The sequence below is a fragment of the Boleophthalmus pectinirostris genome, unplaced genomic scaffold (genome assembly GCF_026225935.1).
Source record: "Boleophthalmus pectinirostris isolate CB_2022bp ecotype Guang Dong unplaced genomic scaffold, ASM2622593v1 HiC_scaffold_3, whole genome shotgun sequence".
NCBI classification, from domain to species: Eukaryota; Metazoa; Chordata; class Actinopteri; order Gobiiformes; family Gobiidae; genus Boleophthalmus; species Boleophthalmus pectinirostris.
Window position 1 is genome coordinate 39,344,043 of NW_026571299.1, and position 144,179 is coordinate 39,488,221.

The 144,179-nt window shown below is 39.1% G+C and overlaps 5 protein-coding genes across 9 annotated transcripts; 2 read left to right on the top strand and 3 right to left on the bottom strand.

The window, feature by feature from the left end:
* Window positions 1-30,673: 30,673 nt before the first annotated feature.
* barx1 (BARX homeobox 1) lies at window positions 30,674-33,345 on the bottom strand. The gene is made up of 4 exons (XM_020936898.2): window positions 32,931-33,345; window positions 31,986-32,277; window positions 31,448-31,532; window positions 30,674-30,957 (listed from the first exon to the last, which is right to left on the bottom strand). The coding sequence occupies exons 1-4, from the start codon at window positions 33,130-33,132 to the stop codon at window positions 30,793-30,795; spliced, it is 744 nt and encodes a 247-aa protein (XP_020792557.1). The 5' UTR covers window positions 33,133-33,345; the 3' UTR covers window positions 30,674-30,792.
* A 1,394-nt stretch (window positions 33,346-34,739) lies between these two features.
* Window positions 34,740-43,488, top strand: ptpdc1a (protein tyrosine phosphatase domain containing 1a). 2 transcript variants are annotated; one of them, XM_020936860.2, is made up of 10 exons: window positions 34,740-34,929; window positions 37,104-37,199; window positions 39,022-39,193; window positions 39,584-39,664; window positions 39,745-39,863; window positions 40,156-40,293; window positions 40,407-41,482; window positions 41,942-42,127; window positions 42,470-42,580; window positions 42,655-43,488. In XM_020936860.2, the coding sequence occupies exons 2-10, from the start codon at window positions 37,112-37,114 to the stop codon at window positions 42,766-42,768; spliced, it is 2,085 nt and encodes a 694-aa protein (XP_020792519.2). In that variant the 5' UTR covers window positions 34,740-34,929; window positions 37,104-37,111; the 3' UTR covers window positions 42,769-43,488. The 2 variants fall into 2 exon arrangements, 1 of the variants encoding a protein (XP_020792519.2); XR_008633099.1 differs by lacking the exons at window positions 42,470-42,580; window positions 42,655-43,488 and having other exon boundaries at window positions 40,407-41,849; window positions 41,942-42,081.
* Window positions 43,489-43,783: 295 nt separating this feature from the next.
* On the top strand, window positions 43,784-55,534 carry wnt7aa (wingless-type MMTV integration site family, member 7Aa). Of its 2 annotated transcripts, none has more exons than XM_020936876.2 (5): window positions 43,784-43,815; window positions 44,686-46,752; window positions 47,717-47,943; window positions 50,338-50,609; window positions 52,608-55,534. In XM_020936876.2, exons 2-5 carry the CDS (start codon window positions 46,682-46,684, stop codon window positions 53,085-53,087), a joined length of 1,050 nt encoding a protein of 349 aa, XP_020792535.1. In that variant the 5' UTR covers window positions 43,784-43,815; window positions 44,686-46,681; the 3' UTR covers window positions 53,088-55,534. The 2 variants fall into 2 exon arrangements, with proteins under 2 accessions (XP_020792535.1, XP_055016469.1); XM_055160494.1 differs by lacking the exon at window positions 43,784-43,815 and adding an exon at window positions 43,822-44,387.
* A 25,451-nt stretch (window positions 55,535-80,985) lies between these two features.
* fbln2 (fibulin 2) lies at window positions 80,986-106,442 on the bottom strand. The gene is made up of 17 exons (XM_055160544.1): window positions 106,342-106,442; window positions 103,529-105,296; window positions 96,944-97,061; window positions 96,422-96,551; window positions 95,218-95,404; window positions 92,661-92,870; window positions 91,946-92,053; window positions 91,636-91,734; window positions 86,972-87,106; window positions 85,486-85,623; window positions 84,957-85,100; window positions 84,412-84,540; window positions 84,184-84,309; window positions 83,119-83,235; window positions 82,916-83,044; window positions 82,596-82,719; window positions 80,986-82,431 (listed from the first exon to the last, which is right to left on the bottom strand). Exons 2-17 carry the CDS (start codon window positions 105,213-105,215, stop codon window positions 82,071-82,073), a joined length of 3,942 nt encoding a protein of 1,313 aa, XP_055016519.1. The 5' UTR covers window positions 105,216-105,296; window positions 106,342-106,442; the 3' UTR covers window positions 80,986-82,070.
* Window positions 106,443-121,381: 14,939 nt separating this feature from the next.
* hdac11 (histone deacetylase 11) lies at window positions 121,382-133,744 on the bottom strand. Of its 3 annotated transcripts, none has more exons than XM_020936867.2 (11): window positions 133,522-133,744; window positions 133,021-133,083; window positions 132,786-132,934; window positions 131,853-131,953; window positions 130,771-130,887; window positions 128,550-128,592; window positions 127,676-127,752; window positions 126,873-126,935; window positions 124,761-124,857; window positions 123,167-123,345; window positions 121,382-122,854 (listed from the first exon to the last, which is right to left on the bottom strand). In XM_020936867.2, the coding sequence occupies exons 2-11, from the start codon at window positions 133,053-133,055 to the stop codon at window positions 122,621-122,623; spliced, it is 1,095 nt and encodes a 364-aa protein (XP_020792526.1). In that variant the 5' UTR covers window positions 133,056-133,083; window positions 133,522-133,744; the 3' UTR covers window positions 121,382-122,620. The 3 variants fall into 3 exon arrangements, with proteins under 3 accessions (XP_020792526.1, XP_055016518.1, XP_020792527.1); XM_055160543.1 differs by lacking the exon at window positions 133,522-133,744 and adding an exon at window positions 133,284-133,462; XM_020936868.2 differs by lacking the exon at window positions 133,522-133,744 and adding an exon at window positions 133,222-133,462.
* Between the last annotated feature and the right edge of the window lie 10,435 nt (window positions 133,745-144,179).

The following is a 144,179-nucleotide window of genomic DNA, read 5'->3' on the forward strand; positions in this document are numbered from 1 at the left end:
GATTACTCAAGCATTTGAGCTAAAAAAGGAAAAAAGCTCTTTATGTAGGCCTTTAAGACACTTGTTGAGGCGTGACGTGGCTTTGAGTTTCGCTAAAATACTCTGGTAAACACATGGCTTATGAGCAGTAACAAAACCATGATGTTAAAGTGCATGTCCCTCCTCCATGTTCACAGTTGCTCTCAGGGACATAGATATATTTAGGTAAAATGACTAGGCCTATATAAATGTGAAAGATTTCTTCTGCTCTTAATTTATGTGGACTAGTGTCCTTTAAGACAATGAAAACATCTCTGTCCCAACTTTCTTCCACTGAACTGCTTCTGTAAACAAAAAACCAAAATAAGAGCAGATGGATGCCAAATCAGTTACATATGTTTTTCTTTTCTGTTTACCAAGCGTTATCACAACATGCTACTCTGTGGTTTATGTGATGTGTTGTATTATACTAACTTACTCATCTTCATTTATTTACTATGTGCCTCTACACGTGGCATGTGGTGGCGCTATAAAAACTTGTGTTTTAGTTCCTGCAGGTGTTTTCACAGAGCCAGTGAGCTGTAAACATTAGAACAAAGCAGTCAATGAAAAAATATAGGAAGAGACCAATGAACAAACAGTAATTTATTTGATATTATGAAAGAAAATAACAAAACAAGATAAGATGTTCAGTTGTAGTGTGTCTACACACAAAAACTTGAATGTTTTAAGTAAATGCTGGAGATGTTATGCCCCTCTCTAGCTCTTTTGCAAAGCCCCTCAGTGGAACAATACGCAAATGACAGATAAGGAATGATTTGCTAAAAGCAAAACTTCCAAAATAAATAAACCATTTGGCCCCACTGCAGAGCGAGTTAGTGCTTCTAATTCAGGTGAATTGCAGACAAATTTCCCCTGGCTGGCACACTCACAGCTGTGATAACATGAGCCTGGCTACAGAGCGGTCTGCACAGTGTCCATAGAGGGCCAACACCTCCACAGGGCCCAGCAGCTCTGCAGTCTTTGCCACCAGGGCAACAATACATTGGACAATCAGAGACAGAAAGGCAGTGATACTGTATCGTTATAGATGAATACTTAATACCTGACAAAAAGTTGTATTCAATATCAGCATGAGGCACACTCATGGCTTCTGCCATGCATTTGTTATGTTATTATTATTAAGGTTATTTTTTCAGACCAAGAGTTTGTTTTAATACCTGACACTAGCAGTCAAAAGTGCTAGTGCTCAAAGTGGTCGCGTGATGTTTCTCTCTCTCTCTCTCTCAACAGTCCTAATAACATCAGAAGACCAATTTTACCTCATTGGACTATTCTATCATGCAAGTACATGTGCATGAGGTAACCCAATAATACCTTTTACATAGCAATTAAGTCGTGGCTGCTGACTTTGCATTAATTAGGCTATTTTGATGTTATGTTTTTAAATAACTTAGTTTGTGCATTTTTTCTGTGTTTTCCACTGCAGAAAAGACGGTCCGATGGCACTGACATTTTTAAACTTCCCCCTATTCATAATAGAGACAAGCAATTTATATAGAGAAAAAATCCCTCTCACAAATACAATGAAAACATAACCATCCAGTTTCACATCCATTTTGCATGACCAGGTTCACTTTACTGACATGATCTTGGATGTCATAACTTGGACAGATGTACTTCTAAGGGACAATCCTAAATGGGCTGGGTCAGATTTTTTGTGTGTACCCTACCAGTGTACTGTTTATTTGATGATAATGTCTTAGATTTCAAAGCTTGAATACTGTGGTGCACAGGAAACAGCAATGATTAGAATAAAAAAGCTTTGATTGGCTGTGATTTCCCAGCCCATGGCACAAACATTTACAGCTCAGCCCTTTCATATTCGATGTAATGAGCAGTTAGGACCTCTGCAATCATAAATAATGTGCTACAGGAAAAAAAAGACAGCCACACCTCAGCAGTGGACAACACATTCAGTAAGTCTTATTTATATATTTTAACACTTGTTAGAAAGACAGCTGCCCCAATCATTTGTGGCTCATTGGCTCAACAGATGATCCATGAATCTAGGAGCTGGACATTTTTAGACACATCACTAGAAACTATTGCTAAGCATGTTGAATATCTGCAATTCCCATATTTTATAGAACGTTAGTTATCGTGGGAACCATAATGTTAATTTGAAACCAGTCTTTTGCAAAGCAAACTTTTAGTGTTTTAAGTCAGGAAACTCTTTAACAACTTAAATAAAATCAGTCTTTGGATATATGCAAAACATCAAGCCCCCAGACCCCCAGCTGAACCAAACCCACTTCCGTACTGGAGCTGGAGATTTTTGGCTTGGCAGTGACAAGGTCTCGAGCTCCTGATTGCAGCCATCTTGAAAAAATCTCCCCACAGGTCTCCTTTCAGTGGGCTGTCATTAGCAGAGAGGTGAGCTTCGCACACACATATAGGGTCCACATGCTGTGGCGGTATGAATGAGTGCACTGAGGCCCAGGGAGGTGGTCTGAGGAAATCCTCTGGTGAGACTCACAGTGCCGGCCTGGGACTTACAGCTGCAGGGGAGAGCACACTGGGATAGTATGTCGGCGTGCGCTAAACCTGCCGCTTTAATCCCAACATAAATACTTTGAGAAAAGAGCACCCATTTACTTTTTTCACAAATCTTCTATGTTTGGTTGAATTACTTATGCAGGCGTTAATCATCAAATAGAAATGAGAGGTTGAGGCTCATAAGGTGGTGAAAGCAGGGACGCCTCTTGAAGGTGTGAAAGTACACATTGCTAAAAATATTAGCTTTTTCATATTGAATTTCTAGAACTCCAGGCCTCCGGGTCAAAAATAAATCCTTTGAAATTTGGAGAAAATAAAATGATTATGGTAATTAAACTGTTGGAGAGTTAACACAGAGAAAACCTTGTGCCTGCAGTGATGTAGATATTCTTGTTTTTCTTGAGAAGTTGAGCATTCAAGAAACCCAAGCAACATTACATTATTCTTTCACTCCACCCATTAATGGTAAGCTACTACTATCCGCAGCATGCCCTGGAGTAGGCCGATGGAAACAAGTCTGCCTATTTCCACTAGTGGTCTCTTTGACCACCAACAATCACTCATAAACCACATTTATACTAGGAATATGGGTGAAGTAAGTGTCTTGCCTAAGGGCAGTTTGGACCCAGTGATGCCATAAAGTATTCCTGGTATTCCCAGTGATCTCCCAAGTACTAACCATGTGTAACCTGGCTTAGCTTTTCTGATCAAGGTGTTCTTCATGCTGGTTGCTACTTTTTCAGTAAAAGAGATTCTAAAGCTCAATGGAACTTAATCCAGGGGTATTAAATTGGTATTAGAGTGATGAAAAATGTAAACGTAACTCTTTTAAAAGGTGAAAAATGGCACCTGTAGACAGGAAATGGAAAACCTGCAAATGGTCAATGAATAGTCAATATACATGCAATTAAGAAAGTGAATCAGATAGAAACCTAGACTTCCAAATTCATACTGTCTAAGTTATTAGCCTCAATATGTGTAACAGGTATGCCTATGCCTCCTCTTCCTCCAGTGTCACAAATAAGCTGTACTGTTTTTGTAAACAGTCTCTCCCGTCTCAAAATGGCCAGCAGATGATTTACTCTCGGAAGTGAATTTGCTGCGAAATGGCCTGATTTGGCACAGGGCTCGGACCTGAATGCTTGAGTGAGTGTAATTACGAGGGGTAGTGCTTGTGCTGATGCAGGGGGTGAGGCAGGCTTAAGAGTTTATCTGTGGGTATACCTTCACATGTATACACACACACAAGTGAAATCAAATAGCTGCGTGTTTGCTCTCCGAGGTGATTAGAGCCAGAGGTAAGGATTTCAAATAGCCCTGATTGAGCCTCTGTATTTTACATTTGCTGGAGATTTATCATCAGATTTGTGATTGATTTTAAATGGATTAGCCCCACGCATTCAGTTTCAGAGTAATTGTGCTTAAGTGAAGCATGCAGCAACAGATGGCTTTGTGAAATGTGCTTTCATTAGAGGAATTATTTGCCATTTGCACAACATGCAACAGTGTAATCTTCTTCCTTTTTGTTGTTGGAGGAGAGCATGTGGATGTTACTGTTGGCCTTACATCAAGCGTGATTCACTGCACACAGTCAGGAAGCCAAGAATGTTTTTGTGAATGGAGATAATGAAAGTAACTTTTCTCACAATATATGTGTTATTGTAGTTTATTGTAAACTGTACCATAAATGAAAAATATAAAGATAATAGCTGTAAAAAGATGAATAAAAATGCATTGCATGGGAAAAAAAAAAAAAAAAGTCAGTGTAGACATAAGGTGCTTTTTGATTCACCCTGTTGTCTAGACCGGTTCATCCCGAGATGTGTATTTTCATGTTCTGGCCTGGGAATGACTCCAGGTCCTGGGGCAGGGGTCTGCTATGTTGATCAACTGACCTACATCAATAAACAGGAAACATTGCTAAAGAGCACTAGCTTTGTTTTGCTAATCATGGTTGGCTCAATATTTTAATTGCCATATCTGGAAATATGGCTCGTTATCACAAAATTAAGACAACGTTTGGTGAGAAATTATTATAGTATATAACTTGTTTTTGCCATCTTGATTTCACCTGAGTCTGAGTTCTTTTTGCCCAGTCATTGGAACAAAGCCCACCCATACAATACATAAAGATGTGGTCTAAGTGAGCTTGACATCACCCATAGTGTTCGGCCATAGTCAAATTAAGCTCACCAAGGCCAGCAGTTATGGGGTGAATGTGGATCCCAGTTCCAGGTTTGGAATTCCAACTGTGAGTATCATAGCAACCAAAGAGCCAATCAGAAAGTGTAAGGTAACGCCATGCCTGCCCACACCACTGGTTTAGCTAGCGGGAGCAACCTCGGGTAAAGAAGGCACCTAATGTTCATATCTTGATTTATGGACAAAATAGTGAAATGAAAACACCAGGATCATGTACAGCGGATTAATACAAACATTTTAAGACCAAAATGACGAGGCTCACTGCTGCAGTTACAGAGAGAGTGATTGTTTTTCAAAGTGAATTACAGCCAGAGCCAATGGAGCCGGAAATTCAGCTAGGCTAGCATGTTCGCTATGTCCATTTATATATACAGTTTATGGCTCCACCTTTAGCTGAAGCAGATCCAAGCCACTCTGGACTGCATCCCTCTGGGAGGTAGTACCGCATGTTGGATGAGTATCATCATGGAGTTAGACTCACCCACTGCACTCAGCTGTCGGCAGCTCTGCTTTATGAGAGCATTTCCTGTGGCACTTTGACGTGCTGTCGCCTCTGTGGGTCAGACACCTCCATCTGCCACTAACAGACCAAGCTGTCAGCACACACACAGATGTGTATTTGTATAACCCAGAACACCCACTATCAGCAGAGCAAGTCAGCCAAGAACACCAGTACGATGCCACACTTACTGACAGAAACTATCTCACACATAATCAGGCACTGACTATAGTCTCTGTAGTCTGTCTGGGACCCCGGATGCTTAGAAAAGCTCTTCTACACAGAAAATTCAGCATAGCCAAATCAATAGGCAGCACGGTGGCTAGCGCTCATGCCTCACAGCAAGAAGGTTGCTGTGAGGAGTTTGCATGTTCTCCCTGTGTGTGGGTTTCCTCTGGGCACTTTGGTTTCCCTCATCAACCCAAAAAACATGCAACATAGGTCTCCAGGAAAAATAGCTGATAGCTAATGGAGATAAATTAAATACAACAACCCACAGATTAGGCATTAACCTCAAAAACTCCTTTCTGCATCTATACTTGATAGATGAATTCACAGAACAGAATTCTCTAGTCCTGTCTTTCTAAGGAGCCTGAATGCTTCAGCTGAAAGCCGAATGCTCCTACCCACCAGTACTGACCAATTAACAATCTGGTGTCACCTCACCTGTTAAGTTATCATGACAAACACCTTCTTCAGGTCAGATAAAATATTGTAATATTTTTTGTGCTTGGATAATTCGCTCTACAAAATATATCACCAATTTACCAAAACTGTGTCTATCATACCATTTCAACCAAAATCTTCCACAATATGACAAGTACATTTTATATCATGGTGAAATGATTATTCTGTGAGATGTATATGGTGTTGTAGCAGTGCAGTCTTCAGCACCATCTATTCAGTGTACAGTTCACATCAGCAGGGTCATTAGTCAGAGAGCTGCTTGTGTATGTTACGCTCTGCTGTGAAACAAGTGTCACTAAATGTGTTGAGTAGCACTAATCAACAAACACAAGCTCACAGTAAGGCTGCTCCTCCATACCTCTTACTCTGTTACCTCTTTATCAGGACTTACGGGTCTGTTGTCTGACCTACGATGTAGTTAGTGAATATATCTTCCAGGATGGACTACAATTGTTACAGCTATTGGGATGAAACAGCCTTTTATTAAATTATATTTTTCGTAACCTATGAGAAAATGAAAATAACAATACAAAAACCGTTGGGTACTGACATTTATCTTATCTTTCAGCTGGCAATTGTTCACATTTTCATTCATTTGTTGTGAGCATTGATGAGTAATGTGGTAGAGATTCCTGTTTATCAAAAGCTTGATCAGCATTTTTAAAATCAATGTAAAATAAAAGAGAACGGCTTTTATAACATGATGTGCTATAGTTACATTGAAATTCCCGGTTTGTATGGAGACACCAGATGGATAGCCTTAGAGGCAGAGGGACCACCCTTGATCGTGGCGGCGAACATGATGTTTGTTGTATGTGATGAATTGGCTGTGTGCTTGAACCCAAAGGTTGGCAAATTAACAGTTAATTAGTGCTTGATAAATGACAGGTGGACACTGGGCCGCTCTCTGGACCCGCAGAGTGTTTATGCGCTGGTAACAAGTGTCGGAGCGCACTGTTATGTCTGTGTTCTGTCACCCGCCACGATTGCTTTCAGATGTGCCCCCTCCCCACGCTCACACACACACACACACTCACACGCACACACACACACACACATACGTGGACAGATTCCCTTGTACTCAGACCTGTTTAGTACCTCTGCTCCCCCTCAGCACTCAGGCTCATTTCATCAATTGTTTCCTAATCTGACTCAGGGGGTCACAATGTGCAGATTACAATCCAACCATATTGGTTTACATGAAGTATAAATTAATCATAACCAATATTTTTTGTCACATAATGTATACGTAATATGTTTTATAGCAATGGCATGAAGAATTTACACTTATATTTAGGGCTATTTGTGTAGTAATAATTTTGTTTGTGTCGGTAGTACTTAGGTGGTTTTCATAGTGCCACTACAACAGTAGATAGATTGCAGATTATATTTCTTGTAGTTTCGGCTCTGGAAATATGCACCTGCCATTTTATAGACTAAACCATAGACCCATTGACCCATAAGGAAAACAGTTGCAGTAGTTTTCTTGGCACAATCAAGTTATGCAGATGCATCACAACCCATGCCACCAGGGGCCACCAAAAACGGCATATAAATCACACAAGCAGTATGTACGTGACTGACACTTGACAACAGGATAATATTGATCATAATTGAATGCCTGCCTTGCCATTTAAAGGGATTAGGTTTCTCTTGATATTGACAGTTGACACATTAATAACCCCCAATAAGACTTAGGGTCCCAAACAGGCTAGAAGCGCCCCTGGGAGCCTAGAAGATCCTGTGTCTGGACTGTTTGTCACAGAGCAGGGTGGTCTTTGCTTTGTTCTGGCTTGTGCATCGTCAGTGCTCTGGGCCAAACCACATTTAAGAATGAACATACATGTGCACTCCTCTCTCTTTTGAAACGACCTTGGTCCTCTCCAACAGAATACGTCTGGAAGGGAAAACTTATTTTATTTTCCACCACTGACAGTCATTTACACCTAATAACAAATTAGCTTTTTAAATTTCCAGACTCAGGAGCCACCTTTTTCCTGGAAATGCTTTTTGAAAGAACCAAATAAACAAAAATGATTTCTTGGATGACTAAGGGCTTTTCTTCCTAGTCACATTTACCAAATACAAAGCCATTACTGTCCGGCATTGGTCTGCATTGTTTAGATGAATACGTCTCCTTTATTACATACATGTCAAGCTCACAGGACCTGCGCCTAATTTGCATCGTTAGAGTTGAAAATGATTGCTTCCTTCAGTCGCGGTTGGGAATGCCAAGCGACGCAGGCCGGAATAATTCCATAAACACATGCACCGTTCACAAGAGTTCAGCTCAGACTAAAGCAGGAGGACAGCAACGTCAGGCCTAGATCCATTCACAGAATTAACCAAGGTGCCAAGGATAATTTAAGACTTACTGAAGTTTTTCCTGCAAACACTGTAAAACATTTCCTTCAAACTTCAAACACAATTTCTGTTTTAGTGTTTGGTTCTGTTTGAGTGTTTGCCACCATGCACGTTCAGCATGAATTTCCAGATTTAATTTCTACCTGGATTAATTAGAATTTACTTTTTGTATCCATAAACCGGTTGAAGTGTATTTCTGTCCATCCACATAACTAATTAATGAAATTAAACAAAGATAACAATTGGTTTTATTAGACTAGAAAATATTTGCATACCCTACCCTATATTGGACATGTTTTCAGGGGAATATTTAGGTATCCGGTATTTGGTCTGCCGGTAGAATATACTCACAAGACCTGGCTGAAATATGTATTGTGAAACCTTCCTCCATTTTTGCTGTCTGGTAATTTTTCTTGTCAACTGTTTACAGTTGTTTTATTTAGACTGCTTTTCCATAACAAAACTTTTTGAGCAAGTTGTTTGCCTATAATATGCTTTTATCTTAGAACTAAAAGGTTAAAAAGTTACACTAATGTGCTTTAAAACTTAAATTCAATAAACTTATCAATATCTTCATTTGACCGTCTTGTCTGTTCACACAGTTACATTGTAAACTGTGTTCCTCTTTAGGTTGTAAAATGATGTACTGTATATAGCATAGTGTGATTAATGTCAACCCCACTCTGTTTCTCTCCAGATCATTTGGCTGGACAAAGCTTAACCAGGGCATAGCATTCATCACCTGAAAATTACAGCCAGAATGGGGGTAGAAAATGAGTATTTGGGGTTAGCGCATTTGGAAAAGTTTCAGCATTTCTGTACCCACAATTTGACTATATACCAGCATTGATCAGTACACCTCAACACCTCAACGACTCCTCTGTGCATTGATTCATTTTGATATTTTTTTACTTACTGTACCTGTATTTGTTTTTCCCTCGTAAAGATATTGTAAAAGCAGGAATGCTGCTGAGCCTTTAACCAAACAATTCTACCTTGACTCCCTGAGTGTGATGTTGCATTAATAGCCACAGCATTAAGATTTTGTATTTGCCTTTCAGATCAATAACTTGTCTATCTTTGTATGAAGCTGAATGTATGATCAATCTATTTTCCCACATTAACCAAAATAAGATAATCCATCAGTTACTCCTGATCAGGAGAAAGATGTGAACAGCCACTGCTCCTCACAGTTTTCCTCAGTGGCACTGAAGATGTGGAGCAGAGGAATACCTCAACATGATTTTATATATATATTATATATTTTATTAAAATATGATTTGAGTCACTGTGCAAACGAACACAACCAATTTAATACTCTTTATTCACATTTGCAGAGAACACTCTTAGCCATCTAAATGTTTGTATTCCCTTTTTCTATCAGAAACGGAAACAATTTGGTTTAGTCCTAACAGTACGACCACACTGTTTCGTTCATGTTACTGGCTGCCATTTTGGTTCTTTGAGTCACCACACTCCATGTCAGCAGCATTACTCTCATTATTTCACGGTTAGTTTGACACACAGCTAATATTCAGATGGCAGGAGTTGAAATGAGCAAGTGAAAATATGTGAGTGGGAGGTCTGGAGTTAGACTGAGTGTGTGTGTGAAGAGGGGAGGGGCATCTGGACTCTGCCAAACAGCCCCTGACAGAACAGGGCCTATTTCCTTCAAACAGCAATCAGGCCGAATCAAAGCAGCTGCTCTGGTCCTGAATACTCCAATTGCACTAATCAAGTCCATTTAAGTGCAGAGGGAGCGCGCCACACACAGCACATCGTGCACACGGACACACACAGACAGGCCGCTGTGGACTCTGCAACAAGTCAGAAATAATAACACTTATTTTATTAAGGCCTCTGGAGAAACGCCAGAGACCGGGTTCTGCTAAAACTTCATTTTGAGTATATACAACTGAATTAGTTTAATGATGATGAAACTGTCCTTAACTGTGCATAAACATGCATCTTACTGTAAATTTTATCTCATAAACTGTGTAGACACTTCTTACTGTTCTAAAATCAAATGGAGCATTATAGGCCTATTGCAATGTACTGTTCCATCAGTGTCGAAGTGCATAAATAATGCATACAATTGTTAATCAAAATTCTTAATTGTGGAAGTTAGATTTGAGAGTAGTTTTATACCATAATTAAGTAAATGCAACAGAACAAATGTAAGTTGTTGGCAGTCTTCTCATGCCTTCTTGCCTGCCGCAACTCGACCACAAGTGGCAGAACCAAAGGGAGTCAAACAGTAATGCGGCCAGAGTGGTGGAAGTGGCATATTTGTCTCGGGGGTCTGTTACTCTGCAGCTGCACACTTGTCTATGTGTATGACAATCCCAGTCTAAATAACATGGCACTAATCCACTGATTTCCACTCACTCTCTGACAACAGCTCAGGTTAATCTTGTTGGTTGAAAGGCATGAGTGATCCAAACGCCTAGCCTTGCTGTGCCTATAGTCATGAATGCTACAATGGTGAAAACAATGCTAGGCCTAATAGTTGTGATTTGCCTGGTGATTATGGCTTCGAGTGAGCTTGCCAACTCATTCAGTGAGTCGGCGGAGAGCTCTGATCACCTTACATAAATCGAAGCGTTTAACAACCCAAAGCGGAGGAAGTAAAAGCACGTGGAAAGTGTTTCAATGTGGTCTGGCAGTGCAGCCTTGGCCCTGCGAGAGACTTCCTCTCACAAGTATTTAATGTTGGAAGCTGGGTCTCTCCAAACACACAGCACCTGGGACAACAACAGAGCTTCCAGCAGCCATGTCCAGTTAATACAGCACGCGGTTCTGAGTCACAACACAATACAGCACTGCACAGTGAACATCAGAGACGAGCTGTGGGCACACTCACAAACCATTGATCTGGTTGTTGTAGCAACATTTTACAAAGTGCGACTGTGTTATGTATTATTTTTATAAAAATGTGAATGAATGAAGGTTCACAAATAGCCTTTCAGTTTTCATGGTCAATGAGGTGCTTGATTCTTAACAGCTAGCTAACACTAGCTTGTGACTGTTATTGTGTTAAAACAACACTCAGATTAAAGTCCATGTTGATGATGACATCACTTAAGGTATCAAAAAGTGCCACAAAATCATTTAGCCTATTTATATGGAAATGTAAATGTAACATGTGTCGTAACATGAACCATTCTCAGCGTTTACATCAGCTCCAGTGCAGTGTAAAGCCTTTTAATTGAGCGTTACATTATGAAGAGAAATGATGTGTAACATGAGCTCATAACTCGAAAACCTGGTGTCGCCCAGAGAGCACTTGTCAACACTGCAACATGCAACAGGCTCAGTCCTAATAGCTCTGCACACTAGCCCCATTTAGGTCGTGTCATTAACTTAATGCTCATCCACAGTTTGGTCTAAACACAGCGCCTTTTATGGAATTATCCTAATTAGTGCGACCATTAGTCTTAATGGGGAGTAATGGCCAGTTAGAAGTTATTTGGTAAAACAACACGCCAGCGGCTGGAGGTGTTTTATTACACCGCTAAATTAAGCTTATTTCTGGAAGGTAAGTATGTTTCCAGATTGCCAAAATTGTCTGGGCGCAAATTCAGTTTCCACATCAGAGCCATTGGCCACCCACTGGGAAAATGACACAACCAACAGTTACATTTTTTAAAATTATTCTATTAATATTTAATACATTCATCTGAATAAATACAATCAATATGATTGTAGTGCAGGTGTGGCACATTTTTCAACTATTCATTAGTCTTTTACTTAACTTTGCCTAATTATGTGGAGACAGGAGGCTCAGGTCTCCAGTGAATGTCTTTTGCTCTCTACTGGTCACCACCTCTCTGAAGCTACAAATGATTTCTTTTCCTCCAAAAACATTTCTGGGTGAACTTCACACACCTTGTTGGTATGGGTGTGTCCAAAGAGAGACACTTGGCTGAAAGCTTTTTAGGAAGACCAACTATTACATATTAGGTATTACACCAGAGGAAGGTTAGAGGAACTTGCAGGAGCAGAGGTAAAATCCACCTTGAAAATTAAAAAACCCTAGATGACTTGCAGGAGTGCATTTACTTTACATACTTGACTGAATTGGACACCATTTTAATGGAATCAAACCTTAAGAATCCTTTTCAGTCCTACGCTCTGTGCAGACACACTGCATTGTACAGCCCAATCAAACATCACCATTATCATCTCTTATATATACTTCAGTACAAAAAACAAAAAACTAACAAAGCTGCCTGTTCTTCTTTAACTACAGCCCAACTACCTCATCATCTAGTTATACTAGTTTATTCACATGCTTATTGGTTGTTGATAGGATCCCCCATTAGTGCAGGCAAGCTGCTATTATTCTTCCTAGGGTCCAATTAAGATAAGTACACAAAAATATTTACATTTCAATGATATACAAATTCAGTAATGCAAAACTGACAAATATACATTTCAGATAGTACAATCTTTCAGAAACTCCACTGACAGCATAAAAAGTTCATTAGTACAAAATGAATATCTTTCCAATACATATATCCCTAGGCCATATCAAATCCAGCACATTTATAACTTCTCTAGACACTGCAGAAATAATTGGTTCAACAAATATTTAATGCCAGAAATTGTTTCAGTAATAATTCATCTTCTTTTATCCTCTACTAGAGTTAATTCATCTGGAAGTAGATTCATGCAAGAGACAATAAATGCATTGCAGGAAGTGGGAATTAAATGCCATCCTGGGGGTCTCTATAGGTCCTCCAAAGACATTTTTTGTACTCTTAATATTTACTGTACACTTGTTAATGCATAAGCCTCCACTCCCAAGCTCACAGAAGTTAAAGACCCCAGCGACCGTACTTTAAGTGGCTGAGTGGTGCGGATAATTAGTCTGGGAACACCATAACCTCTGGCATAGCTCTCATGGCAGGACTCCCTTTGCTTTTGTCCAGTGTTTATTCACCATAACAGTTCAAATTGCCCTGTTTGTACGGCCTGTCCTCTGGGATGCTATACAATCTCGTAACTCAAAATGGACTTCTTTAGACTGCTAAATTCACCATAGGGGCAACAGAAACCGCGAGGAAACACATTAAGTGAGCCGCTGTAGGGGCTGGTCCACATCAGGCAGTAATCAGGGGAATTCCTTCACACCAAAGCTTCTGTAAACACAGCCTGTAATGAGTTAATTACTTTACAGGGTGAATGATAAGCAGCTATTTAGCGGGGAAGAAGTGGTGAACTCCTAAGTGTAAAATTTAACTGTCATGTTTCTACAAACTGTTAAGATTTATGACATTCAGAAATGGTTTGATTTCTGTCTATGGGCCATTTAGTTTGTGCAAATGATGGTACATTGTCTGCTTTTATGAATCACAGCCAGTGAATAGAACTCTCCTCTCCCTTACGTAAACCTGTCAAACTGATGAATCACTCTCAGAAGTATAGTATCAGTGAACTATAAAGGCAAAACATTTCAGTTAGACAAAACACTGAATTATTAAAGATATTAAATATGTCAGAATAAAAATCTGTAGTGAAAAGCATCATGCATATTAAACCTGCATGATAAAAGGTCTTTCATTTTCCATTTAATTTAAATTCAATCCCAGGCAATAGAGTTTAGTCTCGACAGTCAAAAGTGGGAAATAAGAAGTTAAGGTTTCCTAATAAGCTCAACATACAGTGGAAATGCAGCTTACTTGACTTATTTCACACCTGTTGATTTCCCCAGGCACACAGATGTGTGTAGATTTAATCAAATGTCTGTTGATCCTCATGACATCAATCTCAGGTCAATGTGGTTTCAGTCAGATCTAAAGGAGCATTACAATATAAATGACAATGATTTCACTATAAAAACGTGTCCAATAAGCCCAACCAATGTGTCATCACCACTCTGACTCCACCCGCCTTCACTCAACAAGTGCTCTTGCTCAATGCTTCAGCTGTCTTGATGGACACTTTCAGACAAGCTGTAGCTCCTCTGAGATGAACTGGCTCAGCAATGCTAATCTGTGAGCTTGTTCAAATATAGCAGTATGTACATTCTATGTGTGATTGTTGTGTGCGTTAATGTAGCGTGACTGGTCTCTCTGATGGGCTGAAGTGATGTTTCCTCAGATTCAAGAGACGCAGATTAGAGCATTTACAAAAGCAATCATAATTGTCGCTGTAAATTAAACAAGCTTATAAGGCTGTGTTTGCTGCTGATCTGATATATTTTTCTTGACCTGGTGTGACATTATTGTTGGGTATGGGAGCAAGTAAAACACCAAAGAACTCTACAGTCCTTTTGTTATAGTGAGTGCAATGTGAAGGAGATATCCGGGTAATTCATAATTGAAGCATTCTACAAGTCACAACCTGGATCATGTACAAATATATTCTAAACTTTCTTCATTTTATATCAAAATTCTGTGGCAAATCCGGCAAGTTCTCATTTGAGCACATGCTAAAAACTATCATGTGATTCCCACAAGGTGTCCATCAGTGGCTGCTATCTCAAGTTCACTTGTAAACACAACTTAACACATTGTGTAACGGCACAATTATCATAATTTGACATGTAGATGTATCCTGCCCATAAGAATATAATCCCAAAATGTCATACTTGTTAGTTCTTGTCCTGATCAGATACAGTACATGACCTGGGTGAGGTAATGCTGACTTCCACGTGCCATGCTCAGGAGCATCTGGGATTGGTAAGAGTGTCTTGAGTTCCCGGGAGGGTTTAAGATCTTCTTTGATTACATGTGGCAGCCTCTGACCTGTGCTGAGGACCTGCTCTGACATGGAAGATTGACGATTATTGATGCAGAAACCTTTGTTAAATTAGTGTATTAGTTTGAGTCTATCAACCTGAGCACTGAGCAGATGGCTTATTGTTTTTCACCTTGATCGTAGATCATGCTGATGTTTAGTTGTATACCATGCTTCACTCACTCATTATCAGATACATTATTGTAGGGCTGTCACATAGGTAGCTTCTCTATCTATTTGAGTTGACTTTATACAATTTATTTGAATTGTTAGTTTAAACCCAGCACTATTCACATTTTTCATGTTGGTGTTCCACAGGGGTGACTATTTGGACCTATTTTTATCCTCCAGAATAAGTATATTTAAAATGATTTTGGCGTGCAGCATGTAAATGAGCATTAATCAAACATTAAACTTTGTTTCCGTGGAGACAGGTGCTGTCTGTGGTTGAGTGAATCACCTGCTGCGGAAATGATAAACATTGACCAGGAATTTACATTAGGCCCCCAGTGGAAAAGTGCAGTGTTGATGGCTTTGAATGATTGTGTAATTAAATCTCTTCTGTATACAAGACATATTTCAGTTGAGGTATCTGCACTTCTTCACTCCAGCTCTTTAAAAGCCATGTCCTCAATCTTCAAAAAGAGCTGTGAAGGCCAAGTGATCATTTCAAAACAATTCAACAGCAACTGTGAAAGACATTGTGCTTTTGTGCTTAGAGCAGCTTCTAATTCGCCAAAGCCTTAATGGAAAGCTGTGACAGGGCCCAGGAAACAGCACAGACATCTTGAAATACCTTCATTTAAACATGTATTTAAAAAGAGGTGAAGTGCAGGGAGTGGGTAAGGGGAGCGAAAAATTTTGTTTTGGGCTTTTACATCATGAATGCAAGTTGTTTACAAAAGCCTTTGACTGCAAACAGAAAATAAATACCGTATGAAATAATGTTCAGTATTTGGAGTTTTAGTTTGAGACATTTAACCTGTTAACCCAATAAACAATTCCTTAATGGCTGACACATACATTTTTCTTTAAATTCCACTATTAAATGATGAGACAGATGTTATTGGTGGAGGTGGTTTCATACAGGCAAAGCAAAAGTATAGGTATTAAGGGGATTCCAAAAATGATGCAAAACATTAGTACTGCTGTACACATGAGCCTATTCAATACAACGGATATGTACTTACATCAGTAGTAGTTTGACAATAATTCTGCTTCCTTACCTCTACCTTAAAAAAGCATCTGCAAGTAGCACAGACATTTAAATCCACACTAGCCATCATTTGAAGTGCACTTGGGGGCTTCAAGCACTTGTAAACGTTTCTTTAAAGAGAGGGAGAAAAAATGTGGGGCGTCAATGGAGAATGTTAAGTGTAGTTATCCATTCATCAGTGGTTGTGACGCTGCTAAGCAGATGTGCACATAGAGGAATCAACCATGCAGTGTTTTCTTTTTAACCACTGCACAGTTTGTGGATTGTAAGAAATAGAATAGAGATAGCAATTCATCATAGTCAGTCAGATGGGCAAGTTGCCCTATGTCCTAAACCACGAGATACAATTCTCAGGTTTTCTGTGTAAATTAATTAGCACTAAGTTTTTCTGCTGCACAACAGTAATAGAAAAGAGAGAGTTAAGCTCACAGAACAGCCACAGAACACATGGACACTGCTCTGCTGAATGTCAACCTGAGCGGGCCATGTATCACTTTGTTTCCATGATTTGACTCAATTAAATCATTAAGTGTCATTAGGGGACTTGTGTAATAGCCCCTCCGGTGCTGGTGCAGAGCTCTGGTTCTGGACTGTAGCTGCCTGCTGCCCCCCCAGGGTCACCTTAAACAACTCCGCCATACTCCACTTCCTCCCCAAAAGTTATTGTATGTGTATAAAGTCACACAGTCATTATTGCCGTGTGATTTTTGATCAAAAATCTAAACATTGCAGGGGAAGTATGACTACATGTATCGGTGGGAGTGAAAAAAAATGCGGAAAAAGCAGCTTAATGTTCTGCATCCACTTTGGCACAGACAGACGGAGAAGTTTGAAGCCAGGTTCTGGTAAAATGAATGGAAACAGTTGTATTTAGATTATTACTTCACACAGCAATTATTACATATGGGGTGTAATGAGTCATTGCAAGAAGATTAGCGTGTTAATCTGTAGGAAATGAAAGACCTGGAAACCCCTAAGTGCACAGAATCAAATATCCCTTGCCTATTTTGTAAACACAATCAAACCAGCTCTTGTTTTTCAAATTGTGAATAGTTTGATAGCTTCCATCAAGCCAAAACTACAGAACACAGAAGAATTCACTTAAGAGCAAATGCAAGCTGTGTTCTAACCTGACGTTAACTGGAACCATTACAAAAGTGTTATACCTCATACCTCTAATGAATGCATGTGTGCAATAACTCTAAGAGGCAGTTTTCAATTACCTCCTATTGGAAACAAATGGGTTTTTATTCGGCCCTGAATTATATATGTCTATGCAAATACCTTGTGTACTTGATGCTTGGGTAACAAATTGCCATATCGTGTGTTACAATTACCTCCTCAGTTTGGCCAGTCAATTCATCTTCCTGATCTGATGGGTTGAAAGCTATGAATTATGGCCATATTTCAGTCTAAAAGAAACAAACCACTAATTGCGATGTGGCCTTTTGGTAATTTTGACTAGAGAACGCAGAAAGCCACTCCAACATTGGTGAGGGAAATCATTTACTGCTGCTGCTGCTTTATTTTGGTTTCAAATAACAGACACTACTAATTTGATGTGGGTCTGACCCCAGCCTACCCCCTCCCTCTTGCTCTTGTCCGTGGGGAATACTCCAATCAGCCCACATCTCCGAAACTTTTTTCCCCCCTCCTCTTTTCTAAGCTACCATCGGACTGGAGACCGCCTCTCTCAAATGTTTCTGCTAATTCCCATTTCCTTTGTAATCACAAGCTTTCATGTGAGTGGCTAGGGCCTGGGCTAACCGAGATGGAGGGGTGTGTAGTTGGGGGGGCTGGACAGGGGTAATTACTCCAGGGTCTCGGGGCATTAACCCAACCAGGTGTCAGTGGATGGCCTGTTTACGTCAGTGATTAATGAATAGGACTGCCGCTCGCTCGCCCGCCCTCCCGCCCTCCCGCCCTCCTTCTCTCTCCATGTACCCGCTGTTCTTTCATGCAGTGTGGAGCGTGCCACTGAATCAATTTGCAGGGCAGCTCTGACAGGTTTGGCCTCTCCTATACTAACCTGTGTGTTAACAAGCTAATGAGGGCAAGGACTTTTACAGCAAAGCTCATAGTGTTTGTGAGTCATTATTTATTTGTAAAGAAACTCTGAAATTGGAGGTGTGTTATAAGCTGCATCTATGACATTTTTTTCTCAACAATTTAACATGATTGTATTTGTCGGCCTGTTTCATCTGTCTATTATTGCAAAAGCATTAGTGAGATGTTAACTTGAAATTTTATTTTTGTTTGTTTTTTACAATTTACATTTTATTCTATGTGAACATCATAACAAATTACAATGTTGAAAAGAATCTGTTGTCGACACAATTTTTACTTCTTAGACTTGGATCTTAAAACAGAATAGCAGCCTGGAAGATAATTAAATAGCTGGCTAAATAATGTTACCAGTTATATTTGCATAATAGGCCTAATCATTTTTTCCTTAAAATGATGAACATCTAGGCATTGTCATTTGGCATTTTTTGAAGAGTTAATGCTACCCTCAATGATTCCACATCTCTAATCCCAAATAATAGTCAAAGTAATCCATCTCAGGCAGCAGCGGTAATAAGCCTGTACCAGCGCTGCATTAAAAGATTAACTTTTCATCGTTTCCTTTTCTTCCTGATTGTACAATGGGCTGGGCCAGACCTCACCTGGTGACTTGGTGTTGAAACAGTAAATATGTTTTACCTGGTACAGGCTGTTATCCGCTGTGTGATGAAAGCGCTGTGAAAGGCCCTGTGTCGTCCACTCACATCTGTCACACCGGATCTGGACGCGAGCACGCCGTTTTGTGTACACAGGTGATTACCTAATCAGAGGGAGGCCACCGCGGGTTCACGTCACTCAGCCTCAGACCCAAAGACATCCCCACACATTCGTCCCACCACGTGTGTGAGGCCCGGAGCACAGGCTATGTCTGCATCTGCATACTAAGCTGAATATATGCACTGAGGTCAAGAACTGATGCCTCAAACAACATAATATTACGAGTTTCAGCTTCCTCTTAAATGTAGCATTTTGCGGACATTCAAAAGACAAAATATTTGCTAACTGCTATGGCAGCAGTCCTCATGTTTTATCATTCTGAAACCCATGGACTCCCTCTTCACTGTAGTGTTTTATTCCCCCTTTAAACGGCTGCTACAAATAATTGGAATAACTGGAATCGTGACTGATTGTAAACTTTTACAGTAATCATTATAGTATATTGACAATTGTTACTGTTACTTGAACAATCTTCTGTCTCCTCCCAGATCCATGTACTTAACTGCAGTATTTTGAAAAATGAAGACACTGAGAGAAACATCAGTCTTCTGACCTGGAGACTTCTTATACAGCTTAAGTTCAAACCAACTTCTCCCATCATTGATGAGGTGCATTATGGGAGACAGAGATAATAAAATGATCCTAATGAGAGCGTGTCACGACAGCGCACATTCCTCCTGGTACACTGAAGCCCATGTGGCATGTCATGACATCAGCTCACAGAGCGCATTAAGACAGCCCATTACCAAAGCTGATGAGTTACAAAGCGCTGCTGCTATCATCCCCAGCTCTTAATGGATTGCATTTTGATTGTGTCAGCCAACACTCAAGCAACCTTTTACATGGTGCTTAAAGGCGTCCCGTACACTTCCAGCAGCTGTTTTTTCCACACCGTCTGTCAAAACAACTAGGATGGAGAAGTGGCGGAGGCGGGGGGACACTGTTATGACTAGCGCAGGTGGGGGCACGGAGAGGAGAAGGCCTGTCACTGAGGAATGCTACAGTACAGAAGAGAAGCCTGAGTTCACTGCGCAGGTGGATGCCGAGGTGAATTAATACAGTGTTAATGAAACAAAAACATGTCAAAATGCCCCTCCACTCCGCACTGTTTTAACACCTGCGGTCGACTCTGCTGTTTGCACTTGTATGTCAGTTTATTCAGAGTTTCACAGTCCAAGGGGAAAGCCAGTAGAATTAGGCTATCAAAACATTACGGTGAAATATTACATTTGGTTCCTGATGACTGCAAAGCATACAGTTACAATAGCAAAAGGATTCCTTTGTGATTAGTGTGGCGGACAAAATAGTTTGAGTTTCTGGCAGCTATCACATCTGTGTGTGGTCCGTGCTTTTGTATGCAATAAACTGTAGTATTTCCTCCATTACCCATAGACAACTGACACGTGATTAGTGACACTATCAACACTGTGGAATGAAAGGTAAAAGTTGTATTTACACAGAGAGTAGATTAAAAAATGTCCTGTAAAATGACCTGTAAAATCAAGATGTGAATGTGTCAGTCCAGAAAGTTTAAAAAGAAATAATCATTATGGCAACTACAGTGAAGGTATTTGATCAATAAGCTATTATTTTACATTTATATCAACTGTATAATATTAAAACTAGAAATGCACTGAATTATTAAAACTTTCTCTCTCACAGGTCAATACGCTATTGCTTACTTTCATCATACTTGCTTGCAAGCTCATGCAGAGGATGATTGTCTTTATGAAAGTGTATCTTGCAAGATTGTTGCTTTATTTTAGATTTTACAAACTCATGAGTATGTAGCTCCTCTTACTGGTACATTATGGTGCAAAACCATGGTGTATCAGACCAACTGAACCAAAGAAGAAGCACTTAAATGAACCAAAACAAACATGAAGACGCAGGCAGATGCGGAGTGTGGAAACAGAGCTTCATTGTGGTACTTTACCCAATCAGCTTGAACATTCTGTCTTTCCGCAATTGGTTTTAGCAAGAGTCATCTCATAGTGCTGCACATCAAGCATTACTTCTGCCAGGTTTTATGAAAGTGACCCTGGTGTGAGTGTGTTGGTGGAGGAAAAGATGTGGAAATTGTCACAGTTTATGACTCTGACAGATGGCGACATATGAGTTATTGAAAGGAGTGAATTAGCAATGAATGCCGTCAGAGAAACCCAGTGACACACAGCTGTATCTCTATTTCTGAATCAACCCTCACAGACTTTGACAACAGATATTTGTAACATAAAATATCTTATGTTATTGATATATGAGATTTAATTGTTGTATGAAAATATAAATTCTCAGTATCTTGTCATGATACTGTCCTTTTTTTTCTGGGGGTGGGGGCTCATTAGGGATGATAAACTGTCCTTTAACATCACAAACTTGTAGTCATGAAGCATGATTCTGATTGCTTTGTCATGATTACTATGATCTACCATGTAAAAAAATAGTTTTGTTGCATTGTGTAGAGGCCTGGCATAAAACATCTGGCCAGTTGTTACACAAACCTTCACCATAGTGATCTTCAGGGCCCATCCATCAGAGATGAGTCAGTAGGTGCAGGGAGTACGCAGGGGTCATTGGTCAGCGTCTGGTTTACACCTCTCTTTGTGCACCCGGCCGGACAAGCAGGATGGGAGTGTCATGGTATGGATCAAGGCTCTGAAGGGAGCCCTTGACCCTCACTGGAGTTAAAAGCTATAAAGGAAGCCATGCTCCGATGTAATGCTTTCCACCGAGGTGCCAGACACCTGCACTATGTCAATCTGTTTAGATAGGAGCTGTGGCTGATAGAGGGCCAGCTGGTCTCACCATCATTACATCCAACTGTGATGATAGCACACAAAGCAACACACAAACACTGGCCCGGGCCTGCTTTAATGACAAAAGCTCAACTTGGACATTAGCAGAGTTTAATGATGCAAAGCACTTACGGAGTCATCCCTGACTCTAAAGAGCAGTGTGAATATGCTTGTCTGCTGTAAATATTATGTTGAACACATATTTCATCTTGTCAAAACAAAGTCCTGCAATTGCTTTTAACGTTCTTAATCTTTGGCTGTTCAAAACAGATTCTTGACTCAATCTGGACCACATCTGCTTAAACCCTTCTTTTCAGTGTTTCTAACTCAGGATTATGATCACAATAATGAACAAAGAAGGGAAGTCATTGCAGCTCTTTAAGAGGGAAACCATCACACACTTGTCTTCACAAGGTAAAAAGGTATACGTTATAAAGCTATTATGATTTTATTGACATAGCAAAAAAAGGTTGTTTTCTGTCAACAGGGCCGTACCTGGATCACAGGGGGATTACTCAGATGATTTTAATGACAGTTAAATGATTGAAAAATAGTCTCACAAACTCAAAAAATGCAATAAATGGAAAAATGCTTTTTCTGACATGTGTCACAAGAGCATCTTCATTGTCCTATCTTCTTAAATATTACCAGCCTGCTCATTGTGTGTTGTCCCGGCAGATTTAACTTAATCAATCTTTTTTGGTTTCTTTTCATTCATCTAAAGTTCACTCCGGACATGCCTGGAATGTTTCCAGAAACATTAACACTTAAACAGTATGTATAATGAGGCATTTATAAAGTGCAACCAGAGAACTTTCAGCTTGGCCACAGATTTAATGTGGATGTGAACTTATACGGTCTGGAGCAGGATACGCTTTAATTCAGAGGGAAATGAGAGTCATGCTCGTCAGTTTGTGTCAGAGGAAGAACCAGGACCACAGCCTGGACTGCTCTGTGTGGCCCCACAGCAGCAGCAGCCTTGGGCAAGGTTAGCACGAAGGCACCCATCTGGCAACATGACTTTTGACTGGCACAAAGTTAAACAGTGATGGCTTTTGACTCATTTCAAAGTGAACCTCTACAAAAAGATAAACACAATTGTGAATTCAGAACTGGTATCCACCTGTGTCAGTCCTGGGTTTGTGAAGTAAAGTCACTTCTAATGACCAAAAAGCACATGTTCTCTGATTAAAATAGGCTAAGTAAAGGATTATCAGATGAAGGTGAGATGTTTATACAAATTGTTAATATTTTGATGACTACCTTGAAGAGGTTAATGCACTGCATATTGATGAAATAACAGTTAACAGGTATGAGATGTGTCCATGTAAGGCTGGTCAAGATATTTTAAGACAATGGGATTATACAAGTGTGGAAGCTGGAAATGGGAGAAATTGGTGGAAGAAATGTGTTTTCAAAACAAGAATATTTTACATGCACAATAATAAATTATGATGATGATGATAATAATAATAATAATAATAATAATACATTGTTATTATTATTATTATTATTATTATTATTATTATTATTAGCTAGAAAAAAATAAAAAGTAGTAACAATTTATTCTTGATCTATGTACACACACACATTGATTTTCGCTGTTATTGTCACTTTTAATTAGAAAAATCCCTCATAATATGACAGGTGAGAGAGACTGCAAAATACTGTATGCGCTGTAGGTCTGGGTGGCCTAGAAGCAGCTCTGATAGCTCGTGAATGAAGGCTCAACATCGTGAAATGTGGTTTGGCAACTTTTTTCACCGACAGAATGTTACACTTGAGCAGCACTCACAGGAAGGACTGCATTAAGGAGCTATTTCCACTTTTATCCTAAAACATGAAAAGAGCTATGGGTGTAACACTTTTTTTTTCTGTCCTCTCTTTTTTTCTGCTGAGTGAATGATATATTGATTTGACAACGCAAGAATGCTTGTATAATCTGTTATTTTCTCCTCTGGATAAAGCACTGGCAACCTGAAGGCAAAGACATCTATAAACATAAAAATATTTGTATTATTTAATTGTCTATTTTCATTTCCATTATTTTTTCTCAAACATTCAAAAAATATTTACCCCACTGTTTGCTACATCATTATTTGGCAGACCCCACACCCATCGGCATCCTTAAAAATAATGTTCAAAGAAAATATTCGGACACCTGGTAAATCATTTGTAAAATTCAAAAATTGTCTTCACCTATTGCCATCCGCCGTAAGCTCTTTAATGAAAATACCAGTGCAGCGTGTGATTAGGACTGTCACCTCCCATTACTGTCTACGAGCTCATCACAGAAGTACTACCAAGGCGGGTGCCAGAACCTCCTGATTGTTCTATGCACCCTGCATCAGGTCGAGTGAGGAACATCTGGGAGATCATTCCAGCTGTGCTCCAATCTGCTGCTGTTTACTTCCACTATACGAATATTCCAACCGGCTGGACTGAAACGCCCCGAGACAAACTTGGACACACAACACACGGATCGCAAATTAGATGACTGGCAGTAAAAAGATTGTTTGGTGCATATTTAGCGTGGATGACTGTGTAGATGCCATTAAATTCAAAATGGCTGCTTTGAATTGTGTCATGTGTCATGTTCTGTTTGGACATTTGGGCGGCTTGTTTTGGTTCCAGATTAATCAAGTCAGAATTACACATAATTGCAATAATACAGTGCACATGTGCTTGATTTGTCAATGATAGACGTACGAAACAATGGCCAAATGGAATGTAATTGGTATTAAGGGAGTCATTATGTCATTACAATTTTGAAATATTTAAATCTATACAGTTTACAATTTTTATATGATTATTATAAAAACATATATTTTTTTTCTCTACCCAAATGAAAGAAAATCAGCCGCCATCTATTATTATCTATTTCAGCCTTTTTAGCTAATATTTTCTAACATTCACACATAAAATATACAAAAAATGTGTATAAATGTGAAAAGTGACACCCTGTTAAATAGTGCTTAAGCGTATCTTTTTTTTTTAAATTTTTGTTTTGTTTTGTTTTCATGTAATGTTTAATCAGTTGGAAGAATACTCATTATAATAAATTAACTCAATTGTTGTGAGCTGTAATATCAAGCCCTAAGATGCCATACAAGACTTGCAATTTCAATTCCAAAATCCAAAAGTGTTCAGCCGCACAACATGGTTATCAGAAACGTGCTGAAAAGTGGCGTGTTTGGTTATATATGTTTCAGAGCGCCTGCTGTGATAAGGATCTGGACCCACACAAGTGCAGTAGCTCAGACCGTTTCATCTTTAACTCACTGTTTTCTTTACTTCAAATGCTGCTTGGCTTTTGTCTGTTTTTGTAATCTCTATCACTTAAGACGCAGAGTGGGCTCCCGAGGCAGATCTGGATAAAGTCTAATAGGAGGCGCATATGCATTGACTGTGCGATGTGAGACGGTGTACGCAGGGAGGGAAGACTGTGTCCAACTGACTGTAATGTGCCTTGTAAGCAGATTTGGTCTTCATAGAAATAAAAAAAAAGTCCTCACTCTTATTAGAGAAGTCTTTTTCTGTTTCTATTCTTATGCAGCTTGTTTTGCAGAATACAGTAGGCTCAGTATTTAGCATGTTTTGACCATAGTCCTGAAGCAAACTTAATTTTGTCCCGGTTAACCTGGTTTCGTAAAGTTCTGAGTTTGTTTTTAGTACCAAATTTGATGTGGTGTGTGTAAGTATGCACACAGCCAGCACGGCCATCGTAGCTCATTTGGGAATGTGGAAGATATAATGCATTGTGCAACTGTAATTACAGTAGCCCTTAAAACCCTTTGTTTAGTTGATTGATTTGTTAGTGGTATATACCAAAGGCTTTATCAGTTGACCAACTATTTGAAAGGGAATCTGCCGCAGAGAGGAGAGGACATGCAGTGACTTAGCTAAAGAACTGTAAATTGTAGAATTGTAAGAATTGTAAATTGTAAATTAATTGTTCATTTCAGTCCATTTTCAGTGTCTCCTTGTAATTGGTGGGCTAATTGATGGACAGAGCATGTCTTTTGTCAACCAAGAAGTTCTTTAGTCGTTTACAGCCCCAGTGATGAATGATGTCATGTTGCATCCGCTCACTCCCTTAAATAGCCAGCTCTTAAGTTATGGAGTTACATTAAAAGTGCGGTATTACAGATTGAGTAAAACATTCCAGCTGAAAGCATTACACATCAGAAGAAAAGTATTTATAAATGAAGTAAAGATTTAGTCTGGCAATGGACAAATGAAAAATGTATGACGGCAAATGAAGACCCCAGTGTTGTGTATTGTGAACCAAGTCTTGAAGCTGTTAGTTGCGATGGACGGCTGCTTGTCATGTCTTCACTTTGAAATGTCCTGCAAAGTGGAGTTGTCTTTCAAACCAGCATTTGAAAGGAAGGGCTTTAGCGGTGTAATTACTCTATAATGAGAACTCCACTGACCTCCTGCCACGTCTTGGACATTTTTTTATTTACTCATCTCCCTAATATTGGACAGATGGAAACCGCCTGTCTGTCCAACTTGTCCACTATTTTGATTTGTCCTGTAACAGCTGTCCCTTTGCATAGGATTCTCATAGGAGAATGAAGCTCAAATCCTTTCTGTACCATGACAGAAAAACCTTACGTCGTTTTGTTAAAGGCTTTTTAATAAGATCCACTGATGTACTTGTGTGTAATACTAGGCACATAGGAGCAATAGCTGGAAAACACCTGCCACCTGATTGATGGAACTATAGTGATAGACTTCCAAGGCAGTGAATGCGCCCCAACCTGATGGTCATAAAACTCATATAAATTATGATATTATTTTTTATTCATCAATAATTATAAAAATAAATAATTTCTAATTGTCAACTTAGCCATGACATAACCTGTAAGACTGACTTCAGTTGGTATATGTTTTTGTATTTATTTTTTTGTCTACTTCTTACATTTGTCAATGAAAAATACAGCTAATAGCTATTAGCATTGACTGTATAGACATTCTATGTTTTAGCTTAGTAATTGCTTGATTTTTAGAGCAGTCTTTAAATCAATATTGTAATGTGTTGCCTGAGAGTTAAAAAATGATATTAAAAACTGTTCAAATATGCTCACACTAACATATTTACTGAAAGATCACTCACTGCAGCCAATGGTATTAACTGTGGAATACTTGAGCTACATTTAACTAATTGCACTCTATTAATGGATCCAGTTTCTATTTGACTACGGCTCTGCAGCTGCCACCCCACACCAGTGATCATTTTAAATAAGTCTTGTCCATAGATTATTCTCGGTGGACATTAATTTTTTCTCAAATGTGTTACATTTTGAATTATAAAATTTGACTCTGACGTCCGCGAACCCCATGGAAGAGTATTTGTTTGTACTGGAGCCAGGAGTGAGGGCCCACTCATGGTACAGGCTGCTAACAGTGAGGACTTTATTCAAACTCCAATGTGAAATTCACTTCATTTTGCCTTCGCTCACGGTGCTCTGCAGACCTACGCTGTGATTTATAAAGTCAGGGTACACTGCACTGTAACACTTGAGCGGCTGGCGGCCTGGATAATCAATTAGCACACATACTCACAACAATTATAAAAGTCATTTTATCGTTAAGATTTACGAAACTGTCAATGTCACATAATAAAAAAATAGAGTTCATTCATTTTGTGTAATTTCATATTTTGTTTTCTGTTCTGTTTAAATTTAATTATTCAGTTGAAACATCTAACATTGTATAGTCTCAATATAGGCCTGTTTAATACGTTATTATTTATTATCATTAAATTTTTTTTATTAATCTTTAAGTATGTTTTATTTTTTCTGAAAAACAATAGCTGTGTATTTTTGATTGAGATCAGTCCGGTCCCCACACCCTTGTCGCATCTCAAGCTCGGCCAAATGTGATTGTGCAATCAGATTTTTTTTCAGTGACACATGTGAAACAAAGGCACTCACTGGTCTCCTGTCACTTACAAATAAAATCTATCTCACTTCCGATTAAAAGAGTTTAGTGCTTAACTCACTGATTCTGCTGAAATACACAATGTTTTTCAGCTTCCTGTGAAGTTTTTCTTTTATTTTTTTCTCAGTATGGACAGATCCTAGGCAAGGAGTGTGATTATTGCTTTTACTAATAGTTAATATTTTTGTGGTAATGGTGGTGCCCTTATTTTTGAAATGTTATCATAAAGGACAAAAATAAATACTTTGATTGCAGCAAAACTTCACAAATCATCTATAACCAATGTATTTTTATTAGATGCAACTTGAATAGTAACAATTTCCTTATATGTTATGTTCTATTGGTGTTAAAGACTCTGTTAAATTCATTTGGACACAGGAAACTGCACAAACTCAAAAAAGAGAGGTGAAGCGGCCGCTCCGTCTCAGAATAATTGGGATCATATGCGGCAGCGTGTGCACTTTAGCACATACATACGTTGAATTAATCAGTAATTATGCCCCCAGACCCCCAGCCTGCGCTCTGTCTAAGCACACACCTTTTGACTCCATAAACACCCGCTTCCAAAATTGAGGTCAACTTGGTCCTCCACAGCGCCATCATGCCACCAGCTTGAGTGGTCCCCTAATAATTCAATTGGATGTTCCCTCTGTGTGGATTCTTGTTGGCTGAATCTTCCCCTTGATTATAATTTATGTCAAAAACCACTGATGTCCAACAACGCCCAGGAGAGAGAAACATACTCCAGACATAATGGCACTTTGACCACTCTGTCCATGGGTTTCAGAGTGAGGAAAATATAGAATTGATGCCAAAGCAGTAATCAGTTTAAAACTGAATGTTATATGTTGAAAAGTCTTCAAATTGTCACATATAACAAGAAGATAAAACCCAAGAATAGTCAACCTGATATGCAACAGAATGTTAGTTTACTTCGACTGCCTAGATCAAACAAATAGTACGTAAGCTGTTGTGACATTTATATTTTTTCTTAAGTAATGTTATTTTGTACAGTATAGTTCTTTGTCTATAACTGACAAGGCCAGAGAGGTACAATTACTGTTCTTGAGTTTTAATTTCCAGTTATTGATAACATTTTGAGGACTTCACCATTCACAAGGTATAATATTTTGCCAATCAGTAACCCATGGGCACAAAGGAGAGATTCACTCAAACACAACATAGTTCAGAGTTGAACTTTTAACTTTAGGTTTTCATAAGAAAAAAAAAAAACTTAAAAAAAACTTACACCAACCTCTGACTGTATATTGATCAAACTAGACTTTACTTTGTTTATAGCTGTCATTAATGTTCATGATTGGGGAAAGAGTGAGGGAGCAAGCAGTGGTTGATTGAAGTTTCATAGGTTTGCATGATGAGGCCAGGACATATGTGCTAGCCCATACAGATGTTGTGCAGCAGGCTGTAGGTGAAATGGAGACCACCAGCTAGAGAAAGGTGCACTTACAAAGTCATCCCTCTGATGATTAGCAGGAATTTGAACAACCTGGTTTATGTCATTTGCAGCAAAAGTCAACCCTTCTCTAACCTCCATACCATACAGGAATGGGTAACTGTGCATGTTTTTGATATTACTTTTTCTGTTCCTGAGTCAATGCAGTTATATTTTTCTCTTTTTGTATGTCTTAAGAATTGTGTGTAAAATATCAATGTATGATGTGTTGTTGCATCTACTGTATAACATTGATAATTTGATTTGACATTTTACCTTCAAAATTAACATTAATCGGTGTTTGAATATGGAGCAGGTTTGAGCAAAAATGCTACCCGCAGGACAAGTCGATATTGTGGAGATTAAAAAAGATATGTAGACTATGTAAATATGGTCATTCATTCACAGTTAAAACAGATTCAACCTAAAACTAGCCCCACATGCTAACCATAACATCTTACTGTAAGACAAAAAGACCAAATTCTGTACCATTCACAAAGCACATTGATTCAAATTAATGTCTGCATGACAGTAGCAACTGCTTGGTCAGGCCTGTAAGCTTGTACTTTTGGATTTAATTTTGAAGTGTGTTCTTAAGGGTTGCTGCTTTCTAAAAGAATCATGAATGATCAAATAATATTTTGCGTATTGAAATATTGCACTCTCCCCAGGCGCAGAATAGTTGGAGCATCAGGCTTTATAAACTAGGGTTTCGACAAAAACATCATGCTATGAAAGTTATGACAGGCAGTATGCAAGGTAAAATGCATAGTTTGGAATGTTTCCTTTTTTTCTTGGAATCAGCATTGTGCTTGAGAGCTGAGAATCCTAAGACCATACATAAAATACTGGCTTACATTTTTACATACAAAAATAATAATAAAAAAATAGCTGGAACTTTTAATTTTTTAAGAAACCATTGGGAAATAATCTAAGTTTAAAATGATTTAGATTTATTTTTTTTTTTTTTAGATTTTTGTCTTAGCAAAAGAGCAGCTTTCATTTCCTAAAATTACATTCACTTATAAGATTGTAAGATCATCTTCAATCCTATATGCTATTGCTATTAAATGGGGTAAATGATACATATTGCTAAAATGTCTATTGCGTGAAAAAGAACACAAAAGGCTGCATTTTGTTCATTACACATTTTGTAATTTTGTTATGTATGATTTCATGTTAAATCAGTAAGGCTTTACACATCTCTGTGTTGGATGAATGCACTGACTAATGCGTCGTGTCTGTTTGTTCTGTAGCCTCACTGTTAAAACATTTAAATAAAAGAAGCATTGTATATTAGTGAAAATACATTTAATAATTAAACAGTTACATAAAAGGAATGCAAAACAAATGAAAAGTCCTTATAGAATATAAGATTTTGACCTACTGCATACATTTGAGTCCAGTCCTCAACAGCAGCTGGTAAAGGCACAAGATATGGCGGCTCACTTTGGTGTCTCTCTTCATAAAAGCGTTCCGACTTGAGTTGACTCCACACAGCTGAGGGCAGCTCCTCACAGTTTAAAAGTCCATGCTGTCCATAGATTTACACTAGTGTCCAGAGTCACTCCTCCTGAGAGCTCTCTAAGTGGCTGCCTGAAGCAGAGTCTGTGTGCTGCTCTGTGTCTGTGGCCGCTCTCTCACACAGCTGCTCACTGCTCGGGATAGAGTTTTTCTTCGGGCGCCCTTTGGGTTTAGTGGGAGACTCCAGGCCTCCTCCTTGTAGCACCTGCATAAAATACACCAGAATAAAGTGGAATATCATTTCTGTCACTCTTGTGTTTTGCTGATTTGATTATAAATCTAACTTAAAACACTTAAAAATTGAAATGCACATGCGTTTAATATCTCTGTACATTGTCCTTTCAACTAAAGACTAAACTAAACTACATGTAAATAGTTTAGACCTCAATTTTTTTCTACTATACCTTCAACAATTGCACTAATATAAATTGTATAAATGTATTATACATTTGAGAAGAAAAGGTTTTTCTCTCGTTTTTTGATACATGCTATGCGTAAAGGTACAAAAAGACCGCCAGGCAGGCGTTTAATAAATTATGTTTCCTTTTGTGCTTAAGATCTGTAAAACTATTAGCCTACATTATTTCTTATTTGTGACACTACATTGAGACAGTGACTTCCTGATCTTAGCTTGCAATGTAGATTAATGTACACAATCTACATTGCAATTCAGACGTCACTGGATTGTAACTTACAATTTTCTTCCACTTCATTCTTCTGTTTTGGTACCACGTTTTCACTTGAAGTTGACTGAGACCCAAAGATTCTGCCAGATCTATTCTGTTAATACAAACACACATTTACAAAACTTTATTTTACATTTTAGCATAGACTTCTGTTTTACTTGCTTTCATATAAAAAGAGGCCTATTGTTGAAAATTATGTTTGGATGAAATTTGCCCTCTGCGCATACAGACTTTGCTGCTTTATGAACTGGTTTTCATAAACTATATGCCTGCGTTTGCCTGCGTTGGCACTGACGCGTTCCTTGCTTTAAATATTCTATATAAAATATTCACATTTCCACATATTTGATCTTCTCAAACAATTTCCCCTGAGCTTCAAAAACTCCTTTAGGAACCAGTTATTAATTTGACTATTTCTGGTTTAGGAACCTGAAAATTAATCCCGTGGTCTGTGCAGTTGTGAAAAACATGTAAAGGCAACGCATTCTTCCTTGTTTTTCCTAATGTTCTAACTAAACCTATTTGGTATTATAAGGCCCAAATTTACCTATCTGGTGTGGAAAGATACTTCTGCTTCTCGAAGCGCTTCTCCAGGCCCATGAGCTGAAGCTCGGTGAACACGGTGCGGCTGCGACGGCCTTTCTTGGTTTTGCTTCCGCCGTCCGCGCCATGCTCCAGTTTCCCGCGAAGGTGAAGGTCCAGTGGCAGGTGGTGAGACGCAGCTCCCACTTGCAGGCCCGGGGCGCCAGACAAAAGGGGGGAGCCGAGTGGAGAAGCAAGGGAGCAGGACAGCGGCGACATGGGGAACTTGAGCAGGCTGGTCTGGTCCGCTTTGAGCACTGCGCACAAAGAAATAATACAGTTATGTTGTGAGCGATAGGGCCTATATTGGAAGCATTACCATTTCTACTTCCTCACTGTACTCACTGTAAACTGACGAGATAGCAGTATGTCTGACAATTTAGACTATAGGCTACTCATAATGCATGCTCTTTTCGTTTCTCTTATCTTATTAGGCCTAGCTATGATTTAAAAATATCATACATTAGGTCTCTTCAGGTTTTAATAATAAAATTCAAGCCAAGACGAACAGGTTGTCACTCATTTGAGTTCTGGCTATAAACATTTGGTTTAACCATGTTATTTTTTGTCGTAACTATGATCTATTGTGTTACGCACGGCAATGTCTTTTTGTTTTTGTTTTTTTGCTTTTCTTCTTTCGCTTAAATGATACATGTCTATAGCGTGCAGGGTGGTAATAAATGTGCCATTAATTAATTATCATTAATTTTTCATATTATACTTTATCGCAGGTAAATAGAAAATGGGCTCTTTAGCCAGTAGAAGTCTGAAAGCGCTATACTAAAGGCTACTACTACAGTTTCATAAGCGTACGCTTTTAACTTTATTTGCAATTTGGAATTTTGCAATATGCGTAAAAGTCAATAGACAAGAAAGTCATTGAACCAAAACAGCTGATTTCTTTTCTTACCGAGCTGACTGTGGAAGGGCCGAGCGGACAGCAGAGCCTGTACGCCAAACTTGAGGAGCTCTCCCGCGTGAGCGGAGGTTTTGTGCTCCGCGTGGTCTGTAAGAATCTCTTCAATCATGAAACTCCGATAGCGGTGCGTCCTGTGGTCTGGATGCGCTTCTGGGGCATAGTAATGCGCCGCTACGTCCAAGGGGTGCTGCATGGTAAAACTTTGGTCACTTCTCCCAACACCTCAATGTGACATATTTCCTCTGCAGTAAGTCCAGAACCACCTCTTCACGACAGTTATCCAGAGAGCTATAGCACCGTGCGTCTTTACGCATAAATCCAGGCTATATTCCGTTATACGGCCTAGAGTGAAGCTTTAGCCAAACTTTGGAAGTCACCCCGTTTGTGCCCACTTTTGGACAGATACGATCAGTTCTTGAGCCTGAGCACGTCACCTTGGCAATGAGTGGAGGGATAGACTTTGGGTTTTATGAGATCGTTAAAGCTCCACCTCTCCACAGAGCTCGTCTGCTGCTTGCCTCCATCTGCACATGCAAAAACATAGACTGGCATGGTTTTTATGCAAAGGGGAAGGAAATAAGGAGACGCGCTTCAGACACTGGGTGACTTTGGGACGCAGTGATTATTAGAAATTGACCTACCTTCTAACTTAAGTAGGCTAAGTTGGTAAAGTGGAGGTTATGTTCCTATCCCATGGAATTATGTTGCTGAAATCCCCCAGCTATTTTTGCGTTTTTAATTCAAACTGAATATGTACAATTTAAAAAATAATAATAATAAATAAATAAAAAATAAGGCAAAACAAACACATTCTTATCAGTTAGAACTAGGCCATTGATAAATTCATAAATGATCAATGGCTTTAGGCACTAGGAACTATACACTATGGAACTCTTTCCTAACACTAACTGACATTTTATTTTTGGCATGGTTCGGTTCAAGTTGTCAGGTAATGGAAACCCGTCTAAAAGAAAACTTTCTAAAGAATAAATGATTTTATTTATTTTTATTTTTTTATTTATTTTTTTGATGATAGGCCCTAAACAAGATGGTAGCTTCCATCTGTCTGTAATTTACAACTTCACTCTGTCTAAAGAAATCCAATAAAATGTTGTAAGGTCCATTCTCATGCAGTTAATTGTAATAGGTCTATGGGATCAACTGCATTGTGATGATATAGCCTATATTAGCCGCTGCCATAGGCTATAGACTGAAGAAAGGAGGCAGAGCTCGGTTAAAAAAAATGATCTAATATCTTACGTTCACTCATTGAAGAGTAGGAAAAATGTTAGAGACCATTTAAGAATTTTGCGATGACCCAAAAAGGAAAGGCTAAATAATCCCTGTAAATGGTGGTTTTGCGTGAAGACTATTAACCTAACCTAACTTTTGAGGAATTCTGCTTCACCATGACCAATTTAGGAAATTTCATGCACACGTCTCCCTCTGCTGGTCACCCACGAAATTGAAAGTAGCCGGCTAATCAAATCTATATTTCTAGCTGGTGAACTCATCTGGTTTTAAATTACTAAAATGTATCCCAATATTATGCAACTAAACACTAACAGCATAATAAAAACTGCAGTTTTTCAAGTATAAACACAACACAGTTGTTGACAGATTAAGTATATTGAAATTAATATGATTATCTGACAAAAGAAAATCTTAATGTTTTATATCTGAGATACCTATCCTCGCTGTTGTGTACGGTCATGAATTTATTAAAATAATGTGTAATAATAATAATAATGTTGGTTAACTAGGTGAAACAGCTGTTCCTTGGTCACGTGACAGAGCTGTGCCACAGGACAACACGTCAGGTTGCTAAATTAGCGCCACTGTTAGCTTTACTTAGCCAACCAAATGATGTGGCTGCGCGAAAAATGGACTGTCAATGGCTCCAACACTGACAAGGAAATGGCCATCAACCAATGAGTCTACTATGTCAGAGCGCCCAAGAAGAAAGTCAGACTTAAACACAGGAAACACGGTAAGACAGCGCTTTTATTGTGCTAGCTGCGGCTAATTCCGTAGCTAGCAATAACAATAAATCTTGGTTTGCAACATCAGCACCAATGCCATCCACATGCACTTTTATAACATGTAGGGTAACATGGGTTTGTCGAATTTTTTTCTGTTCTCCACGGTATGTGCACAGGAATAAATTATTACATTAATTCAATATTTATGAATTATTAGATCTTATCACTCATGAAATCTGGACAGTTGTTGAACTGCTTTGTGACATCTCTGGAAACGCTACTGCACTCTCTTCTTTTATTATTATTATTATTACTATTATTACTATTATTTGCTTTTGTTAGTTTTACAATTGACAGTTGCCATTGCGTATTTATAACAAACTGAACAAACATCATGTCATCTAACAACTTTCTAGTCAACAATTTCACAATAATCGTTTACACTCGAGGAGGAGGGCCGTTTGAGACGTTTTGTTGGACACACGTCCCACACTCATTTAGCAACATTTTTGGCATTTCGTGGCGCCCATTTCCATCCCAGTGCCTCTCTACAAGATATTGACTAATGCAGACGCTGCGTATTAGTCAGCATTCACCATTTTGACATCTGATATAACAGTTTTGCATTTACCTGTTAAGATTTGTGTAGATGATCTGAAAAAGTAAACATGAAGCTGAAAGATGCACAACATCCCAACTAAGATGTCACACATTATAATTTTATGTCATTAAATATGATTGCAGAAGGTGTCTGTGCACAAATCCAGGGTACACCGTCCTGACGTGACTCCAGGGGCCTCCCTGATTTCTCTGGCCTTCCTCTATCACACTGTGCTAGTGTCATCTCAGTTTGTGGGTCGGTTACAGTAGAAGGATTTCTAAAGGTGTTGTGGATGGAAAGAAACGGCTCTAGCTTTACAACATAAATAATTCACTGAGCCTTACAATGAATAGGACAACAGCTGTGACCTCAATGTGACCTGTCTTTGAAGATGCACATAAGAGATCCAAGAAATATGTTAACAATCAAACTATGGATCTATCAGGGCAGTAAAATTATGAAGCCAAATAGTACATCTTGAAAGTGCACTGTGTGGATGCTGCCAGTGGTTTCAGAGCAGTTTATGAGTTGGACCATAACAGTGGGTTTGTAAATAATGAGACCAAGAATTAATTAACTTTTTTGATCAAAAGGTAAAAAGGTAAATGAATCCTTAATTGGCAATGCCACCTGACCTAATATTGTATAATTACAGAGTAACATATATTGACAAACAAGTCAAATCCTTCTGTCACTCAGAGTTACTATGCATTCAGAAGATATTTTCTTACACCCTGGCTACTTGAGAGCTGATCAGGAGTTACTGCCAGCTCTTAACACTCATGAGAAGCAAAAGTCAAAGTTCAGGAAATCAACAGGCTAATCTAACTTCACTAGGGTAGCACAACTGTCGGCTCAAAGGGTAATGGGTGCAGGGTTTCTGATCTTGCAATAAGTGGTTACTGGTTAGCACCATTAGACCTCAAAGTGTAATGTGAGAGAGACTGGGACACTAGGATTTCAGTGGTTTACTATGACATCAGTACTGCATGCAATGGACTTCTCAGAGAAATCAGGGGAAAGTGGCACTGTATCATTATCACATTAGAGCTGATTGAAGCATTTTGAACTTTAATTTGCCCTTTTTATTGGAAAAATTTGAACCAAAAAATTGAACGAATGGATCAAAGTATTAAAAAAAAAACTATTCAGAAGTACAGCCATTTTACAATATACTAAAATGTTACCTGGCAAGAGGTGAAGAATGTGTTGAGGAGCCCGTTAAAATGAGAATAAAAATAATGACTTAAATGTACAAAAATCAGTCAGAAGTCAGATGCCATCAGTTTGGCCAGCCTTGTTAAACAGGCCTAAAAAATGAATTGTGAATATTGTTATGCTCCCTCCTGACTGGACCACACCCTCTTTTCTCCCATGGGTGCTGTGGTGCAGGAGTGACACTCGAGCTGCTGACCTGGTGGCTCAGTTTGCACATTTGCCTTCTCCCCTGAGTTTTACCTGCCAGGCAACGCTCATATCTCATTTATGTGCTTGCCTCGTTATCGGCAGCACGCCCATGGAGTCGCATACAACCACTCCGATTGGTGTCGGGGCATCTGACTCACTGTCCCCACCTTCCAGGTCCAGCCATGGCAGCAGGAGTCAGCCTTGTAAGTGACCTGCGACTCCTCTCCACTGGAGTCCACATTGGAGCCAACAGCTCAGACATGGAGATGGGTAAGAGATGCAATTTAGACTGTGTGTTTGTCCTGTTATTCTATTATACTAAGCCAAGGCACCTGTGTAAATAAGTGTTAATGCTGAAATTCTTGACTGCATTGAAGCACTAAGGGATGATTGGCATGTAATTTGACTGAAACAGTTTAAATTTTTGAAATAAATACTTAAATATTAGCTAAGATTAAAAATGATATGTTTACAATCTATTTTAAAATGTACCTTTTAAAATGATTGGACTATACATTATCATACAAAGTGCAGAAAATATCACTTATAACCTCTCCTTGTTTGAAAGATTACCCTTCAAGTTTATTTTATTTTAAATCTCTTTGCAGCTTCTGTCCCTATTTTGTATTCATGTTAATACACTCAATATTAGTACTTTGTTACATCTCAAAACAATTTATTTCATTTGTCATAATAGTCTTTTTCTAGAAGTTGATTTTTTACATGCTCTGAATTGAGGTGGGAGTCAAACTGAACTTGTTTTGTGATATTTATGGTTCTACTGGTTCAGTTTTTTGGTGATTCTTCAACCTCAGAAATGACTTATAGGTAATTTTAGCACATCTGTGAAAAGCAGACATTCATTCGGCTCTGACTAAAGATACCAGTTGGTTAAGGTGCTCCCTAACAGAGAGCATCACAGAGCAGGATCAGTTCACCGTTTGGCTTCAGGTGAATAATGACACAGACCTCTGACATAATTTAAAGCCTCTAAATCTACAAACTAACTAACTAATAGAAATGAGGTATTGTTAATGTATCGCATTTCCTTCACTGCAGCACTACAGCAGGTTGTGCTGTTTTGAACAAAAAAAAAAGTGTCTTTAATCAGGAGTTAGGCTGTGTAAGTGTTTGATATTGATGATGAACTAAATGTCAAGAGAGCGCCTAATCGCCGGGCATTCAGTCTCATGATGTGTGCTTCGATCGAGTAAGAATCACATGAACATTACGCAGGAAACATGTTTTTGATTAATGGAGAAAAAAAAAAATCTTTTGTCTGCAGTTGGATACTTGACATGTGCGGGTGTAATGCCTCTTTTTCTGTCTTGTGGTGTGACCATAGACCGTATCCGTGTGACAAACTTTGTAGCAATTGTTTGTAGCAATATAGTTTTTCATAAAAGTTGGATTTTCCAGTAAGAATATAGTAATAATTTAATTTATTTGTGGATAAAACCTTAACCCCATAGCTCTACTTGGTACATAAATGAACCCCTTCTTGTTTCGTTGTAGCTGGTTGTTATAATATGTTTTTCATTCAATCATTAGTTGCCGCCCTAGTTTGATTCCATATTACGATAAAGAAATGTATCCTTGCCTGTGCTACCTGTGATCTTTATAACAGGGCTCTTTGATAGCTCTGTGTGTTTGTGCTCCTGTGTACTGTGTGTGAGCCGCCCTGCCCGCCTCTGATGGCTTTGGAAATAGTTGTCATGGTGACATTTAGATGCTGCTGATAGGTTGTATCGGCTCTTTGCCCATGACTGATTGTTGTTTGATTCAGCGTGGGCACATGCTGAGTCAGTAGCATGGTTAGTTGGGACTGCAGTGACAGCCGTGCTACCATGCACCAGCACAGAGGCTCTTTAGGGGCCCCGGGACCCAGTGAACAGGGCCATGAGCGCCGCCACTCAGCCTGTGACATCCTGCTGAGAGTGCTGCAGCGCACACGTGGATCTGCCGCCGACTGTCGCAGAGTCATGGGTGCACTCAGTGAGGAGAGGATCCCTGATGACTGTAAAACTCTCTCTGCTCTCTTGTCTTGTGAGTTTTTTCTTGAACTTTTTCCTCTTGTTTTTTATTTTTACAGCCACTGCAAGGGTCCCTACAGCGAAGTACACCAAGATGGGGGAGACCCTGAGGCATGTGATCCCGGGCCACATGCAGTGCTCCATGGCCTGTGGAGGGAGAGCCTGTAAATATGAGAACCCCTCTCGCTGGAGCAATGAGGAGCAGGCCATCAAAGGGCTTTACTCGTCGTGGTATGTTCCGCTCTCTCGCCCTCTCCTTTCTTTCCCTGTGACCTTCTCCCTCTTTCCCCCTCTCCCCCTCCAGCTCCAGTGCTGGTCATCTCAGTTCGGATCCATTATTACATAACAACTCAATACATTTGTCCTGGATTTGACTGTATGGCAGAGTGTATTGAATGTAATAAAACATCAGCCCTAGGTAATAGCTTTGTTTAATCAAATGCTATGGTTCAGTTTAAGGCCACTCAATTTTGCAACATGAACAGTACAGTATTTTGTATAATATTAAAATATAATTTATAATAAAAAAGGGATTAAACTACTCCCAGGTATGCATGCTGTTTAACTGTTTGAACATTTTCTCCACCACTGCTCTGTAAAATGTCATGTCTTTTCTCCTAGGATCACTGACAACTTGCTAGCTATGGCAAGGCCATCCACTGAGATCATAGAGAAATACAATATTATTGAACAGTTTCGGAGGTGTGCAGTTCATTTACACATACGTTTATGCTTTTGTGTGAAATAAATATAAATTTTTGTATTGTTGTCTTCTGGTTCAGATGTGGCTTAAAGACGGTCATTAACCTTCAGCGGCCTGGAGAGCATGCCAGCTGTGGAAACCCTTTGGAGCAGGAGAGCGGCTTCACATACAGACCTGAGATCTTCATGGAAGCAGACAGTGAGTGCACTCTACTTTATAGTGGGTTAGAACCATTTTGCCCATTGACAAAAATTAAAGCGGTGTAGTTTGAGTGCTTGTAAGTTTCCACACCTTTAAAAACAAGCTGGAGAAGGATGTGTATTATTCAAAATGATGAATGAAAATGTGTTTTACTTGTGCAACATAATAGTCCCAAGTAACAAGCTAATTACCTCTGAGATGCATATTCTGCAGTCTTTAATGAGCTCCCCTGAGATTTGTTTCTGTACCTAATTGGCCATACATATAGCACTTTGTTTGTTGTTTGCAGTCTATTACTACAACTTTGGCTGGAAAGATTATGGAGTGGCATCCCTCACTACTATCCTGGACATGGTCAAAGTCATGTCATTTGCTGTGCAAGAGGGAAAAATGGCTATCCACTGTCATGCTGGCCTTGGCAGAACAGGTTTGTACAACTAGGGTGTTCACACCAAAAACAATAATATATGTAGGCTTGTTAGTATAGTAATCCAAAGTATAGAAAATGGATGCCAGTAGTAACATGTAGTACTCTCTTAGGTGTACTGGTGGCCTGTTACCTGGTCTTTACCTCCCGGATGAGTGCTGACCAGGCCATCCTGTTTGTACGCGCTAAGAGACCCAACTCTATCCAGACTCGAGGCCAGCTGCTCTGTGTGCGCGAGTTTGCACAGTTCCTCATCCCACTGCGCAGCATCTTCTCCTCTGCTGAACCCAAAACCTCCTCTGTCACTCTCTCCCAGTACTTGACCCGCCAGCGCCACCTGCTGCATGGCTATGAGGCTCGCCAGCTCAAGCACGTGCCAAAGATTGTCCAGCTAGTGTGCCAGCTCCTCACTGACATCGCGAATAACCGTCAGGCCGAGATTGAGGAGCAGTGGCTGGAGATTCCTGACCTCACCGCAGAGGTAGAGAAAACAGTTTCCCAACAAGCCTTGCAGCAACTTGGCAATGAAATGAGAGGCAAGGGCATTCCAGTGTCACCTTGTTTATCCCAACCACCCAGTCCAGGACTTCTCCGGCCTCTCAGTGATCTGCCTTTGATTAGGGACGGTGAACTGGACTGGAACATCCCCATAAGACTGTCTCTTTCTACAAACAAAAGCCTCAGCTATAGTGACTCTGTCCTTCACAAACTCAACTGTGATGAACTCTGTATGGAAAGTGTGCACAGGAAGGTGCCATTGACCTTCCTGGTACACCATTCATTGTCCCACAGCAGCCTTATTCCATGTAACCAGCCTACATTCTCTGACCTCGCTTGGCAGAACTTTACCAGTAGATTGCAAAAGCCCGAAACACAAGTACAAAAAGACACACAATCCCCATTTCTGAAAAAACGATTACAGAAGGGCCATCAGAGTTTGTCTTTGGATTTATCTGAGCCATTGAGAACCTTCTACAGTAATTATGCCAATGCAGCCTCCATGGTCACATCAGAAGGGGCTGGTTCAGAGCAGCACTCATGTGTGGAAGTGGAGAAGAGAGAGTCAGAAGTTCCTTTGATAAACCTTCAAGCAGAGCTCTCTCCTGACAACAGACGTCTGCTCGTGGCTAAAGCTCTGGCCATGGACTTCATAGACCCAGACCTGCAGTCCAAGGTTTCAGTGTGGCAGGTAAAGCTAATGTCCATCCATCCATTTCTTCCTCTTAATCCGGGGCCGGGTCGTGGGGGCAGCAGTCTAAGCAGGGACTCCCAGATGTCCTTCACCCCAGACACGTCCTCCAGCTCCTCCAGGGGGACCCCGAGGTGTTCCCAGGCCAGTTGAGAGACATAGTCCCTCCAGCGTGTCCTGGATCTTCCCTGGGGCCTCCTACTGGTGGGACATGCCGGCAACCTCCCTAAAGCTAATGTTTTGATGAATAATAATTGTGTTAGTCTTTATATTAATCAAGGTTTAAGTATCATACAAATGTGAACTGATGGATGTTTCAGCACGCTTGTGGATAATGTGTATCCTTAATTGGAACCTACAACAAGAAGTAAATTTTTATTTTAATCTGCTTTTTTTGCTGCATTTCATGTATGTAACAATATACTTTATACACAGTTAGCATATCTTCTTGATCCACAGACCGAACTGAACTCCAGGGAGGGTACGTGGGAGAGGCTGTGCATGGAGAGAGAGCCTCTGGTGCTTTCAGCTCTTATGTGGTCGTGGCTAGAACAACTGAAGGAGCCGGTCATCAGCAATGAGGATCTGAAAGCGCTTAGTGAGTCCAATGTCAACTCACAAGAGGCACTTGACTCACTGCAAAAGGTACACTATAGACTGTGATGGTGTATTCATTAGTCATTCTTCCTACATGCATGTATTTACAGGGCTGTAAGAACATTTCCCTAATTAATTTGGTTGAGTAGTTAGTCACCCTTAAATAAAATTATCAGACTCCAAGAGCTTCAAACTATAGCTTCAATTGATTTATTATAAGAAAAGCAATGTGCATAGCAGTATTTTGTCTTTTTATGCTTTTATGCTGTCAATCCACATTTGTTACAGTGCCTTGATCACAGTCGCACTTCAGACTAACTTTAGCATTTATTGATTATTCTCCTTCAATAATTTACTGTACTTAACTGTCTTTTCATTTTCATATTGTAGGGTCACAGACAGACGCTTCTTTGCATCCTGGAATGTGCAGCTAATCTTCTGCCTTTATCTGTAGATGTGGAAACAAAATTTCTCACGCAAACTATTAAAGTGTTTACACGGGTGAGTGGCAACAGGTGTACAATACTTATTATGTACTGTGGAATCTTTAGCTTTAACTGAACTCTGCTCCACAGATCGACCCTGATTTAGAAGCAAACAAGGGCTTTTACTCAACGCTTAAGTCTATTTTGACTTTAATTCTTCATGACGTGTGTGACAAAGCTACAAAGGACAACGGGGACCCCTGATCCAGCCTTAACACATCCTTTAAGATGAAAAAGCAGGGTTCATAAGGTGTATTGTGGGCATTCTATATTTGGTTGTATCAAACACGGGTGAACTCTGCCAATGTTCATCTATGATTTAGAAATTTAAAACTTACATTTTGTTTCTTTTTAAAGCTCTTACTAGACCGCAAGCACTGCCATTCTTGTTGATGTGCCACTGTTGTGTTGTACTACTGTAATGTCCAGGGACTTAGTTGTTTTTGGCTGTAAGGGCGTGAGATGACTGAGAAGTGTTCTTCAGTGTAATAATTATAATGTAACTATTTAAATGTTGTGGGAAAGGGTTATAATTTAAACCAAAACATATTTAACACTGTGCAGATCAAATTATGTGTCTTATTTATTTTAAATGCAGATATTTGTTGTGATGACAAGTTGCTTTTTTGGCATGTTGAAATATTTCTTAGTTTGAAATGCAAACTGTTGCTATTTTAAAAGAAATGCAATTTAGTTAGATAGACCACAGTGCATTGGGATGTCCCAAATCAATACCAAAAACTGTTGTGATGTACGTGCATTTATAAAAAAGAAAATCTATCTGCCTCTTCTACTGACTGACGGCCTCTTGCTGCTGTGACTATTACAGATTCCCAAATAATTTGCTTGTAAACAGCTTGAGACAAAGATACTGTGGAAAAATATTTTTTCATTGTTCCTTAAAATATTAAAACAATGACTGACTAGAGTTGTGTTGAGTTGGATTTGTATATATCACAATTAGCGAGTGGCTTCTTCCTGGGGAGGTGTTTGGAATGTAAAAGTAGAAATAGATTTTCTACTAAAAAAACAAAACCAATGTAATACAAAACCAATATATACAGTGTCTTATTCCTAATCACCATCAAATCCCACCCAATTTTGATTTCAGAATTTATTTCGGAATTCAACTGCAAGCCACATTCCACTCCTGGTGATGGCGCTAACTGTCTGTCTGTGCATGGACGCACACTCACGCACGCTGCGCGCAGAGGGCGGAGCACTGCTGCGTGCTTTCGACATGGCCGCCAGGTGGGTTCACGCTTCTCTTTTCTCTTCTACGTTTTAACTCGTTTGTTTGCTTTTGTACGTATTATTTTAGACACGTCCTTGGTTAACAGTTTATCCGCGGAAGCATGGCGTTTGTGAAGGAGTGCAGCACCCTTTTCGGTTGCATATAAATATGCCGTTTTTACCCTGACCCACGCTGTGCTAGCTTCATCAGTGTGCTATTAGCAAGTGTAATGTGATGGAGTGGTGTGGTTCATAGAATTGGAGGAAGCTCGCGTAAGAAATGGTCCACTACTATTAAAAACAACACCATCTACATTTATCGGCATTCACGGAAGTCGTAATTTTCTTATAAGCCTTGCTCTTATGTGGATCCTCCTAAAGACTTCGCTTCTGTTGAAGGAGTGTCCCTGTCAGCTCTAATAACAGGTCATAGTTGTACATCCACTATGATTCACAAAAGTGGATGAGTTCGTTTCAATTTTTTGAATATGAAATGATAAATTACAGAGTGTGCGATTAAGGTTCATTGGAGCAGTGGGCTTCAGAGAGGATATTGATTTTGTCCGCCCACAGACAAGGAAGATTTCTCAGTAAGATCGCGTTTTAAATTAATGCTTTCCTCTTGTACTATACATTTAGTTTCATTAAAAATGGCGTTGTTCGTACTGTACTGCAGGTTTCTGACGGATATCTAAGATCACTACTCTACATACACAGTATACGGATCACACTACAGGAGTGACTGATCCAGACTTAATAATATGGTCTTTTTGTGTGTGGTTGGGATTATATTGGTTTCTCCTTCATGTATGGTGCTCAACTCATTATTTAGTCATTATGATTTTTTTCAAATTTATTTATGTTCCTGTGCTTTATATATCCACACAGATCTGCCACCATGTTGAAATGGAGAGGACGTTCCCTGCGTCTCATCCAAGGACTTCCACAATAGCAACTGTGGGATGAGGTAGTAGGTTGTATAGTTTTAGGGTCACACCCGCACTGGGAGATAACTATTCAACCTACTGTCTTTCTCAAAGTGCTAAAGCCTAGTCCACTCCATCTGGCTAGCACCTTCAGACCATCGTGTGTTGTGGAACTTTCTTCTGTTTTGTGGCGTGAGGTAGTAGATTGTATAGTTCTAGGGTTGTGATTTTTGCCCTGTTTAGGAGATAACTATACAATCTATTGCCTTCCCTGCACACAGAAATATCTTCTTAAGACATTGTTTTGGTATTTACTTAAATAAGGCTAGTGTTTGGTGAATGTGTGTAAGTCATAGAGAATAGTAATAAAGACTTTTCAGTTTTACTTTTTTGTTGCTGGCTTCTTTTGCAAAATGTGTGAAAATCATATGTGTCCAAACATTTTTCATCAAGGGCAACACAATGCAATACAGATGAAGTAGTAGGCTGATCAAGGGCCATAGACTGGCTGCCAATACCCTAAGGGCAAGGTAATTTGCCCATCTGGGCTCCAGCGTTCATTTGATATAGTTAATTCATGACTGCATATAAAAGCAGATTTACAGCATTAAAATTTGCAGAAGTCAGAAAATGCATATATTTAATATTTTTAATTAATATTATATAATATGATTGCTGTTGACAGAGCAGGTTGCTTGATAGCCCGAAAAGTTGTCCTTGTTCTTCAGTTGTGTCTGGGAGTTTTGTCATCTGGTCTTAGGGAGCCGTTCATGCAGTGGGTGTTCACTATGACCTGTTCTGCTATTAAGGGAGCTCCACTGCTTCATCCTCTCCAGCTGTGCAGTCAGTGTCCGTCCTTGTACACTGGTGCATGAATGAGGGTGTGTTATTTCTTCTTATGTGTGATAAGTTTTTAACTATCTACATGACAACAAAGCAGGCAACTCACCAGCTCGGATCATTGGAGAGGTGACTAGTAAGACTGAATATTTTTCAGGGTTTAAGTCCGTGGAATAGAATACATCCATCATGAATAATTATAACGCAATAGTCTACTTTGGAACATTCCAGGCAATAACATCTGTGGTGGTCAGAGAGCGATTCTGATTCTTGTTGGAATAGTTTCTCATTTTTCCCGCAGATGGCGCTAAAACTATGCTTGCAAGTCAAGGTGGAGCGTGGAAGGAAAGGGAGGTCAACATCTTTGGGACGTACAATTAATTATGCTTCTTTTACATGTGTCCTGACCCTATAGTAATGATGATCAATATTAATGTTAATTTAGTCCATGTCAACCGGTGGTTTTCCAAATTTTGTAAGTCACAATATACTACAAAGTATTTGCTCTATAACTAGCCTACCCGTTTTTAAGCCCAGCAGGACTAACGCATTCAAATTTCGTTATAAATTGATGGGAGACATTATGATAGCCTAGCTTCAAGTGGGCAAAATCGACAAAGCACTTAAAACCGCACTGGCACAAACAATCTTTCAAGATTTAAATTCTGTGGGTGATGGACTCTAGGCTCAATCTGAGGAAAGAACACGTGGGCGGAGCCAGAAGTTCCGATATAAAAGGTGATGGGTCCCGCCAGCAGAAACCTTTCCGAGTCAACTATCGTAAAGACCAACGGAGGCATGTCCCAGAGCAGGTGCAAGCAGGACCACTGCACTCCGAAACATCTCCGGGCGCACCGCGTATCTCCTGGAACAGACGGAACAGGACTAAGCGGTCATTGAGCGCCACACGGACTGCGCACCTGCGGAGAGACCCCACTGTCCCAATACTGCCCCAATGCCCCGGTTCAGCCTCGCTCGACCGGATTCCGAACCAATGAACCCGCCACGAGTCTCCAGACATCAAAAGCTTTATTGGTTGCACTCGAGGGGCATTATCCGCGCCTCGGTCCCGCGGGATTTTACGCACAACTAGAAGTTCCAGTTGGACGGACGGCACCATGAAGAGGAAAACTCGGCGTTGGATTTTTCACTTTTTCCTGTGTCTTGGAATAGTATATTTGAAAATAGGGTGAGTCTATCTAATGTTTTGATGTAGGCTAATATAGGCTGAAGTAGCTCTACAGGTAGGCCAATGTGGTCTTAAAACATTTGTCTAACTACAGACAACATAGGCCCACTGTAGCTATTTGGCATCCTTAATTGGAAAGCCTGTAAATAAGGGCACAAATTTAATAAAAAGAAAAAAGGGGAAAAAGATTCAGTTATATTATATTTGCTCTCAAAAAGTTTTAAAACTATTTCCCGCAAAAGTATACATTTCTTATTAGCTCTTATTAATTTAATAAACTGTAATTCTTTTGGAGAATTTCCTATTAGCCCATTGCAATTTCTGTCAGAGAATAATTACAATGTCACTGATTAAATTTAAAAACAACTGTCATCCATTGATTCTGTTGAGGACGGTTGGCATTATGCTGTAGAACTGCAAGGGTTTTGTGCACACAGGTAGAGCCAGTACTTTTGTGCATCACATTCCTTTTGTCATTGACAACAGGGTTCACCTGGAGGCTGCAGCCAGCAGAATAACAGCCTCCTACTGGACAAAGGCCTGTGTTTGTGTGACTGCACTTATTAGCATCTGAATACTGCCATAAAATGGAATACAATTACAGATGCACAACTAAAGTTGGAAACAAAAACAAAAATACAAAGCAAGGTTCTGTGAAAAATCTTATCTGCCATAGAATGTGTCCCATCAGCTGGAGTGATAATAATCTGCATCTCTGATAGATTTTCTCGTTATTCAACTTTAGTTGCTTTTTTGTAGTCAGTCATTGCAGTCATTTTAATATGAGGCACATGTTCACACTTAAACTCTCACCCTGTTTATGGACCAAAATACTCTTAGTGGGAAAATATATCAGAATTATACTTTCATAGATTTATTTATGCAGGGTTTGTAATCTATTTGAATTAGTATAAATAGTCTGGAATATTGAAAACCTGTTATTATTGTTTCTTGTTGACCACAGGGGCCTGTCATCGGTGGTTGCCCTGGGAGCCAGCATCATCTGTAATAAAATCCCCGGCCTGGCCCCGCGACAGAGGACGATCTGTCAGAGCCGGCCTGATGCCATCATTGTGATCGGAGAGGGCGTGCAAATGAGTATTAATGAGTGCCAGTTTCAATTCCGCCATAGCCGCTGGAACTGCTCCGCCCTGGGAGAGAGGACAGTGTTCGGCAAAGAGCTTCGAGTGGGTACGTTCAACATATCACCCTTTCATCCACTGGATAGAAAAATGACTTCACATTACCTCCTCTGAATCTAATGGTATCAGGAGGACATATCTGTATGAAAATTCAATTCCAGATGTTCATTGAACCATCAAAGATAAACAATACAACAATAATAAATACTTTGGAATAGAGAACAGTAGGACCCAAAACCATTCCCAAACAAATCAAAATGAACCTAAAGGAGCGTGATGTAACGTTTGCTTTGGCACTTTTTTATTACTTTTTTATTAATTCTTGCTAAAAACGAAAGAGAGGAAAAAGTTCCTCTGAGATATTGGTCCCTTAAACTTGTCAAATGTCAATGTCTATTTTGTCATGGGAAAACAGTCCCTGGATGTCTCTCCTGTCTGTGGAATATAGCTGGAGGCTATGCTTGCACTGGTGACAGCACTGTAGAACTAAAGATATAATAGTATTATTTACAACCACCACTTTTCCTGTATGTTAAGTTGATTTTGACAATGTAAAATGTGTATTGAGAGAGTCATGTTTAGTCTTATATTAAGGGGAGTGTGAACAGGCACATTTTTATGTGTCGTTTAGGGTTTTGAACCAAGCAATGCCTTGAAATATAGGCAAATTCCTCAATAGTGAATGAATGGAATAGGCGTGAGCAGACATGATCAAATAGTAAACCTGTAGGCAGAGACATCAAGACAGAGAAACTAGCACACTTCTTCAGAAAGTTTTCCTTTTGCCTACCATGATTTGCCATATATATTTGTCATATTCTCAAAACATAGCAAAGTGAAATACCAGGAGAAAGACTATACTTTACCTGCAGAACTGTCTGTGTCTCACAAATGTTAGTTCTGCTGATCACATAATATGCACCTACATTAATTTCTGAGTAAATAAACTATGAAACAAGAGGCTATTTGCACTTGTCCTGGATTATAAGTGTAGACTACCTTCAACAAGCAGAGAATCGAACATTCCTTTTAAACTGCTTGTTTTGCAAAGTTTTAGAAGCACTTCTATATATTGTTGATTTGATTATCCATCTTATTCAAGTAGTGGCCACGGGTGCTGCCATTAGTAATTGTACCCCTCCTTCCAGTTTGCATGATTCTGTACAGAGCTGCTAATCTTATATTCAGAGTACAAAGCCTTTTTCAAGCCACCCAAAGTAAGAGTGCAATGTTGACTCGTTTGTGCACATGAACATTGGCATTTTACACAAATTAAATTTACTTTATATAATGGTTTGGAGGTGAGACTTTTTCTAATTCGTCACTGAAATTAATGGAATTGCCTCTTAAGCAGAAATGCTAACATAAACAGAAGTACAGCTCAGTAGCTGTCAGAATAAGGAGCTGAATAAGGTGAACAGTGTAATCTATGAAAATGAAGAATCTTTATATATGATAGTAAAATATATTTTCTCCAAGAGGCAAGTCTAGACTGGCTTTATTCTGCTGCTTGAGGTTTAGCAGTCTCAGCAAACTTTATTTTATTCAGCCTTGTCTGTATGTTTGATCATGTTATGTGCATAAGTCAAAACATGCAGCACAGTACTACGTAGGGCTAGTGTAGAGGTTAGACCAGGTCAGTGGTGCTCAGGTCCAGCTCGGAGAACTCCTCAGTCCATTGTTACGTGTCAACAGACCTGCAGACCAGAACACTGATAACCAGAGCAATGCATACTCTTCTTAGTCCTCTTGGCAGCTGTGCAGCAATCTGCAATATTTTGGCATCACTTGTACTCCCCACCCACAAAGCTGGCTACTTGGCCTCTCAATGTGTGAACCTGTCTCCACTTTACTAGCCATTGTTAAACACAAGGGAGATCTTTTTTTTTTTTGTTTTTGTTCATTAGCATAACAGATCAGATACATTTACAATGAATATTTTCTTAAATATTTTTACACTTTACACCACAAAATAGATGCAAAGTCGTTCTTCCTTTGTTAAATTTCTATTGGCCTATTTTTTGTTTTTTTTTCCCATTTGGAACTATCTTGATTTATGGAGTGGCCATCTATTGCATTAGGGAGGTCTGCATGCCTCTCCAAAACATGTCCGCAGGGTAGATCCCGGGATGACAGCATTCAGGATAAGGGCCAGCACAAGAAAAGATCAACCATCTCACCTTAAACAATCTATACTGTCAGCACACCTTTGCTGGACACATAGCTGGTTGTAAATAGAATCAAAGCTAGTCTTGAGCTTAATTTTTAAACTTTAATGTTTTGTTGTTTCCATAGAGCTTGATTAATGAATTGGTCTTGGCTGGCTTCATACATTTTATGATTTTGTTTTTTTACAGCTATGTCCGGTATGTAAGGAGGCTTGACAGTGTTGAAATAGTGAACGAGTCCTTCATTGTGTGTTACCTGTTTGTTTGTGTTGCAGGCAGTAAAGAGGCGGCATTTACGTATGCCCTGATATCTGCAGGAGTGGCCCACGCAGTCACAGCCGCCTGTACCCAGGGTGGACTGAGCGGCTGTGGCTGTGACAAGGACAAACAGGGTTTCTATAACCAGGAGGAAGGCTGGAAGTGGGGTGGTTGCTCCGCTGATATCGACTACGGCCTAAGCTTCTCCAAAGTGTTTGTGGATGCACGAGAGATCAAGCAGAATGCACGCACGCTTATGAATCTTCACAACAACGAAGTGGGCCGAAAGGTATGTTCAACAAGTATCTTCAGTAAATGGTAATTAAAATATCGATTGATAAAAGCACCATGAATAAAAATCTGTCCTAGTCCATACTTTAAGTAAAACACTTGCATAATTCATGTGAGGTGTTTGACAAATCAAAGTAAATTCTTCATAGAAATACAATAATGCTGTAAAGCAGGTGCCTAATAATACTTAAGAAAATATGAGCACAAGATTCTAAAAACTCTAGCTAGGTAATCCTGACCAAATTTAGCTTATGATCTGGTGATGTGTCCATGGATGGTGTACTGCAGCTTCTCACTGCTCCACATTGCCCCGATAAAGTTATAGAATGGGTCAAATGTAGAGAATGATGTGGACAATAAACAATCCACCGCAAGGAAACAGCTGCTTGTGTTTGTGGTTAACCTTTGTATGATGGGATTGTCACCATTCATTCTGGTATATGTTAATAATTTCAACACAGTGCCAAAATAATGTCTGTGTTTTGGTATAATTCGAAAAGCTGGAGCTTTGACTAAGATGAAAAAGTATTGTGTCATGTGTCATAATCTGTGCTGAAGCAGACTTCTTTGATCCAAGATGCTGGATTTGGTTGAGGGCACCGCTTCATATTTGAGGTCTGGCATCAGTCACAATGTGAATCTCTTAATTTAGACTTACAAACCGATATGGCTGTAATTACTGTAGTGGAGCTTTCATGTTCAAATGGGAATGATGTCAGTGCTAGTCTTCACATTTCTTGAGAAGAATAAACAGATTGTAAAAGGAGTTCTGTTAGACTAACAATGGGGGCTTGGCTGGCATCTCACTCCACTGAGCGCGGTGAATCCCTTGTCAGGTCTTAGAGGGCATGACCACACAAAGCTGCAGGCTTCTAAGGCTCTTGACAATTACCCAGCAGACTCCTCTACGTCTGAGGCCACATCACAGTGAGGTGACTCAGAACGTGGGTGAGGCCAGTTCCTACTCAACCTGAGAAAAAAGGGGTGAACTGACGTCAGTGGGGAGAAAAAACAGTCTCATCTCACGCACACGCATACATGCATGCACATATACACAACGTACACACACTCTGTCATTCATTTCTTCATAGTGAAGCTTACCTGAATTTCATGACAGCCTAACCACCTTATGTAGTAATGCTGCTGTATAATGCCATTTGGTTCTGTTTTAATTATATTTGTTGATCGACTATTCATTTGTTTCATCTTCCTGTTTTAAGCAACATTTTGAGGACTATTCACCATTCAAACAATATTTAGTTTTTAATTATTTATTGCTACAGCAATGGTCTTAATCATTCACCAATCATGGTTAGTAGCAATGCATGTTGGCACTTTAAATCTTTAAAAAAAAGTCATTCACAGAAATGTGCTATTGTTTTCAGCTTTTCATAATGTGTATTACTTTTTAAAGCACATATATCTTGGTGTCTGGATTGTGGGTGTCCGGAGTGTAGGTATGACCTCACCTGAGGACCTTGTTAGATGACCAGTCTATCATTCACACTTTTACTCATTATAACTTAAGCCATTTCTATTGTGCTGGTCCTCAGTTCTCTAATTGTTAGGGCATGTAATGAGGCCTAAGGTTTCTTGCCATCATTTACTTTTCAAAGAGTATATGAGCAATGGCTCATATAGCAGCCTATACAGTGATTCATTGAAGCAGCTCACACGGCTCAGGAATGCTTACATTCATTTGGAATGCTAGAAAACTTTTGTCTCAACCTGTTGAACTATTCATGCAGGATTTTAGCCACCAGTCCTTGGAAAAATGTTGCCAATGCATGCATTGGCAACCATTCACATGAATAATCCATATCAGCAGAATAGATATTGTTGACATAGTTGTGATAAAAGCCTTTTTTTAGTGACAGTTTAAGTCAATATATATGATCTTTGTAGATCCCATGCTGCCATCAAATAAAAACTAAATAACTTTTTAGTTTTTACATGTGGTACAACTGTAATGACACACTGTGATTCCCTGTTACAGATGTTGGAGAAGAGCATGCGCTTGGAGTGTAAGTGTCATGGTGTCTCAGGGTCCTGCACCACTAAGACCTGCTGGACCACTCTCCCGAAGTTTCGTCAGTTAGGATACATGCTGAAGGACAAGTACAACCAGGCCGTGCACGTGGAGCCAGTCCGCGCCAGTCGCAACAAACGCCCAACCTTCCTCAAGATCAAGAAGCTCCACTCTTACAGAAAACCTCTGGACTCTGAGCTTGTCTACATTGACAAGTCCCCAAACTACTGTGAGGCCGACCCCCTGAGTGGCAGCATGGGCACACAGGGCCGCCTCTGTAATAAGACGGCTCTCCAGCCCAACAGCTGTGACCTGATGTGCTGTGGGCGGGGCTACAACACACACCAGTACTCGCGCGTATGGCAGTGCAACTGCAAGTTCCTCTGGTGCTGTTACGTCAAGTGCAACACGTGCAGTGAGAGGACTGAGGTCTACACCTGTAAATAGAAGTATTTATTTAAGTGGTCTACTACACTGTCTCTGTGAGACCAGCCAGGGTGGGCTGCTTTTGCACTGCTTATCTGCCACAGCCTCTGTTGAGTAGATTTAAGCCAGCAATCAAACCGTTACTGATTCTACACGTTTACTGTAAGTATATGAGCAGAGGGCATATCTAATTCTTCATATTTGTAATAAATGTAATAACACAGTTGATTCAATCTTGGTGCAACAAAATTCACCTGCCTAAATGTGTGCAAAAGTAGCTAAAAATCATGTCACAGATGAGGTTAGCTCGAGCCTCAGTGTTGGACTGTAGCTTGTGTTGAAGGGACACTTCCTCCGACTTGTGTTGATATTAACTGATGCCAATGGACATCCTCTATAACTGGAGTTAAAGAATATTTCATCTATATTTGTAGGTCAAATGCCACTTCAGCCTTGCCTTTTGGTGCTGGCATAACTGTGTGAAAAAATAATGTCTTAAATTGTTATTATTTATTGTGTAAAAACTACTGACAATTTTAAAAATGTCTTTGAGGGGGAAAAAAACAAACTTTAAACTAAATTTTTTTCCCATGTGTTTCTACAGGCATTTGGTAAAACAAAAGTAAACTAATCAACTGATCTTGATGCGTTTTTGTTGAAAATTCAACTTGCTGTCACTAGGCCTGTAACGATAACAGATTTTACTGGCCGATTAAATGACCAAGAATTAAGATTGAGATAAACGATAATATTGACATTTTGAGACCAATTTCAACTATTATTATGACCATGGAATAAAAATGCTAATACACGCTTTCAAAGAGCAATAAACCTTACTTACTAAATAACATTTAACACAGTAAGACAACCAAAAACAACAGGCCTAAATAAAACAGACTTTTTAACACAGGACTAGCCTAATGTGTCTGGCTCACACCAAGGACTTGTTCACAAAAATACACTTGAATAAACCATTGCTGAACCAATTACAACCAAAGCATTAAATAAAATTGATTATTAAGTCTCTGTAACAAAATTGCCCTTAAAAGTGATTTTAGTCATTGACTTACATTGGTGTATAGTGGCTTCTGTCTCTGAGGCTGCTGCTCTGATCCTCATCATTTTGGTCTTGAAATGTTCGTATTAACCCGCGACACAGGATGCTATTGCGCTATGAGGGAGCCACTGTCCTGTTCGGTATCGTGTCGGTGTCTTGTGGGATTTCAGTAGATTTCGGACTCTCCCGGGGGCTAGGCTAGTTGTGTTGCTCGGGTTTGGGTGTATGTAAGCTGCTGGGCTTTGAGACATTTCTTGTCGTTGTTTGCGCGCTCGCTGCATTTGACGCATGTGGCTGTTGAGACGTGTCCCGCTCACCAGTGTTGATTCTGCATCGTGACTTGTTTTGGCACACGGAGATGAACTGGTTTGGTTCTGACAGCGGCGCTCACTTGTGTTGCGGCTTCATGTTAGCCGCACAGACAGCGGCGCTTTCTGCACTCAGACTACGTGCGCATCCACTGTGTTGATAAAAACAGCGCACGTTGGTTCAAGCGTCATTACGCTTGTTAAATGAGAGGAGTCAGAGCGATAGGAGCTTCTAACATCCAGTCTCTTTGAGAGCGAGAGAGAGCGAGGAAATCAAACAAGCATGCAAATAGAATTTATTGTGGCCGGAAAAGTTATTGAGCTCGTTAAAAGTTATCGTATGATTAACTGATTTATTAATTATCGTTACAGGCCTAGCTGTCACTTCTCCTGTCTCTCAAAAGGCTCTTTTCCCAAGACATTATTGGAGTAAAATTATTTCCCTTGAAATTTATTTACATATAAATGGGGATGTGAGCCCTGAAACAAACTTAGGTGGACATAAAATGGTGAAGTAAGGCCTCATGCTGTTCTGGTTTACTTCAGCAGATAAACTGCAGACATATTTTGTATTTTGTTCTATAAAATTGGTTTGTACAAAATTATTAGCATACACATGGTCTTTCTCTGCTGCTCTCTCAAAAGTGATGCTTTTTCTGTCTTGTCCTCATATGGATGGATTTGTGTTTGGGAAGAATTTTATGAATTTGCCCAGTCAGAATTCATAGATCAGATCATCAGGTCAGCTTTACCTGGTCAGTTCACGTGAAACAATGACAATGGCATGAAGTTTTATATTGTTGAGGCCTAAGACATAGGTAAGGAAGTGTGAGTGTGCATGTTTTTAGTTTTTAACCTAAATCTACACCTTAAAATACAATTTTAAAAATGCTTAAACAGTTTTGTTTTTGAAACTATCTACCCCATACTCAGAACAGCTGAACCTGTCACACTTCCCAGAAAGTCCCATTATTTTTATGCAGATCTGGGTCACTTTTGGCTTACAGCTAATTTTGTTCTGCATGCTAGATTATTTTATTTGATAGAGTTTATTTTTATATGTGTTTATTTATTTGAGTCTGCATAGGCCCTTAGGAATTTCTCTTCCAGGTTACCGAAGTCAGATACACTGTCTTTTGTTCAATGTGACTTTGAATGCATCACACTGAATGTAATTTTAAGATCTGGCGTATGATCAGTTCTTGAACCAGTTTCAATCAGATGGTCTTGGAGATACATTTGGGTTGTCAAAAGTCTATGTCTAAACTTTGTTTCTCATCAAATAAAAATAAACTAAAACTGTGACAGTTGTTTGTGTTGAACAAGTCATACATTCTGTTCTGTAAACAAAGTTTCTTTTTGGTTTGAAATAATTTTAACTACAAAATCCTTTTTGTTTCCATCCACCAAATCCACCTGACTTTACACAGAAAACTTAAAATAATAAGATCATAAGATTTAGCTTTTTTATTTACATGTCTTGATAAAGGAGAAGGATAATTCAATAATACAGTTTTGTATATCATAAGTTATGATCATTTTAAGTGAATAAATGTTAGCCACTACCTACTGAACTGATCTGATTCTGATTTCAAATCTGATTTTGATATCACATTCTCATATACACCTTTTTAATTAACTTCAAAAGAGCATATGCACAAGTTGGTGCAAAAAGTTCGGATGGTACACAAAGATAGATCTGCGTAACATTATTACTTTCACTTTTGATTTTATTCGTTCATTTTAAGAGTGACACACTGACTTTTGTTTTGAGTAAAACAGGCTAAATAGCTTGGTTAGTTTGTCAGTTTAAGCATGGCTGTGGGTCTATAGGTCTGCAGGCACCTCAGTGTGTCTGGCTAAGAGCGGGGAAAGTAGATTTGGCATCTGATGGATTACTCTGACATCTGCTTCATTCACTCTTCTCAGACGTTGCCAGACAACCGCACCGTGCCCCCCAGAAATGCTCCCCATCTCACAGAGAGGCCAGACCAACCATTAACTAAATGGTAACCATGCAAAAGCTAGATAAAATTTGGATGCTATTTATTATGTGGCACAGGCATTGGGGGACGCTGGGAGCAGAGGGCTTTACAAAAAGAAGAAGATGAAGTCAAAAAGGATTTGAGTCAGACCAATAGAAAAGGTTTTAACTCCCAGGACTAGTCTTCACCAAACATTTCCCTGAAACTTTTCAATAGAGCAATGGCTTTAAATGGCAGCTGGCCAAACAGTGTCAGCTCAGCCTTTTCCAAGGTCTCCACATTTATTTCAGCTAAAGCACAATACTATTTATCCACAGGTTCACCCAGTGTGTCAGAATCCTGTTGGTAGACATGAGATCACAGACAGAAAGTTATTGCAATCAATTTTTAATATTTAGCTGATATTGTTTCACAAAGATTTGTGCAATTCCATGAGAAATGTCTGTCATTTTTGTGTGTGCTTAATTTTATTTGTGTGTATGTTATTTAATTTGTGTCTGTGTAATATATCCATAATTTAGTTTGTGTGCATTAAATTTGTGTTTATGTATAGTAGGCAGTAAACATTTACTTCTGGTTACTGAAACAATGAAATTACATTTTGATTGGACTCATCATTTTTATACCCAATTACCATTGAGAAATAAAAAAAAACATAAAAGAGATGTGAGCTAAATAGTAATCTCATAGTTAAGAGAAAAGTTATTTTGATCTCGGAATTTACTTCACAAACTTGTAGTCTCCAGGCATGCTTCCCTCAAGCTCCTCAGGGTATTGTTGTGCTGAGAAATGCATTCAGTAAACAGAGGTCTGCGCAGTGGACATATGCAGTGGAATGGGAGTGTCATGTTTTTATCTGATATTACATCTTAGACAAACTTACAAAATCAACTACGGACACACAAGTTGGCAGCACAATGACTGAGTGGCCAGAAATCTCACCTCAAAGCCAGCATCCAGTCCTTCTTTGTGGAGTTTGCATGTTCTCCTGGTGTGAGTGGGTTTTACTAATCACCCAATACATGCAGAATAGACAAACACCTCTGGCTGGAGGACAAATTATGGGCACTTTTGTGCAAAATTGTTTTTGCAGTAATAATGATAGTCATATTTTACTCCATAAAAAAGTCAGCTGTCCCTGCAGTGGTGTGGGCCAGGTTGGCGAGGGACAGAGAAATATCTAGAAAATATATTGCTTTCCATCTAAATTAATGTGTTTAGAACAAAGGATCTGGTCTGAGAAAAACTGGTTAAAACTGATGCCGTATGTAAAAGGTTGGGATTCATGTACCTTTATTTTTTGCTGTACCTAAATGAAAGCACGAATGCCAACAGAACTATTGCCAAGTAAAGTGTAACAGCCCAAGTACCCATAGTTTGGAAAATCAAAGAGCACTATAAAGGATTTAATTGAAGAATGCATAAATCAGACACAGCACTTTGAGCATGGAAGAAATAATAAATCATGATTGAGCTCTGATGTCTGAAGTAACTGAATAATGGAGGAGATATTTGTTGGTTAAAATTGTTCAATGTTACAACATAGGTAATTATAAATCTGTTGCCTTAGGTATGCTGGAGCCTTCAAACATTCTTAGCATTATTTTCGCATGTGCAATAAATTACAGTTTGCAAACTTATATTTACAGTAATTTTGGAGTAGACCACTGGGAAAAAAAAAAAAAGCAGTAGGCTACAGGTTCACCTTTTTATTATTATTTTTATTTTTTATTTTTGTGAATTCTATCTTTTGGTCCAAATGTCAGTTTTGTTTAATGAAAATAAATACTACCTGTACTTCTATTTTATTTTAATTAACAGTAATATAATTATGAATATATTTTGAATTATGCAACTGAATGTGTTTAAATTTCACTGGGAACTTACCCTACCCATATATATATATATATATATATATATATATATATATATATATATATATATATATATATATATATATATATATATATATATATATATATACACAACATAACCAAGTGGCGGGCATAGTGTACAGAAACATCTGTGCAGAGTACGGGCTGGAGACTCCAGGATCAAGGTGGGAAACACCTCCAAAGGTTGTGGAGAACGACCGAGCCAAGATCCTGTGGGACTTCCAGATACAGACTGACAGGATGGTGATGGCGAACCAACCAGACATAGTGGTGGTGGATAAGAAACAGAGCAGAGACGTGGTGGTGGACATCACAATATCAAGCGATGGTAATATCAGGAAAAAGGAACACGAGAAACTAGAGAAATACTAGGGGCTCAAGGAGGAGCTGGAGAGAGCCTGGAGAGTAAAGGCATCAGTGGTGCCTGTGGTGATCGGACACTCGGGGCTGTAACCCCCAAACTGGAAGAGTGGCTACAACAGATACTGGGAAAAACAAAGTGCAGTATTGGGAACAGCAAAGATACTGCGCAGAACTCTCAAGCTCCCAGGCCTCTGGTAGAAGACCCAGGCTGAATGAGGGTGAGAGAGACCTACCACCGTGGAAGGTGAGAAACACATTTATTTATATATATATATATATATATATATATATATATATATATATATATATATATATATATATAAACACACCCCTCCTTGAACCGTCATCTTATCGTGGTGGAGGGGTTTGAATGATCCAGGGAGCTATGTTGTCGGGGGCTTCATGCCCCTGGTAGGGTCACCCAAGGCAAACAGGTCAGGGGGGACGGATCAGACGAAGAACGGTTCAGAAGTCCCACATGATGAGTCACACACAGAGGCCAGTTACGTCGCCCGGATTGGCGTCACCGGGGCCTCACCCTGGAGCCAGGCCTGGGGTGGCCGGGTTTTCCCCCACGGGGCCCGGCCGGGCTCAGCCCGAAAGAGCGACGCAGGGCCGTCCTCACGTGGGCCCACCACCCGCAGGAGGATCCATATGGGGCCGGTGCAAAGAGATCTGGGCGGCAGTCGAAGGCAGGGGCCTCGACGACCGGATCTCCAGACATGGAGACTAGCTCTGGGGACATGGAATGTCACCTCGCTGGGGGGAAAGGAGCCTGAGCTTGTGCGGGAGGTTGAGTGTTACCGACTAGATATAGTCGGCCTCACCTCCATGCACAGTTTGGGCTCTGGAACCCAACTCCTTGAGAGGGGCTGGACTCTTCATTTCTCTGGTGTTGGCCGCAGGGAGCGGCGGCGGGCTGGTGTGGGCTTGCTCATTGCCCCACAGCTCAGCCACTGTGTGCTGGAGTTCACCCCGGTGAACGAGAGGGTCGCGTCCCTGCGCCTTCGGGTCGGGGACAGGTCTCTCACTGTGGTGTCGGCCTACGGGCTGAACAGCAGTGCAGAGTACCCGGCCTTCTTGGAGTCCTTGGGAGGGGGTACTAGACAGTGCACCGACCGGGGACTCCGTTGTTCTCCTGGGGGACTTCAACGCCCACGTGGGCAACGACAGTGACACTTGGAGAGGGGTGATTGGGAGGAACGGCCTCCCTGATCTGAACCCGAGTGGTGTTTTGTTATTGGACTTCTGTGCTAGTCACGGTGTCCATAACGAACACCATGTTCGAGCACAAGGGTGTCCATAAGTGCACGTGGCACCAGGACACCCTAGGTCGGAGGTCGATGATCGACTTTGTAGTCGTGTCATCAGACCTCTGGCCGCGTGTCTTGGACACTCGGGTGAAGAGAGGGGCTGAGCTGTCAACTGATCACCACCTGGTTGTGAGTTGGGTTCACTGGCGGAGGAGGAAGCCGGAAAGACCTGGCAGGCCCAAGCGTGTAGTGAGGGTCTGTTGGGAACGTCTGGCAGAGCCCTCTGTCAGAGGGACTTTCAACTCGCACCTCCGGGAGGACTTCTCCCAGATTCCGGGGGAGGCTGGAGATATGGAGTCCGAGTGGGCTTCATTCTCGGCATCTATTGTTGATGCGGCTGCTCGGAGCTCAGGGCGTAAGGTCTGTGGTGCCTGTCGCGGCGGCAACCCCAGAACCCGGTGGTGGACACCGGAAGTAAGGGACGCCGTCAAGCTGAAGAAGGAGTCCTATCGGGCCTTGCTGGCTCGGGGGACTCCTGAAGCAGCTGACGGGTACCGGCGGGCCAAGCGTGCTGCAGCCCGTGTGGTTGTGGAGGCAAAAACTCGGAGCTGGGAGGAGTTCGGGGAAGCCATGGAGAAGGATTATCGGACGGCCTCAAAGAGATTCTGGCAAACCGTCTGGCGCCTCAGGAGGGGGAAGCAGTTCTTCACCAACACTGTTTACAGTGCAGGGGGAGAGCTGCTGACCTCGACTGGGGAAGTTGCCCGGCGGTGGAAGGAATACTTTGAGGATCTCCTCAATCCCACTGTCACGTCTTTGGAGGAGGAGGCCAAGGCTGGGTACTTGAAGGCGGACTCATCCATCACCCTGGCTGAAGTCACTGAGGTGGTTGGAAAGCTCTTTAGTGGCAAGGCTCCGGGGTTGGATGAGATCCGTCCTGAGTACCTTAAGTCTCTGGATGTTGCAGGGCTGTCTTGGCTGACACGCTTCTTCAACATCGCGTGGCGGTCGGGGACAGTACCTCTGGACTGGCAAACCGGGGTGGTGGTGCTTCTGTATAAGAAGGGGGACCGGAGGGTGTGTTCCAACTATAGGGGGATCACACTCCTCAGCTTTCCCGGTAAGGTCTATGCCAGGGACTGGAGAGGAGAATCCGGCCGATAGTCGAACCTCGGATCCAGGAAGAGCAGTGTGGTTTTCGTCCTGGCCGTGGAACACTGGACCAGCTCTACACTCTCCATAGGGTGATCGAGGGTTCATGGGAGTTTGCCCAACCAGTCCACATGTGCTTTGTGGACTTGGAGAAGGCATTCGACCGTGTCCCTCGTGGTGTCCTGTGGGGGGTGCTCTGGGAGTATGGGGTCTGGGGCCCTTTGCTAAGGGCTGTCCAGTCCCTGTATGACCGGAGCAGGAGCTGTGTTCATTGCCGGCAGTAAGTCAGACCTGTTCCCGGTGCATGTTGGACTCCGCCAGGGCTGCCCTTTGTCACCGGTTCTGTTCATTGTATTTATGGACAGAATTTCTAGGCGCAGTCAGGGGCCGGAGGGGGTCCGGTTTGGGGACCACAGGATCTCATCTCTGCTGTTTGAGGATGATGTTATCCTGTTGGCTTCATCGAACCAGGACCTGCAATGTGCACTGGGGTGGTTTGCAGCCGAGTGTGAAGCGGCTGGGATGAAGATCAGCTCTTCTAAGTCTGAGGCCATGGTTCTCGACCGGAAAAAGGTGGCTTGCCCTCTCTGGGTGGGTGGGGAGTCTTTGCCTTAAGTGGAGGAGTTCAAGTATCTTGGGGTCTTGTTCACGAGTGAGGGAAGGACGGAACGTGAGATTGACAGGCGGATCGGTGCAGCTTCGGCAGTGATGCGGTCGCTGTATCGGACCGTTGTGATGAAGCGGGAGCTGAGCCGAAAGGCAAAGCTCTCGATTTACCGGTCAGTCTTCGTTCCTACTCTCACCTTTGGTAATGAACTCTGGGTAGTGACCGAAAGGACAAGATCGCGGATACAAGCGCTCGAAATTAGTTTCCTCCGCAGGGTGGCTTGGTGCTCCCTTAGAGATAGGGTGAGGAGCTCAGTCACGTGGGAGGAGCTCAGAGTAGAGCCGCTGCTCCTCCATGTCGAGAGGAGCCAGTTGAGGCTCGGGCATCTGTTCCGGATGCCTCCTGGGCGCCTCCCTCAGGAGGTGTTCCGGGCATGTCCCGCCGGGAGGAGGTCCCGGGGAAGACCCAGGACACGCTGGAGAGACTATGTCTCTCGGCTGGCCTGGGAACACCTCGGGGTCCCCCCGGAGGAGCTGGAGGACGTGTCTGGGGTGAAGGAAGTCTGGGAGTCCCTGCTTAGGCTGCTGCCCCCGCGACCCGGCCCCGGATAAGCGGACAAAAATGGATGGATGGATATAAACACTGTAGTATAGCATCTCATTTATCTCAGCACTGGGTGGAAACAAATTGGATTTGATATGGTTGGAGGTTCATTAAAAATATTAGGGTCAATGTATTGGGCTCAGTGGTTACAGAAAAGTATTAAGAGTATTAAGAGGGTGGGTGATTTATTTGAAGTAAAATCCTAATGTCCTATAAAACCACGTAGGAACCATGAAATTTAGAGGGACATGTTAACTTTTGTAGATATCTTCACAGTAGTTTTAAAACTCTTAAAAACTGGCTCACAATTCGGAGTCCACATGCTTAAAAATGTTTTAAAATATGATATTTATTCAAATCAAGGAGCAAAAAAATAAATAAATTAAAATGTATTCAATACAAAATTATCAATAGATATTACTATATCTTGTTTAGGCTTCATAAAATGGGCCCTAGCAAAAATGATGTATGTTGGAAATGTCAAAATGCCACAGGTATATGTTTACTGTAGGTTCCATGACAATGAAAATAGATCTTATTGATGGTTTTCTGACGTGAGGTATGCATGACTGAATGTGAAGTGTGGCATGGGTGAGACTGCTTCACTTTCACTTGTCTCAGAGACATGAAAGCAGACAGGAGGTCCCACTCTGCTTTGTGCTCTGCTGATTGACAGCACTTCTAATCCCGGAGAAGCCACAGGAAGTAACACAAAGATGCACCTAATGACATAGGCTTCTTCTGCTGGAGGCCTTTCTACTGCATGTGTGGTGCAAATATGAAATTACAGTCCCTGTAAAAACAGGATTAGAAAAAAATCTTGCTTGTGTTAGCATGCAGCTTGCAATAATTTGTGGACCATATATAAATAAATAAATAAGTATATATATATATATATATATATATATATATATATATATATATATATATATATATATATATATATATATAGATAGATAGTTTTTTTTTTATATATAGTTTTAAGAAAAAATTTACCAAACCATCCTGCAGGGGAGTTTTGCAGGGGAGACAAAAGATAAAAACAAAAACTATGCAAGTCAAACTATAAGCACTCGTGATGTTAACTGATTTTTGCCAGTTGTGCATTTAGATAGATGGGAAAACCACATTACCCACACAGACATTAGAAGAATCAAGAAACAAGAAGAACAACATTTTAACGGGACAATTCGTAATTTTGGACATGGGCCTCATTTCCTAGTGAGCCAGAGTGCTATAGACGTGTGGAGACACTTTTTGAAATATTCCATCTAGTCCTTGTATTTGCAGAGGTCGCTGGTGCTAGGCTAGCACAAGTCAACGGCCACTGTTGGTCTGCCATTAAAAACAGTCTTACCCACTCCACAGTGCATGCGAGGCAAATCTACTAATCCATTACGCCAGACTGTCGATGTGAATGTCTGTGTCAATAGACTAATTTTAGAAGTAAAACTAGCCTTGTATCGCATGAATCGTCACATGTTGAGGGACTATTTTCTCAGCAGCAATGGACGTTTACTCTGCTCTATTTAGTTGTGATGCAATCAATTCACTGATGGAAACTCTGCGCAGCCAGATGGTCTATAGTGATCATTTCTGTCCTTACGACTTCACACAGTCCAAAATAAAGCCTTTTCTGAAAACAACTGTTGTGCCATGCGTCTTTCCAAGTGCACCAACAGCCTCCGATGAAGAATAGGTTTGTACTCAAACTTGCTCCTGTCATGATGGTAGCATACTGGTCGAGTGATGATGACTTTAGCTTACGTTAGCTAAAGCTAGTGCTACCCTCTTGTACTTACCTGGCGGTGCTAACTGCTATCTTTACGTTATTGCTGTAAGAGAAGGCATTCAAACTTGGATAGTATTTCCTAGACTGTAAATATTCGTGTACCTGCGGCGTGGTTAGGTGCTGCTATTCCTCCATGTCGCTATTTAGACATTGACCTATATTTGGCTGTAGTTGAGTATAAAACAAATAAACCAGAACTAAACCAAAACTATTCCAGAACTGAACCAGGACTAAACCAGGTCTCAACCAGGGCTGAAAAAGAACTAAACCAGGACTAAAGCCGGACTAAACCAGAACTGAACCAGTACTTAGTGTCGGGACGCGCCGGAGGCGTGCACGCATAGGCTATCAGGTGACCGCAAGCTAAAGGACCGCAGAGCTCGGCCCCGCAGCCTGATCCTCCGAATGTGGCCATATCTGGAACAGGCTTCTTCATGTGCTCTATGTGTCGCTATGGCAGCTGCAGGTAAACAAATTATTATAGCGCTGGTAAGACAGGTACCAGGTGATGTCAGTTCACCGCTACCAAGCTTTCTATCATGTAGTACAACTCGCATTAATCCTTCAAATGCAAGGTTGGTTTTACTTCTGAAATTATTCTATCAACACAGACATTTACATTGATAGTCTGCTGTAATAATAGATTTGCCTCGGGTTCTTTATGGAGTGGGTTAGACTGGTTTTAGTGGCAGGCTAACAGTGGCCATTGACTTTCGCTAGCCTAGCACCAGCAACCTCTCGAAATGAGTGAAATGGATCGAAATCGAGTGGATGGATTATTTCAACAAGAATGCAATCTGTGTAATCCATCATAATGCAATAGACAAAAGAATGGACAAAAGAATGCAATAATGACATAAACTCTGCACTCCATGAACTGCACCAGTGACAGCACGCAGGAGGTATGTCCCTGTGGCCACGCTAACATGAAAACTATACAAGCTAGTATTAGCAATACAAATGTCTTCCTGCATGCCGTCCACCAAGCTGTAATTTGTTCGCTAAGCAAGGGTGTAAAATGCTCTTGAAAATTATTGGGCAATTAAATGATGAGAAAATCCTGTCTGAGGCCTCAAGCAGAATTGCATGTTCTTTAACTTACTCATTAAACCTATTATTATTATTATTATTATTATTTGTTTGTTTGTTTTTGTTTTAAGGTTATTCCATATTTATCAGGGACAATGTGCAAATTCATAAATTTTACAAACCACAAGATAATTTGCACTACTAGTTTCCATCTGCAGCCACAAACATACAGAAATGATACTGTATTACATTCCTACACTAACCCTATACTACACTAACTTAGCTTCTTATTCACATTAGTTCTATACACAATAAAATGTCAAATACATTAAAAGGTTTACTAAAATACCTGGAAGTTTATAGCCATTCCATCCAGATGAATTCACACAATTTTTGTGAGTTCACAAACTCTCAAGAATCTGTCTTCCGCAACATTGTGGGTTGGGCAGAAGCCAGTCGGACAAACCAAAACAAATATGGCAACGCTCACAGACTTCAGCCTATTTGATCAGAAATATATATTTTTTTGTTTTTGAAAAACAAAAAAATAGTTTTTTGAAAAATCTTTTTCAGTTTGTTTCATTGGTTCAAATTGCTTTGCGCGAGAGCCATGCAGATCGAAGTGTAGAACAGTATTCAGTGGGCTATACAAATCACTCTGGCAAGAGCCAGGTTAGGAAGTTTATACAAATATTAAAATAATTATGTGCTAGTGTTTACAGAGAATATTACAACAACAATTTAACTTGGCAGATGATATATCTGATTTTACATTGGTTGTTGAATACCTATATATTTTTTTGTCCCTATGGCCAGGGTCAAGGTAGAGTTAGCTCATTCTCAACAGTTTCATCACCTCTCAGCATTTACAGCTGATTTAGACTGTGGAATGTGGTGGTGGCTCTTCACACAGTGCAGCAGCCAAACACTTCAAATGGGTTTGAGTAATGACCAGACTGCAGACTGATTAATACTATCTATGTACAACATAACTCCTTTAACTCAATATTATAAGGTGTATCAATTGATCACACATTGAAATGTTAAAATAAAAATTTTATTGTTGAAAACATATATTTGAAAAAAATCCTAATTTACTTCCACCCTAAGGTTTCTCTGATACTTGGAGCAGGAGCTGTGTTCACATTGTCTTGAGAAAGTCTGACCTTTTCCCAGTGCATGTTGGACTCCACCAGGGTTGCCCTTTGTCATGGTTCTGTTCATAGGTGCAGTCAAGGGCCAGAGGGTGTTGAGTTTGGGGACCACAGGATGATTTTGTCCTGCTGACTTCATCTAAGCAGGAACTTTAACATGCACTGAGGCAGTTTGCTGCCCAGTGTGAAGAGGCTAGGGTGAAAATCAACACCTCCAATTCATGCGCACCCTCTCCAGGAGGGTGGGGAGTTCCTGCCCGAAGTGGAAGATGAGTGAGAGAAGGATAGAGTATAAAATTGAATGGCAGATCAGTGCACCATCTGGAGTGATACGCTCACTATATCAGACCTTTGGGTAATGACCGAAAGAGCAATATCATGAATACAAATGATTGAAATTAATTTCTTCCGCAGGGTGGCTTGTTGTTCCCTTAGCGATAGTGTGAGGAGTTCAGTCACACCGGAGCTGTAGAGTCGCTGCTCCTCCACGTCAAGAGGAGCCAGGTGAGGTGGCTCGGGCATCTGTTCCAGATGCCTCCAGGTTGCCTCCAATATAAAGAAGCTGTTTTGGAGCTGTTCTGAGCTGTCTCTCGGCTGGAAGAAGATTGATGAAAAAATTAAAATTAATTCAAACTTTACGTAGCCCAGTTAGTTAAAATAATTTCAGATCACTATCAAGAACTGAATAAAGATGAATGAATACAATAGATATAAACAGTATTTATTTTGAATTTTGAGGAGTAAAGTTAGAGGTCATTTTGCTGACATCTTTTCCCTGAGTCACTGACTTATGAGCTCTGACTGTGCTTCCTCTACCTGCAGGCCACATCTTATCTTTATGTCTAATCACCACTGTCTGTTTTCATATGTGCATTGCTTGACTTAGGAAACTATTCTGCTTGTATTGAGCCAGTGCGTATCTTTATGGACTTTATGAGGAATTACCCAGATAAGGCATGCTTGTATTGTAGCTGTGCATGACTCTGGAGTTTGTACTCAACTGTCCTAATCATGACTGGAGGAAGTCAGGTTTTTATGTCCACAAGTGGTTTTAGATTGTGAAGTCTTGATTTGTCATTCTGCAGGGTCATTGTGAGTTCAGTTTACCACATTGGACCAGCCTTTAAAACTGTGGAAAATAGTGCAGAGGTTTAATCACTTCTCTTCTCTTGCAGCATTGGCACTAAACTGTGTTCCCGAGTAGACAAGTTTCAGCAAGTACATTTCAAAGGGGGAAAGTGTTTTGGAAGTAAAGGAACATTTCTCTACAAGGTTGTATTAAATTAACAACTCGTAAGTGTAGTGCAAGCCTAAATTCAGACTGCATTTGACCTGCCTTTGAGGGTACAGTCCTGCTCAACTGGTTTTAACAAGGATCAAGTGCACCAGTCTCTGTTTGTGATTTCTGTATATGGTACTTTATAATGCCATCGTTTCATAGCATGTTAGAATATAAGTGAATGTGAGAAAAATTAAAAGACTGCCTTGATACTGAAAAAGTTTATATCTCAGAGGGACTATCCTGGTTAAATATACATTATTTTGGATTTATTGACCTTTATTTAAACTGAAAATGTTCTGACAAATGTGAAAGAGTGTTTATTTCTGTCCAAAGCAGAAGTTAAAGGCCTGCTTCAGTGGGACCAGTTTTCAGGCCTTTCCCATGGCAGTCCTCTGTTGCTTGTTGCTCTCTCTCTTCGTTCTTGTTTAGACAGCTTGAGGCCTGGAAGCAGGACAGTTGATATTTATGTTGAGGTTTTCTGACTAACCAAGCAGGAGGAGTTGTGGATACAGCACCATCCAAGTTTCTTAAAGTAAACAAACAGATAAGAGAGCTAAGGTTCAGCAGGTACCACTTGGTTGGCATTGCTAGAAAAGATGCACACACATAATAGAAGATACTTTCATTAAATATATAATATGTAACAATAATAATTATTACATGTACTGTAGGGTTAAAACATTTCTCTGACACCACAAGTACAGAGATTAAAGTGACAATTTAGACTTCCCATAATACAGTTTTAGTGTGCTACCAGCAGCAGGCTTCAATAAAAGCTTGTCTTACCCACATTTTCCACTCCTCACTTCTGATGACGTTTAGTTTTTTCCTGTCCATGTTCCTTCTGAGTTTCGCTCTTGGAATATATTGAAGAGATAGTGAGTGGCAGTGCCTGATTGACGGAAGAACTGGTTCAGAGTGAGGCCAGAGGTAGGTGCTGGTGTAATCTGCCGTTCATAAAAACACAGCTGGACTAAGCAGTGATGTCAGATAGATGATCATTTAATAAACTCCTGAAGGACAGGGGCTTACATATTATGTAAATGCACTAAAAGTCACTAAAGTCCTTCTTTCTCTACTGACTTGTTCATTATCGATCCCCCCTCTGGCTTGTGCAGTCTTCAACACCTCACCAATCAGTTTCGCTCTTCTCTATAAGATGGTATTCAGTTCATTCAACTTAAATCTTTCACCTCTGATCTAGTCTCTGTCACAACAGGTTTTCCGCAGGGTTCTAGCCTTGCTTCTCTGTTGTTCATCGTATTCCTCCCTCCTCTTGTCGCATCTTCCATAAACACAACATCAACTCCCACTCCTATGCAGATGACACCTAGCTCCACCTTTCCTGCAAACCAAACTTTACACTTTCATCCCTCTTCCTAATCAACTACCTCCAGGAAATAAAATTCTAGTTCATCTAAAATTTTCTCAGTCTCCCCTTCAGTAAGGTTAATAAAATCTCATTTCCCTTCAATTATTTCATAAAGCTGCATTTTCAACAGTTTAAAAATGAATCAAATAATTGAGGCCACCTGAGCATCCCATATACTTTATGTTAATCTATTTACTGTATGTAAGGGAGCAATGCCTTTATTAATTTGTCCCATCATTGTCACAGCATAATGCCTGTTTGTGGGTGTGTAAAGTCGTGTAACCGCAGAGAACATTAGGGACAATTCTGTGGTTCACCACAACCACTAAAGACAGTAGCAACATGTGGCCAGTGTGATGTGTGGCATACATGCCAACTTTCACTCTATGTGCATTCTACCTTAAAGACAGAGTAATTACATTGGATTGTTTTGGTAGATTCAAGTGCAGCAGATTGCCTGACTTCTTTTGGTCTTCCTTAAAGGCCAGTCAAGTGTAGCACACAATACATTTGATTCCTTTTGCACAATGGATTTTTTTTTTCCCAGTAGATTTCTGGACAGGTGTCTGTTCAGCACAGTATTAACCCTCAGGCTTTCCTTTAAAAAGTCACAGTGAGGACCCTAAGGACATAAATGTCAACTTAGAAAAACAGCTGTAAAATCATCATTATAACGTGACTTCAGTTTTCTGGAAGATATCTAAATTTTAGTGCCAATGTTTACACTACATGTGAAATCCATGTTTTCATCAATTCAGAGCAAGGACAGTTGTTTGGAATAATTTCTTCTTCTTTTTTTAAATTTAAAATTTTTTTAAAAATCTGAGTTCTGAGTCTAAATACACATTTTTTTGTGTATTTAGTGTTAAAAGAATTTAAATAGTATGCTGGCCAAGTTTGAAAAAATGGAAATGTGAACAGAAAAGTCCATAGGGAAGCTTGGGGGTTAATGCAGGTAATAAAGAAGCGTTTGTGTGATACGTCAGTGCTTAACAGTGAGAAGATGCAGGGGCCAGATTACACTGAGAGTTCTCCCACAGGGGAAAGACACTATTATTACCAGTTGTGTGAAATTAAATGTGGCCAAGGCACTGCTGTCAGACGATACTTGTGCGATCACATAAACGTCATTTTCAGTCATTTCAGTTCTAGTTACAATGGCACTTTTGATAAAGGAGAGCCAGGCTTATGACAGTATAATAGTTTGAGTTACCAACAAGTCAAGAGCAATTATGAAAGTTTCGTTGAAACATTCTATGATTCTTATCTACGCCTAATCTCTGAGGTGCCCAGGGCTGTTTTCATTGTATTCCGGGAGTCATACTGCTTGTGCATGTTGTAACATAGACTCTTTAATTACCCAACATTGCCATTGTTCATGGTGATGATAGGAGTCAGACTACTTATGGAAATCAGCAAGAAATGAGACAAAATTATTACTTTTATCAATCCTTTATGTATATAGGTTAGCATATTAATATATATTATTTTTTATAAAAAAAATAAAAATAAAACAAATTTTTGGTATGTTGGATGCAGATCAGTGAAAATGTTGAAATGATCTGTGTGTGGATTCTAAACATCAGTTAAAAGTATTTTGATTTTTATGTCATGTGGTCTCCTTGCTGTGCTCCTGTCATGTGGTTAAGTTTGTGGAGAAACACCGGGAGCGTAGTTGGTTGGGAGCCATGAAGCTAGTCCATACATGTGTGTTTTGTGCATGCTTCTTGGTTTGTTTAGTCTCATCTGCCACTGGTGTAACCGGCAGCTACAGACTTATTAAAGCCATTCATCATTCCACCAGTGCAGCGTGTCACTAAAACATAGCCGCAGGATCAGCTCAGTCATCCTGAATGCTTCTTCCCATTCTGCGTTTACATTACACCTCAGGACATGCACAAATCATCTGTCCATCCTAAATTATGTATGATTTTATTTATTTGTGTACATTGTTTTACCACAGTTTGCTGTAGAAGTGTAGTTTCTCATCAAGAATACTATTTTTCTAATGTTAACTTGACTGCCTATGTACAAGTGTATGACATCTATCTAAAAACATCTATCTACCTTTTTTTTTGCATAGTTTGGCAGTATAATATATGGTTGATCTTTGTAATACAATTTACAAATATGTATTGTGCTAATCATGAAAATAACAGTATTTATGGACAACTACTAATACTGTAGCCTTAGCCATCACAGTATGTCAGGGCTGTGGAGAGGCTCAAGAGCCTGTCACATGCTGCAGGGACCTTCAGGAGCCTCGAGGAGCCTGGGGCCCTTCACAGAGGTAACACTTCTCTGGAGGTCTGAACTGGAGGAGAGTGTGATTAAGCAGCCTGCCACATTATTCCCCATGACCACAGCGCAGCTCTTTCAGCGCGTCTTTCCGGACTCGTTTGCATTCAAATGTGCAACAACAGAGGCTGACTCTTCCTGCAGCTGGCCACATTAGGTCACCGTGACAGGCTCTTGGAGATCTGCCGTCTTCCACTGGTCACACTGAGGAGACAAGAGGCCTCACTGAGGCCAGCTTTAGGAGCCCAATGAGAGGCTTTGCCATGCCTTTCACTGCTCTGTGTTCCCAATGGCAAAGGGCCAGCGGGAGCTCACTACAGGAGAGCCATTCACCCCCATCATGTAAGACACACACAGCAGGCTTTCAGGTGGAGGCAGTGGGCTCATTATCATCATTTTGCTCTATTCATTAGACCATTATAGGAGTGTGATGTATTTGTAAAAGAAAATACTAATATATTAGTAGTAATGAAAATACTGATATATTAGTATTTTCATTTTATTTTTGTATTTCATTTTGCATTATTAATTGCCTGGCATCCAGACTAACAGTCTGTATATTATACATGAGAACTTTTTTGTTGAAATCCTCAATGGAAAAGTTACATTAGCTTCAATGGGCATCACAGATCATCATTTTGATACATACATTTGTGCCTTATTAACCCTGTGTTGTTGTTGATGAGGGCTGCACCTGGGAGCTTTGTGACATAAATAATGAGAAAAATGAAGTGAATTACAGGGCTACAAGTGTTTTATTGGTCCTGTCAGCACCTGCATATAGCCACACGCTGGATCTAAACTGCATTTATTACAAGTGCTGAGAGAGGCAGGTTGTAGGTCGACCCACTTCTGTAAGGGGGAATTGCCTCCACAGCTGCTGTTCAAAGACTCATGGATCCTTACAGCCAGGGAAATGGTTTGTCTTGAATCATCAGCTCAATTTGTGCTTTATAATGACAGAGTTGGTTAAATAGTGGCATTTGTACTTTCATGTAGTATATTTCACAAAGTGGTTCTCAAATCTCCACCACCACATTGCTGAATACCACATCAAACGTAAGAAAAATAACATTCCAGTCCTACTCATTAATTTAACAAAGGTGTCCCCCCTTTAAGCACAAAAGTCATTATGAAGTTTTTACATCATATGTAACAGTTTTCATGACACTTCCATCAACAGATAGAAGGGGGTTGGAAACTGATACCCACATAGACTTATTGGATAAATAGAATTAGCTGGACAGGCTGTGAAAAGGGCCTGTAATATCAGTGGAGTCAGTGGAAACCTCTTTTCAATACATTCATAAAAGTTGAGTCTGAAAAATTCTTTCTATTGGTGCTTTTTGAGCGCTAGACTAGCTTTAGGTCTTAGTGTCATTAGGCTCTGATCTGTCATTCACAATATTTATAGATGTCACTGGACTTAATGACAGGTTAATACTAGTCGGAAAGTGAAGTGAGCAGTGCTTTGATGTGATGGATTAGCTTTGGTCTTGCAGATTGCACTGATAACGGCATGTCAAATGCCTCAGGGTCAGCCCGTGTTGTCTTCATTCAGAATAAATAAATACTTCGTAATGGTAGGCTACAGTATGCTCTAACCACATCCACCTTGAGCTTAACTGAGACATGACTACAAGTCTGTTTGATTACCATGCAGTCTATTTATTTCTGGCTTTTCCTTTCTGTTTACCAGTTCACGAGTTTAAGGAAATAAAGAAAAGTATACATAAATAATATCTTTCATTTTAAACAGAAATATGAGTGAAGTTCTTTTAGAGGAGCAACATGTTTTTTGTAAGTCCAGGACAGGTGCCTCCTCCCCTTCCTCCTGAGTCTGTCATGTGGACGACATTTACCTACCTCTGAACTTTGAAGTATCTCCTGCTGTAGCTCCCAGCCCCAACAGTCCACTCCAAAACAATTTCCCAAACAAATTCCACTCTATTAGTTTGATATTGTGTCCCACTAACATAACTCAGAAGGTAAATGATAAAATAGTGTGTACTGTATATATATCAAAATGCATTTTTCATGTGGAAAAGTGTGAGAGCAGGTGAAAGCATGCCAAGTAATGCACAGTATGTCTGAATGGGAAAAGAGGCAAAGGGCCAGTGGTGCAATATGCTCTGTTTGTTCATTGAGTTGAGGAGACACTCTGAGCTGTGCCTCAGGTCAGGTGTATTATGACTGTTTTCACACTCACACTGTCAGACAGGAGCCTGTGTGGATTCATGAGCAGGTGGACAGAGGCTAATCACCAAAGGTTAAATGCTGGCAGCTAAGTCTATAAAATCTCTGTAAGAATAACACAGAGAAGAGCTGCTTTTTAATAATGAAACCACACTGCACCTAACAGTTTTTTTTTCACAGCTATGATATCCACATTAAGACATGATGTGACCCAACCCTTTTCCAGCACAGACGATTAAACTTGAGGTGTTTGGATGGTGGCCATGAGCAGATTTTACTAGTGAGGACAGGACTGCGCAGGCATTCCAGAGGTGTGCAGTAAAAACAGTGTCCCGGAGCCCTGCGTTGCAGCACAGGCAGTCGGGCAAAGTGGTCATGCCTCCCGCCGGATCTGTCACCAGCTTCTTAGTGTGTCCCAGAGTCGCTGACGGCCCGGGCCAGGGCTTTGTCTGCCTCACATTCCCCACGAGCAGAGCTGGGAACACTACAGCATTGACACACATTAAGCCTGCACCATTTGTCATCAATGAAAGCATCTTCAGTGAGGAGGTGTTGGCTGTGATATGTGAATTGTGATTTGGAAATACTTAATGTGAGTCTTTGACATGAGCTTTTAATTATTTGGTTCATGACCTGTGACAGATAGCCTGACATCAATACGTGACAGTGTACTTTTAATATAAGTAAAACAACGGTTGCAATTAACTTTTTATTAGAATTTTTATTCAATTAATGTAACTCATCTCATCTTCTGGAGGGGGACACAAAATAGACCACAATACAAGTGACTCACAGACATATATGACACAGAGTAAAGAAACAGAACAATAATCTAAAGTAAGATTTCAAAGAAATGTCCTGTAGGATCATTGGCGGCCATTGCATATAGGTGGCGTGTTTGCAACATGAATCACTTACGGTCTATTCAGAGCGAGAGTAAATCACCTGAAACTGAGCTGATGTTGGCAGTGCTGCACAAGGAGCTGTGATTGGTCCTGAGAGGGTGTGTGAAGATGCCATGCCACACAGAGAGGCAGGACTAGCATCCATCAGCACAACCATTATCCTTTGTTGTAGCCAAAACCACCTTCAGCAGGTGATGATAGTCCAGGTTAAAGTGCACTGGGCTGAGAGCAGCAGTCTGAGCACCACAGGCTCAAATAGTCAAATACTCAAAAAATTAAACCATGTTCAGACACACACACACACACACACATATATATATATATATATATATATATATATATATATATATATATATATATATACACACACACACACACACATACACACATAGTATCTGGGATACTATATGTATATAGTATAGGGATATATAGTATAGGGAAATAGAAAATATTTCAGACATAAATCAAAGCAAGTGCAAAACAAAAGCCATCAGTGGAAAAACATTTCATCACATTCTGATAAAAACAGTGCCAGAATAAACAGGGATGAGTCCTCTGTCAGCCTCCTGCTGCATTCTCAGGAAAACAAATAATTATGTAGCTTTTCCGTGCTTTATCAGTCACGTAAAACTACATTCTGTCCAAACCAGGGGTATTGGTCTCAGCATGCAAATCCAAAGGTCAAATTGCCACTGTTCCGTAGTATCAACTATTAATGAACAGAAATATGTGAAAACAGGATAATGATCTCATCAGTCTTTTTTTTTTTTTTTTTTTTTTTTTGAGGACATATCTTCCTATTGCATGCCCTCAGCCCAATCACTAAACACCTGCATGTTTATCAAACACACCTCATGGTCAAATATCTCCACTTCAGAGAGAATTTGCTGGGCAGGGAGCAAACAGGAAGTACCCAGAGCAGCACTGACAGATGACAGGGAACAGGAGAAGAGCTGTGTGCTTTTGTGTGCTGCTCAGGTGTCTGCCCTGACCTTCAACAGCCCCCCACAACACCAGTCACTAACCTCCATCCACCCTGTAACTTTGGACCTGACCTGTGGCACTTCTATGAAGAGATGAAATCAATAGAATACATCTACCCATGTCATCAACCTCCATCCATGCAGTCGATTACAGACGCTAATGATTCCGAAGCCTCTCATGTTAATGCTCTACAGCTACTCTATCAAAGCATAATGTTTACTTAGTCTTCTGAAAAGCCACAGCCTGTAATCATGTGCTATCACACAAATGTCTTAGGAATATCAAATTCACGAACATCTTTTGAGTGACAGCTCTGTCACTCCAGGCTCTGGTGAATCCCCCAGATGAGCATGATGCAGTGGGAATGGGAAAAACCCTCCAGTGCAACAGGAAAGGCTGGAGGTAGACTGCTCAGAAAGGATGAAAAGTGTTGTTCCTTTGTATCACCCTTCAATATTCAAGTTATTCTGCCACTTTTGTCTCTAAATGCATCTAAAATGCGCTTGTGGTGGCACCTCTGGTTAAATGAGAATCTCATTAATTTCAGTGGAGAATTTGGAATTTCATGAGCACAAGTCAACACTGCACTAATTCTCTGGGGGGCTTTAAAACGGCTTTATAGTCCACATTGAACTTATCTGCTGTCAAGATCGGCAGCCCGATACAAAATAATACAACTCAAATAATAATGATGAATAAACTAAGAGACCACTACTCCAATCCAATAATAATTTCAAACTGTCGGTAGACTGCTCAGGAACAACAAAAAATTAAACAAAACAAAACAAAACAAAACTAACAAACAAACAAAAAGAAAACATGGAAAAGTGGATATCAGACCAATGGGAAGAGAGATGACCCAATTTAGCCTGCCAATTTTTAAAGGTGTCAACAGCTCCACAGCTCATACTCTTAGAGAACTGTTCGCCAAGTGACAAGGTAAACCCAAACACTAATAACAAGCGAGAACAGAAAGACATACTTAACATAAATCAGCCTTTCATCCTTCTGTGTGTGAAGATAATCAACATCCACTGTTGCTCCACATCAACGCAAGTATGAGCGCCAGGAATGCCCTCACTCCACCCGTGCAGCCCCATACTCACTGCAGCTTGTCCCCCATGACAGCAGTCCATGCATAGCCTTCACTTGTACTCTATTTCACAACTTCAGATTAAGAATGCAGAATCATAATAAATAATGGATAGCATCAGGATTTTTGGATGGTCTTTTAATCTCTAATCTCCTGAAAGCATCACATAAATAAAAATCCTCCTCTGTTTAGGAAATTTGACCCACCCACTGCCATATTAAGAAAAACTGGCAGGTTTTCTGAAATTATATTGTCTTTATTGAGGATGTTATTTCTTTGCCTGGGATTGGAAGATCTTTGAAGAGATGAGCCTGCTTACAGTAAGAATGCATGTTCAATTCCATATATGTATGTAAATTAGAGAGTAAGAGAAAGTGATCCATTTCACCAAAATGTATTGAATCTATATAAGTCTCTAGTTTGGGCTCAGATTAAAAGGGGTAGCAGGGTGTTAGGAGCCCAGAATTGGACCATCTGTCTATTAATTTATATTGGGGGGGCTCATGGACACTTCTTGCACCGGGCCCCCAAATTTCTGTCAAAGGGCCTGAAGGCTAGTAACAGGGAAATATTACAAAGGAAAAACATATGTCCTGATTGACGTCAAGAAAGAAAGAGGAAAATCCTTGCTGTAAATTTTCACATTGAAGAGGAGCAAAGGGACTTACTGTGAGCCTGGGGCGAAGAACTTAATAATCCTATGCATTCATCATAGCAGCCACAGCAATTAAACACGACCTGTAGCTTCTTGCTGCTTAACAAAAATGTGACCATGCACCTCCAAAGGTCAGACTCTTTCTTCTCTGTCATAGGTGGCACCAGGAACTTTAGGAAGATAAAGGACCTGCATACTTCCCTTTGAGTCATTCATTCAAGCTATACTCTTGCTGAGTGAATGCATAGCTTTTGCATTGGACCCAAAAGAATAACTCAGAAATGCACAATTAAATATTTACAACAAATGTAAAGCATTATTGTTGAGGGACTCATCCAAGCATTTGGCAAAATCAATTAGTCACTGCAAATTATTGATGTCTTTTGCCTTTAAAGCAGGCTTTTAAATGTCCAATAATATTGTTTTTGATGCTTGAAATGTCAGCTTTGAATGATGAGGTGATCAGACACCACTCTCCTGTGAGGTTCTTTCAACACCTGTTTGTGTCAAAACATTGCTCTTTTGTATCAACACATGTGAAGAACTCTTTGATGGCACTTCCTAACCTCACTATATGCATTGGTTTGCAGTGGAATGATGACAAATCAAGACTTTGCCATAGCAATTTAAGCAACAATGTGTAACCTTCTGAAGGTAGCAGGTCACCTGCATGATTCTAAGTTAAAACCATACTTTAGAATATTGTCTACTGAAATAACTAGTTTTATGCTACATGTTTTTCCATCCAAAATGGAAGTGAAAGTGTATTTTAACAATTCAGTGATTATGATATCATTTTAGTGTATCCTCAAATATGATCTATAACAGGAAGCTGAAACCCAAGTATAGCTTCTGTGGATCTGTGTACTCTAGACTAGATCACTTATCTTAACTATCCCTCTCCCTCCCTTTTATAATGCGTCCATATAAAGGTGGAGATCATCAGGAGGTAAGTCATTTATTGATTTGTTTGTATTTATTTATACTATTATTGTTAATGCCTATTTTAATCTCAATATGTCTGCTGGAATGTTTGTGACGTATTGCAGCTGGAAAACTAAATTTCCTTCAGGATTAATACAGTATATACCCCTCCCTCTGTATTGGAAGGTGAAGTTTGGTAACCCAGTAGTGGAGTGACCTGAGTGCGCAGTGGGCCCAGGATCAAACAGAGCACTGGAGCTGAGAAAGCATCACTTGTTGAGTACAAAGCACATAAGGCCTTTAGAGCCCGAACTCAGCCTCCACAAATACACCGCTTGACCACTTCAAACAGCAGCGGCCTCTCAACTTCATTAGCTCACATGAAAGACACGCATTCATCTTAACCACTGTTTGATGCAATGCACTGACCAGCAATGATCAGCACTTACTTTAGGTCAGAATAACTGATACATGTTGTGTTGCTGTCCTCTTGTGTTTAGAACTAAACAGGCATGTAGCAACCTTGTATAAGGGTATGTGCGATATTAATCTTTGAAATTTGGGTATGTTCAGTGCAGTTGAATAGGTTCTAAATATCTTTCACTCTCCATCTTCACTAACATGTTGCTGTTAAATGTTTGTACTAACATAATCCTGTAATCCTGTCTTGTCCAGCATACACATATGTCCATATGTGTACATAGGTGTGTACATATGTTTTACTGTTTGCAGCATCAACCTGCTAGGTGGTCTGTACATGGAAATTATGCCAAGGCTATAATCTGGCATGTTTGTCTGGATGTGTTCATTACTATGGATTCTTCCCCTTTTTTAATGAATATATAGAGTTTACAAGAGTTCTAGCTCTATCAACTCTTATGAGACTTATATATTTTTTGAGTTGGTGTCAGTTGCAATGTTTACAGACAAGAGTCTAAATATTGAAACCTAATTATGTGTTCATGCAAAGACCCTTAGTGAATATAATGCAAATACAATTACCATTCTAAAAATGACACTTGTGGTAAATGAGTCTGTGAGAGAAGTGTAGGAGCCTCTTAGATAGACAGATGTGTTTAAAACATGAACCTGATTAAAGTCAGGGAGCTGCTGTCAGTGCTGTTCCCTGAAGGCCGGAAACAATCAGTGCAGGCATGATGAAGTGAGCTCTGCCCTCTTTTACTGTCAGAGCCAGAGGGGATGCTACTGGTATGTCTGCTCATATATCCATGTAGTTTATGCATTAGCACTCATCGCTCATAGTTCACACGGTGCCATTATCTTTTGGAGCACAGAACTTTCAGGAAATTAGAGGTCTACTTATCCTACAGTGAAAAAAAAAAATTCAAACCCGACTAGCCTTACATCAAAAATGAACTGAACATTGAAGAAAAACATTTGAAATTTCTTTTTTGTGAATCCACCAATTACAAATTTCTTTAATATATATAATGTGTATTCTGCAATAGAAATAATTTTCTGACTCACTCCCTATTCCCCATTCAATACTGGCCACACCACAACACCTCTCTCTTAAAAAAAGGTTTATCTACATTTTCCTGTATTTGATTGCCTTTTCCTGCCAGTTTTCCATCCCCACCTTTTTCTGTATCATCAGGAGGAGCAGTTAGTAATTACAAATGACGGAATAATTCTTTCCATAAAAATTCCACCCAACACAAATAGAGATGTAATACTTTTCCACAACACCAGAAGCAGAAGTGATGGGCACTCTGTTTACCTGAATAAAAGCACTGCTGGGGGTGTTACTGGTGTTTATTTATAAATTAAAGGGTATATAAGATTGCAGTGACCAAAAGTGAAAAGTATTTGATGTATTATACCAGGTTAGTAAATATGCTAGTTTCTGTATTGCCTCTAACAGAATTTAAAGGTCTTATATTACACAAAACTGACTACTGTGAGCTTTAAGCTTTGTTACATATTGTTACCTCCTGAAAAACAGTAACCCTTTGTTATTAATCTGTTTACATCTCCAAAGCTCAAATGCTCTGTTCCACCTTGTGATGTCATGTAGTCTTTTTCAAGTTATCAGCTCCTTTTACCTTTAGTTCAATAGAGATTGACAGTAGCAGGGCTGAAATTATCCAAATGATTCTAGTGAAGATGTATAGACTATAGAGTTTTAATATTTGGTTTGATTGGCTTGATCTTGGCACCTTGATACAGTGATAAATTCATTGGTAATAATTTAGAAGTCATGCATTGTTGCTGGTCCTGGAAAGCCACAGGTGGGCTGTGAAATGCACGATCTACTGCCCTCTAGTGTCTGCCCTGTTTCTCCACTGAGATAAACTTTTTTACGTCAGCAGTAGAAATAGATACAGGGACAGGCAGAATGGTCTCTTCTCTTATATCTGCTGATAACCCTTTAGAGAGCATACAGATAATGTGAGTCTACATCCTGTATGTGTAGGAGGCAGACTCAATGTCCGGATGCCCAACAAGTACCATCCTTCCTTAAGAAAACTATGACATTATCTTTTATCATGTTTTTGGATCCTACTTTAACACTTGGCTGGCATGGAGCTGGCACATATTGTAAAGTGTGTGTGTGGTATTTTTAGACTATTGTCAGACCAAACCCTGATTTGTTACACACACTGCAAAAATAAATGAACAAATTTGCTACAGTAGCATCTTTTTCATCTGCAGACGGCATTTAAACTTCACTGAATAACTGAGTCCAGGAAAGTGACAAGCTGCAGTCATTACATGGATTTTGCATGTTTCTTGTAAATCAAAGCAAAACTTGAGCAGCAGACAGGCAGTGTCACTTGTCGAAAAACAGTAAAGCAGATTATACATTAAGACGCTTCACTAAATATAGGTTTAGTGTTAAGTCCTGTTCTTTGCTCACTGATCAGACCAGTGTTTTCTTGAGCTGATATGGGAGACACAGCCACCCTATTTTCCTGTGCAGGGGCTATCATCCCTGCGTGGCACATATTGTGAAAAATAACAACACACATTTTCCAGGTGGGAGTTGTAATCTGGGTGTTCCACTTACTAAAGCCAAAACGTGAAGATTTACCCATGTGAAGCATTTATTTAAAATGGCTGCAATAATGTATGGACAAATTCTGTTATATATATCCACTGTCCACAAGATGGCAATGGTATTCCAGTAAATGTTTGAGTCTAAAACGTCTAAGTATTTTTATTGAGTACAGTGGATATGGATTACTGAGTTTTCCATGCCTATATTAAACCATTCATATGAATGTTTTGTGTAGACAAGATTGCATTGATAATACCCTGAGATAATAACAGCGACGTACATTAGATACATATAATAGTTAAGCATACAACTACAAAATAAATTCCTTTTTTGTACGGTGCAGACACAATAAAGGATCCAAGGGGAAGTTGTCTGTACTTTGGTTGATCAAATTAAAACAATATTTACATCATAGGCTGGACATAGAAACTGATTTTTTGGTTATAACTGAAAAAGATGCAAGTGCACTTTATTGGACCAAATACGTTTTTGTGAATTTGGTAAAGTTTCTTACAAATGGATGTGGTCAGATGGGGGTGCATTGTCATTGTAACATATTTATAAATCAAATACAAATTTAAAAGGTTAAAGCCAAGATAAGAGGTTATCCAAATATTATATGTGCGATCAAATATAGACAATAAAATTTGGTTGCCAGAGTACAAAAAATTGCTTTAGCAGTAATGGGCTAATAGTGGCAGTAATATTAACTATTCTTTTCAAAAACCATCATCCAAACCAATACATAATCAAACCACTTTTTTTTCCCCAAAAAATATAATGAAATTAAGTAAATACAATTAGAGTTGTTTTTTTTGTTTTGTTTAGTTTTTTTTTTAACATTCTTAGGACATTTCACTTGCAAATCTGTTTATTTTAGGGAATGAAGATGTGTGACTTGTGTGCTAGTTGTTTAATGAATATTTTTTATAATTGAGTATAGATCTCTTTGACTATTTTTAGCTGAGTAACAGGATTTTGGCTATAGTTCATACTGTCCATCATGTTTCTTTTCCTACATTGCTGCATTAACAAAAAGCACCATATGAAATCTTAAGTCTGTAGGTTAGTCTGCTCACATTTGACTTGATGTAATGAAGACATAGATTCTGGCCAGAAAGGAGGTGAGCGTGCCTTGTCTCTGCAGCTTCATCTCCACATCAATGAGGAAGTCCTGTGGCTCTCTGATCGCTCTCTGTATGTAGACTGCTCCTGTGTGACTGTTGAGTTTGCCGGTGCTGAAGTAGCCTTCTTCATTGCCCTTGGTGATCTTAATAAAGATGTGGTCGCCAGCATAAGTGGGAGAGGGGCCTATCCTGAATATCTGTGCGGGTACAATGATGTTTGTCTTGAAGCTGAGCTGGTAGTAGGTGATGCGCATCGGTGAGTTCCGACAGTCCAAAGAGTTGGGGGGACAGCTGACCCTTTCACAGCGCCTGTAACACACACGGGTGAATTTCATGATGGTTAAAGATTAGAGGAGAGTGTTGTACTTTAAGCTGTTGTGACTATTCACCATTTTCATACATCCTGTGACACACTGCGAGTATAACAAATATAAAGGTAGCAAAATTGTAGTGATTCTGAGTAGTCAACTCACGTGTCAGTCACTTTGTTATAGTTGTGAGGACAGTCAAAGGACAGACACCTGAAGCCCCCCTGGAGATTATAGCAGCTCTGTCCAGTGGAACAGTTATGAGAGCCAGTTGTGCACTCATCAACATCTGGAAAAAAGTTTAAAAAACAACATTTGTATTAGTAAAAATAAAAAACAAAACAAACAAACAAACAAACAAAAAAAAACTCAACATACCATGGATGCTGTGATCTATCTGGGTTTTGAAGCTTTTTTTTTAAAAGTTCCCACCCACCTTTGCCAACTTCTGCTTATGTAAGTATCAGATGTATTTGGTCCCTCACCTTTACATGTGCGACCATTTGCAGCCATGACATATCCATCAGGAGGACACGTGCACCGGTAGCTGCCATCAACATTGACACACTGGAAGGCACACAGGTTCCCCATACTCTGAGTACACTCATCTATATCTGCAAATACCACAAATCACAAAGTTTAACACTGAGTCTTGCTCTAAAAATGTGAACACAACTGCTGATGCTACCTTCACAAGTGCGCCCGTCCTCCTTCAGGTAGTAGCCTTGGCGACAGTAGCACTGGTATGAGCCGTAAATGTTGGCGCACTCTTGACTACAGGGTTTTTTCTCGCACTCGTTTATGTCTAGTGGACACATACTGTATAATTAGATTTGGTGAACACATATTAAGCAGTGTGTTAATTAGTAGATCTTTTTTACAAGTTAGGGCTGTGCAATTAAATTAAATTAAGTAAAAATTTAATCAAGGCTGACATTCAGTAATTTCTTGAGGAAAACATTTGACATTTCTTTTCATTAAAAGTCTGAATAGTTTATGTTCAGGAAATGAATAGTGAAAGTCATGTCATTCATTTTACATGAGACAAAATACAACTGAGAAAACTACAGTATATTGGCGAGCACTTGTATGAGCATAGGAGTCTTTGTTTCTGTCTTTGATTTGTAAGCATAAGACCAGACTTATGCAAGTTATATCTCTGCAGGCTGAACAGAAAAAAAGTTATCTTGAAGCTGCTGAATGATGACTGACTCCCCTGAACCACCAACAACATTAAACTCCATCAGATCATTTGCTTTGACCAGCAAACCTAAATTAAGATTTGAGAGGTGTTTGGTTGCTGATAACAGCAATTGAGTTCCCTTGATTTTGGCACAATATCCATGCTTCAAGACTTCTGCATGGATACAAGATGAATTTTACTAGTTGCCTGTCTTTAGTATTTCTACCAGAGTTAGACCTGTTACTACAACAAACATTGAAGCATGATAGCATGATATACAGAGAAATATTGCAATCAGCAATTATATTGAAACTACTACTCACACAAAGCAGAATAATCCCAGTAAAACTATTTTTCAATATACAGTATCATTAGAAGGTATGAGCTGCAGCAAAAAAACAGCAGAATGTACCAATAATTAGAAAGAGCAGTTTATTCAACCCTCTACAGCTCAAATCATTAGAATTCACAGGCAAGTATATTGTCTATAAATAAATAAAGAACGCAAGAAACAAGACCAATCTGAAAATCTGTTAAACTCTGTTAAATACCACTAATTGCTGTTATTACCTTCGCAGTTTTTGCCATCAGGTGCTAGGGAGAAGCCGGAGGTGCAAGAGCAATGATAAGATCCGGGGGTGTTCTCACAAGTTTGGGAACACAGGCGCCCAGGAAAACGCCAGCATTCATTCACATCTGTAAAAAAAAACATAGTTCAATCATTATAAAGTGTGACCAGTGAGGGCCACCTAACTAACCAAGTTTCTTCATCAGTCTCACGGCTTTAATGGCACTCACCATTACAATGCTTGCGCAGGGCGTCATACTGGTATCCTGACTGACACTCACAGCGGTAGGAGCCCGGGTGGTTATGACAGATCTGACCAGCTCCACAGTGGTGAGATCCCACCTGGCACTCATCTACATCTGTGCAAAGAATCATAAGCATGAGAGATGGTCAGATATGGATATTTTAAGCTGAGATAATGTTTAGTTTTTATTCTTTATTTTGGATTCCTATTTGTTATTACTGCAGCAATAACTATTCATCTTGGATCCACATAAAACACATAGACAATATAAGCTTGTCTGGTATTTGTAACCAGTATTTGCCTTTATCAATTTAAAGATTTTTAAATGTATGACAAAGCCTGCACATTGAAGTGAACTGTATTATATTTATATACAGTATATGTCCTTCATGTAAGCATGGGCACATAATAACCCAGTTTCAGTGGTCCTTAACTGACCCCCTTAGCTCTGATCCCAGAAGAACATTCAGTAAAATTTTATTTGTCTAGTCAAATCTCAATGACAGGGCTGGACAAAAACATGCTCCTCACCGACACATGCGTCTCCTTGGGCATTGGCGTGGTAACCGTGGCTGCAGGTGATGCTCTTTTTCTGGCAGGTGTAAGAGCCCACAGTGTTGATACAATGAGAGCCTGGACCGCATGGATCTGCTCGACTGCTACACTCATTAATATCTGTGCAATAACAGGATAATTCAAATCATGGATAACAAAGGCTTTTCTACTTAAAGGTCCTATATGATGCAAAATTGATTCTTGTGAGCTTCTGGACATATTAGAAAGTTGTTAACTCATCAAAAATAGACCTGGAGTTGTGTTTTGTTTCATTCACATGTTTGTGTAACCCTTTATTATTAGTCCATCTACATCTCCAAAGCTAAAAATGCTCTGTTCCACCTTATGATGTCATGAAGGGGTAGTTTTCAAGTGAACACTACTTTTTAGTTTTAGTACAGTAGAGATTGGAAACATTATAACAGAAAATAGCATAATATAGGCCCTTTAATATACACTCTCAGCAGTTTGACAGTCTATCAAGGAAGTCTGATTATTAACTTACCAATACAGTTCCCATGGGGGTCCTGTGTAAATCCAGTGATGCATTTGACTCTAGGTCGACAGCGAAATGAACCTGGCGTATTTTCACACACAAAAGTCCCTCCACAATTATGAGTCTGTAACTTGCACTCATCAATGTCTGAAAAGATAAAAAAGAAAAAAAAAAAGAAAAAAGTTGTTATTATCAGCTTCTGTACCTGCAGCCTAGGAGTTGTCCAGTAGGTGTCACTGTGGCTCAATGTATGAACAAACCGGTGAATAGGCCATCATTCCTTCCTGTCAATATTGGAGTAAAATGTGCAGAAATACCACTGCATCCAACTCTGCAATTAACTCGGAAAACTTGTAATTTGACAGCTATTGAATCTGGAAGGGATGGATGATGTTTTATTGGAGAACTTGTCTTGCTACTTTTTCTTTTTCATAGGCAATTTCTCACAGTTTATATCTGGTCTTTTGAGATAAATGCCACAGCACACCGGGTCTTCATGCTTGCGTTCTCCTCCTTTGTGACTTCAGAGATGGATTGGTCATATCCGAAGAATTATATTACATTTTCCTCATTGTTGAAAATAATTTTCCAAGACTTTTCCAGGTTATTAAAAGTTGTAACTACAAATGGTACTCTGTGTATTGGGCATAGTTATTCCCCTGGAGTCTACACTTGGAACTATTTCAGATATAAACTCATTCTCCTTTACACATGGAGAAGTATGGGTCCATGAGGAATGCTCGAGGACAAATGACTTGCAGTTATTTTCCGATCAAATTAGATGAAAACAATACAAGGGACAGAATGATATAGCTGGAGCATTCTTCAGTGTGTTACAATGAGCCTTGGGGTGAAACAGTGCAGCTGGATCTGAAAATGACCGCACAAATTAGGTACAAAATGAGATCACATCATGTGGAGCTTTGATCAAATCTACAGTGAGTTGTTCGGTGTACATGGCCATGCTATTATTGATACTATAACACAGACAACATCTCCAAAAAATCAATTTTAGTGATCCAGATTTTAGAGGGCCCATATCATACATGTTTCAATAACCCTTCTAAGTAAGTCTTCTTGTGAGTTATTCATACGCCTACAAACACCATATTGATTGACCAATGCATATATGAATCCCTTATTGTCCTCCATTTTAGGCTTTTCACATATCCTCAATCCCTGCCCAGACCCCATACTTGTCATTATAAATATACACATATATATATATATATATATATATATATATATATATATATATATATATATACACGTACAATTAAAAATGTCACATTTTTCCACAAAACATATTGATGAAAATCATGTGCTACGGCTATAAAGAGGTGGGTTCTCAGAGATCTGCAGGTCCGTTGTCTTATTACGAAACAATTTTAGATCAATAACAGAGAACAAAATGTATGTACATTTGTCTATGTAACAGTAAATTGGAAAAAGGATTAATAGTTATGGAGTGTATAATGTTGGTATACTGACTCACCCTCACAGCGTCCGTTGTTGAGCCGATGTCCTGGGGCACAGGTGAGGATGCGCTCACACACAAACGAGCCCAAAGTGTTTCTGCAGCGCTGGCCTGCTCCACAGCTGTGAGGCAGGCCCAAGCATTCATCCACATCTGCAACAGAGGACCACTGTGAGACTTAGCTATCCAACCTATAAGCTCCTCCAAGTACTCTGCATCACTCCATCAACCAAAAATGCACTCAGTGCAGATACTCCTTATCCTGACCCTGAACCAAGGTCTTCACAAGATCAAGATAAAATGAATCAAGCCATCGTTGAAACTTCTTGACAGGTTGGCCTGATACAGGCTTCTTTATGGTTCAAAGGTGCTTTATCCAACTTCTCTGATCGAGAGTTTGTCTTCTGCTTGTCTCCCTGGAGATGTTATTCCTTTGCCTGGAATGTGCCACAGTATAGCATTAAACTCAAACATTAAACATCTATCTTCATGGAGACCACCTGGTGACAAGTTTTTTTTTAGTTTTTTTTTTTTAGAAATAAAAACACTAATCAAATGCTAGATAGATAAGTTTAATGCCACACAGGATTATATTCCAAGCAAATCAATAAGCTCTTTATGGAGACAGCAGGTAGCGGGCCATCCCCCAAGTTAGTGCACCTTTGAGGATCAGCTTGAAAAACACACACACACACACACACACACAAAAAATGTGTGTGTGACATGTGTTTTAGCAACCAAATGAAATACTACATTTTATCCTTCAGAAATATGGGCAGTACTTTAATTATTCAGCAACAGCAAACAGTAGTCCTAGGGTAAAGCAGCATTCTGATTCATATTCATATTCCCATCATTGCATCAACATTCTGTATTTGTGCATTGGAGACCAGATATATCAGCTTTGAACAGGAGCAGCTTTGCAAATCCCATGACTAATTAATATGATCTGGTGCGGGGCGAAATGTTTCTGTTTTTGTGGTTAGTGTCACACAGTTGAGAGCTTCTGAATCTGTATCTGACAAACCATGCTGATTTACGACACTGGCGCATCATTTTGCATCAGTGGATTTCTTATCATGCACAACAGTGACTAGACGATGGGCCGGGTGCTCTGATAGCTCTGGACCAGGACTGCTGTTAGTCAACTCCATCTTGTGCATCTGTGTTCATTCTGGCACATGTCACAAATCCAGGTTTAAACATCAGTGCAGAATCCACCATTCCACTGGGAACGTGGTAGAAAATACTGCTATACACCTCTATGAAAAAACCCAAAGACAAAATGGAACATATTTTCACATTTTGTTGCTCAGTCTGTGGATCTTTAGAGATGTTGCAGCTTGGGGGAGTTTAAATGTTGTGTCTTGTAGTCCACAGAGAGACCACAGTGTAAAAGAAACATCTGAGATTCTCCTCTGGGAACATCACCTCATACACAGGCCTGTCTGTCAGCATACACAAGCTCTAACATGCAACGTGTCATCCTGTCCAGGGACTGACACAAACACCCAGGCTCCAGGGCTCCTATAGCAAATATTCTGTAAAACCAAGCCAACCAACCAACCTTGATCTGTCTGACTAATGTTTTTTGTTTACGGCTTTTGCACTAAAAATAGCTTCCACCAGGAAACAAATTTGTCCTCAATCAAAGAGACCCAACACAGACATTTGATCATCCAAAGAACAAATCAAATCCTTGTACCACATAAATGTGTATCACTTACCTATGAAGCAGTGTCATCACCATTTACAGACAAAATTAACAATGTAGGACAACAAATGTTTCACTGTTTTCTTAAAATATTGCTCTAACTGCATAACTAATCAGGGTCATCTGAATAAAACAATAAGACTATGAATAAATGTAGTATCCGCCATTTATAAGTAAATTATTTCATGTTCAATGGTACATAACAAGACTGAAACAAAACTAAACCTGACAAAAGCAGTGTCTGACCAATGGGAAATCCAAAACTTATGCCATTTCTGCTTTCTTAATCAAGAAAGTTATGAATGAATTTGAACTCCTCATACTGAAACAGTCCTGATCACTCTCTTTTATTTACTACATGCCTGATGCCCACACTGTTTATTGGAATAAGTCCCTTCATTCGGTTCTCAACATGGGGATGGTGGCCACGAGCCCACCACTCAGCTCTAGTGGACTGCATTTTCCACTGCATCATTCAAAACACAAATGCCTCAAGGTTCCTGCATTCAATGCTGGCTCCCCTAGGAACGCCACATTACATAGTGGTGAGTGGCGAAGTGAGCAAAAATGGAACAAAGAGGCTATTTTCTGACAAAAAGCATGATTGCTTTGCTGAAAGGAAAAGGGTTTATAAAATAAGGGTTATTTTTCACCCCAGACACAATGCCCTGTCTAAAACAGCACATGCTGTATCAAAAGTCTGCCTCCAATCAGTTTAGAGGGAAATATAAATAAGTACCATGTCTATTATCTGTTCTCTATCCCTGATTATTTTAATTACTTTTCCATTCCAGCCAAGGGATCATAAACCAATAAAATTTTGGTGTGAGTCCAAATCTTGGTTATAAGGAGGCCTTAAGATTTTAAATATATGTCAAATAGATTTTCCTCACTTTAGGAAGTGAGATGTTTTTTTTTTTTAGCTTTGTTATGATGACCTTAAATGACCTTTCAGCTTGTATTTCACAGTTAAGAGGAGGGCGAACGTGTAGTTTGATTGATATCAGAACAGAGGAGAAAGTATTCCAGTCATGCAAATGTAATAACTATGTCTGTAATCTGCGGCATTGGACAGCACTGAAGGTCTTAGTGGGAAGAGCATCATTAAGACATTTGAAAGTATCCAAAACCAACTAAATGTGAAATGGTCCATGATTCTGAGAACTCCTCCACATCTGTCAAAAACGTAGATGTGTAAAATGCAAGTTTCAGCATCGAGTAAGGAAAAAACAACAAAACTGTACAATAAAAAAAAAATAAAATGTTAACACACCTCAACAAACCATTAATTAGAACATTCACAAGAGTGTAGACCCATAGAAACTAGTCAGTGCAATCCCTCTTTCATCCAGCTCGGGTCCAGGGTAGAAAAGAAAATGTTTCTGAGGTAGTCATCTGGACAGTAGCTTTTCTACCTGATATACTTTTATAGTCAAATAAAGGTTAAATAAATAACAAAGATTGGGTTAGTTTATTTGCCATTAGTCGCACATCAAAAAACCTGCAAAAAGCTGTAAGTGCACAGTGAGACATAAAAAACAACCACATGAACAAATAATAGACATCTTTACAGAAGACTTATTGACACTGTGAAATAAACAAGATACAAAGATTAAGTAGCTAAAATATTAAAGTGCAACATCAAAGTTCAAAATGCGTTGTTCAAGAGTATAACAAAAATCTACTACTATAAGATATTTAATACAGGTTTTATGCTATGTTCTTTGCAAAAACATAAGTATGAATATTCCACTCGTACTGTTGGACTGGTTGTTGCTCTAAGGACACATTGCCCAGATTTTCAAAGGTAAAATAAAGATTAAAGTTCAAGTATAAGGAAATATGCTTAGGTTAAAATATCTGGACAGGGCCTTGGGTGTTCTATTGTTCCTTCATGTCTCCCTTACACTCTGCCCACCCAGCTCCCACATGTGGAAACAATCTGGAATCGCCCAGCACTTTGACAGTGTGCCTGTACAGCAATACCTACTCACACGATACTAATGAAACGAACAGTCTCCAGTTTAAATGTCACATTGAAATTTCCAATAGCATGTATGTTTTGTGTATGTGTGTGTCAAACTAAATAAATGGTACACAGCATGCTGAAACTGCAGGATTTCCGGTCATCAGTGGTGTGAATGGCTATAAAAGGGTAAATTTACTGCTGAGATTTGTGATGATGATGTGGGAGGTTGATGAGCGGCTTTATATGCTGTAGTTTTCAGTCTTTAAAGGGCACAGCAACACAGAGAAAAAAAGGATAATATTTTCCAGGTGAGGGCACAAATGCTGCATCATAGTCTAGAATTTCAGCATTGCAATTGATTATAAACTACTAGAAAGGCGTAATGAGTTTTGCATTTATTCAGTCAGTGTATACACATAGTGCTCGGTTTGGTAGACACTAGTTACTGTAATTCTCTTTCCTGTCCCTACACTTTATCACATGTCCATCACTTGGATCTCACATCTCAAGAGATTCAAATCATATTAAGTATGTATATTCTCTCCACTGCAAGTTATTGGATAAGTACTCTTTATGTTTATAGTTAAATCACAATACTCTTAAATACACATTTTACATTACAGGAGACACATTTTTCTTGCTTCTAGTGGTAGCATTACAACTTCATATATTAGAATCTGAAAGCAATCAAAAACTGAAAAATTGCAGAAATTTCTACAATATTTAAGTCTGACGTTGACCAGTGACATTTTCGCAATTTGATTTTCTAACATTCTGTTGATTAAATCAGCAATTTTGCTTGTTAAACCCTGCAAGGTGACTGCTGTGATTTTGAGCTGTACAAAAACTGAATTGGACTGATTGGACTGATTGCGTGGTAGCATTATGGTTTAGGAGGAAACTAATGTCACTTTCAGCGAGAGTGATTTCAGATTGATGTATAGAACTCAAATCAATGGTACACTTATGGTCACATTATGTGAAATGCTGAGCTCATACCTTGACAGGTGCGTCCATCAGTCATGAGAGAGAAGCCTGGGAGACAGGAGCAGAGCGCACGCCCCCCAATCACACTGCACTTCTGACCACACTGTCTATCTGCAACACAACACACAAACCTACATGACCACATGACAATTAATACACTTTGATTTTAATTAGGACAAAATACCAGATAAATATACTTCCATATAACTTGTGGCAGAGATCTTACACTGTATATTTTTTGGCATTTCATTTAACATGTAAGGCATTGACTGTTTTTGTTCACCAATATTTTTGGTAGCTAATGTAACCAAAGTGACATTACCTTCACATGGGTTGAAGTAAAGTTGACTGCTGGTGGTAGTGGTCTTGGTGGTGCTAGTCTCAAAATAGTCATCATCTTCTGTTACTCTGTTGTCTTCATCAGGGCTCTCTGTAAAGAGACATGGTCCCTTTAATTTGGAAAGTTCTTCTGAACTTGACTCCACATGGAAATCCAATTTAGAAATCTTTGACCAGTCAAATCCTGTTCTCTTCCTTGCAAAGGGCCCAGAATATATCTCCAAATATAAAGTCAGGGCAGGGCACTTGTCCCAAGCTGCATGTTTTTGTCATTATCCTCATGAGTGCAGAGAGGTCTCCATATAAATTATGTTTTATTTGAGGTCGTTGAGAATTTTAATGAGGGCATTTCTGAAGCTCGTGCTCAAGTGCCACACTGCTGTATGATAATGAAATCAATTGTAGTATAACTGCTGAGTAATCACCAGAAGATGACTACAAACAAGCACTTTCTCCATATAATTTGTAAAATTATATAAAAATATAAGAACTAAACATAACTGAATACCAAGAAGAACTTGCCACAACATGGACAAACATGTCTTTACCTGTCATTGTTTAAAAGCATCAAAACATATTCTTTGTCTTTTGCAATTTTACAGCAAAGCTAAATTTATTCTTATATGGTGAAATTTGGTTTATGAAATATAATTCACAGACTGTGAGTGGAAAGCACGAAGTCTCATAGTGTGAGTGACCTGGTGTACAGGAGTGTCCGTCTGGCTGCAGGGAGTACCCATGATGGCAGCCACATTGGTACGAGCCATAGATGTTGGTGCAGGTGTGCTGGCACAGCTGTCCCGCGTACACCTGGCAGTGGTCCATGCCATCCTCCTCCTGCTGTGTGTGTGCTGACTCCGCTGTGGCAGATATGGAGAGGGCCTGTCTGGGGAGCGGGCTGTTTAACACTGGAACAGAGAGAGGGGTGGGTCCATGAGGGAGAACAACCCAAATTAGAGACAACAGCAGAAGTCTGGTTAATGTATGAATGCTCTAACTCTGTGGAGCTGATATGAACAGACAACATCTGCTCCTCCCTGGCATTCACATATGCATGTTTGCTCTCATTGCAGCTCCAATTTCTAAATTACCATAATTAAAAGAAAGCACCAGTCACCAAGTGCTCTGGTAAGGTTCAGGGGTGAGTGCAGAACTGTGGGACAGAATAAACATGTAACTAAGACTGTCATTAGTATATACATGGCACATTGTTGCTCATCTTCACTCAGCTTTTCAAGTTAAGGCAATCAAGCCTCTTCCTCCCAATTTCTTCCTCAGTGGCCAGTCTGGGCTCCACCACCAGAGTCTAAGGTCCACCACCAGAGTCTAAGGTCCAAAATATGACACACTCAATAAATCTGTCTAACAGTTGTCTCTGATTAGTCAGTCCAGTGTGAAGTTGAATAATACAGGATCTCATCACTGAGCCTCACTCTAAACACATAGATATTGTTTCTTACTTAATGTATGTCCCTAACAATAGAACTCCATTCACCTGTCACCATCCCAACGCCTCACAACACACCTCAACAACACCACTCTGTGGAGCTTACCTTTTCCTCACAGTCACTGGTTTACATTCAAAGGAGCAAGCCGAATGAATGTTTGCTTTTTAATTAAAAGGTGGTGAGTCACAGACTGAGAACATATCCCCTCATAGGAAATAATTACATCCTTTTTTCATCCATAAAGACTGACTACACACACAAGGCATTCACAGCTTTGTGCAGGTTAATAACCTCCCAACCAAAATGACTTCATCTGAACGTGCCTTTAAAGAGAGAAAATAGTCAACAGTCAGTGGCCTATTAAACTTTTCAAAAAGACGTCAGTGCTGTGATGTTTAGGACCTTTACCTCAGATACAACTGTCTCTAATAAAAGAAACCCAGCTGTGCACAGACGTTCCAAATGTGTGGTGTTAACTCAGATGTTAAGTTAACAACCTGCTTGAATAATGACATCTGCTGCAAGTAATCAAAGGAGCAAGGATAAGGACAAGGAAGAGTCTGTGACAATTAAGACAATCATTAACAGATGAAGGAATGTTCAGTCTGCAAATCTTTATTTATTTAAGTTAGATAAATTGTGATATAGCTGGTGTTTTTATATATACACACACAGTGCAAACTTGTTATTTGAGGCAAAATACATAAAATGTATTATTCCTACAAGATAATTCACCCCACTTATAAAAGATAACTGAACCTGACTATGGCAAACAAATTGTGTGTCAAATAAAAATCACCCTTTTACAGTTTGCATATCTTATCCATTGATGTTAAAGTATACAGCAAAGAATGGAAATTCTAGTACTAAAAAAAAAAAACTTCATTAAACTTTCATGTGCAAAACAAACTGAAGCTGATACTTTAAAGAGCATGTTTGCATGTGTATACTGCAAGAAAATGCAAGCTCACAATTCAGGGACCTCAGGACCTCAGGTAAAAGCATTGTCCTGTCTCTCCATAACATTCTGAAGTACAATACGGTCACCCACTGGCTATTAAATGGTGCATATCTTATAGAATTCTGCTGTACTGTATGTGCCTTTGGCTTTATGTCAGAGTCGAGAGTAGACAGTTGGAGTCAAAATCTGGCAATAATTGAACCCAGCTTTGGTGCATTTTTGCTTTCACATTGCTACCTTCCAACCAGTCAAACTGCACTTGGGCAGATGATCAACGTCTGTTCAAACATCAAAACGATTTGGAACAGGAAAAATATTGAACAATATTTTGGACAAACACACCTTTGTTTCTTTCAACAACAACAACAGCACTTTTAAAGTCATTATCACCAGTCATAAAGAAAGGATGCAGTGCAATGGAGGAGAACTGAGAAATAATAGAGAACTAAAACAACAATGTGAAAAGGAATTCTTCTTTCTGTGAATTGAAAGGTCTCCCTTTCCCTATGTTACTGTACCTATTTCTCATATTTTTTTATAAATTGCTTTAGAGTTAAGATAAATACAATGGTAAAGGTAAACAATGAATGTGAATTATCTTTCTTTTATAGATTACTGATAACCATCACTGTATCACATTCATCTTTTATTTTATTATTTAGGCCTACATGGAAATTGTACTCTTGTATTACATAAATGTGATGTGCCTTAACCCTATTGATAATATGATCTGTGCTGCAATAGTACTTCAAAAGTAGTTATTTTATGCAGTATGTGTATATGAAACCATAGTCATAGGCCATGGTATATGTAAATACATTGGTAAAGTGCCTGATGTACCTGTACCTTGTCTAGGTCGTGTGGTAGCTTGAACACTGTGTTTACTCCACAGGAGGGTGTGGCTGGGGGCTAGTTCATCTTCGCAGCAGGTCAGGAAGACATGTCCACAAGGATACCCCAGGAAGTGGTGACTGTCACAGCTCAGACCCTCACGCCGCACCTGCACACCCAGGGCACAGCAACTGCAGCACACCTGGACACACACAACACTGGAGGGTAACTGTTCAGCTAAATTTTTCATTTTAGAACATACAGTCAGTTGCAATGAGTGTGTTTATTATAGGAGTTGAACCAACAACCCTTTAGTAATGGAGCATAGTTGTAAAAACACAAAACTAAAAGTATCTGGTATGACATCTGAATATAAATAAAATATTGTTGGCGTAGGCAGACAGCTGAAGGAGAGAGTCATTCTAACAGAAGTATTCACAGGATCCAAGGCTGAGATTTTAGCCAAACTTGTCAGCCTGTTTGCAATTACTCATAAATCTACTATGGGAAAAGGAAACTTGTGGAAGAGTTAAAGATACAAGCCAATGGAACTTCAACTTATCTTTTAAAATCTCTTGTAACATTTTAATTTCCCTTTCATTGCACAATGGCAAAGTTGCAAATACAGTACAACTTTTTCCCTCCCAGCCTGCTGACATTTACAATGGAGCCCTCTGTACCAGGCAACAATGTATTAGATCAGTTGTTGAAGCTTTTACTCACTGGCTCACTGGTTACTTCACATAAAACCCTTTAAATGCCCAGTGGAGGAAGAACAGTGTTATATAAATGTAATGTTGAAAAATACAGGGAAAAAATGTAAATTTCTCTTTTGTCATAAAGTGTTTAAGAATCAAATGAGATTGACAGACATGAGATTGTCTCTGATTAATTAAGTGATAATGAACTTTAATGTTACGAGACAACAGAATATAACCCAGTGTGTCTTAATGGACCAAACCCAATTCTAATGAAAAGTTTATTTAAATGATCTGAATTTAACAATCCTTGTAAACCTCCTGCAATGCATAAATCTGCTCAGCACCTTATGCCACAATTAACAACACATTAGATCTTATAGACCATGATGCACAACATGAGATCTTAAAGTTTTATTCACTTTATGTCCACGAAGCATTCTAATAACCATAAGTCAGAGTAATGTACTGAATAAGGAAATGTGCCTTTGCCTTGGTGCTCATGGTCGACTGGGACTTGCCTGATAGGAGTCATCTGGACATGGGGCTTCCAGGTCCACATCACAGGGGCTCCCTGCACGGGCAGCTGTAACACCAGACTCACACTGAATTTCCCTCACTGAGCTTAGGCAACACTGCTTCTGAGCCAAACTGAAACAAACAAAAAAGACACTATGAATATGACCTAATATCATCCCTGCATGCAAACTATTGGCTTGGTGTGCCTTTTACCCTCAGGAGTTGTGATGGATAACAAACAGGCATAAAGTATAACTAGCTACATTAGACTCATTTGTTATGGACAATGTTATCTTTAACATTCAAAATATTGTCTGTACTGTCTTGTGGTGTACTTTTTGCACATGTTTTTCAAATGTGCTTTTTAAATACAAATAAACTAACCTAACCTTAATTTAAGGGATTACTTTACGATTTAGTAATTCATCTCCTTCTTTTAACAATAACATTATTCTTTTAACATTATTTTTACATATGCGGTAAGAATTTGTCTTTTCCCAGGTGAAAGTTGAATGCATACACACCTGCATATAGTGAACTTGTCATTGCTTAATGGTGGCATATTAACACAGTGGTCATTCTGTTTTGCCCACTTCTGTCCAGCAACACAGCAGCTCTGGACTAGGTCATCCTCCACTTCACCTGCAGATATGTTCCCAACAGTTATTCCAAATTACCTCCAGTGCACAGAGCAGACAGGAGCCCTCACACAAACACACTGTGAACTCCAGGAGGTCTCAAAGGTGCCTTCAACATTTCATCACATTCTCCAGAGGTAAAACTTAACTCCGAACACACAGACTTTATGAGGATTTTTTTCACTCACAGAGTGGAATTTGATATGTATCAGGTTTAAATGGCAGCATATGGAGTGGAAAAAGCTGCTCTACTCACTTTTTTGAAACATATGCTCAGAAAACAACATATGTTTAGAAACCAACAGACTCAAAAGATGATTGCACAGAGGTCAGGCAGTTTTCTGGGGCATTGAATGTGACTAGCCATTAAAATTACAAATCACATGTTGACAGTTCAAATATGTCTTAACATTTTGAAATGCTGTGGTTACTAAAAGAATGTACAGTATGAACCTATAGACCCAAAGCCATGAGATCCTTTCATCCACACATTAGTCTGCACCAGCCAGCTTAACAGAATTTGCATATTCGCCTTAATCTTAAAGCAATGAAATGAAAGAGCTTTGTTTTTTCAATTTCAGAACATAAACCTAATTTATGTCATCCCCAAATATACTGCAAGCAAAGGAACACATTTGCAAACATTAAACTACAACATGCAGCTTCCTGTTTGGACTTTATTCCACTAATGAATCACAGAGGCATCGCAGAATTAGCTCCACATGGCTCTCACTCAGATCAGATTTAACAGCGTGCTTTATTCGCTTTATGTGAACGACTTTGTTTTCACCTCAATAAGCCTAAACTATGCTAATCTATTCAGCACAGTGTACGTTCAGAAGTATGTCTGATACTGCCATTTTATGTCCCACTTGGAAACTTCACTAACTTCATTCTGCTCTCTCATCTGCATAATTCATCAAAGGGATTCTGTATAACAAATTGCGGGGAAATAGCTAAGTTAATTGTTTTCTTCTTCAGGGTTTATAACGGCAGAATGTGGAGGATCAACTTTAAACTGTCTTTGATCCGAGGTAAAGTACGGTAGTGTCTGTTTTATAGACAATGAAATCGAGCCCATTTCTGATTGAGGAACAAAGGGAGGAATACTAGCATAGAGTTGGACAGGTGTTGACCACATGTGGCAAAGGACTGTTGACTGACACATTTTAAATAAATAAAAAGTATACAAATATCTCTACGGGCACGCCGGTTCCAGCAAGTTTGAAGAGGAAGATACTTTTACATGTAATTATAGAAGTCATTGACCAAGGACTCAGCATGCAAAAATTATTTAATAATTAATAAAGGGTATGTGAGATGAAAGGGAGAGTATTTGAAAGAACAAATTAAATACTTTATTTGTTTGGGCATTTATTTATTTTCTTGTTTGTATTTGATGTTTGTGTCATTATTTTATGCTGGCTTTATTGTTTAATTTCAAATCCATGAAACCTCTGTTCAAACCTCTATTTAATCATATCAATATTTTTGAAAGCCGTTGTCAGGCCACAGCTATTGTGTTATTGGGCTGTATGATAAATAGATTGATTTGAATGAAGGTCAAAGAAGGTCAGACATGCTAAAGAGCGCCAGTGTTTGTTTAATGAGAATAAGCCCTGTGGCAGATATTAAACAAAACCATGACATTATCTATAGAGCAATGAAAACAAGGCTATTTATATCCACAAAAACAACTAAGAAGATAATATTATCTTTAAAAGCCAAATACAGCAGCCGCTCTGATAGAGTCAGGCATGTGTTAACTACAAGATGAGCGACCCACTAAGCATCCCCATTCCAAGATATCCTTCAGTGGTCTCGCAAAAATACAACAAGAAAATCTAAGAATACTGATGACTACACACATTTTTGGAAACAGTTTTGGTTCCACTGGTCTGCTTTTGTTCATGCAGTCCATACATTTTTATCTGGCTCATTCTAATCATTTCAGCGCTCAATATCACAAACCCATTGGATCATACCTATTGTTCTAGTGCAAGTAGAATATTGAATTTCTTGCCAGACAGTGAAGTGAGGGAGGGCAGTTCACTATTAACGCTAAATATTGTGACACAGTCTCTTTATTCAGGCTGTTAGATTGATAAAAAAAAAAAAAATACACAAAATAAATGTCTCAAATTATCCACAAATATTTTCTGCTATATGTTATGTCTTTCCCATGACTGGAGAGTGGTGAGATTCCAGGTCTGAGAACACGTGAAGCCCTGGAGAGAGAACACCTCAGCTCATTAGTCAGTCTGGACAAACAGAGGCTTGTCTGCAGAGCTGCCTCTCAGACATACAGTATGTCATCTGTGCACATCTGCATCACATCTGGACATCATCTCACACTGTCTCACACACCCAGGCCAGAACATGAATGTCTTATGAACAGACAATAAACCATGAATTTATTGATACATAACTGTCTGTTTGGATTGGATTATTAGCCCTCAGACAATGACTATAAAACCAGTTGTAGGGTGAGTACATATGGACTTGAAGAACGTGATAAAAAAAAAAAAAAGTATTTTGCAAAATGCACACAGAAAACTTCGATCAGTTTTTTATTTTTTTTTATTTGTACATATCTTGTGTGGTTTTGTGTCAACTGAAAAATCTTTCAGAGCCTTACTTGTATTTGCTTTGTTAGTCCACTTAGCCCCGCCTTTCCGAACTGTCAATCATTAGCCAATATACACTCAGTGTTTGAGTCTTGAATATCGTGTCTGTTGCTGCTTGACCAGCGAGATGCTAAACTTTATTAGTTATATGTAACTGATGACAACTTCTAATTGCGATAAATATTTGTATTCTTAAATTAAATGGTAAATGTGCTAGGAAATAAAAAAAAATTCTGTATGCTCATTTTGTATTCTTTATACAGGCCAACCTTAGTAACCAGATTCCTTATTTTTGTTTGTGGATCCATGTAAATTCCATCTCAAATATAGCCCTTCTTTCTATTTTTCACTGTTGTTTCTGCAAGTGCTTGATTAATAGCTTGCAGAAAGCTGCTGTCATAACAGTGGCTTCCATATAACTGCAGTTGGGGGATCAGCTGCTGAATAGCTTTTGACATTTACTACTGCTTAGAATTTATTTTAAAATATGTATTTTATTAATCCCAAACAAGCACAAGATAATCTGTTAAGCATATTCAATATTTTACAACAGCAGAAGACAATCACAAGAATAAAAGTTAAAAATTAATTAATGAATGGCAGAGAAGATGGAGTGAGTAATGACAAATTGTATGTTTATTTTTGTGGCTGAATGGTTAGGGTCACGGCTTTAGTAGTGTTTTTACAGCGATAAAACAAACAGGATCATGGGTAATGTCTCAGAGCAATGTGAGGAGACCAGCATGCATTAGTGTGTTTACCAAGAACAGCTCAGATTCGAGATTGATGGTTTAGAATTCATCAGGCTACAATGGCAAAGTTTGAAAGAGATTACAAGAAAACAAAAGTGACGTGAAAGTCATAATCTTATTTGAAATTTTGGCAAACTGTACATCACCGTGGTTCAGACTTTTCATGCATTTTTAGCTGTAAATGTGCTTTATATGTTATAAGACACTATGCATGGTCGGTTCAAAGAATGTAATCTGAAATCTCTGGAAACCGATGACTTCCACTACATACTATAAACAGTACTTGTGTCTGCTGATATGTTATTATGATGCTTGAAGCTACACCTATCTCAGGCTCAGGTGAGAAAAGACTGTACAAGATGTTTAAACCCCCATATCCTCTTTCTCCTAATACGCAACTTTTCAATTTCTCCAAATTCCTCCAATACCTCCCTTTATTTTCCTTGGTCCTCATAAAAACCTCAGCAGGTGTAATGTTTCCGTCATACCTCAAAGAACTGCCCATCCTCACATCATCGCTCTAGTAAAGTGCACAAAGAACCACTTTTTACTGCCAACTTGTAATTAGTGGCTTCCTGACAGAGGAGACCTGACTCCTTCTGCCCACAATCACACCCATCAAAGCTATTTCATTTAAAGGGATATATTTCTCAAAGTCATCACATTTAGAAGCTCAGGTGTAGTTTTGGTGTGACTGGTGTGACTTCCTGTAAAGGCAACAAGAGCTGCTCCATTGGGTTAGTGTTCTCTTGGATAATTACAGTAAGAATACACACTTTGACCTTTATGTAAAAAATTCTTCCTCTCTCATTGCAAAGTTGTGAGTAAATCTTCACTATTTCAAACATCTTGAGCTCTAATCCATCACCAGTCTAAAGATGAATACTACTGTTTATATACCAAAACAAATCATCATTTTGTTTTGTGGCTTCAGAAAATGAAAGGTTAATTGTATTGTTACTGTGCTGATTACAGACACGTGCAGCTGGTGGCCTTCATTCTGCTTTTAGGAATAAAAAGACATTTGTAGCTCACTGAAATTAGCTAAATCAACAAGAAGATAAAATATCATTAGACAGATTTCAACTAAGAATTGTTGTAGTGATAACAATTAGATTATTTCCCCACAAAATACTTGCTATTCACTTGACTACTAATGTACCTCTGCCATTAAGCCTTCTAGGCCTTAGTGTCTAACTTTCTGATGAAACAACTGCACCAAGTGAAGAAGGCTTCCACATATTCCAATAACAGAATGGAACAGAATGTCTTTGGGTGGAGGTAAATGTAATTAATATGCAAGATGAGAAACAATTTCATCCAATGTTTATCCTTAAAGTTTGGAAACTAGAATGTTGTACTTTCCTTGATGATTAAGTGAGCAGTCCTATCAGAAAACAGCGTATAGCTTCAGTTTAGCACGTGGTTTGCATTATCTTGCTCCCGCATGATACCTCCAAATACTGCAATGAAATGAAGATGGATAGCAGCAGAGCCAGCCATTTCCTGGCAGTCATGGCCTGGACTGACATCACATGTTAGAGATTCTCACTCCAATCATTTCCACTCACATTACTCATGTGTAATTGTAGATGAAATACTTTGATTTGTAAGAGCAAAATAATCCACCAGCAAATGACTTAAGTGTCCTGAAATGAGTTAGGAACTACTAACAGAGACATAACTATGTTTAACGTCTAACGCTGAATCTATAGAACAAAATGTATTCAGAGAAATAGGCACAGAGCCAGGTTTATGAAAAAGTGCCAGTGACAGATGTTAAAGACTTGTTCTGCATGCTCCACTGCTGCTACTATCGTTAGCCCATATACCACTGACTGATAAACTGTATTATCAGCCATGGGGCGAGCCCTGTCCTGCCCCATCACCTGCCTGTGGGCTTCAGCACTATCTGAGGAGGCACAATCTGTAACAGAAGCAGCCTGCCATATAAAGTGATAACTCCACAGCTAATGCAATACATTCTCAAAAAGACTTTTCATTTTTACTTAAAAAAACACACACACAACTCTTTGCAGAACACTTCTTCCACTGTGTAATTATTATCACTGAATACAAAAAGTTCTTCTGAGTTCTATAATGGCCTACAAAGGCAGAACACCGTAACATCACGTTTGGTCAAAAATTAGTTAATGTCATTTTGGGGGTATATGAGATCTCCTTTATCATGTGAATAAATATCTTGAGCCAATTTGATGTTTTAATGAGAAAATATGACAACTGGAACATTCAAAACCACATGAGAAACCATGGCTTTGAAACGTTTCATTTCAAGTGATTTTTCTCTGTTTCACACTCTGTAGGGCAGTATACTCATCTATGATTCACCACTGAGCCAAATACTGGTTCTACAGGGCTTTTTGCAACAATATTTAGAAACTTAGTCTTGATAGTTTAAATTTGTTTTAATTACTTTTTATTTGTACCATAATGGGACACCCTCACAGGTCTGAGCACAGGAGATTTTTTGTGAAACTCCTTTCAATGCAGGTTGCTGTTATGGTGCATTTTCCCTGAAAGAGCATAAGTAGCTGAGGTAAGGGCAAGCCAGGATTTATGAATGGACTTAAGCCCTAACTTCTCTGAGTGACTCCTGTGGGAGATGTGAAGTAACAAGCAAAACTTCTGGAGGAAAGTGCCAAACTCAGGGGTGGTGGAACCATTAAATGGGGCGATGTATTAATTTAGTACTGCCAGCAAAAAAAAACAAAAAAAAACTATCCAAAACAGGAGATGTGTGAGGTAAAATGCACTTCACAATGTACTCTGCACAATTCTTTACTAATAGGCTTCTTTGCCTTAAATATGACCACATTAAGACTTCCACTTCAATCAAATCCTTTTCATATCCTCATTTACTTCAATCACATAACTTGTGTGCAACAGTCAACATAAATACACTATTCACTATCCATTACCATGGCCAACATACATCAGAGTCAACATTTTCTCAGTGAGGACCAGATTTTAGCTTAAATCAATGAGCAACATCACATTTGACTGTGCATTGACCACCATTTACATTTACAACTGTAGCCAGGGTGAAAAATTATACAAATATTCTAACTTACCTTCAAATGTGCCTTTTAATCCGAATTGATCAGAAACCTTTCCCTCTGATGCCACTTTCCTTGGCTCTTCCATTTTAGGAGCAACATCAACAGTCTTGTCATTGCTGTTTTGGTAGGTGCTGTTTACATCTTGCTTGAAATGCAACAGTGGTTTGGCAGTCGTGGCTAAATAAGATGGAGTTGTTGATGTTGATGTAGTAGTAGTTGTAGTAGTAATAGCTGAAGCAGTAGAAGTAGTAAATTCTGGGGTGGTCTTTCTATAGGTTGGAGTTGCATTTCTGCTCTCAGTTTTCTCATTACCATCTTCCTGTATGATTGGTTTAAGATTATAAAACACATTGTAGTCCTGGAGCCCTGTATCATTTTGCAAAGGCACTATGTCTTCACCCTCACTGTAGTATTCATCCTCAAACTGCTCCTCTGGGCCTGGGGTAGGAGTTACCTCTGTGTGTTGACGTGGGTTTTCCAAAGTATATGATGGAAGATTAAGGCTATTTAAAACCATGTGTCCATGGTCTTGACTTTGAGTAGAATTGATTTGAACTCTCAAAGACGTTTTGTCTTTGGCCTCTGAATTTTCATGAAGATTTACTGAGTTGTCTAAACTTGGATCTTGTAGAAGATTTTCACTGCTCATTTTTTTCTCTAGTGGAAGAACAAAACTACCAACATGCTCATGTTCCTTTAGAGGGTACTTGAAATCTCTCAGGTCTGTGATTGTAGGATGCTTCGAAAGTTTCCAAGACGTAGTGACATCTTCAGAGTCCTGTGGCTGAGGAGTAGTTCCTTCAGAAGCTGTTGAGATTCTTGTAGGTCTTCTTGCTCCAAAGTAGTCGTGAACTCCAAAGCTCTCTTTAAGTTCTAACTTGTTGGTTTGGTCTCCGTTATGGGGCAAGTTATTGTCTTTGTTGAAAGGAGTAAAAGAAGCCAAAGGATCAGGGTAGGTGTCTGGAAAGTCAGTGGGTCCATAATCATAGTCTTCTAGCTCTTCATTGTCCATGTCAGGTGGTTTGAAGAGAGGTAGATTCCCCTCAGAAGGAACATGATGGGGTGTGGGTAACTGACCTATATGATCTTGTTGGTCAACCATGTACGGATAGCTGTTGTGTTGAATAACTGACTCATCCTGTGGTGATCCAGGTAGCATTGGTGTATGGACCTTCTCTGGATTGCAGTTTGGCACAGGGTAGCACATAGGCGTCCCTCCTTCATTAGGGCAATGGCAAACCTGGCAAGGATTGATGTGAAAAGAGTGCCCTGCCTCAATTTTTTGTCCATTGTGAATGCAGCCAATTCGCTCACACTGCATGCACCCATCGGCAGGCTCAGACATGTCTATGCAGTTTGGGGGTATTTCAGGGCAGCTGATATAGTGGCAACTGATTCTGCCACCCCCTGCTGGACAGGAACACTCCGTGCTACCATAATCTACAAAGTAAGAATCACCTTCTGGAACTTTCCCATTCTTAAATCCAGCATTTAGACAATCATAGTATTGGTAGCCTTCACAAGTGCAGCCTTTGTGTAAGCAAGAAGCACAACAAGCACCTGCTTCCAGAACCTCCTCAATGCAGTCGTTCAAAAGAGGGCAGTCCACGCCAGTACAGTCTAGCTGGCAATGCAATCCAGGAATAGAAATATATACGACAAATAAAAACTTCAGCAGTGTTTTTGCAAAATTGGCCATTGTCGCAGATAAAGGTAAAAGTCTTGTGTCCAAAGCATTAGGCTGTCTTCAGTGACCCAGACATACTGATTCGTGATTTACCTAAAAGAGAGGAAAGCAAAAGCAGACACACATAATTTATTCTTCACAATATATGCGGGCCAACATCTGGCTTCAGCATTAAACTCAATGAGTTTAGTTTTTTACGACCTTGAACTGTAGCTGGCTAAACATTAGGACAGGTCCTCATTACCATTAGCTGCATTCATATCCTTTGAATCACTATGCAGTTGAGGAAAATATATTAAAAAAATAGTTTGGACCATTGCCAAAAGGTAATGCTTCTGGAATATTTCTAAAATAATCCTCATTATAATGTTGTTAGCAAACAACCCACATGGCCTAAATGAATGCAAATGGTTTTCAGGACATTTATAGTGTTGCACTCAGATAAACAGAGAAGCTAAACAGATACACAGACACTTTTCAAGGGGAACAATTTCTTATTGCCAAGAAACCCTTACTGTATGCAATTGTGTCACACATTGTTAATATCAATAATAATATCATGTAACTTTACAGTTAAATCCCACAGTCACACCATATACTGTGTATAAAATAGAAATGGCTGCAACATTTCCTCTCTGTAAATGTTTAAACTTTCCCGTTTCCTGAAACAAACCCACATGGGGACGGTAACCCTGGACTGCTCCCAGATTTTGTCACTAGCTCAGCAATCTGTGTAAAAGAAAAGGATGTACTGCGTCAGTCAAAGTGACATATAGTTTAATAGCAGCTTGCAACCCACACAAGTGCAAAGAATGCGAAGGACAAAGCTGTGAGGTGAGTGATGGGGGTTCCTCTGTTGACTCACTCCCAGCTGATCTCAGCTGTGTTATGCACATGGCAAAAGAGACTGTACATGCAGAAGGGCTCATTTTCCTCCACAACAACAATGTTTCTCTGTCCTGTATTTATCTTGGGATCAACATACTGATTCATCATAGTTTTGCACCATTTGCTTCATTTATCCAGGCTTGGGACTATCCCATGTGGCTGACTGATGAATAATGAGTAAGTAAACAGTAGAAGTAGCCAAGATGTTAACACATTCCATCTTATAAAAACATCAACTTCCAGAACTTACCACAAATTGTCTTCTTGTGTAAAATTAAAATCCAACTTAAAATCATGAAAAAATAAATATGTGTCCACTGAAACAGTGCATCTCAACATCCAACAGTTAGCTCTCAGCTAACAAAACTGTTTAATCTTGTAAAACCCAAAAAGAAGAAGCCCCCATCGTATTACATCTACTTGTTGCGTCCTGGTGTGAGAAGTGATATTCTGAGGACTGCTGTCTGTCAGTTTTGTGAGGCTCAAAGTGGGAGCCTTTTGTCCCAAGCAGAGACGCAGCAAGAGAGAGGCAGGCGGGGGCAGGCAGGAGACCGGGGGAAGGGAGGAGGAGGGAGCCCAAAGTTTCCCCGGCTGGCAGGAGGAAATCCCATCAGGAAGGTCACTCCACAGACCATAGAAACAGGTCACAGGGTACCAGTCATTCCCAGCAGGTAGCTTACAATGTGAAGTTAAAACTGTGAGTTACATAGACAGTATGGAACAATGGGTAGGAGGATCAGAATCAAGGACAAAAAGCACCTAGAACAATGGTAAAAGCTACCCAGTTGAAAACAAATACAGCTTGTGAGACTACTAAATGAAATAAAAAGGCTTCAATGCACAGTTTTTGAGTCAGTAATGAATAATGAGTTAAAGGCTGAGTGATAGTAAGGTATGCACAAATGTGATATCAACTATTTCTACTGTAATTTTTTATTTTATTTTTTACAAAATGGAGAGAAAGAAAACATGTGAAAATAAGGGGAGTACACTCCGTAAAACTTTATATAGCTTGTATATAGATGAGATATATTTGTTTTACTATATTTCTATATTTTATTTTTATTTGTGTATATACATTTATATAATTATGCCTTATTTCTTTTATAGTCTGTTGCTATTTTTGCTACTTATTTTGAATGTGTTATTACCATTTATATTTTTGCTCTTTGTTATTATAGTGTGATATGTGAGCTACTGTGCCCAAATAATTTCCTTTGTGAATCATGAAAGTTTGGAAGTAAAGTTGAAAAAGTTCTCTTAAGTCACTTGACACAACCATGTTATTCACACTTGAGACTCATTTGTTTGTTTGCTGTTTTATAGCCAACATTCTCATGTGAAACAAATGTTAATGCACGCTACAACAACAAAGGTGCAATTCAAAGGTATGTGTAAGATGAAAGGCCAGCACAAAATAAGTAGAGTAATGAGTAGAAGTCCACACAATAAGAAAAACAGTGGAGTATTGCGCTTGCCTTTGCACTTTGCAGGTTTGACCAAAGTGCATGCCTTTATTTCTGTTTCCACCTCTTTATTGGCCCCTTGGGACAACTTGAGCCTCCAGTCGCTGCTGAGCCTTTAAGATTCTTGTATGTACATTTACAGTGGAAGCCCATAACCTTGACTAAACAAGAGACTTCCAACCACATGATGGTACAAACTGTTGTCCATTAACTTGTCCGATTTGTCTATCTTTCTCTTTCTGTGTCTTTTTATTAGTTTGATTGGCTGTGATGGACTGTCAGTGCTTACAATAGTTGGATTGATGATTCAAGATGAATGAATTGAATTCTTAATTGTCATGCTTAGCAGTGGTTCTAGAGTTTTGTATTTCCTGACATACTTGCATATTTAATATGCAACATCACTGTCAATCAAGATCAAATATTTTAATTCTGCCAACATTAAAATCATTAAAAACTAGAAAAAATAAACAGTTTAGATTTAGTTAAACAAGCATCAGCAGAGGACCATCCATGCTGGCATGAACATACTTTAGAATGGAGTCTGTGCCCTGATGAGCAGATAAGAGTTGGGCTGGTTTTAGGAGCTGGTGAATGAACTGCTAAAACAATAGACAGGACTCCCATGAACTCATCATTTATGGGTCACTTGAGAAGCACACATTACACGTCAGTGAGTTGGCTAGTTTTAGTCTTGTGTTCTCATTTACAGTTATGCTCGCCTCATCAATAGTATAAACAACAAGCCTTTGACTTGAACCACTTATATCACACTGCAGGTCAAATAAACCACAGTCCACTATATATTATAGCTAAAGAACATGGTTCCATTATGGTGTGTAAAAATGTTTACCTTTCATGGATTTTGGAAATAAAATTGGTATTAATACTATTAACAACTACAACAGTTGTTGTTCTAAATTCAGCGGAACCATAAAACACTGACACTCAGCAGCAGACAGCAGCAGGATGAGATTTGTGGCATGTGGCTGTGATCTGCAGGGAGGCGACAGACAGACAGGCAACTGAAATTACCCAAGGAGCTGTCTTCATGTGGGGTCAGACTAATAGACACCTTGCACCACTTCGGTAAATCAATAGGGATGCACCTGTACGGTTCAGTTGATATGATTGGGTCTCTGATTGGATATAATAAAACTTCTTGGCCAATGTTGACCCCATTGTTACCCCCATAATTTTAAACATTTATACATATCAACTATTCTGTAGTTTCTTCCAGTAGTTAAAAATACCTGTAATTTATTAAAGGCTAAATTTATATATTTAATGCCACACTGTGGAACATTCCACGCAAACCAAAAACTCCACATCAGAAAAGTTATAAAGTGCATCTTTAAATGTCCAGCCTAAGGGCACAACCGCAGTGTGTACTGCTGGACTCAAACTGTCAAAACAAGCAACAGAAAATACTGGCCTCATTTCAATTTCTTGCTTCCAATTCAAAAACAAAATCATATATTTAGTACTGCAATAGAGGCAGAAACATAATGTCCATTATGTTGCTCAGGTGTTATAACCTAGCTGCATAGATGTGTAGTGCCATAGAGAGCCACTTAGCCACTTAATGATGCAGTGTGCTCCAAACATAGTCACAAACAAATGCCATCTGGACAAGAACCACCATTTGAATATTCTTTGTCCTAGTATTTGTGAATTGTATGCAGTAATCCATGCATTAGGATTTTTTCTTAATTCCGTCAGTATGTTTCCTGACTATGATTTATGATGAATAAATGTGTCAAATTACTCCCAGGGTATAGCTTTGAGCTCTGAAGGTAGGAGAAAGTGCACTGGGACATTTGAAAGATGTGGTTTTGCTCTATAGAAATAAATGCAGCATGTTGCAATTAAGTGTTGGCACATCCCCAGAAGTGGATTCTCATTTGGCTGAGCAAACAATGCACTGCAGACAACAGACTGGAGACAGTGACTGCCTGTCTAATATCAGTGTTTGTATAGTGATTCAAACCAGGCATTTTATAGAATTCAATACAGCAAAAAAAAAAAATAGAAGGTTTAAGAAGTAAAATCAGGATTATTCTGTAGCAGATCTCTGTTTATGGCCTTGGTCTGAGTGTAAGCAGTGTAGACTGGATATGGTCAGTTCATGTCAAGACAATATTACTTTTGGACATTTCTGATTTGGATTCAAAATTGAAATTGAATTCTTTTTGAACACTTTTCTGGATGTGACAACCTCAGTTTGCGTGGTAAGGTCAAATGATTTTGGAGGTAGAATTTAGTATATGAGATCAACCTTAAGGGAATGATTTGATTTCTGTAATGATTCAGACCTAATGGAAACCAAACTTTAGAAACCAAACTAGATTTTAACTACAGATATAGTACAATATCAAGCAAGTTATGGACAAATATTCTTCTTGCAAAATGAAGTTGTCTTCTTGGTACAGACTGCTGGCTTTGGAGGAAAAGGAAGGATTTGTAGGACAAAATGAATTCTGGGTAGATAGAAGTAATGGGTGATGTAGTTTTCTAGAATCTCCATTAGCCCAACACAGTGGGGGAGACAGTGGCCCTGCCCGGCTCCACTCGGTCTTCTAACACCATTAATGTAACCAAATGCCCAGCACAGTCAGAGCATGGAGAATTTGCAGTGAATCAAGCCCTCCAGGTGAACCCACTTGTGCCGGGCCCATGCTGTGGCCATCTGTACTTGGCTCTTTTTCATCTGTTGAGAATGTGCTGCACGTGCCCCAGCATTAGCCATAGCTTATATCAAAGTTCCTCAGTAAAGTCTTACAGCTTAAAGTTTGCTATTACACTAAAGAGTACAACAACTAATACTATGAACTACATAAATCGAGCAGGGGAAAATATACATGCAATAAGGAGGATCAGACTCCAGAAAAAGACTCTCTTTTCTTATATAGATTATTTATTTGCAACTTGCTCTTGCTCCTTGTCTTAATTTGATTGCTGTAAAATATCTACTTATAACTGTCATTTGTACTGACTATTGTATGAGAGGGATTAGCGAAGGTGGAAGAGGCTAATCACCCAGATGTGCAGGCTTGCTTCTGTTACAACAGTAGCTTACCACCAAGTGTGGAGTGAATGCATGCAATGTAAAGCATCTTTGAGTGTTCAAACAAGAGTTATATATTATATTTTTATTATTACCATTGTCAGTTATAGTTTGGTCTTGTTCTGTGGTCTGATACAGACCTAATGGTGCCATAAGCTGCCCATTACATTTATTTTATTAGTGGTACTGGCAGATCCATTCGATTGGATCCCATTGGAGGACGCCGTCATCTACCTGCTGCACCGCTCAGTCTCACCTGGAGAACCCCGGCAGCACTGTGAGGATTCTTTTCTTTGATTTCTCCAGTGCTTTCAACACCATCCAGCCACTGCTCCTGAGGGACAAGCTGGAGACTGCCGGTGTGGACTGTGACCTGGCAGACTGGATTCTGGACTACCTCACAAACCGGCCCCAGTTTGTGAGAGCCAAGAACTGCGTGTCTGACCTCCTGACCGGCAGTGTGGGGGCAGCACAACACGGACAGCTGTGTCCTGCAGAAGTTCTCTGATGACTCTGCCATCACTGGCTTCATCAAGGATGATAATGATGTGGAGTACAGAGGACTAAAACAGGACTTTGTGGACTGGTGTCAGCAGAACCACCTCATCATCAATGCAGGGAAGACAAAGGAGATGGTGGTGGACTTTCGCAGACGCCACTCTACTGCCCCCTCAGTGAACATCCAGGGAAGGGACATTGAGAGGCTGGACTCATACAAATACCTGGGTGTTCATCTGAACAATAAACTGGACTGGACTCACAACACAGATGCACTGTACATGAAGGTCCAGAGCAGGCTCTATCTCCTGAGGAGACTCAGGTCTTTTGGAGTGAGGGGGCCACTCCTGAAGACCTTCTATGACTCTGTGGTGGCATCAGCCATCCTGTACGGTGTGGTCTGCTGGAGCAGCAGCATCATAGAGCGGGAGAGGAAGAAGCTGGACAAGGTCATCAAGAAGTCCAGCTCTGTCCTGGGCTGTCCTCTGGACTCAGTGCAGGAGGTGGGGGACAGGAGGGTCCTGACTAAGGTCATCTCTATTCTGGGCCATGAGTCTCACCCCCTGCAGGACACTGTGTCTGCTCTGGAGAACAGCTTCAGTGACAGACTGATTCACCCTCGCTGTGTGAAGGAGAGGTTTCGCAGGTCTTTCCTTCCTGCTGCTGTCAGACTGTACAATGAACACTGTTAACACTGAACATGTGCCATTCAATTATATCCATGTGCAATTATTTTTAAGTCTATTTTTAAATTATTTTTAAGCTATTATTTATAATCTGTTTTATTGTATGTTACCTTTTCCTGCTGTTCTGAAATTGCGCGTTGCAACACTGGAATTTCCCCACTGTGGGACTAATAAAGGCATATCTTATCTTATCTTATCTTATCCAGAGATATAATTGTGAAATAGGGTAGATGATGGTGGTACTGGCAAATCTATCCCTTTTGGTGGTGAACCCGACTGACTTAAACTGTACCATCTTGTAGTGCTGCTTGTATGGTGGTGCCAACAGTTTGGTATGGACCCTTTCCTCTTTGTATGTATCTGTATATTTCGATTAGCTGGCCCGTCCCATTGTGGTTGGTGGTATTGGATGACCTGCTTGTCTGGATTTTGTTTTTGGGCTCACAGAAAAAGCTTGGCACTGATAGACATGCACTCTGTCTCTCCCTGGGCCAGTCTACAGGAAGCAGACCACTTTCATCTTGTGCCCTCAGATATAGGCTAATAGCTTGATGTTGACTATGAACAATAAACACACTCAAGGGAAATTTTGGATTTTGTCACCGTGTCTGAAAGGAACAAGTATTGGGCTCAGAAGTGGCAGGGTCTGAGGCTTATGTGGAAGGTGCATGAGACACCGCCAGAACTGACTTTTGGAACAACAACCCCTAGTTTATTTCAACTATATAAATATAAAAATACAATACCTTTCAAAAAGCCACTATCTGGGCAACTTTCCTTTTGTGCAATACCGCTAGACCTTATACTTACATACAAAAGACTATTAGTATACTCTGCTGCTTCTACTACAATTACTACATATCTGAGATTGAGTTTAAAGTAGTGCCGATAAACCAATACAGACCATATCATTTTCAAATAAACAACCATGTAACTTATTTTACTGAGGATTGAGGCAAGACTTGCCAAAGCAGGTTGGATGCTCTAAGGAAAATGAATTCACTAAGTTTAAATTGGCTCAAAATCACTCTGTACTACTCCTACTACTAGTATTCACTCATTGTGCTGGCCTAAGCATTTAAACTGAAGCCAGGTATTTGATTTAAAGGTCAGAGGTTATAAACTTACATTCAAAAATTTAAAAAAGAGAAGTTTGGCTGATTGTTTTGTCAAAAACAGCTATTCCACCATTGGCTTAATCAGCGACTGATTTCATGAATTATGCATGTGGTGCCAGTAGGTGCTCAGCGGGACCCTGGTCTCTGAGGGATCACGTTGCACTGTGCACAGGCGTTTAGATTATGCACTGCTCAAATTGGCTCTCTGTGTCTCCAGGATTTACACTGTAGCAGAGGTCTGGTTGGCATTTTGCTCTAAAATACAAAGGCATGGCCAAAAAGATGAGAATAACCAACACAAGGCTGAACTGTAGTGTGCAATGTAACATTTGCAATTTTTCAGAAACATCAAAATGTGTATCAAATATTAATTTAGAAAACAACAAATGTAGAAAAAGAAGCTAGGGAAGGAAAACCCAAAACACAGTATCATTCTAGTATCAAGCAATCCAACTGAAAACAACTCATTTTGAGATTCCACTTCTCGTTTCTATCAAAAAAAAATGGTAGCTGAAACAAATAACTCTTTTGACTCCCCTCAAAACCAGTAATCTGGTATGGTAATATTTGCACTCTTGGACTTTTGCCTTCACATGCACACCTGTACCACATATGGATCTAAAAGTGCATTTACTAATGTATGTATTTTTTGCATTATGTTCCTTTTTTGATAATTAACATTTACCATTATTATATTGTATCCAAGCAGGGGAGAGGTGATAAACATGCTTTTTTTTTTTTTTTTTTTCCCCAGAAGCTTTATGCTTTAGTTCCAGTCACAGCTAGATTTCTAAAAAGCTATCTTAAAGCAATAGTGTGTAACTTTCTGGGGGTGGCACATCACCCGCATGTTTCCATGGAAAAATAAAGTTAAACCATACTTGGGGTCATTCTCCATGGAGATGTGTAATACTGTGGAATATTGTGTCTAAGACAATATTTCCATTGGAACAAGCAGGAGGAGGGGCTTCTTGATGCCAAATGAGAGTCAGGTTTGTGGGGATGCAAGCCTGTTCACAGCAAGAGCGTGTACTTTTATCAGTGCAATAAAAACTTCAAAAATAACCCTATATTTAGATCTGATGGGGCTGTCTCCTAAATGTAACAATGCAATATTATGTTACTATGACAAAAGCATGTGAACTGCAGTAGAACTGTTTGGGATCTGTACCTGACCCGTATGCAGAGGATCATGGGAAAGCTCTCATTCTGACCTCTGAGGTGAGACAGCTGCACACATTCCTGTAGAAGCTGGTGAACACTTCCACCTCTCTCTTGTCATCTCTGTGTGTGGCTGTACCTGTCAGTGCTGATCTACAAGACAAAGGTTGTGTCAATACAAATGGAAATCTAGCCAAACGCCTCGAGCAGTTCTCTGTGTCACTCAGCAATGTGTTCACAAAAGTGCTAGATTATTCATAAGTGCACTATATCTTGCAAAATAGATTTTAAAATATTGCCTATTTCAACTTGTGTCATCAGTGACAAGCATTCCTAGATTTAGTTTTGCTCAAGTTTCAGCAATCCTTAATACTAGGCCTACTTATTTACTCCATCCCCAGAGCTTCACTAACCAACATCAGCAAATTGGAATCCTTAAAGCTTCGCCAGACTTGTTCTCATAATGCCAGTGCTCAAATTATCTTCACAACGCAGCTTAGTTCAGCATTTGTTTTGAGTTTTTGTATCCAGATGCAGGCGCTGCACCCTCCGCTAGTGCGTCAGCTATGTGCTTGCAAAGCCGCGCATCTGCTCAAGCTTGGCCACATAGCTGCAAAGGCAGGATTGTCTCTCCTTTTACCAATGATGGCAAAGACCAACTTAAATGTTAAATGTTAAAGGTTGTGGGTGTGTAACCACTTATCTACAGATAAGCTTACTGTCTTTGTAGACTGGCCACAGCAAATCAAAAGTAAGAGTGAAAGTAGAAATTCCCTACGAGCCATTCCAACAATTAAAATGACCTGGTTATAGATTAATTTGTTTATAAGGGAGACAAATGTCAAAAATGTCATTTAACCTTTCAAGAACAATTATCAAGGTTGGTCTTTACAAAGCTTTTTCCTGAAGAAGTATACATATTTTTTATAAGCATAAATACTTTTAATAAGTTTTATCAACTAGTTTTAATTTCATTTTATGTATGCTGCTATGGTTGATTGAATCAGGTATGTTCTGCCTGACTGCTCCAATTGGCCAGCTCCAGTCTGTTTTTGCTTAATGATGTGTGCAGTTGGCATAGCACACAGTCATGTCAGCCTGATGGATAAGAGCAGAGGGATCGGCTGTCGAAACATCTGCCCACACACTAATTCCACTACACCCAAGGACCAATAGAGATAAACAAAACATACTGTTGTATGGGTGCAGCTTTGGGACATTTGAACATGATAATGAAAAGTTCTTTCTAATCACATAACAACCCCCCAGGCAGACATAGCCTATCTACCAAGCCTAGGGGCAAAAACAGTCAACATCTGTGTAGGTCTAAACAGGAACTTTTCCGCAGTTTCACAAGGCCCATGGAATAAATCTATTTTTAGAAAGGAGGAGAGACGACTGAAACACATGATAGTGTTTGCATCCTACTAAAATTAGGGGCCTAGTTTTTGCACCAGTGTGGAATAGCATCATTTGGAGTCATTTGCAAGATAAGTTAAAAATGAGAATCAATTGAAAGCGAATATTCATCCAGTGCTGTTTAAAAGTCAGTGAACTCCATGATCTGATCACTCCAAGAACATGCTATGTACAAAATCTTCAACCTTTTCATTAAAGATGTACACAGTAACTTTTCTGGAACAGCCACCTGTCTATTCCACAATGTTCCACAGTATTATCATTTATTTATTTCCATGGGGACAAGCAGGTGACACCATCAGATCAAATTACAGATCTGTGGAGAGATGACCCACACATAATAAAACAAATGTAAGACATTTCAGCAATAAAACACCCACATAAAGAGAAATAAGATGAATGTAAATATTTTGCCACATGTGAACATCAGCTGGGCCTGCACGCTTCCTAGATTGATTCATTTATAAATGTTGCTGAATACATTTTGCTTTAAAGTGTTGCAGGACTCAATATGGCTTTTAGAAAAGCACAGCTGCAATTTGTGTGGATGTTTCATAAGATCCAGGTCCTGCTGTGGCCCCTGGGAGAATAGAATATGTGCAGTCTCTGAGCTCTCACTGAAAACCTCCACAGCTTTTCAGGTATACCACCAGTGTGAAGTATAAAACTTCACAAAACACAAGCCATTACAAGGCTGATACATACATCTGAATAGAAGGTTTTGAGTAACATTATGCAGATGATCCTGTCACTGTTGGTTAGAAACCTTTAAAAATACTGATCAGAAAATGTACATTATTTATTATATTCTTTCACTAGGGGTAATTAAGGCTTTTGGATAATGGTAAAAAATATACCAAAAGTTAACAGTCACACAAGAAGCACAATAACACCCCAATAAGATTGTGTGAGAGAATTTTATAGTCTATAGTATAACTTTAATTTACAATCCACTATTATTATATTCAGTGTAGCTGTGCCTCTTCTGGCTGCAAGTTGGCACACTGAACCAAACACATCCAGATGCAGTGCCTAGAGCCTGATACAAACCATCTGTGTGATAGACCTGAAGAACTGCAGTCTTTTTGGCGCAATGTGAGAGAACAGTCTGAGTCCAAATGGCTGACATAAAAACAGACAGGCATGAGACGTAGCCAGTGAATCCATGTGAAAACTGAAATGATTTTTTTGGTCAACTACAGCAGCAGTGTTCAAACTTCTCAAACCAGATCTTTTTTTATAATAATGAATGCATTATGTAGAATTATTATCTAATCAAACTGCTGAGGTTTTGCTTTTGAATGGTTGTTAATAATGATCAATCTGACAGTTTTTGGTTTTTTTTGTTTTTTTGCTGACATCAACCATCATTGTGGATCAGTTCTAATACATGGCCGAATTCCAAATCTCTCTGATGTTAACGTTATATTTGCTATTTGATGTAGTGAGTACGGTTTTAGAGGTGCTGATAGTTGATATAACAGCCAATATATTTTGTGATAATAAAATTTACTGTAAATCTTTGTCTGATTATGTAGGTTTGGCTCCATTATAGTTGTATTCATTTAGGCTATTTTGCACCTTTTTTAAAGTCATATTTAAAGACAGTAGGTAGACCTAATGGCATTTTTGCATGGTATTCTTGGCTGTAAACAAAGTAAGTAAACTACCGCTTTGCCTTTAGTAGTTAGCTTAAATGCATGTGTGCCATGGTAATGAATTATATTCGTAAATGCAGACCATCTCTATTCTCATTTACATATCAGTGCATGTCCAGTCATATATATACAGCCATTATAGTGACTTTACAGTAGGACAATTTAAGACATGTTTATGTGTGGAGGCTTAGAGCAGCTAACCAGTGGGAAAGAACCAAAAGCAACTTCAGTTGATACATTTGCAACACTCACCGCTCATACAGGCACCTCTCAGATCACAAGTCTTCACAAATAAATGTTTTTAACCCTGATTCAAAACAATTGTCTGTAAAAAGAATATAATCAATCCCACATGTTGACAGCAGCTGTGTGTGTCCTCTGTCTACAACTCCAAAAATCTCCATGGAGTAGGGTGATTTTCAAAAACTGAGACACCCCTGGTTTGGAGTGGTTGGTAATAATAAAAATGTGAAACAAGTGCATAATTAAGGAAAACTGTTATGCACTTGGCCCATTTGACCCATTCGACCATTTGACTTATTCACGACTAACATGAGAGTCAGTATAGTCACATTTTCTTTGTGTTTTGTTCATTTTTAAGCATGCTTTTCTGTATTTTACCTAATAACCATGATCATAGTCATATACAGCTGTTTTATGTCATATCCGTGAGGTTCTGCATCTTATATAACCATTATAGCTATAATCATGATCAAGTGTACACAAAGTATACAGAGATCAGGGCACACTGGGCTCGTCCCTGTGTCTGTGGGCCATAGGAGATGCCCTGCACTGTGCTACAGATAGTTTCAGGGCTATACACTGTGTTACAGATAGTCTCAGGCTCTGCCAAAAACAGAAAGAAGAAAGACTGCGATCTAAACTTTGGTCGAGTTTGATGATAAGGTATGCAAATTTTAATAGGCAGGTCTACAGCCAGTTGTGTGGCAGACACAAATGCTTGCATGTGCTTTTGGGCTTCATGTATTGTACCATCTAGTTCCAGACTATAAATTATTGTTTATAATGTTCCCTCATCACAAATATACCTGAATATGAAGTGACCCCCATCCAAGTTCTTCCTCAGTCCTTGGTTCCGATCATTTGGCCCCCGGCGACCTGCCCCCCGGACTCTTCCACACCCATTGTACTCATTGTGGAGCCCTTCACCTGCGAAGAAACAGAACAATTAAAATTACCAAGTGCAGGCGTATCCTTATCTTCTTATCTTTGATTAATCTTCTTAAATTTGACTATAAATCGGTTAACATTTTAAAGAAATTGCAGTCTAGTTGTAGAGTAGTCTTTGGATTGAATATCCTTACTCCTACTTGAGTTCTATTTTGTTTGTTGTTTGTTCACCCATTGGTCCTTGGTCCAGATGATCCTCTTAGTTGAGGTGGTTATTATTGCCAACCAGCCCACAGCGATCTGCCAGCCAATTGTTATGCCGGTCACTTGAAAAAAAAGAACAATTAAAGTTAAAATATCTTATCATAGTAAACCAGAAACCATGTGCTGGTCTATACTTATCCTCTTATCCTTGTCTAATCTACTTACATTTTACTACAAATTGATTAACATAAAAAGTACTTTTCAGAGTAGTTTTTGAAGTTAATATATTTACTTGAGTGATATTTTGTTAAAAGTAATGGTAGAAAGGGCAGAGCACCATTCTTTGAAAATACCAGATTTTGTTAGTAATATATTTTGTCCTTGCCAATTAGAATAGAATAGAAAGCCTTTATTGTCATTATACAGTATAATGAAATTCAGAGCTGCTCCATCAAAATGCAAGAAATTACATTAACTTAAATGTATAAATCAGATTTTGTGCATATAATTACTGGATTAGTATTTTCTCCAAATATATTTTTTTTAAATTCTAACTTCAGCATTTCTTTGGACCATTACTTTGTTGAGTGAAGTCAAGTTTGCCCTTCGTCCTTGGCCCAGGTGACACTGAAGAAAAAAAAACAAAAACGCTTTTGCCATTTTACAAACTGCATGCCAAGTATGGAGCTGGTATCTGAGAAGAAACAAAACAACTAAAGTTAAACCTTTTTTGTTTTTGGACTGAATATACAGTACTTACTCCTACTTGAGTTTTGTTTTGTTAGAGGTAAGAGTATTCTTATTTCTCTATGTGCAGCACTTTGGAAACAGTTTTTGTTTATGAAATATTCTGTCAATTTCTTTAACTTGAATAGATTACTATGACTGAGATAATAGTTTTGTTTTTTTTTTACTCTATTTCTTTTGATCACTAGTTCGTTGAGTAATATTATTTTGAAGAAAATAATATTATTCAACAAAACGCCTATGGAGTAAGTGTTAATCTCTATTTTACCTCCTGCCATCCTCTGTCCTTGATGTTTGAGGAAATGGCCGTTATTATCACCATCTGGTCCATGGTGAACTGTTACGTGGGCCCTTCCAGGCTAAAGGTAGAGATGGTCACCTGAGAAGAAACAGACTACTTAAAGTTAAACTTGTTTTGTTTTTGGGCTGAATATACTTGTTTGTTTGAAGTAACAATACTCTTACTCTCAGTACTCAATTGTGTGGTCTGTCTTTTGTAAATACCAGATTTTGTTCATTGTTCATTTTATTTTTTAGTTTTTATAATCTTCATCTTTTAGCCAAATTTAAACCAATTTGATCCTTTTCAGACGTTGAGCACATCATGCATACTTTTATTTCATCTCATCTGGACTAGTGCAATCCCCTTTACACTGGAATGAACCAAAATGTAATCTATCATTTGCAGTTAGTTCAGAACTCTGCTGCACGGCTTTTAACAAGGAGCAAAAACAGCATTCCCAATATACACTTCGATTCTTACCTCCTGCCATGCTCTGTCCTTAGTTCAGATGGAAATTGGGGATGTTATATTGCCACCTGGCCCATGGCAAACTGCCATGTGAGTCTTCTATGCCAAAGGTGGAGCTGCTCACCTGAGAAGAAACAGAATAATTAAAGCTAAACCACTTTATCATAGAAACCAAAAATCAGGCCTATCCTTATCCCAACTTTTTATGTAATCTACTCACATGTTACTACAAACTGTGTCTATTATGCCTCATAGGTGGATAACATGTGTTACATTTACCTGGGAAACATTTTAAAGAAAGGTACTTAAAGTACCAAAGTAGTTTTTGGTCTGAATATACTTATGATTACTTGAGTACTGTTACACTAGTACTCAATTTTGTGGCCTCTTCATTGAAAATATACTACTAATGTGTGAATATTGTACTATAAATCTAGTGGGGTTTTTTGTTTGTTTTTTTTCATTGCATATGCAGTCCATGGTTATTGCTCCATTTTCCACAAATTTCAACCTAAAAATGCTGTGCTTTTTTTTTTTTTTTGCCATGGTTTCATACCGCCTGCAAAGATTGACCTCCATCTTTGCTGTAAATAAAGCGCAAGGTCCATTCCGAACAGACAAAGTGGAGACAATATAACAAAGACCAATGTAGAGAATATAATTCAGTTATCAGAGTAAAGTTTGTTAATCTGTTTTTATATTAGTATAAAGTATAAGTATTTATATTAGTACATTTATATTAGTAATGATATCATTAGTATAAAGTATAAGTATTTATATTAGTATTAGTATAAAGTGCGACTGTAAGTGTGTTTGTGTAAAAGTGAACAGACTGTCAAGTGGTATTTCTGGAACATAACAGGAGCTATTTCAAATATTAAATATAGTGAAAAAAATATATATTTAATTACTGACACTTTGCAGCTGATGACATCAAACAAACTACATTACAGCCTACAGCCTGGATAAAAAGTATTTTGCCGAGTGTCAGTAATCATGAGTATGAACAATTCTAACATGCCTTTTTGTCCCACAATGCTTCAGCTTACTTAATTAATAGAATAGTACTGTTAGAGGTAGAGGAACCGAATAAGTTTTTCTTACATTTCAAGGTTTTTATCAGTGGAACTGAATTTCCTGTACAACATTAGGGCCATTGTGCTTAGTTGAAAATTTAAACACCATGCCGAGTTAAGGATACTATGGGCCTATGATGAAATGCTGAAGGACTGTCTGGATCCCAGTGTCTAAATCCCAGTGCTCATATTTACCCTTTTCATAGCACCCCCTGCTGGTGAGGGTTTATTACAACACTAAAAGTTTATGAAGGAAATAAGAATAAGTCACATTCTTTATGACCCAATAATACACAAAGCCAGATATATAATGTACATATAACGTGTTTTATTCATTATTTATTACACATATTTTATACACATTGAAAATTGTGTAATAAACTTGACTTTTCCCCAAAATTACCCAGTTTGCTTTTATGGAAATTACAAGTCACCTCAAAACACACTTCCAACAACAGACTACAGGGTTGCCACTAGCCAAAGCACTAACTTTAGAGTGTGTTGTGTAAGTGGAAGGCTGTGATGTTGTAGCTGCTGCATTAAATCAATGTAATCAATGAGTGCGGTAACCACGACTGCATGTGCGCACATCATTAGAGTGTGCTGTGAGTGCACTAAACTCCTGATCCATACATAGCACACACATGAGACAGGATTGATCCGAGTCCACATGATGGCACCACACGAGATATGAATGCTTTCATTTCATGTTAATGTTTTGGATGGGCCTTGTGTAAACATTAATACATTATAAAAAGGATAAGCAAGTTTCGCTGGTAGAATAAAGTCATGTAATAAAACAATTTAAAACTATTTAAGTGCCAAGTGCTGATTAAGAATAAACAAAAATCTGTTACCCTTTTGATCACTCTCATGTATCAGTATAAAGACTCTCATACATCTCAATCTTGTTAACATATGGCATGAGTAAGTTTAAGTATAAGTTCATTTCCTGAGATTAAACAGTACCCATTAAACCTGACAAAAAAGTTCTGGTAAGTTAGGAGCGCTATCCAGTAAAGTGCCAACAGTTACTTCCTTAATTCCTTTAGATCTGCCACAAGGAAGATGTCAAAGATAGTTAAGTCTGTTATTACAATATCCATTTCATGGAGGTGTTTTATCTACAGTTGTGTTTAAATATATTTTCTTTTACATCCTGCATTACACATTTAAAGTGCACTTTATAGCTTTTTCAATATAGGTAATATCTGATCTGACAAGAAAACAGCCAAGTACACCTGAAAAGTAATTGGTTACAACACTATCTCACCTCATAAACAAATTGCCTGTAAACCCTGATAATATATTTTGATAGTTTCCTCATAGTTTACAATATCTGAAAGTGTTACATGTGCACTACAGTCAGTCTTGAACACTGAAGAATTATTTTCATTATTTTTGACTAAAATGTATTGGTTTATTGAAATCCTGCCTTATAAGTAATAAAAAAAGAATCCAAACTTTGTAAGAGGATGACGCCCACTGATTTGTAAATCTCACCACTGAAATGGCACTGTCAATTAAAATTGGATTAATGTCCCAACCTAAATGGCTGTGAGTGCAGAGCCAGAAGATCCAGGGCCCGACATCAGGCTCGTAGCCACAGAGGATGATCCCTCTCTCTCTGGACCAATAAGACCTTGGTGATGCAGGTTAAGGATGGAGTCTGCAATGATGCGCGCTGTTTTCTTCTGATAGCCTCCAGAGGTCACCATAAGGATAGGAATGCCACGTCTCCTGGCAGCTCTGAAGACCAGCTCATCTCTCTTCACGATCCCCTGGACAAAGTAAAAATAAGTCTTAATCCATTCTTACTGAAGCAGTTCTTGAGTGATTAGTTCTTTCTTGAAACCTTTGTATAGTGAAACAGAAAAATTATGAACATGTAACATAAAATTCACATGCAAATACTTAAATAAATAAATAAATTTAAGTATAAAAAGTTTCAAGAATTCACCTATTCACTCCACCATCTGTTTGAAAAGTACTGACAGTACCCGAGATATCAAAAGGTACAGTATTACTTGAGGGAATACATATTTGACTTGCTGCTTTTCAAAGATTAGGTTTCAAAATAAATGTATTCATACATGTGGTGAAATGGAGAGTCCTCCCAGAGGGTCTCCGTCCAGGATGTCTGTGCCTGCGTTGTAGACAATGATGTCCGGCTGGACCTCGTTCAGAGCTCCTTCACAGTGAAGCTCCACTTTCTGCAGGTACTCCGAATCCTCAGTGCCCCAGTCTAACTCCACTCTCCTCTTTATGGCTCCTGTCAAACAACCACATTAAGAACTTACAATAAATAAATCATAATTTCAGTTATTGTGATATTAACAAGTGGAGATGCCATTTAAGTACACTTATAGCAAACCATGTAAATGTTCTATGAAAAACACAATTATTATTGTTATTAATTTAATTATTGCTTGAAGAACAGTTCTGTTAGAGTAATGCTGGATTTATTACACTGACTGCAAGTGTGGTGTGGTTCGGGACTCGGTCATGTCCTACAAGAGTTCTTATTAAAACCAATGCACCCTGCGATCACTGTGAGTGAGTGTGGGTGAGGTATGGGTGTGCAGAAAGAATCCACAAGGAGTCTATTTTAGCTGGACACCACAAAGGTCTGGTGCAGTCTTCAGGTGATTAGGGGTGTGTTACTGTGGGAACCCATGTGAACAGTTGTCATAGTTGGTGTAACAGGCAATCTGCAAATAACCCGCTTTACGTACATACCGAACCCACCCAGTTGTTAATGTAAACGCAACGTAAGGCTAAGTCATTTATAGTTACAGCTCCCCTCATAAAATATTATATCACATAATAAAATTAACAGAGACTGAGATCTTTGTGAGATTCTCTGCACATTCCTGAATTCTTAGTTAAAAGTTCAAAAGTATGTTCATTTGCAATAATTTGTGTAAATGATAAAGGTTTATGTAGGGACCTATTTGTTTAAGTACAAAACCAAAGAAAATGACAATATATTGTATATGAAGTGAATGTTTCAAAAGAAAGAAAGTCACAGGCAAACAAAGCAGAGCTGGTTAACTGTTATCTTAAACACAGCACAGCATGCAGCCGTTATGTATAGACAATTTTATTAAGTAATAGCCACACAGACAGATGTAGGACAGACAGACTTCCATGGAGAGGATGTGACATTTAGTTTACGGCTGGTTAATGTACATCTTGTCAAATAATCGTCACATCTATTGACACTTCCATTTGTGTAAAAGCTGGTTTTAGTTCTCTAAGCCTCAGTGGGGCATGAATCCTGCAGGATGCAAACAGAGTGGCTGTACTGAGCCAATTAAAGCCTTCTGAATGACATCTGGAGGAGAGTTTGTCTCCGATGCCTATGCAAAATCCATTTTTAAGTGCTTTTAAATAAGAGATGGGCTGATACAGATTTTTTTATTTTTCTGCTGATACCGATGTTTATTTGTTACTTGCCGTTTTAGCAGATGACCGATATCTGCTGATATTGAGGTGAATATTAAAATCCACTGCAAGTCCATGAATGTAGGTACATTTTTAAAAATAAAAATAATTCTCTTGGCTGTAATATAATTAGTTATATTTTGTATAATGATTATCCCTGATCATTAATTAACTTTAGTTGTATTGTTACATATAAAGGAAAGCAAAAGTAAAACAATGATGTGTGTAATCAAATCTTACTTTTGGCATATCCATCACGTGGATAGATGTGGCGGTTGTACATGTCCATGATGAATACGCGCTGATCATCCAGGAAGTCCCGCTCATGTCCATTTCCCTAAAAAGTACAACAGTCAATGAATTCAACGAATCAGCAGAATATATACATTTGAGGGGTCAACAAATTTAATATTTATTGATTAAACGGAAATGTCATTGCTCTGCCTGGAATGTTCCACACTATGACATTAAACAGCTATTTACATTTCCTTACATTTCTTCAATTGCAGGTGTTTTTTATAGTTCAAACATAGAAAAACAGGCATTCTGTGGATGGGGTTGCCTCGCTACAGATCTGACCTGTAATTTGATCGGGTTTGATCTCCATGAAGATAGAAAAGTTTACTGTGAAACATTCCAGACAAAGCAGTAACATTTCCATGGAGAAAAGCATCTTACAGACCCTCCACCAGAAAAGTTACACAATGCACTTTTAAAGGTAATTGCTTCTCTGCTTCACTTAGCTGCCAAAATTTGCAGCACTTTTAAAATGACAAACTTGCTATAAAACACAATTATTTGATTCAGCACAGGCTAAATGAGCAGTAGATGCCCTGAGAAGGCTCTGAGATTCTATAATAAATCAGTTGGTTCTCTGCTGGAGCTCCAGAGCAAGAGTTGTATTAGTCTTATCCTCGGCTGCACACAGCACCATGTTTCACTGCCATTTGTTATTGTCGGCCCAAAGCAGTCACTGGTGCTTTTTTTCTAAAACAAATATCTTCCCTTCGCAAGTTTGGACAGATATATTAAATATTACACAATAAATCAGCACTAAACAATGCATCGTCTAAATGACAGGAAGGTCACAGAGAAAAATGGCACAAGATGTAAAAAGTACAAATAAAACAGCACTGCTCATCATCAGATAGACACTGCTGCAGTTCATATGCTTAATCTGTCTTGTGTGTCAATATTTCTTCTCTAGACAATAAAAAAAATTCACACATATAGAAGGAGATGAGTTTTGAATTGATGTGGTAATGATTTCAAAATGTATATCGTGCTTTCTTTTAAAACCTATAATACATGAATTACTACAATATTTAGACCATTGTGGTAAATGTGTGTAGTTGTGTTAATGTGAAGTATTAGATTACTGTACATTATTATTAGTTTGTATAATGTTTTCTTAAAATAATTTTTTAAAATTTTGACAAAATTGCTCAATCCCTGGAGGTCCACCTGAAATGGAGTGAATAAAACATTGCAGTTTCAACCACAATCTCCCTGTGGAGGTAAGTGCTCTTTAGGCATCATGTTTCAGAGCTGTGATTAGAATTTTACTGCAGACCCCAATAGTTGAGCCAGCTAATGATGTGCTGAGAGGGGCACTTAAGGCCCAGTGCCCAGGTTCTCATGCTGATTTGCCTTTTTAAACAGCTTCATGAATTATTTACTCAGCATGTGTATCAATCGCCTGCTTGTGTCAATAGGTGGAGGTGCATCATTACCAACATGAAAAAAGCTGTATTGCCTGCCTGCATAGCCTTGAGACTGTATCAATGTTAACACAGTCCTCAGGCTAATTGGTCCAGGAAAAATCATTATGTTGGCCATACATAAAGACAAAAGTGTGAGAAAGCAGTTTGAGAAAGTGGTGAGTCATTCGTCTTTAGAGCCGAGGTGAGCTCAGTCCACACTGTGACCTGATTACACAAGTACAAGGCCAATTGTACTGGAAAATATCTATTTACAAACTTTCAAATTACTATTAAGCTGTATTTTAGTGTTAAAAATATAACCGTCAGTCTGTTAAAAAAATATTTAAATTACTAATAAATGTTGTATAATTTTTCTTTCCATCTTGGTATTTAGATAATACTATCCATCCAAATGAAGTCATGACTGGTCCATTAAAGCAGTGTGCTGGTACAGTTCTTACCCCTGGTGTTAGACCAATATGTTCCAGAGCGGAGAGACCCTCTGCTGTGGCCAGCAGAAATATTTCAGATACATTCCACTGAATACGACAATAAAGGCCAATTTAGCCCGCAGGGAGCCACATTGATCGGTGCAGCGGTAAAGGGGTTTATCTTTTCATCGTCAGTCTAAGCAATAGTATCGGCTCACCTGATGAGCATCCAGATCGATGATGGTAGCTGTGGAGATGCCTTCAACTCTCTCAAACAGAAACTATTTGATAAAAGAGAACATGGCTTTATCACAATCACTATTTATACTCTGAGGAAAAACTTTTCATAAACCATTTCAGAATCAGATTGTGTAATATTTATAAGGCTGGCAGATGCATAATTAAATACCTGAGTGATCCAATTTAATTAGGTCTACAAGAATAGCATCTGTATTTCAAAGTTTCAAATAAAAATGACATCAACCATCTGCACTACATGTAAAACACAGCAAATGTCAGGATGATGTAAACAGCCGCTCCATCCTCTCGTTTCCCAGCAACCAGTGAGCCCAGGAGCAGTAAAACCACCAGCATACAGACTCCTGATGAGGCATATTCACCAAGAAGCTCACATCATTCTGAGGACACTGTGCTGTTACTCACAGCAACTATGTTTAAATAAAACATGCAGTTTGCATACATGCTAGGTACACATATGTAAGAGAAAGAAGAACATGGAGGAGACAGGTGAGGAGTGTGTTAGTGTTATCATGTATCCGGTGTGTTGGATCTGTTTTGATCTGTCAAAAAATAGTTTTTTGTTATTGTTGGCTGATGCAGACCCAAAAGTTTCAGAATCTCTACAGTGTCATCCATTTCTTCCATCAGATTCTAGAAGACAATGGCCATCAATAACATCAATGCATACCACGTTGCTGTTCCAAATGTGTGTGTAATGCATGATTTTATGTGGTATAACAACAATGGTGAACTTACTTCTTATTGAGAGCATCATTCTTACCTTGATGGCTAGAGTGATGTCAGCGTAGGCACAGAAGCCCCCTCCTCTATCTCCAGAACAATGGTGGAAACCCCCTCCTTCAAAAACCACAGATACGCACAATAAGTCCACTCATCTCACAAACATGCCATAGCCGTAATATCAGGATACATTCCTCTTTCCAGCGGGCTTTCATTCAGTTTATAGCTATTCATATGAAATAGCAAAAAAGTCCCATGTTCTATTATTACACTTAAGACATAAAAGTATTATTAATTTAAGAGTTTACATATAACCTGTATGACTCTTTATGACCCGTTTTGCATACAGAAAGCAGGACATATTGCTATTTACATTCTATCTATCTTATTAATTGACAAGTACATGCTGTAAGTGGTAATGATGAACACCGGGGAAGCAAAGGAATATAGGCCGGTAGGACTTAAGTACAGGTCATTAAACACATATAAATACCATCTGTTATAAGACTGAATCATCTGTAATAAAACATTAGTAAAAATTAAGGGAGAGTTAAGGTTATAAATGTGATGTGTACCATTAGTGATAAAGATAAAATGACTGTCAAACAGGCAGTGTCCCATTCTGTTATTCTTTTCAATCTTGTTTCAGTTGATCTACCAAGTTACCTCTATTTTAACTGATTTAATATCCCTATTTTAACTGGTTCATTATTCTTACCTTATACACATTTTACACTTATTACACATGTATGATGGTCAACAAATCTTTATTACCAGTGTTATACCTTTATAACCTTTATTACTCCTTTATTATCTTGTATATGTCTAATGAGCACTCTCTACAGACTGGGCCATATGGAGAAAATTTGTATAATGAAATGTACTTTTAGGCTTTCAAAGTGTCTAAAACATACCCACGTTTATGGCCCATCCTCGTTCAACAGCCAGTTTCCCCGCCTGCAAGACAAAAATCAAAACTTAAACTGTACAAATATATCATCCAGTCCTCCAAGATAAAAAACAAAACTTAAAATGTACAAATGCAATCTACCTGGGCTTAAAAATGTGCTTAATTAGGATTAGAACATAAAATACCTGAACTGTATTCATGCCTTAAAAAAACAATCACACACTTAATGAGATAAGGATGTGATATTTTTGTGGTACTCAAAAGTTGGACGTTTTGTAGCATCTGTCAGTTATTATTGTCAGTTTGTTATTTTGATATATTCAGAAGTTTGCTATGTTCTAGTGACTGAATTGTCATATGATATTGTATTCATATTCAAAATAAAGAAAATTAACCAGAGCAGACATGTGAAATGTTAATGGAAACCCATAACACATGCACACACATTAATCAAGATTGTGTCAATTCTTTTGCTATATTTATCCAAGACAATGTATGATAATGGGCATGAAAGACAGTTATTTCTCATCTTACCTGGCTGTGTATAACCAATTTAACATCTTATTCATGCAGTTCTTAGAGACATAATGCATGTACTGTCTTTTTTGTAGAATAGGTTCATTAGTCTAATCCTGCTGTGCATGGCCCTGCATATAAAGTTGCTTATTTTATTGGTCTCTCTTATCTCCTCTAGGTACTGGAGGATTAATACACTTCACAGGAAAAAAAAAAAGTTTTCTGTGCGATTGATGAGCCCACGTAATCAGGAAGACCATTAGTGGAGTGGCTGTGCTGTGTGCGCTACATTCAAGGTTAGAAGACAATCCCTGAAAAGTGACAGCTGCTCCTTTCATGGTGCTTCAAGATTGACTCACTCAACGTGATGTTGTGTAAGGCTGGGGAGAGCAAACGTGGGGTTGAGACTGACTGCAAATATCAATATACCTCACCGACAGATGATAAATAAGGGAGATTAGCATACGCATGAACACAGTATGTTCATGACTTCACTCTGTTTTGTTGTATGAAAACAAGTGGTAAACAACATCAAATTTAAAGTATGATAATCATCCCATTCACAGCAAGCAGCTGTCATTTGGTATAATATTGGTTCATTACTGTGTAAAGAATGTCCCTTTACAAATATCTTTTACACTCCCTGGGTGGTTTGACAGTACAGTATCATCAGAATGCAAGATTTGTAAATTACTTGTCGCATTGTCCTAGACAATTAAAATATTAATTGTAAAAAGACATCACATCTGCATAAAAACTTGATAAAAAGGTCACTTTTGGATGATTGAATCACTTGGTTAATACTGTGTAATGGAAATCCATAGTAGAGGAATCAAAAGGTTAAACAAACATTTGTATTTGTTGTGCTTGACTTACTAGTAGTAAATGTCATGCTGGAGTTGGGCCTTGTAATGGATTGCTTCTGTCACAGCAATTTTTCACAGGAGATGAAGTAAGCGACAAAGCAGCAAATATAAAGTTTGTGGAGAAAACGTTTAACATTTAACTTTAAGACATAAAAAACACAGAACTGGGGAAAGGTATGCAGCGCTGAGGCTTTACTGTACTATATATGCATTAATCAGGCCTTTTGAACTGCATTTAGACATAGCATTAGAATTTCATACTTTGCAGCTCAATATAATGTATAGAAAATGTATGATTATATGGACTGGTTTCTTTAATACTTGAATACAATGACATGTAGTCTGGTTTCCCTGAGTTCAGATGAGTAACTGACAGGTGGATTAGCCAGTCAAGGTCTTGGTCTTTTCCATATTAAAACAACATGGTTGCTTATATGTATTCACAATTTTGTCCTTTCAGGTACCCAGAGGTCATAACAATGTCTCTTGGCTGGCCTCGGGATTCCCTCGAAAGAACTGGAGGAAGTGTGTGTGGAGAGGAAGTCTGGGTATCTCTACTTAGGCTGCTGCCTCCAAAACCCGGCTCCGGATAATGTGGAAGAAAATGGATGGATGGACACAGAGGAGGAGGTGGTGACAAGACTGAGAAATATTTTGGATACAGAGAGAACCAGTCTGGCACCCAGACTACAATTCCAGACCTTATAAAATGCCATGGTTGTCTTTTATAGGTACAGTGTGAAGTTGTTTAAATGAGGCAAAAAACACAGACAGTAGCTGCAATGTTGAGATGCATGAGTGATGGCAAATAACAAATATTAGTATTGTAATCAACTGCCTTACCATTATGGTCCCTCCTGTCTGTGTCCGTAGAGGCTTTAAAACCTTGCGCTGAACCAGGAAATTAGGTAGGAATATAAGGGGAGGGATTTCTGTGATTGTTGCTACCACAAAGGACCACTGAAACAGAAAAAGTAAACAAACATTGTTCATACAGGAGTAGGACTTAAAAGTTATTAAAAAATATTTAGTATAACTTTACATCATATAGACTTTGGGTTAGGTTTGTCTAAAAAAATAATTAACATAAGTAACAAAAATAAAAACCAAGATGTAAAATGGAATAAATTAAATAATGTTTAATTAACAGGAATGTAAAGGTAAATGAACAAAAGACTAAAAATATACAGAAAATAACCTAAACTAAGAAACAGAACAACAAAATAAACAGAGTTTTGTGCCACAAAAGGGGTCACGCAGGCTTACAAAAAAACAAGTGGTAAAACACATTAAACCAAAACACAAGTTCCCCAAATTAAACCACATAAATCCACAAACAGAATCGAGTGACCAAATCAAAAAGGCACAAAACAGAACTAAACTAAACTACACACACACGAAACAAAACAGCATACTGGCCACCAAGGCCAGCAGCCCCGAACAGGTGCTGGTAATCTCCTTAAATAGGGGGGGGTGGCTGCAGGTGAGGTGGGCGTCGACATGCCCCACCAATCACACGAGGACTCCCACAGCAGGAATCCAGGTGTGTCAGCAAACTTATTTAGAACACCCAGAACAAATGACAATCCAAGGCCTGGGGCCATAACATTGTCAATTTTTATCTGTCCATCTAAAGTATTGTATGTGACTAATTAATAATAATTCAATATACTACAACTCTTCTACAGTGCCTCACGAGAAAACATTTAGCTGTTTAACTAAACAAAAATACAAAGGATCCCCAATTGGGTTAATTACCTAATGCAGTAGGTCAGACTATGTGAGTACATGAATCTGTGGATTATGTACTTCCTAGATGGCATGGGCATATTTTAAAATTACATTGACAGCATTCAGGATTATTTTTGGCCAGACAGTGTAGATGTACAGTGTGTACAATCAACTGCATTGTCTTCCAGGCTTACCTTCAGTCTGCTGAGGTAGCGTTTAGTATGGGCCACCAGCAGGTCCTCCTCAGTGGCTTCACGGGCTTCCACAATGCTCTCATCAGTGATGAACTGTTCCTCTAAAACAGAAATCAAAGTGTTATGTTGTACTACAAATACATATGTTACACTATGTGGCCTGTGGGTTTAAAAGTAACAAATTCAGAAAGTAGGCATAAGAGCCATACAGAAGCTAAAAAGCACTCAGATAACATTAAGGCCAGTAGAAGTATACATTTGATTTGCAAAATCATCAATTTCCTCCAGTTATAACAAGAGCTCACTCAGCACTATATTAAATATTTATTTACTGTTAACTTCAAATAGCTTGCAGAAATCAGTAGGCTTTTATGCAGAAAACAGCTTTCAGAGTGAGACTTGACAGCGGCCCCAAGTGGTGCCAGGCAGTGCTCTCCTTGAACCAACTGTGAGCTCCTCTCTTTTCCAGCTTACTCACACTGTACTGCACTGTACTACAGTTAATTTACTGATGGAAAGTTGAAGAAGATGCAATAGGTTTTGTTCATACATAACCACATATAATTCTAAACAATACATTAAGGGTGTGCTATTTTATAGAGCACAACCCTTAAAAGCATTACTGCAAGTAATTAAATGGTATTTATCACACAGACTGATGGGCTGCTAGCACTGTTTGCCACTACAATTACACCTCCATAACTCTGTACAGTGTCTTGTTGTACTGGAGTCTGTGTAGCCTGTGTATATCTATAGACTATTTAGCCTACATACAGTATTTTTTCAAATATTATTATGTCAATAGGCTCAGCAATTGGGCATTTACATTCTGTCTGGAAGTTAATTATATTAAGCCTACTCAGTGTTTATAAAGTGGAACATAATTTTTTAAACCCGACACAAAAACTTGTGTCTCACAATTTAGTGATTTACCTTTTAAGAAGTGAATGACTTTGCCCCATTTCCCTGCATCAAAAGGGTGCAGTTTTTCCATACCCATAAAGGTGATGTTGTAGTCTGAGTGATATACAATGGGTAGACTTGTTTTTGGAGTAAATCCATACAAATCAGTGTGGTGTGGGCTGCAAGCACAAAGACAGTGCGTTCAGTGCAAAACAGCGGTAAGGCATTACAATTACAGATTTGCTTGACATTTGGATTCACTTACCTTCCTTCTCCTTCATTATCTTTCTTGCAAGACATGTTTTTCAGGCATTGCTACTTATGGCATCTGTAAATAATAAACAAACAACCTTTAATTATGTCGCTTACTTATTCTGAAACACGTACAGCTTGTACCTAAATATACAGTTGGATACATTTTATACACACGGACAAAATAAATAAATAAATAAATAAAGCAGCCTACCATTATTCATCAAAATAAAGCTTTAAAGCAACTGCAAACCCACTACTAGAATCCTTACGTACGTCAGTGGCATAAACCAGGGTCCCGCCCCCGCATGCGCAGTCACAAGTCCAAAGGAAACATACAGGAACAGTCAGCGAGCAAACCAGCAATTTTCAACTAATCGAGACATGGAAAGCTGACTTTACACTGGCGAACATACTAAAGCAATGTATAGTTTTGCAAAATACAAGATTAGACACGATAGGAGTGTTTACAGAGATAGAGAGGCTCCAACTGAAAACGACGCAACGCACTCACCTGCTAGTGTCGGCTGTATGACGCACGTCAGTGAGCTGGCCTGGCACTGGACCCAACTGCGACAATCTGCATCTGAGAAACCTGAAATGCGCCCTATCGTTGACACCAGTGTCAAATATTCCGTTAACACGGTGCTCTATGCCCTATCTTTCGTCATTCAGCACCCATACTGTGTCAGCGCAGCTTCTCTCCTTTGGCTTTGCGCTACGTAAAATGCGTAAGTTACAGCGTACGTAGTCCGTGACATGCGCTCATGGATGCACAAAAATCGAATTAAAGAACGCCTATGATCTGCAAAACGAAGATCATTTCAATCTTGTTATCTGCTTTAGGTAAAAGAAGAAGTGGCATCTTGACAGAAAATAAAGTAACTAAAAGGCTTTAGTCTCTTTTAGCCAGACATCACACCACAAGACTTAACCACAAGTTTGAAATCCCTTGATGCTTGTTCTACTAAGTTATTGAGACACAACATCTTGTATTATTAATAATATAAAAAACATCACCAGTCCCAGTCTGAACAATTCAGAAGTGGTGTTGATCAGTCCAAATCTCATTTTGGACCTGTCTGAACTCAGTAGGTCTACACACCAGTCTGGACCAGTTAGAAGCATTTCAATCATAGACCTTACAGTCTATATAACTTCCATAATCTGTGGTCCAAACCAAGTCTGGACTCTGGACTAGTCAACGCTAAACCTAATCCAGTCGAAATAGGTCAGACTGTGAAAGGTACTAGTAAAACATTTTTGCCCAAATTTCATGAAATATGACACAAACAACAAAAATATTTATGCCATAATTTTATTAATTTTTTCATTCTCTTAAAGGGCAATATAAACACTTCAGCATGAATTTTATGATGCATACTTCATGGGTTAGGCTCCATAGACAAAAATATATAATTCTCTTTCACCCAGCCTTCTTGAGGCAAGTAGTAGTGTTGTCATTTTGGATTTGACCACGTGACATGTCAGAGTGATTGCAGTACAAAAATTATGCTTCAGGGTCCAAAGACAAGTATCAAATAGTGAACACCAGAGTAACATTTTTGTTTATATTAAGGGATCTCAGAAAAAAATATCTATCAAATATAACATGGCCAGCCTTGTAGGGTTAGGATATTGCTGTCCAAAGTGCAAAAGGCTATTTATAGTCTCTCAGTTGCTTTTCATTGTGATGCCTTGTCAGAACTCCTGGGGCTTGTGAATTGTGTCCAGCCTGTTTCTGTGGCCACTGCTCCTCACAGCCCATGGGCCCTGCCAAGAGGAGCAGAGCTGGACCCACCACATGGTCCTTACTGCGCTGTCACACTGCCATATCTGACAGTGACTCACACAGCGCCAGACACACTCAGGGACCACGCTGGTTCAGTTGAAAGATACAAGACCAGTATGTGTTTGAGGGGCAGTTTGGGGAATTGTGCACTTAAAAGTATGACAAATTGTGGTGGGGCCTATTGATGCCTGGTTCCATCCATCCATCATTAATGGACAGCAGTTTTTTGGTAGGACATGTGGGCTATTTCTACTCATGTTAATCATGTTTTATTCAGTTTTCAAAACTGTTCCTGGAGCAACCACAAATGTTTTCAGGTCCTGCGAGAACTGTAATCTTTATGGAAATTATATAACATCAGAAGGCAGCACTTTTGCTTGTCCTTTGAGCTCTATAGATACACTATACTTTATTACTATGACAACAAAGAAAACAGGTAACCATTTTAACACTATTGGCAGTTAAAATATGCTTGATGTAATCATTATGAAAGCATACCCAACTGGCACATCCCAGGTTTAATAGATGTGAAGAATAGATCCCATCTCAATTTAACCCTGGGCCAAGTCTAGTCATATTTCCAGAAGGAACCCAATCATTTTAATCAGCTCATCGTGGTTAATGGTTCATTCAACATGAACTATTACACGCAGAAGAAGACACATGTCCCACATCATGGCCAGAGGCAGAACCAGCCACAGATATGAATGGCTCTCATATTTAACCACACTCACAATTAACCAGAGCTGCACTTTCTCATTGTTTAAGGCACTTTTGTAGATTATGGTAAATTGAAGTGATAGGCAATGTGCTTCTGCGCTTTTTGTTACTCTCTAATAAATCATTTCCCTTTGCTGCTTATGGTAGTTATTCCACACTTTATTACAGGCCTCAAACCTAGTGGTAAAGATGCAGAAGTGGACCTGAAATGTCTACCTTGGTGTTTTCGGTTCAGTTCTAACAACTTGGTGAATGTATTTTACTCCCTCGCCAATCTTTTTCTACAAAATAATAAACCTATAAATGTTGTATCTGTGCCTATTACATTTTTTTCTGCTGTATGAAAAGCCTAAGTCTAGGCACAGTGTATCAAGGCTATATTGTCTTATTCTGTGTGGATGTTGCAGTACACATTCTGAGGACAATCCACAATGAGAATCAATGGCAGCAGTCATAATGAAGTAGGCTGGTGCTTTTGGGCTGAGCTGCCGGTGTTCACAATAATCCATAATGTGCTCAGCGCTATGCTAACGGGCCTGTTCCATCCATCAGTCAGTGAACGGTTAGCTCAGGACGTGCTAGTGTGATTGATGTGTTTATGTAGGGAGCCCATAGTGTGACAGATGAGGAGCTCTGTGTGTGGAGCGGAGTCACTCTCCACATGCTCCGGACTACAACATGCTGAATAAGCTGTTTACAGACACACAGTGAGGTCTTGTATTTGTTTACATTAAAATGATCATTCATGATACATTTGTATTTGTTGCAAAATGTGTCTTAGAGTTTGAAAAAAAAAAAAATGTAAACAAGAGTCCTTTAACAGAAAAGTTAAAGGTTAACGTAAACAACCACAAATGTGATCAAACAAGATCATGTAATTTCTTTATCTCTAGAAAATGTCTGCTGAATATGATGTGGTGAAACCAGCCACTTATGGGAATGCTAATGAACAGAATGCTCATGGTCATTTTACTGTTCTCCATCAGCTGAAAATCTGCTATATTCCTTGCTTTCATTTGTTCTGCTCTTGTCAAAACACAGATTGAGTGAGGATCTTGGGAGGGCACTATAATCAACTAACCCTGGACACGCTGTGTAAGAGAAGGGGATGTTTTTTAATTTCAGAGCTTAGGTTCACTTTAATTCACCCACAAATTTGCAAATAACAATAAACAGTGCAAATTAACTTACAGAGTAATTATATTATACTATTATATATTTATACTATTGTATGAATTGGATGTAAATAAGACCTTAGACCAGGAGTGTCCAAACTTTTTTCATCAAGGGTCACATGTCTAAACACAGACCAAGCAGAGGGCTAATCGAGGGCCATAGACTGGTGCTCAGTACAGTGAATAATTTAAATACTTGCATGTTTAACACATTAGAATGAGCCATCAGTCTTTATTCATGCTAAGATTCTTAAAACCACGCACTAAATAGTCAATATTAGCTTTATCAAAGTAGATTTTTAAATTGATGTAAGGTCATTTGGTCACCTGGAAGCCTGAGGGCCAAGAAAAATTTGTTCAAGGGCCGCATTTGGCCCACGAGCCGTACTTTGGACATGCCTGCCTTTGACTGACTTTCTATGAAGGCCACTGCTCTATGTTATCGGGTGGTAACCAGCTATAATTCCATGTATGTACAAGACAGGAGTCATGTCCAACAGTATTTAAAGTGATGTAAGTAAGCTCTTAGTCATTTTTTTAAATAGTATTATTTAAAAAAATATATATATACACACACACACATTAGGTTAAGTTGTAAAATATTCCGACACAATTTTAAGATGTCAATCAGCCAGTCCTCCACACTGATGGTTCTTTGAAGTCTCTGTGATTAGAATTTCATGCCACAGAGGAATCTGGTTTCGTAGTGAACAATAGTTTTGGGTCAAAAAACTAACCCAAAACTATTGTTCATTCTGAAACCAGACTATTCTGTGGAATGAAATTCTAATCACACAGGCATCAAAGAACAGAGAGAGGGACCACTGTGACTACTGCCCTTTATGGTAATGTGTCCGAAGTGTGGGCTCCGAGCTAGACCTCTCTTTCACATCATTGAAACTCAAGGATCAAACATGTTTTCATCATGTTCAAAACCAAAGCCTTTCTTTCTCTGATCCAATGACTACAGGATATAAAGTTTCAGGTAAATGTCAATTGAGATGTCTCCATCTTATCAAACTACCCTCAAGTAGAGCTTAACCGGTCATTCAGAATAATTAGTCTAATTTCTGTAGATTTCTGCAAGCAATAAACACTCTTTTATATTTTATTATGTGTATTTCATAACTACAGCAGTGAAAGAGGGTGAAGTGTCTTGCCCAAGGACACAAAGACAGTATGCACTTTGAAAGAGCCATTGCTGCTCAACTACACCAACCAAATTAACCAGACTAACCAAACCCAACCCTGCTTAGCTTTTGAGATCAGATAAGATGGGGTGTGTGCTTCATTGTCATTGGTGGGAAGAGAACCACAAACAGAGTTTACACGCCCTGACACTTGATATTATTTGTAGCAGTGCCTTGTATGTTGCATTCTATCATGAAAATAAGGTGTTACTCAACACTGATATGTACTGTGTAATTCATTGGGGTTTATTTATAGCAACACTGTTCTTTTGTGTCTCTAAATGCAGTATTAAGCAACCTTTTTTACATAATAATAATTGAACTGGGTTGAAAAGCTAATTTGTTATTTAAATTAATCATAATCAGGAATATGCTAACATAGTTCAGAGAACTCACTGCACAACAGTCATCAGTTTGCTCCATGAGTTAAAGGATTCTAATTGAATCCAATTAGAAATGTGATGTTCATGACTGAGTGGTTCTTATCAATAGCTCTTTATAGTGATTAGTTCAAACCGGATCACATTTTTCTGATTGTTTTTTTTTTTTGTTTTTTTAACATTATTGAACACACAGTTCAATAATGTTTGTAATATACTGTAGTACACATGATGTCTACTATATTCTGAATAGCCTACAACATGTAATTTCTTAAAAGTACTCTCAGCAAAGTAAAATGCTGTTAAAAACATTAACTGTATTTTTGTTTGAAGAGAGTAACATAGAGCTTGTACCAAGACCACTTTAAAGTGTCAAAATATTAAGCTGTGTACAGTGAATTGAAAACACACAAACTGTTTCTGCTCCTTGATCATCATCACAACATTTGCATTAATATAATACCTTCTTAGCAAATAGAGTTTAGTTTACTTCAAAAAATGGTCACTGAAGTATGGATCTGAATGTTGCTTACTTTTACAGAGTAATCGTGTTCCATGTCTTATATCTTTGGGCTCATAAACCCCAATAGATCTCTGCAGAACCATTACACAGTGATCTCCCACAATTACAGGTTTTTGTCAGTTCACCTGAATAGCTGAATAGCCTCTGTTACAAATGAGACATCCATCTTGCCAGCTTTTATAGGTGGGTAAACAAAAAAAAAACACTAGAGGAAGTTCTCATTAAGGCCCATATAAAAGAAAGTATCCTCTTGAGATGCATTAGGCTTAAAGGGAGACAATGTTAAAGTGTAAGTGTCATATCTTGTACTTCTATAATGAGTCTGAGATAGGGTCAGAAGGAGAATGAATCAACTGATGTCACCTCACTTAAAGGAACTGTAAGATTTTGATTTGAAATTCCAAAAACATTACCTAAACATGTTCACATCATATATAGCTTCAATCTGTTAGTGTGCCAGCCTAAAGTTGACCTGAAAGAAGAAGACCAGAGAGCACAGAGCCGTGTCTCATTTCTTTTTCATCACATCCTTTCTCCTTGATTCCTCTCTTCTATTGTTTGTGACTGGGAAGTCCTGGCCACAGAGGAGACAGAGCGAGGAAAAAGGAGCAGAGGCGAGAGGCAAGAGAAGACACAAGCTGATGGTGAATGGGACAGCCTTTCCTCGAGCGCAGGTTTGGACCAAAGTGCCCCTTTAGTGAGGACTATTTTATATTATTATTCTAGGACATTTCAATGAACGTCAGACCAACATCTTTGGTTTCAGATAAAAGTTTTTAAACATACATTTTTAAAATTTGTTTTAAAGTCAAATTGAGAATTGTGTCCTTTGGTGCTGTCTCTGTACTTGTGTACTTGCAACAATACAAACTCCTCATGTTGAGACCCACTTCTGCATTATTTTATCTTATGTCTGCCTCCTGAACTATCGTCATGTTTCCTCAGTGGTTTCCTTCACTTGTCTCCTCTGAGCTTAAGGACACCACTTTATATGGTGCATTTGATTGACAGCAGAAAATGAAGAAATGATAAGAAGAACTAAGGAGAAGGTAGCAAGGAAAGAGAAATGAGATGCGGGCTGGAAGAGCCTAAACAAAGGCGAGGTGAGGGCGGACAGTGGGGGGGGGGAATAGGTTTCATGTCATAACATCCAGCAACTTTAATAATTAGTATTAACTGTTAAATCGTAAATCCCAAATTTCAATATTGTGCCATGCCTTACGGGGTCCACATTGTGTTACTGCAGTAATAACTGCATATTTATATTGCAGAACAGGCTTCGGCCTATTGCATATTGATATTGTAGTAACAACAGTTTATATTGTATTTTAAATGCTCATTAATATGCAAATTTATGCAACATGTTCATTTATTGTGCGTGCAAATTTATGTTGGTAACTCAAGCCTGCGCTCATTGTTAGCTTAAGGTAAGCATCAAAATAGTATGTTCTTAAATTCAGTTGCTGGACAAGATTTATGATGAGCCATCTAATCTGACATAAATCCATTCCTAATCTGTAGATTATTAAAAGGCACTGGGACTGTTTTAATCTCGCAAAGAGATCAGAAGTGTGTGTGGATAGCCTGTAGGATATTAAGAAGCTGTCCCTTGGTAGAAGTAAGCCTTTTGGTCTTTGTCCTTTTGCATGTCTTTGGGGCTAAACATGTCAATCTAAACAGTCTATTTATTCAGCCTATTTGTAAGCAAATATATAATGCAATCATTTTATAACATAATAGTATGAATAGATGTAAAATCTTCTCCACTGGAGAGTACCCTAAATGCAAACCAATGATGTTCCTAATTAGCATATTTGAAAGGAAATGGCTTATTCTAGACTTGCACTACAAATTGAATCAAACGTAAACTATTCCTCCCCTGCGCACACTGCACGTCCTCTGCACCTCCTCTGCACCCAGTCATCATCCAGTCTGCTCCAGCCCCTCAATGCAGATGGCTTTCTTTCACTTCATTCTGCATCCCACCTCCTCCACATCTCCTTTGCATCCTGTCGTAGTCCATCTCTAATCTCCTCAGCTTTATCCTCTACCACCAAAAGTGTCCCCTATTACATCTAATCTGCCCATGCCATTTGAGGGATTCCATATGCTCTTGCATTCAACCAGGAATGGCTGATGGTCAGGTGGCCACAGTGCCGCGCTCAGGGATATTTCACTGGAACCAGAATGTTAATCGAATACCTATAGCTGGAGGACTGGGCCGCATAGTAGGTTATATTTTGATGGAGAAACAGGAGGAAAATTTAACAATCAAAAATTGAATATTCAGCCTTTTGCTCTATCCAATTCGTTTGTTGCTATGTTTGTGTTTTGTAGGAAGTCACACTTGTTTTGATTTATTTTTAATAGTTGCCTCAGAGAGATGTGTGCTCAACTACAAAGTTTCATTATGCAAAGACATATCTGACGGCTTTCAAGTGTAGCATTTATTCTCTTGCTTTTTCATTATGCAGGTCCCAGAACGTGGCTTTGAAAACATAGCTTTAAGTCACTCTTGCATTTGTGGAGCTTTTTCAAAAACAGGTCAGTTTATTTGCCAAGCAATGCTTTCACCTCTGATACAATTTCCATCTACTCGCTACCAAGACTGGAAATTGCATGTGAGCAAATGCAGAATTTCTTCCTTTGAACACTGCTGCTCATCAGGCAAGATTATTATTACTTTATAAGTCATTACAGCAGCCTCTTTATGGCACAGTGAAGGGCTCTAAGCATGATATAAGATAAAACAACTACAGTAGAAAAACACTGGACCCAATCCATGGTAATCCTGCTGGTTTATTGGGTTTGCATGTTTGTTCTTCTAAATGCATGGACATGCTGCTGACTCTCTAGCTCTTGAATATGTCTTTATCCACCTCTCATTGTCAAAATCCATGCATGACTTTAGTGAATTATAAACCTTAAATTGGAGCGAGTAAATGTGAGTCCTTAAAAAGATCCAGTCAGTTTTCAAAGGACACTAGCTTTTAGAATAGGACATGTTTAAAGAAATAAAGTAAATTGATACAGTGATGATAGTAGTGATATTTCAGAAAGCACGTTTCTGGACTACACTATAGGTGCATGCTGATGAAGGGCATATTGAACAGACATTGAGCAAATTTAGTATTCAACAGAAGGATCAGGCATTGCAAAATTGCCACGTCAGCCAGCAAGGAGCAGATTCATACGTTTTCACTGCATTGTATTCTGCATGCCTGTCATCTATTGTGTATTTAAAGATGTTCAATAGCTACAGAGAAAATCAATATTCTTGCCTTTGTTGACAGCAGTATTATGGGATCTTTCCACTTGAACATATAAAATTCAGGTGGTACATGACACATTAGTGCGCGAAAGCAGTGGTTCCCAAACTGTGGTACGTTATGCAGACGGACCTGGAGGGTACGCAAGTGCATCTTTGTAAAATGTACACGACTAATAATTAAAAGTGTCAGGGGCAGCACAGGACTAAAGAATATTTGGGAAACACTGCTCTAAAGCTTTTCTGATTCAGAATTAGTGTTTCTTTTGTTCAGGAAAGTTTGTTTACCTGCCTTGCAAGTCTCAACTACTTCTTGCAGCCTTCCCCAGAAGTGTCACATGATGGTTTAGTGACGTCTTGTCTGACAAAAGAATCCCTAGTTCTAAGTTTAAAACTGAAGTCAAAATGACCTTTTACCAACAAGCTTTCCTAATAGTTTATGAGAAGTATTAATGTGTGTAAAGGTTTCATCAACATTATCCCTGTTTTAGCTTCTCTTCACTGGCTGCCTGTGTGTTTTTAAAATAGATTTTAAGATTTTTAATGATCATTTTTAAAGCTTGTTTAGGTCTTGCACCAAGTTACATCTCATAACTTTTAAGTCTGTACGAGCCCTCCGGCAGCCCTAGAGCCTCAGGCAGGTCCCTGTTAGCTGTTCCAAAGTCCAAAGTCCAACGGCTGATCGAGCCTTTTCAGTCCGGGCGCCTCGGCTTTGGAATGACCTGCCTGAGGAGGAGGCTCGCACTAACAGTATCATTTTTAACATCACTTCTTAAGACTCATTTTTATTGATTGGCCTTCATTTAGCTAGTTTTCACTTGACTTTATTCCTTATCTATTTTTATTCTATTTTTCTATTCTTCTTTCTATTTTATTAACTTATTTATTATAATTGACTGAATTACTTTTTTCATTGTTTGTTTTTGTATGCTTTCTGGATGCGATTTTTATTGTTCTTTGCTGCGTGCACAGCATTTTGTAACGCTTGTTTTTAAAAGTGTTTTATAAATAAAGATTTATTATCGATTTTTATTCTGTAAATTATGTTGAAATGAGAGAAGAAGACTGGACAAATGATGTGGGCGAATGATGCTGTTTTTTTTTTTGCTTGTGATGCCACCTGTTTATAAATTAATTGAGTAGAGTGATTATGGAATTATTAAATTAAAGGCAATCAAGACAAAATTGACCACACAATAAAGACAAAGCATCCGTAGCAGACAATCCCCCTCTGTCTCCTATAATGAGCTCCTTTGCTCACCCTCGGTGCAAAACCGTTCAATCCATTTTTGTTAAGGCGAACCTTCCATTCACCACAAGGGGGCGGGGATGTAATAATCTCAGACATTCTAAATCAGAAGTGGTAAAGTAAAACGTTGAGAAAATATTAGGATCTGAACAACTGAAGTGACACTTGTATATTTTTAAAAATTACATTTGTCTTTTCTGTATCTGTAGCCCTGAAGCTATCAGGACCTTTTTACTCCCTTCTTGCTTGCCGAGGAATTTCTTAATTATACGGTTTTGTGCTGCATAACTAAAATTGGAATAATTAAATACCTATTACCATTGAAAATATATAATTTTAATGCCCAACTCTGTGCACTAATAAACTGCCATACCTGTACCCCAGCTTGCCGATGCTCTTATATTCAATTTCTTGTGACCTCGAGAGCTCTCTAGCATTTTGTTTTGTAAAGGTAGCTCACTGGAGGAAAAAAGTTGTAGAATCCCTGGCAGACCAAAGCCAAATGTGTGGCCTTCTCTTGTTTTTAAACATTTTATAATATGTTGTAAATGCCCACTCCAACTAGCCTACTTTGTTTTTGTTTTCCCTTTTAAATTACTTTAACACCTTCTTGTTTTATTTAGTTTGAATCTTTGAAGCACCAGTGTTGCTCGTTATTTTGTAGGCTAATGTTATGTATTGTTATTATTATGGACAAATCCCCCCTAAGGAGACATTAAATGCACTTTAACCTTAACCTTAAGCTATACCTGTCGATCGTGCTCACGCGCACGCAAAGCGCGCTCTGGGCGCGGAAAGAGTTAACGCACTTGCTCTGGAGCGGCTGCGTCGCGCAGAGCGTGTGGATCCACGGCAGCATCGCCACAGAAGAGCAG

Excerpts from the sequence above, each read along its gene's own strand:
- barx1 (XM_020936898.2), bottom strand. The coding sequence starts at position 33,132 with ATGCAGCACCCCTTGGACGTAGCGGCGCATTACTATGCCCCAGAAGCG. Across the intron at positions 32,278-32,930 it reads GCCCTTCCACAGTCAGCTCG|TGCTCAAAGCGGACCAGACC; the intron begins GTAAGAAAAGAA and ends CTTTGTGCGCAG. Across the intron at positions 31,533-31,985 it reads TATCTTTCCACACCAGATAG|AATAGATCTGGCAGAATCTT; the intron begins GTAAATTTGGGC and ends TTGTATTAACAG.
- ptpdc1a (XM_020936860.2), top strand. The coding sequence starts at position 37,112 with ATGGCAGCAGGAGTCAGCCTTGTAAGTGACCTGCGACTCCTCTCCACT. Across the intron at positions 37,200-39,021 it reads CAGCTCAGACATGGAGATGG|CCACTGCAAGGGTCCCTACA; the intron begins GTAAGAGATGCA and ends TTATTTTTACAG. Across the intron at positions 42,128-42,469 it reads CACTTGACTCACTGCAAAAG|GGTCACAGACAGACGCTTCT; the intron begins GTACACTATAGA and ends TTCATATTGTAG.
- wnt7aa (XM_020936876.2), top strand. The coding sequence starts at position 46,682 with ATGAAGAGGAAAACTCGGCGTTGGATTTTTCACTTTTTCCTGTGTCTT. Across the intron at positions 47,944-50,337 it reads CGGCAAAGAGCTTCGAGTGG|GCAGTAAAGAGGCGGCATTT; the intron begins GTACGTTCAACA and ends TTTGTGTTGCAG. Across the intron at positions 50,610-52,607 it reads ACAACGAAGTGGGCCGAAAG|ATGTTGGAGAAGAGCATGCG; the intron begins GTATGTTCAACA and ends TCCCTGTTACAG.
- fbln2 (XM_055160544.1), bottom strand. The coding sequence starts at position 105,215 with ATGGCCAATTTTGCAAAAACACTGCTGAAGTTTTTATTTGTCGTATAT. Across the intron at positions 97,062-103,528 it reads ATTAAAAGGCACATTTGAAG|GTGAAGTGGAGGATGACCTA; the intron begins GTAAGTTAGAAT and ends ACATATCTGCAG. Across the intron at positions 83,236-84,183 it reads TGATGGCAAAAACTGCGAAG|ACATAAACGAGTGCGAGAAA; the intron begins GTAATAACAGCA and ends TGTGTCCACTAG.
- hdac11 (XM_020936867.2), bottom strand. The coding sequence starts at position 133,055 with ATGTCTTGCAAGAAAGATAATGAAGGAGAAGGAAG. Across the intron at positions 131,954-132,785 it reads AGTCATTCACTTCTTAAAAG|AGGAACAGTTCATCACTGAT; the intron begins GTAAATCACTAA and ends TTTCTGTTTTAG. Across the intron at positions 122,855-123,166 it reads GACTCTCCATTTCACCACAT|GGGATCGTGAAGAGAGATGA; the intron begins GTATGAATACAT and ends TACTTTGTCCAG.